General features: G+C 39.0%; 1 protein-coding gene and 1 pseudogene across 4 annotated transcripts; one reads left to right on the plus strand and one right to left on the minus strand.

Moving 5' to 3' along the window:
• Positions 1-15,526: 15,526 nt before the first annotated feature.
• Positions 15,527-100,419, plus strand: TAB2 (TGF-beta activated kinase 1 (MAP3K7) binding protein 2). 4 transcript variants are annotated; one of them, XM_070796331.1, is made up of 8 exons: positions 15,527-15,915; positions 40,253-40,401; positions 59,465-59,655; positions 71,491-72,991; positions 93,179-93,339; positions 93,552-93,645; positions 94,951-95,031; positions 98,388-100,419. In XM_070796331.1, exons 3-8 carry the CDS (start codon positions 59,554-59,556, stop codon positions 98,528-98,530), a joined length of 2,082 nt encoding a protein of 693 aa, XP_070652432.1. In that variant the 5' UTR covers positions 15,527-15,915; positions 40,253-40,401; positions 59,465-59,553; the 3' UTR covers positions 98,531-100,419. The 4 variants fall into 4 exon arrangements, with proteins under 4 accessions (XP_070652432.1, XP_070652433.1, XP_019823126.1 ...); XM_070796332.1 differs by lacking the exon at positions 40,253-40,401; XM_019967567.2 differs by lacking the exon at positions 15,527-15,915 and having other exon boundaries at positions 23,285-40,401.
• LOC139184851 (large ribosomal subunit protein eL30 pseudogene) lies at positions 54,679-55,113 on the minus strand (annotated as a pseudogene).
• Positions 100,420-137,797: the final 37,378 nt, after the last annotated feature.

Genomic DNA, 137,797 nt, shown 5'->3' on the forward strand with positions numbered 1-137,797 from the left:
ATGCTTCTTCTTAGGAGTGTAATGGCTAGGTCAAACAGTTTGCACATTTAAAATACCAATACGTGTTATTAAACAGCCTTTGTGGAAAGCTTACACTATTCTACTCACACTCCCAGGATATAAGAATGCCTCTGTCTCCACCACACCAATATTGGGCTTCCGTTTGTTTTAAATTTTCACCATTAATAAACAAAAAAGTCATTGCTCAAAAGAAGTCATTAGTCAAAAGAAATTGACTAATGAGGATGACTTTACTTTTCTATGTTTATTGACCAGTAACAATTTTTAAAATAACCTCTTGATGGCCTTTGTCTTCTGTTGGCCTGTAGGTTTCCAACCTTATGATCTTTAGTAAGTTTTTGTGTAATATTACTCTATATAGACTATGTAGTAATATTACTATAGGGATAGTAATATTACTCTATATAGACTATAAGCTCCATGAGGGTGAAGACCATTTTCATCACCACATAGCCTGCCTTTAGTATAATGCCACACTCAAGGGCAGAAACTCAAAAAATATCTGTGCAATGACTGACCTTGTCCCTCATATATGCTATAAGTATATAGTTTTTTCAGTTTATGTTCTTAACCTCTTTTCCCCCATCCAAAAATTTTTAAACTTCAGGCAGTAAAAATTTATCAACACATTCCTTTACATATTTGAGTCTTATAGTTCCCATCTAAAGGTTATACAAAACAGTATCAGCAAGCATTTGTGTGTACACCAAATGTGCCCAAACTGTTGCAAGCACTTTACCTATGTTTCTTCATTTAATTCTTGTAACGAGCCTTTGTCTGGTTATCACAATCCCATCCTACTCCCACCTCAATTATTTTTCTTTAAAAAAAATCATTCTAGCTCTTCCTCTCAATCAATTTCATTAATTTTAATATACAATACTTCCATATTTTCTAAATCAGGAGGAAAAGGAGTAAAGTGAGATGCCCATATATATCATATGATATCACTTACATGTGGAATCTTAAAAAGAATTGGTACAAATGAACTTGTCTACAGACAGGAACAGAGTCACAGACGTAGAAAACAAACTTCAGGTTAACAAGGGGGAAGCAGGAGGAGGGATAAATTGGGAGATTGGGATTGACATATACGCATTACTATAAATAAAACAGGTAACTAATAAAAACCTACTGCCTAGCACAGGGAACTCTACTCAATACTCTGTAATGGCCTATGTGGGAAAAGAGTACGTGCAACTAATTCCCTTTGCTGTACAGTTGAAATTAACATAACACTGTAAATTAACTATACTCTAATAAAAATTAATCTTTTAAAAGTGAGATGTCTCCCTCTCTCCCCCTCATCTCAGCTGCCCCTGTTTTCCTCCCCAGTGTGTGTATATGTGTGTGTGTGTATTTCCCCCTTTTTTTTACACAAACTGCAGCATGCTATACACACTGTTCTGCAATTTTTATTTAATAAAATATCCAGATGTTCTCCAAAATCACTTTGTCAACATTTGATTGTGGTTGAGTTAAATTTATAATCTTGGAAAAAATTTTGCTCCTAAAATATTATCTTGCAACTCAAGAATATGTTATTTCTTTTTTTTTTAGTTTTCTTTTGTTTTCTTCAGTAAAGCTTTTCATTTTCTTATAAATCCTAAGTATTTGTTAAGTTTTTTCCTGAGTAGTTAGTCTTTTCAATTTTTCTGTATCTGATAGACTGGAAGAAAAAAAATACCTCCTTTTTAAAGCAATGTCATTTGCCTTATTACCAATGAGGTAACACATTTTCATACATTTATTGGCCAATCATATTCTTTGTAAATTCAATCTCTCATTTTTAAACATCTGAATGACAGAGGCTTGAAAAGGTGCAGAGGTCAATTAAAACCATTGTTCAACACACTAAAAATCTAATTTACTATTCCCACCAAAAGCACTTCTGTTTCTGTTAATTAGGATAACAGTTCTCCATTCTTCAGTCTTTTCTGATATGTTTTTTTCTTCCTCACACATTACTTTCTTTCATTTGCCTAAAATGACTTTTCATAAAATCTGCTGTTGAAATCTTGCTCCTGACTCTTCCTTTTTACTGCCACAAGTTTGTTCAGGTTGTCCTTACCTTTGCCTAGAAATGATTGGCTTTGTGGTCTTCCCACTCACTCTTTCTTCTTCACTCAAAGAGAGAATAGATGAACTGCAGATTCTGGGCTTCCCTGGTGGTTCAGAGGGGAAAGAATCTGCCTGCAAAGCAGGAGAGATAGCTTCAATTCCTGAGTCAAGAAGATCCCCTGGAAAAGGCCATGGCAACCCACTCCAGTATTCTTGCCTGGAGAATCTCATGGACAGAGGAGGCTGGTGGGCTAGGATGGAATGAGAAACTAAACACACATGAAGCATGGATTCCAAGGTATACTGCATTGCTTATAAGACCTGAATGGTATGCCACTGCCCACTAAACTTAGTTTATAGTCCTACTTTTTCTGTCTTGTCTCCTACCATCATTTTGCATTTTTCCTACACTTCAACAAAACCAAACTACTTAATATTCCCCAAATGCACTGTATGCTTTTCTGACTCTATGGCTCTGCTCCTGCTATTACAGGGACCTGGAATGCCTTCCCTTTTTTGTTGTTTGCTTTTTTGTTTGGTTTTGGGTTTGTTTGGGTTTGTTTGTTTGTTTTTTCCTGATCTTTTGCAATTCTATCACTTCTTCAAGGCCCATCTGGAATATCACCCCCAGGAAACGTTTCCTGTGATCTCCTCCTCTTTTGAATTCCCAGAGTAACTTTGTTTCTCTTAAACTGCCCACCCTATTATTACCGTCATTATAAACTGTTTCAGCAAAGAGAAGATGTCTTGCAAGATGGTAGGGTGAAAAGGACCTGGGCTATGTGATCAAAGAATCTGTTCAAAGCCCCACTGTTCACTTAATAATTGTTTTAGACTACTCAATCTAAAGTAAGTCCTTTAACCTCTTGAACCTTCAAAATCTTTAGTTGTGAATTGGTGGTTGTAGTAAGGTATAAAACAAAAGAAATTGTGATGAACAGAGAAAATATATATTAAAAAAACCTTGTAAATTGTAAAGTACTGTATAGTAGTGGTTTATAACTAGTAAAGTTTGTATGGTTCCTGTCACATTTGTGTTTCACACTAGTGTATCAGCCTGTTATATTCTACATCAGACAGTAGCAACATTTTTCTGATAGGGTCTTGCATCATGATCTAGTCTTAGAAATGGAAAACAGTATGACTGGTTGGTTGGGAAGATAACAGACTTTTTAAATAATGGTTTAGTAGTTCTCCAAAGGTGAAGACAAGCCTTAAAAGTACTAAGCACCCAGGTCTAGTCTAAAGATAGATTATGGATTGTAAACACTTGCTAATTATGCTGACATAAGCTATAATGAATGAAACAGATTTTTATTAAAGAGTTTATGATCTAGGGTGAAAGGAAAGGGAGACACAAGGTGAGAAGACTAGCCATTCTAGTTCCCTTAGTTTTCAAGTCTAGTCCGGAGGCAAAGGGTAGTTGAGTCAGTGAAAAGGACTGTTGATTTCTCATGGATCCATCTATTATTATTATTCTCGTGGAATAAGTTTTCAAATTATTCATGACAACTTCTGGTGCTTCCACCCACCGTGGCATTACACAACACACACATACCATATTTTGTATACGTGAGAGCCCATGACATAATCACATTACTGCATTTACCCTAAAGAGAAAGGCAACAATGAATGAGTGACCTCCATCCTTCGTATCTCTGTCTCCTTCCCGTAAGTTTTTAATCCCATTCCCCACACTCTAAGTAAAATTCTTGCTTTCTATGTGTATGAAAACTTAAAGGCCCCGCAACCTCTTTCTTGTCTCTCTTTCTAAGATTAAATTTCTCTACAATGTTACCCATTGTCCTCCTCCTTCAATAAATGTTTTTATTGAAGTACAAAATATACTCAGTAAAGTACCTAAAGCATGTTTAACTTTAGTGTATATATAGCTCGATGGGTTTATGCATGTGTTTAAATCCAAACAACCACCACCCAGATCAAGATGTAGAATATTCTAGTACCTTGGTAGGCTCCTTCATGAATCCTAATCAAAACTCCTCATCCTATAGCCCCCATGGGCAACCTGCATGCTCAGTCGTGTCTGATTCTTTGCGACCCCAACATGGATGTTCCCAGACAAGAATACTGGAGGGGGTTGCCATTTCCTTCTCCAGGGGATCTTCCCAACCCAGGGATCAAACCTACGTCTCCAGCATCTCCCGTATCTGCTGCAGTGGCAGGCAGATTCTTTACTGCTGTGCCACCTGGGAAGCCCATCAGCAATTGATTCTTTTTAAATATGCAACATTTTATTAAGATAAAATTCACATACCATGTAATAGTGCAAACTTCAGTGAATTTTAGTATACTCAGCATTATTAAACCATCACCAATATATAATTTTAGAACATTCTCATCACCCCCAAAAGAAAGTCTGTACCAATTAAAAATCACTCCACATTCCACCCTTTCCTCCAGCCCCTGGCAGCCATTAATCTACTCTCTCTCTCTCTAGAAAGATGAATTTACCTATTCTGGACAGTTCTATAAATGAAAATATACAATATGTGGTCCTTTGTGACTAGCTTCTTTCTGTCAGCATAAGGTGTTCAAGGTTCATTGCTGTTGCAGCATATTTCAGTATTTCATTCCTTTTTATTGGTGAATAATATTCCACTGGTGGATATATCACACTTTGTTTATCCCTCTATCAGTTAATGAACACTTGGGTTATTTTTACTTTTTGGCTATTATGAATAATGATGCTATAAATGTTCATCTACAAGTTTTTGTGTGAACACATGCTCTTACTTCTCTTGGTTATGTAAGTTTTTAATTCTGATGAAATCCAATTAATTTATTTTTTCTTGTCATTTATGCTTTTGATGTCATATCAAAGAAACCACTGCCCAACTCAAGGTCATGAAGGGTTATTCCTATATTTTCTTCTAAGACTTTTAAAGTTTTAGCTCTCATATTTAGGCTTATGATCTATTTTGAGTTCATTTTTAGGTAATGGTGTAAGGTATAATTTGAACTTCATACTTTTGCATATGGATATCCAGTTGTCCCAGTACCGTTTGTTGAAATAATTCTTTCCCCTCTTAAATTGTCTTGCAGAAAATCAATTGACTATAAATAAAAGGACTAGTTTATTCTTTTTACTGCTAAGTAATATTCCATTGTATGAAAATACTACGATCTATTCATCCTTCTCTTGACAGTCATTTGGGCTGTGGCCAGTTTGGAATTATTAAGAGTAAAGCTGCTATGAACATTCATTATTGGGCTATTATGAGTAAATATGCTATGTATACTCATGTATGTGTTTTCTGATGGACACATATATTTATTTCTTCTGAGTATATATACAGGAGTGAAATTGTTGGTGTATAAGAGTTCTCTGGAGTAAGAGAAACAATAGAATACTTAGAGAGAATGAGGGAGAAATTATAAGGAATTGGCTCATATGATTATGGATGCCAGCAAGTCCCAAATCTACAGGATGAACAGGCAGCCTGGGTACCCAGGGGTAGTCAGTGCTGTAGTTTCAGTTCAAAAGCCAGCAGGCTGGAGAACCAGAGCCTATGTTGCACTTCAAGTCAGAAAGCCATCCACTGGACAATTTCTCCTAGTTGGGGAAAAGTTGTTCTTTTGTCCTATACAAGCCTTCAATGGTTGGATGAAGCTCATCCATATTGTACTCAGAGTCCACCAATTTAAATGTTTATCTCATACAAGAACACCTCATGGAAACACCCAGAAAAATGTTCCGTCAGCTGTTTGGCCACCAGACCCAGCCAAGTTGACTTATAAAATAAATCAACATACTGTATTTAGGTCAGAAAGTAGACAAATGTTTAGCTTCAGTAGACACTGTCTAAGAGTTTTCCAATGTGGCTGAATCATTTTACACTCCTGTCTGCAGTCTGGGTTTCCCTGATGGCTCAGACTGTAAAGAATCTGCCCGCAACACAGGAGATCCAGGTTGATCTCCTGGGTTGAGAAGATCCCCTGGAGAAGGTAATAGTTACTCACTCTAGTATTCTTACCTGGAGGATTCTATGGACAGAGGAGCCTGGCAGGCCATAGTCCATGGGGTTGCAAAGCATCAGATGTGACCGAGTGACTAACACTTTGTTTCTGCAGTGTATGAAAGTTCATACACTTTTCTTTGCTTTTCTTTGCTAATACTTGGTATTGTCAGACTTATTAATGTTAGCCATTCTGGTGAATATTACTAATATGTCATTGTGTTTTTAATTTGCATTTCCCTTATAGGAAATTACGTTGAACACTTTTCAGTGGACTTACTGGCCATTTAGAAATCGCCTTGCAGGGATACTTTTTCAAGAGTTTTCCCTTATTTTAAAATTGGGCTGATTAATTTTTCTTACTGATTTATGGAAATTTCTTTCATATATTTTGAATGTGAGTCCATTATCAGATATATGTATTGAAATATATTCTCTTCCATACTCACTTTTCTTATAGTGTCTTTTGATTAGCAGAAGCTTTTTTAAACTTCCCATTTATGTCTGTGATCCATCTTGAGTTTTTAATAATTGTTGTATATGGTGTGAGGTAGGAGTGAATTATCCTTTTTTTCCATATGAATATCCAGTTGTTCCAGCACCATTTGTTGAAAATATATCCATTCCTCGCTAAATTGCAACAGTGACTTTGTCGTAAATCAAGTTCTATTTCTGGATTCTCTATTATGTTCCTTTGGTATATGCATCTATCCCTGTGCCAATAGCACATTGTCTCAATTAATGAGCCTTTTAACAAGTCTTTAAACTTGGTAGTGTAAAATCTTAAGTTTGTTCTTCAAAACTCTCTTGGTGACTATAGACCCTGATATTGCCACATAAATTTTAGAATTGCCATTCAGTTTGCACACACACAAACACATAGAAATGTTTGAGGATATTTTGCCTTTCTTAATTATTTTTGTCTCATAATATGTCCCTTGTCTTAAAAAGCTAAACTCTTTTTGTGAATTCCTCCCTCCAGCCTATAAACACAGCTAAATGTCTTTTCTTTCCTGTCAAAGCAAAGCAAACAAACAAAAAAAAAGCAAACATTTTTCAACCTTATAGCTATCTCAAGTTACCATTCTCTGTCTTTGCCATTTAATATTTTAAAATACATGTATATGTGTTTTAATTACAAAATTTCTGTAACATATAAAGTTCAGAAAATACATATACCATTTTTAAAACTCCAAAATAATTATAATTATTTTATATATTTTAGTGGAGGACAGAGGAGCCTGGCATGCTACAGTCCATAGGGTTGCAAAGAGTCAGACATGACTTAGCTGAACAACATGACTGAACAACAACAATATCTTACATATGCACAAGTATGTATACTTTCTGCTGTTATTATCCATGTCGCTAGTGCTTGTTTAGTTTTCTGTCTTCTTTTGCTTATTAAGTATTTTTCCATATTGTTCCATAATCTTCAGTTCAGTTCAGTTCAGTCGCTCAGTCATGTCCGACTCTTTGCAACCCCATGAATCGCAGCTCGCCAGCCTCCCTGTCCATCACCAACTTACTCAGACTCACATCCATCAAGTCAGTGATGCCATCCAGCCACCTCATCCTCTGTCGTCCCCTTCTCCTCCTGCCCCCAATCCCTCCCAGCATCAGAGTCTTTTCCTATGAGTCAACTCTTCGCATGAGATGGCCAAAATACTGGAGTTTCAGCTTCAGCATCATTCCTTCCAAAGAAATCCCAGGGCTGATCTCCTTCAGAATGGACTGGTTGGATCTCCTTGCACTCCAAGGGACTCTCAAGAGTCTTCTCCAACACCACAGTTCAAAAGTATCAATTCTTCGGTGCTCAGCCTTCTTCACAGTCCAACTCTCACATCCATACATGACCACTGGAAAAACCATAGCCTTGACTAGATGGACCTTTGTTGGCAAAGTAATGTCTCTGCTTTTCAATATGCTATCTAGGTTGGTCATAACTTTCCTTCCAAGGAGTAAGCATCTTTTAATTTCATGGCTGCAGTTACCATCTGCAGTGAGTTTGGAGCCCAAAAAAATAAAGTCTGACACTGTTTCCACTGTTTCCCCATCTATTTCCCATGAAGTGATGGGATCAGATGCCATGATCTTCGTTTTCTGAATGTTGAGCTTTAAGCCAACTTTTTCACTCTCCACTTTCACTTTCATCAAGAGGCTTTTTAATTCCTCTTCACTTTCTGCCATAAGGGTGGTGTCATCTGCATATCTGAGGTGATTGATATTTCTCCCGGCAATCTTGATTCCAGCTTGTGCTTCCTCCAGCCCAGCGTTTCTCATGATGTACTCTGCAAAAAAGTTAAATAAGCAGGGTGACAATATACAGCCTTGACGTACTCCTTTTCCTATTTGGAACCAGTCTGTTGTTCCATGTCCAGTTCTAACTGTTGCTTCCTGGCCTGCATACAAGTTTCTCAAGAGGCAGGTCAGGTGGTCTGGTATTCCCATCTCTTTCAGAATTTTCCACAGTTTATTGTGATCCACACAGTCAAAGGCCTTGGCATAGTCAATAAAGCAGAAATAGATGTTTTTCTGGAACTCTCTTGCTTTTTCCATGATCCAGCGGATGTTGGCAATTTGATCTCTGGTTCCTCTGCCTTTTCTAAAACCAGCTTGAACATCAGGAAGTTCACGGTTCACATATTGCTGAAGCCTGGCTTGGAGAATTTTGAGCATTACTTTACTAGCATGTGAGATGAATGCAATTGTGTGGTAGTTTGAGCATTCTTTGGCATTGCCTTTCTTTGGGATTGGAATGAAAACTGACCTTTTCCAGTCCTGTGGCCACTGCTGAGTCTTCCAAATTTGCTGGCATATTGAGTGCAGCACTTTCACAGCATCATCTTTCAGGATTTGAAATAGCTCAACTGGAATTCCATCACCTCCACTAGCTTTGTTCGTAGTGATGCTTTCTAAGGCCCACTTGACTTCACATTCCAGGATGTCTGGCTCTAGATCAGTGATCATACCATCGTGATTATCTGGGTCGTGAAAATCTTTTTTGTACAGTTCTTCTGTGTATTCTTGCCACCTCTTCTTAATATCTTCTGCTTGTGTTAGGTCCATACCATAATCTTAGTTATTTTAAATGACTGCATCACATACAATGGAGTACACAAATTCCAATTTTTAAAACAATAATGTATTCAGAAAGTTCAGTTGCTTCCAGCTTTTAGTCTTATAAATAAATATTGCTATAAACACATTCATTCTTTCCCTTTTGTAACTACTAAACTTTCTGAAAGAATAGTCTGTATTTCATGCTTCTACTTATCTGCTTACCCCTAGTTCTTGAAATATATCTGCTTCTACCTTACTATGAAACGACTCTAAAAGATCACAATTGTCTAGTTAGCAACCCGATGTTTCTAAACCTGTATCATCCTGAATCTCTCCATAGCACTTAACACTGTTGGCTTTCTTGAAACTCCACCCATTACCCCTTGATTTATGTGTAATGTTGTTGTTATTCAGTTGTTGAGTCATGTCCAACTCTTTGCAACCCCATGGACTGCAACACATCAAGCTTCCCTGTCCTTCACTATCTCCTGGAGTTTGCTCAAACTCATGTCCATTGAGTCAAGGATGCCATCCAACCATCTCATCCTCTGTTACCTCCTTCTCTTCCTGCCCTCAATCTTTCCCAGTATCAGGGTCTTTTCTAATGAGTCAGCTCTTCGCATCAGGTAGCCAAAGTATTGGAGCTTCAGCATCAGTCCTTTCAATAAATATTCAGGACTGATTTCCTTTAGGGTTGTATTTTTAATCCTTTAGGATGTGTAATGTACGGCCAAGGTGTGCCTACTTCTCTGACCACACTTTCCTTGCATCCACCTTATTTTCTGAAATTGTGCTGTAGACCCTCTCTACCCCTCTTCTCCTTTAGCGATCTCATGGCTTCATTGATTCTATCTCTGCAGAGGACATCCGATGCATATTCCCAGCTTTGATCTTCATTCTGAACTTCAATCCCATGTTTTCACTTGATGATCATTTCTACCTAGATACCTCACATTAGAAGAACTTTCACAAAAATCATCATCTTTCCTTCCATAATTTCTCTTCTTCTTATGGACCCTGGTCATTTAGGCTTTAATTTTGACTTTCACCTCTCCATCTCACCCCTCCATCTTTGACTGCTTGACACTTGTTCCATCATGTGAACCCGAAGCTGTTTCATGAATAAGCATGTGATTCAACTATGGCCTAGGAGATGGGAGGGAAGTGAGAGGGGAAGTGAAGGGTGGTCCTGGGGAACATTTTCCCTCTCCTTGTGCTGTGCTTAGTTCCTCAGATGTGTCCAACTCTTTGCAATCCCATGGACTGTAGCCCTCCAGGCTCCTCTGTCCATGGGGGTTCTCTATGGGTTGCCATGGAGTTACCATGCCCTCCTCCAGGGGATCTTCCCAACCCAGGGATTGAACCCAGGTCTCCTGCATTGCAGTCAGATTCTTTATATTGTCTGAGCCACCTGGGAAGCCCTTCCCTCTCTTCAGAAGAACTCCTTTTCTTCCTCTGGACATCATAACCTCAAGAAATGATGCCTGGGACTGCCATTACCATCTTGCTATTATCAGCTATAGAATGATGCCAACACCCAAGACATCAGAGCAGAGATGGCAAGAACCTGGTCTTTGATAATATTATCAAGTTTCTGAATCTTTCAAGTCTGAAGTTTACACTACTTTATAATTACCAAACTTGTGAAATATACATTTTCTTATTGCTTAAGATTGAGCAAGCTCCAGGGGTTGGTGATGGACAGGGAAACCTGGCATGCTGCAGTCTATGGGGTCACAAAGAGTCAGACACAACTGAGTAACTGAACTGAACTGAAGCCATTTTAAATTGGAATTTATTATATCCTTACTTATAGACCACTTTATATCAACTCACTATCTCTCATTTGGGCTATTGCAAAGGTATGTGGTCTTTATGCCCTCAAACCTAATCCATTTCATAATCTGCTGCTAGATTATCCTTCCTAGAGAACTATTTGATCATATCTTTTGTCTTGTCCAAAGACCTTTAGTAACTTCCCATTGCCTAGAGATTAATCCAAACTTAGCAACTTACCATTTGTGGTTTTGTACTCCCCTATGTTATTGTAGCTCAGTTGGTAAATAATCTGCCTGTAATGCAGGAGCCCCAGGTTTGATTCCTGGGTCAGGAAGATCTCCTGGAGAAGGAAATGGCAACCCACTCCAGTATTCTTGTCTGGAGAATCCCATGGACAGAGGAGCCTGGCAGGCTACAGTCCATGGGTTCACAAGAGTCAGACACGACTTAGTGACTAAACCACCACCACCACACCCCTATAGATTCCACCTGCCAGTGCAGGTTAGACCCAAGAGACATGGGCTCGATTCCTGGGTTGGGAAGATCCCCTGAAGGAGGACATGGCAACCCACTTCAGAATTCTTTCCTGGAGAATCACATGGACAGAGGAGCCTGGCAGGCTGTCGTCCATAGTGTCACACAGAGTCGGACAGGACTGAAGCGACTTAGCACACACAGGCACAAGCACAGTCCCTTGAATATACCTCTCTTTTCCCCAATTTGTTCACATTTTCTCTGTCTGAAATATTCTTGCTCCATTTCCACTTGCTTATACACAATCTTCTGGAAACTGTCCCTGATGTTTCCCTTACTGCCAGTCTATGCAAGGTAGTCTCTCCTTCCTCTAAACTTCTGTGGTGTTTATTACTGTCTACTTTGTACTGACGTTATTGGTATTTATACAGTGTACTATTCTTGTCTACTACCAGTGCTGTACGATAGAGCTTTCTGTGATGATGGTTAATGAGCACTTGAGATGTGGCTAATCCAACTAAGGGCCTGAATTTTTCCTTTTAATTAATTTAAATGTAAATAGCTACCGGTAGCTAGTGGCTACACAGTACTAGACTAAAAGGCTCTTGAGTGTCCTACAGGGATTGTATCTTGTTTTATCTCTGTAATCATTAGAGAGAGCATCTGAAAGGCACAGTATGTTTTGTTCCCTCTTGTTTTCTCCACAGAGCCTTGTGGATAATAGACACTGCATATTTATTGGATCACTAATTATGGATATCACATTTACTAAATAAATAAGGGTTCCTAACTATTTTTGTTCCAAATTTAAGTAATTTAAATAAGAGAGAAGAAGGAAAAGTTGAATGACCAAAACTCCCATCTGTTACTGAGAAAGATGGCTGGTACCATTGTGAAAGGATATCTCTCTTTCTCTTTCATTGTGCAAGAGTATCTCTATTTCTCTATCTCACAATATTCCTTCTTTTGGTTAAGTAAGGAACTCTGCAGTTTAAAGCTCAAATGTTTTATTTTTCAGTAATTCCATATAGTGAAAAATTTCAAGGATAGTACAGAAATTCCCATATTCACCAAGTTTTTAAAAAATATTTAAACATATTTTAAAATTTAAAAATAACCATGTAGTGGCCAAGGGCTGTGGGAAGGGAGTGAGGGAATTAGTGTTTAGTGGGTGGAGTTTCAATATTGCAAGATGAAAAAAGTTCTAGATATTCACAATAACTGAATATATTTAACACTACTAAACTGTACACTTAAAAGTGGTTAAGATGGTAAATTTAAGGTTATGATTTTTACTACCAAAAAAACCCCCAAAAAACCAGACTCCCACTTTCCAGCATGACAACAGTTAAACCATCCTTGAAAAATAAGCTATAATGTTGTCATGAACTCCAAAAAAGAAAGTATCTTCTCTTTTATCCTGTGAATGATCCTTCTTGGAATCCATCTGTTCCTGTATTTTGGAAATCTCACTTTTTATTAGTCCTTTGTTATGGCTTATTTTCTTTGTTTTAGAAGATAACCACTTTTCCATCATATTTGAACTGCAACAGAAATAAAACTGATTCTTCGGTGGAAAAAAAAATTACCTAGATTCATCGGTTTTTATCAATCTTTCTGTATATGTGAATGGGATATGTGAGAAATGTGTACATATGTATAAGGGTTACAATTTCTTTTTTCTGATCCATTAGAGGAAAAATTGCATACATAAGTTTCCTTTATCCCTTACTATTTCAGTGTGTTTTCTTATGAACAAGGATAGTCTCATACATAATATATTCAGGAAACTTAAATGGATACCATACTTTAATCTATAGTTCATATTCCACCCACACTGATATCCCAATAATGTCCTTTATAGCACTTTCCTCCCCCAATAAAAGATCCAGTTCAAGGTCACAAATTGCCCTTAGTTGTCAGGTCTTTAGTTTCCTTTAATCTGCAGTTTTGCTTTGCTTTCAGAACACTGACAGTGTTTTAAGAATACAGGACAGTTATTTTGTAGAATTTTCCTCTATCTGGGTTTGATACTTCTCATCATTAGATCCAGGTTAAAGCTTTTCGGCATTTGCTTCAAGGATGTATTGTTATACATACCTTCTCTGCCACCCACTGGTTCTTAGACTTGAGCTATTCATACTTATTTGTATTCCTAAGATTATAAAACATTATAGTTCTATTAAAATGTGTATATTTATTTCATTAAATTTCTAACAACAGTTTGGATAAAATACGTAATTCTACCATATCAAAAGCAATCGTTGGCTCTATATTTTATAGTGGTTTTGCTTAAACTTATTAAATAATGGATTCAATTGCTCTAAACTCATTTCATCAATTAATTTAACATTTAGTATGGAAATAGTTCCTCGGAGAGAACTAATGTAAAGTATTAAGGTTCAGTGATCTTTTTCATTATCCAACATTGAACACATTAAAACTATAGTCTTCCCATTTTTTTAATCCTAATTTACTCCTCTTAATGATATCGACAATAGAAAAATATTCTGATATAGTACGTAACAATGAGTACTTTCGGCTTTTGATGTGAGGAAAGTTTTGAACTGGTGTCCTATCCCAATATTTCAAGGATTTTTAAATGATACTGGCGAAAGTACCTTAACCACAGAGAATGTGTGTGTGTGTGTATGTGTTTCTACACATGCTTAAAGACTCTGGCTGTAACCGTAGAGAAGCCTGTATTTCTTAAAGGGTGTGTGTGTGTGTGTGTGTGTGTGTATGTGTATGTGTAGAGAAGCCTGTACTTCTTAAAGGGGTGTCTGTGTGTGTGTGTGTGTGTGTGTGTGTGTGTGTGTGTGTGTGTGTGTACACGCGCTTAAAGGCTCTGGCTGTAACCACAGCGCTCATTCTGGAGGATTTTTCTGGGGAGTAAGAATCGTTTCAAGAAACTGGCAGGGAGATGGACATTTTGGACAGGGACCAAAAAAAAAAAAAATGCTGTAGTGTTTTGGACACCATTAAAACGCCGAATGTTTAAATAAATATCTTACATTGTGAGAAATGTGTGAGTGTTGAACACGTTTTATTTCAGGGGGAAATTAAACAAATATTTCTTTAAGAAGATAGAAACAAGTTTTTCCTTCTCCTCCCGCCCTCACCCCCCAAGTAAAAGTGTCTTTGGCTCAACTTCTAGGACTTCTAGGAACGTGCAATTAAAATAAAATCGAAACAACAAAACCCTCGCAGCATTTACACTGGGTTTTCTTTCCAGCGCTCAAGAAAACTCAAGAGCCCAACATTCTTTTCCAGACTCGAAGCTGCGAGCTCCGAGCCTTTTAGGACGTTTCCCGCACGTCCTCGGGACTACGCCGATCTCCCGCTCGGGTCACCCGCCTCAGCCTGAGGCCTCCTAGCCGCCGGCCTCCGAGGGGGTGTGTCTCCGCCCCGCAGCCGCCGCACACCCTCCTCCACCGCAGGCCCACCTGCCGCCCTCGGCGGCCGGGCCGGGAGCAAGCGCGGGGCGGCCGCGGCGTCCGGTCCGCCCCCGGCCGGGACCTCGGGGCCCCCTTCCCGCGCAGCGAGGCCGGCTGCCCTGCAGGTCTCGCCGCCCGCTTCCGGACGGGCCGAGCCGCGGGGAGCGGAGGTCTTTTCTCCTTTCAACCCAAACTGCGACCGGCCCCCGTTGGGGGCGGGAGGGGAGTGGAAACCTGCTCCTTCCCTCCAGACACACACACACACCCCTCCAAGTAACGGCGGCCGGGATAAAACTTCAAAAGTAGGATCCCGGGCCCTCCCGGAGCCGTTTGCCTAGGCGCCCGTTCCCGCACAGCCCCGGCGGCCGCCCGCGCCTATCCGGGCGGCCAAGCAACCTCCTCGCTCCAGCCTTCGCCGGGCGGGCGTGGAGGCTGCGAGTGTCGGGGGAGGGGTACAGGGCGGAGAAAGAGCATCCCCTCGCCGCTGCTGCTGCCGCCGCCGGCCGCTCCCCCGCCACCCGACTAGGGGAAGGCCTCGTCACAGCCGCCGCCTCAGCAGCGGCTGCAGATCTCGCGGTGTTTGCCGGCGGCCGCGCCGCCATATTGTGTGACAGTATTTTGATTTGCACTGGGCTGGCGGAGCCGCGGCGAGAGCAAGCGAGAGCTGGGGGGGTGGGGGGAGGGCAGGCGAGCGCGCGGGGGGTGGGGGCCGAGGGAGGTAGGGAGGCCGAGCGAGCTGGAGCGGAGAAACGGGGAGCGGCGACGCCACCCAGCCATCGTTTTTGATCTGCAGCGGCCGCCGGCGGGGCGACCCAGCCCGACCCCCCTCCCCTCCCCCTCAGCCACGAGCGGCGGCGGCGGCGGCGGCGGCGGCCGGAGGGAGTTGGCGGCGGCGGCGGCCGATCGGAGGGGCTGAGCGGGGAGGGAGGGAGGGCTGAGGTGTCCCCCCTGCCGGGTGGAATCGGAGGCGGCGGCGGCGCTGGCGGCGGCTGTGGTGGAGGCGGCGGCGGCGGCGACGGTGGAGACGGCTGCCCTAGTGGGAGAGGCGGCGGCGGCGGCGGCCGAGGAGGAGGAGGGGGAAGCGGCGGCGGCGGCGGCGAAGGGTAAGCGGACAGCGCTGCCGGGCCTCGGCGGGACCCCCCAGTCCCGGCTCTCCCTTCATTTCCCCGCACCAGCCCCCCCCCCCCTTCATCTGGAAGGGACTCTGCCGACTCGCGAGGCCCTTGCGGGGCGTCCGCTTCTTCCCCTCACTCTTCCTCTCCTCCGCCTCCTTCCTTCCCCAGTGGCGAGGTAGAGAGGGAGGCCCCCCAAGTCCTCCTGAGCGGCCGGGGGTGGGGAGCATCGGGTCGGGCCTGGGCTCGGGGGAGTAAATGTGTAGGGGGAGGGGGAGATTCATTGGAGTCGGGCGCCGGGAGAGCCCCGGGTGGGGGAGGGTGCCAGGGGGGTGGGGAGGGCCCCTGCCTGCACGGGTGCCCCCCGGTCCGCCCCTTTGGCACGTGTGAGATGGGGGTTGGGGGAAGGAGAACGCTTTTGGGGGAGAGTCGTGGCCCGAATCAAGATGACTTCGGGGCGAAGGGAAAGACCGAGGGAATCTGGTGGTGCTAGTGGAGGGGAGATCGTCGTTTCCCTTTCCAATATTGGTTTTCTGCAGCTTTTTTTCAAGTGGGGAGCCAGCCCTTCTGGGAACTTGTGGCCCCTAGATTTCAGTGGATAGATAATTCTAGCTTTCTGTCCGATCAGTCTCAAACCCTAAGACTGTGGTTGTGGCAGGAAGGCTGGAAGGGTCTGGGTATCGCCGAACAGGTGACAGGTGTATCTTTCTGTGGCTGATGCTGTGGGATGGCCCGAGCAGGGTAGTGTACCACAGTGTCAGAGACCGTGTGCGTTCGTATTTATGTGTTTGGCCATGTTTCATTCCATATATAGTATATTTGAGATGTTAGGTTTCCATTATTCAAGTCAGCTTAATTGTTGTGGAGAAATTCTTCAAATGTTTCTGATAAGAGGGGTTTCCAGGAGGGTGGAGGGAATTTGCAGCTTCCCGGGGGTTTCTCAGGAGTCCGTGAATTTCGAGTCGCCAGTACGAGGCTGTTTTGAGTGCTCTATTTCATTGGAAAGTTCTTGAACACTAAGGTCGTATTTGAGGCAACAGTGAGGCAGTATAATTTTGCATCCATTTTGTCTGTTTTAGGTAGGTTTGTAAAAGTGTCAGACTATTAAGGTCAGGTTGATTCACATTTTTATGAAAGGAATCACTTTGTGCTTTAGCTCACTCTAAAGAGTATGTCGCTCATTATGCAATTTCGGATTTGGCCGGGAATTTTGGTGGGCATGGAACAGAATTTTGCTTTCAGTTTTTACACTACTACTGCTTACCACACTCCTCGTACAGTGGCAGAGTATTGACACCTTTTTAAAAATAACTGAATTCCTTGTAACAGTGAAATCATGCTTGATTTTAATCCCAGTTTGAAACTTTAGATTTTGAAACCATTACATTTTCTAATAAAGACAGACATGCTTTTCATCTTGTTGTGCTCTTTGGCTGAGCACTTAAATTAGAAACAATGGGAGGAATTGTTAGATAAATGAGTTACAAATTTTAAAAGGGTCAAGTTTAAAAAGTATCTATAGCTTTTTAAAAAAAGTGTATGGAACAAATATATTGAATGATGGCACTATCAGCGTGTTAACAGGAAATAGAATAAAAATTCCAGTGATTCAGAACTTCTGTTGGTTTTTTTTTCCCCCTTAAATCTTACTAGTTTCTAATAGAGGGTGCTTAATATTTAAGTCTTTAAAGGATCAACTGAAAGTTGAATGTGTTAATTGGATGAGTAAGTCATCTACTGCATATACTATGTTACTTCATTTTTCTTTTGGGCAAGTGGAATACCTTTTTTTGAGTTCAACACTATTCTCAGGGAACACTGATGAAATACATGCCTTTCACTTCTCTTTAGTGAACTGTCACACAGTGCGACCTGTGCTTTTGTAACTTGTTAAGTGTGTAAACAGCCTCTCTCATCTGATAGAAATTTTCTGAAAAATGTTTTAACTTAATCTGGCCTGATTGAAATAACACCTATATTTGGTCCTCTCTTTACTGAAAAGAAGCACTTGCCTTCTTTTTTAAAACTTGCATATAATTATTGCATCTAATGAAATCAGGAGGTTTTTAAACTGCAAAGTAAAAATTACTCAGATCCCAATTACATTATTACTGAGTATTGCTCATTTAGTATTAGTAACACATTACACTTGGGTAACTGTCTTAAAATGATTAGTCTTATGTCTTGACGGAAATAAAAATTTATTATACTTCTGTACATTTCTCTGTAAGGAAAATTCTTTTCTCAAAATACTATTTAGGATAAAATCGACATATGTATCTATGAACATATGGCACTGTGCAAAATAGGTGTAATGTACACCATTTACATGAAATTTTGTGGGTTTCCGTGCCAAAAAAGTCCCATGAGGAATGTGTGAATTTTCTGAAACAGTGTTTTTTTTTAATTGTATACACTCAAGACTAAAATTTTATTTTTTTAACAATTATCAACATACGTTAAAAGGCAATGTTTTACATTGTTGTAGATGTTTTGGGGGAAAAGTTCCTGATGATCTTTATAACATATAAAATTTGTGAATTAAACTATAATTCAGGAAAGCTTCAGTTCCTTTGTATCTCTACCTGGCCAGGCTCCCATGACCCAAAGGAGAACAATAGTAGCACTTTTCCATTGTGTCACTTATGTCATCTTGATTTGATCCATCTAAGACGGGGACTCTGTAAAATAGAAGGATTATGAGATAATAACAGAGGCAAATGTGAAAATGGGGCAAAATAGTAATGAGGAAGAGGATAGGGGCGAAGATGCTAGTAGAGGATTAGATGAACACTTTTAGGCAACTAGGAAAATGGAGATGTGAATGGTGCTGGGTGCCAAGCACAGGAAAGTGATCATCTGAACTGCTCTAAGGAGATTTGGTCTGAATCTTTTGACAGACTCTCACAGTCTATGTGTCATATTTTTTTAAATGAGCCAATAAAAATCAAAGTGAAAGTCTAAATGAAATGCATAACTTTAATGCTGGAATGCCAGTAGTAAGTAATTTTTAATCCTCTGTATTAAGATGATAAGGATTTGGTGACTGAAATCATATGAAATCTAAACATATGTATTCATATGTTCTTTCTTCTTTGCCTCTGGCTTGTATTTCCAGAATACTTATATAGTATTTTAAGATTTCATTTTTTATGGTGAATGACAGAGTGTTGTTTACTCCCTAAGTCGTGTCCAATTCTTTTGTGACCCCATGGACTGTAGTCTGCCAGACCCCACTGTCCATGGAATTCTCCAGGCAAGAATACTGGCGTGGGTTCCCATTTCCTTCTCCAGGGGGTCTTCCTGACCCAGGGATTGAACCTGCATCTCCTGTGTTGGCAGGCAGATTCTTTACCACTGAACCAAGGACGCTGACTTAATCAGAAAGCTAAAATCCCTGAGTAAGTACTCAGGGGTATCCAGTACTGTGCTTTATGTTCCCTTTGTGATATGCTTAGTCACTCAGTCATGTCGGACTGTTTGCGACCCCATGGACTGTATAGCCCACCAGGCTCCTCTGTCCATGGGATTCTCCAAGCAAGAATAATGGAATAGGTTGCCATGCCCTCCTGCAGGTGATTTTCCCAACCCAGGGATCAAACTCAGGTCTCCTGCATTGTAGGCGGATTCTTTACCATCTGAGCCACCAGGGAAGCCCATGTTCCCTCTAGTTAACTAACTACTAAACTTGCCTGTGATCTTGATAGAGTCAGAGATTAAGAATGGCTCTCTTTTTCTTAGTTTTTCTAAGTATTCCATTCCTTAAAACACATTGTTTGGTATTAAGTAGTACTTAATACTAGCCTTCAGCATTAAAGTTGCTCATTTCATTTAGACTGATTTTTATTGACTCATTTTACAAAATATGCTTAGTTTCTAATTTCTGAATCCTTTAAAGGAATGGGCTCCTGTTAAAAAGCCCAGTAAAATGTGTCAGCTGAGAAGTTGATGTTTTGGAAGGAGATAGACGTCAGAATTGCCACAAATCAAAATTGTGAATATTAATTTCAACAAAGGATTTCTATGAAAATTGATTTAAGTTTTGGCACTTTAAAAAGTGCTTTGTTTGAAATATAATTTATGTAGACCCCAATAGAGGGTGCTTCTAAATCAAACTTTGCTGAATGTGTCTTTTGTCAATTTGCCTTAACATTTTACTTTAACAAGAAATTCTCTTGGATTTCTAATCTGTTTCAGCTCAAAATTTGGTATCAAGGAAGTGGTAAATTTCTTTTGGCCTTTAATATCTTAACATTAGCCTTTTTAGTATTTCCTACATAGTAAAAGAAAAGAGAAACTAATATTTGTTGAATACCTACTGGGTGTCAAGTTTTCTGTTGGTTCACAAATATTTATTGAGCACTTACTATGTGCCAGGGCTTTTGGAGATGTTGGAGATGACAGCAGTGAATAACATAGACAGGATTTCTGTCCTCATGTAGTTTACATTTTAGTAGTGGAAGACATAATAAATGAGGAAAATCAAGTGTGTCTGGGAAAGAAAAGTACTGTGGAGAAACCTAAGACAGAAAAGGGGGTTGGGGAACAGACATTGCCTATCTGCTCTTTTAAAAACTGCATAATGGATATTATATTTGATTTCAGAAACAAAAACTCCCATACATAAATTTTTTCTTTTAAGAATATATTTCATAACTTGGGAACGACATTATGTTTATACTTCAGAGTTTTAATTAATAGAAGTTTGGTGTTGGTAGTGCTTCAGAAAGCTGCTTTTTGGCTCAATAGAAAACTTGGAGTCTGCTATACTGGTTTGAATCCTGATTTTGCTGCTTAATAGCTTTGTGATTTGAGATCAACTACAGTTTCTCAGCCTCTTTGAGCTTATTTTCATCTCTGTAAAATGAGTGTATCTATAAGGTTATGATAAATTATACATTTTATGTAAATTATCTAATTTATAGAAGGGGCTTGATAAATTGGAACTTTTTTGTCTGTTGCTTATCTGGAGTTCTGTTATAAAACAGACATAGTTGAAGTTGGTAACCCTTCCAAGAAGCTTTCACAGCACTGTGGGGGACATCGTTTAATACACGTTGTATCTGAACAGTTACCACTCTTCTCTGGTAGAAAGGTTAATTAAAACTCAGCTGTAATTTGTAGTCAAACTTTCTGGAGAGTTTGTACATGTTGTTGAATCAGTATGCTGTCAGGAGTAAACCTAGTCTTTATGATGAAGAAACATGGTGACAGATCTTATTAATGAGCTGGATATCAGCATTTTGAGAAGTAGATAAAAATATTTTATAGGCTCCGTGGAAACACCGTGAAACGTTTAGCGCAGTCTAAGTATTCAATAAATGTTCACTTTTTCTTTAATGATTATGCCTTTATTGTGTGATAGGGGTAATCCAAAGTATTCACAAAATATTAAGGAAAACTTTACAAAGAGAAAATAATGCTAATTGTGGATAAGTTTTTTGAAGAAAGAGTGGAATGGTCGATCACATTGCAGTTATTTGTTTCTCATTTTTAGCCTGGGAAATCACTCAACCGAGTTTGTCAAGGACAGACCATGTCTCATTTTCCTTTCAGGCTTGAATTCACCATATCTTCAGTGCCTGGCCTGTGCTTTGGAGCTCAAGAAATGCTTTGTGTTCAGTGCTGAACGACTCTTAGTGATAGTGTTCCTTTGTTATCACAGCTCTTTTTGGTAGTAATCACCTTCTGATTTCGAAAAGTGCTTGCGCTGGACTTAAGCCTTTAAATCTCTTGTTTTAAGCACAGACTGAGGTATCACACAGAGTCTTCCGAATGCCTTTTTTTTTTTTTTTCTTTCAGTTTAGCCAAAAGTTTGAAAAAAGATCCTAGAGATTAGAAGGAAGAAAAGAAATCAGTTATTTACAACTAGATTAGTATTTGTGAACCTATTCATATAAAGTTATTGACATTAAAGTAAAAAAGTGAATAGCAATTTTTAAAGCAGAGTAGAAAAAATAATTCAGGCATAATTTTACACTCTTAACCAACCTTTAAAAGACAAGTTTATCTCTTGTTTGTCTCTCTAAGGCAATTTCAATGAAACTGTAGATTTATACTGACATTATAAATTAAATGGCTCAGTCAATTTCTTACATTCTTATGATGTGGAGAATATTGGTGTTTTCACAGAAAAGGGAAAAAAATCCCACCCCACCCCACCCTTACCAGTAACCGTATTTCAAATGTTTAAATCTTAGCATCAGTCAACTTTTTCCTGTTCTGTGGCAAGTTATTCTCTGCCTAATGAATACAGTAATAATTTTAGCTTTCCTAAAACTGAAAACTTCCCTAAGGTCTAAGATCTTTAGTCATTTATATAAATTATTTATATAAATTATTTCTTGGCTTAAAAAAAAGCCAAAATTTTTTTGAAGATGTATAGAAACAAATTGCTTGATATTCAAATTTGTTTTAGAAATGATCTAGAAATACCTGCAATTGAATATTTTTATACTCTTGTGGGATTTTGCTTGTTTTGAACTGTAACAAAGCCTACCACTGGAAAGGGGTACTACTACAAGGTGTCAGCTTGAGTGGCTTCAGAAAGAAAGTCTTGATTTATCCACAAACAGGTACAACATAGATAAGGGCATTTTAAGAATTTGTAATATTTTAATTGCCTTATTAAAGACAATGGCATTCTTGTTTCACTTAAGAAAAAAAATAAAACACAGTCCTTGTACAAGCCTCAGAAGCCAAATAATAAAGTAGAGGTTGGAACGTCCCACAGAGAGAAGCAAGAGTAACAAAGTGTAGGATTTAAAAGGTTTTGGTGGAAGTACATGAATGCTGATTGTTTTTAATAAAATGATTCGAAAGAATCCATCTGTTAAAGAAAATTTGTGACCCCTGCAACCAGCCCGTGCCCATACTTGCCACAATGTTAATAGTAAGTCAAAAGCAATATATCACATACTCTGAGGTATATTCTAGAGATTAGTGCTGTTATCAGAAACTTCAGAGTTTCTGGGGGGTTGATCTGATCATTTAACTTGTCTATTTGGCTAGTGCAGAAGACAGATTCTGGGAGAATAACAGTGGATTATTGAGGTGAAAAAGTGCAAAAAAGTAAATTTTCACTTAGTTAACTATACTTAAATAATGGGAAGCAATTTTACTCTTGGAATTTAGTTTTGTTAGGTTTTTCTTTCAGGATACTTGTTCAGTTCATTTTTCTCAACAAGTAAAAGGGAAGCAACTTCTTTATTATTTAATTTACAGTAACTCTTCAGACCAAGGATGAAATAAAACATCACCAATATTTTTTTAAATTCAATATTATTTTCTATGTCCATATTTCACATTCAGAAAACATTTAGTGCTAAATTTCCTGATGTTTATTACTAAATTGACTGATTTTTTTGCTTTGATTTTTTCTAAAAGTTTTTTATGTTAATTCATCAAACTGGTGGTTGTTGTAGAATATTTTGCTCTACTAATGAGTATTAATTGCTATTTGTATAAATAACATTTAACAGATTAGTAGTATACTTGTATTACACAGTTATGCTTATACTAACATTTTCCTTTCATTAGCTTTTATTGGTGGTGAGTTATCACTAGAAAATAGTTATAGAGAAGATAGTAATACAGGCAAGAAAATCTACTTTTTAGAAAGAATTCAGAACAGGGTATGTGTTGCATTTTAATTCATTGAGCACACTGTGGTAAAATTGCTTGGGTTACTTTTTAAAAGACTATTGATGACCAGATAAAATAAGCATCTGCTTTTTGGGACGCAAGCTGATGTATGAAGGGGTCACAGTTAAGTAGTCACTAGAATTGAAGAGAAAAGGTTCTCAAGGTATCTTAAGGGATCACTGTCATCAAAAGTTGGACATCAGGCACTGTGTATTTGCATTGAGAGTGATTTGGTGTTTGCCTTGTGACAAGTGGGAACCTGGACTGTACTTCCTAGGTGCTGTTTGCTGCTTTATGATGATTTTCAAAGGAAATGGAAAAAGAAACATGTGGAAATGAGGTTTCAAAACAACTTTCCATTTGCACAAAGCCAATTCTTCTTTTTTACAGATGAAAATTATTGACACCTGTTGGTTGAGCTTGATTTTTCTTTTTCTTGAGATTTTTCTAGCTGAGGTAAGGGTTGCCCTGAGTGAGACATCCTCCTTCTCTTCGTGAACACCGGTGTGAATTTATAGGATGACGGTTCAGAGCCCTTGCAGTAGCTTTGTGAATGAAATAAATCCATTGTATTCTTTTGAGGAAGGAAACTGGTTCACGGGAAAATGGAACTGGTGATCTTAGCCTAACCAAGCTGCGGAATCAGTACTTCAACTTCTGTAGGGTAGTACATGACCAAAAGAATAGAAACTCCATAGAGTTTGTTTCATATGCCTTCCATGATACACCTGTGCACAACAGCTGACTAACCCAAGAAGTCTTGCCTGATTCATCCTTTCACCCTGAGTCAACCTAATTCACCTATCCAGTAGTTTTGAATTAGTTTTGAGTCCTGCTTGTGTGCCAGGTACTTTGCTAGGTGGTGAGATTGGAAAGATGGGTAAGATATGTCCTTGCCCTCAAGGGACAGGTATACAGACTAGTATAGTACTTTAGCAAATGCAGTGACCAGGTTAGATGTAAAACACGTCAGGGATCTATAGGAGGGAGTGTCCGACCCTGTGAGGGAAGGAAAGATATGAGAGGGAGTTCTTCCTAGGAAAAGTGACACAATCTGTGTGCCAGATAGGCAAAGAAGAGGAGAATTTGGGAGAAGCAAGGCCATTTCAGTCAGAACAACATGTGTAAAGGATGGAGGTAGGAGAGGACACGCCTACTCAGTACAGTGTATTAGGTACCAGTGGTGGGTTAATCGGAAGTGAGGTGGAAAGTGAGAGGAGCATGAAAATACTTGTATAAATCTCTATAAAGTAGATTTGACTTCATCCCATAAATGATGGAATGCTTAAATTAACATTCTAGAAAGATTTCTCTGGCCCTAGAGTAGAGAATATTTAGGAGCTGGGGGTGGGGTGGAAGAGGTAGCTTTATAACCATTATTTGAGAATTGATGAAGAGATGAGTTAAGGCTGTAATTAAGGAGAAGAGTGGGTGATGAATTTGAGCATACTGAGTGTGAAGTAAGGTAAGAATCTTACACGCCCTGGCTTGAGTACCTGGGTGCAAAGTGTAATGCCTGCCAATCATCAATACAAGAACATGCCAGGGGCACAGGTGAGGAGGATATTTGAGTTCTGTTTATGGTTTTATGGTCCTATAGAGAGAGAAGAAGAAGACATCACTTTATGTGTGGGGGGAGTGGTCACAGCTGGGAAGTCTTCTCTGACTAGATGACATTTGAGCAGGTATCTGAGTGAAGTAATAAAGAGAAAACTTTCTAAATAGAGAGGTGGGAGCATGCCTGCCATGTTCTAAGAGCAAGAAGACCAGTGTGGTTGGAGTTGACAGTGGGAGAAGTGTAGATGAGATCCTAGTGAGGATGTGCTTTTCATGTAGTGCCTTTAGATTGTCGTAGGGATTTTAGTATTTAGGATGAGCTTAGAAGCCACTGAAGGATTTTAAAACATGAGCTATTTGCCTTTTCCCCTCCTCTCACTTGTTAGAATATGATTTGAGTGTGGCTATGTGTGTGTAATTCTATATTATTTTCATCTATGTAAATTCATATAATCCTCACAGTCAGGATACAGAACTAGATCTGTTCATCAGCACAAAGAAACTCCTCTGTACTACCCAGCCTTAACCACTGATCTCTTCTCCATCACTGTAATTTTGTCACTTAGAGAGTGTTATAAAAATGGAATCATACATTGTGTGACCTTTTGAGATTGGCTTTTCTCCCTCAGCATTATACCCTTGAGATCCATTCTAGTTGTTTCTTGTATCAGTGGTTCCTTCCATTTTAATTCTAAGAAGTGTACTTTTGTGAGTGTGTGTTTTAGTTGCTCAGTCATGTCCGACTCTTTGAGACCCCATGGACTGTAGCCCACCAGGCTCCTCTGTCCATGGTGTTCTTCAGGCAAGAATAATGGAGTGGGTTGTCATTCCCTTCTCCAGGGAGGAAGTTGGAAGGGTACCATTGTATGATATACCACAATTAGTTCAGTCATTGGCTGAAGGACTTTTGTGTTTCTAGTTTGCGGCTATAAACACAAAGCTGCTGTGAACAGTTTTGCAGGTAAAATACGTTTTCGTCTCTCTAGGATAAGTCCCCTGGAGTACAGTTGCTGGGTTGTATGATAAGTATATATTTAACTCTATGAGAAACTGCCACTTTTCCAGAATGGCTGAACCATTTTACACTCCCACCATCAGTGTGGAAGAGATACAGTTTCTCTGCATCCTTGTCAGCATTTGATACTGTCAGGATATTTTTTATTTCAGCCATTCTAATAGATATGTAGTGATAACTCATTGTAACATTAGTGTCTAGTTCCCTAATGGTGTTGAATGTATTTGCACATGCTTGTTTGATGTCTGTATATCCTCTGTGAAGTGTCTGTTCAGGTCTTTTGCTTATGTTCTAATGTGATTGTTTTCTTGTTGAGTTTAATGAGTTCTTTATATATTCTGGATAGAAACAGTTTGTCAAATATGTGATTTGCAAATATTTTCTCTTGGTCTGTAGCTTATCTTTTCATCTTCTTAATGGAGGCTTTTGCGAAGAAAAAGCAATTATGAAGTCTAATTTATCTTTTTTCTTTTATGAATTGTTCTTTTGTTATCAAGTCTAATATCTCCTTAACTTTAGGTTCCAAAGATATTCTCCTGTTTTCTTCTAAAAATTTTCTGAAAAGCTTTACATCTTGCATATGTAGATCTGTGATCCATTTTTACATAATTTTCACTTAAAGCTATAAAGTTTAGATTGAATTTCATTTTTTGTCTGTGAAATGATCAGCTGTTGCAAGACCACTTGTTGAAAAAAAATTACCCTTCCTCCATTGAATTAATTTTGCAACTTTGTCAAAAATCAGATGGCTGTGCTATGATGGTCTACTTCTGGATTCTCTATTCTGATCCATTGATGTTTGTGTTTATCCCTGTACTAGTATCTCATTTTCCTGATAACCATAGCTGTATGGTAAGTCCTAAAACAATTTCCCTAATTCTTCTTTTTCAGAATTGTTTTTAACTATTCCATTTCCTTTCCATGTAAAATCTAGGATCTATTAAAAAAAATGCTGGAGTTTTGGTAGGAATTTCATTAAATCCTTAGATCTATTTAGGGGATATTGATATTTTAATTTTGTTAAGTCTTTCAATCCATAAACAGAGTTTATCTCTCCTTATATTTAGATTGTCTAATTTCTTTGATCAGCATTTTATAGCTTCTAACGGACACACATTTTATATATGTTTTGCTAGATTAGTACCTAGGCACTTTTTTTTTTTGAGCAGTCATAAATGATACTGTGTTTTAAATTTTGGTTTCTAGTTGTTTATCATAGTTTATAACAATGTGGTTGATTTCTGTGAGTAGATTCAGTATCCTGAGACTTAGCTAAACTAATAAATTCTAGTAATTTTTTGTGTGAGTTTTCTAATATATCTGTGAATACAGACAGTTACATTTCTTCTTTTCCAATGAATTTTATTCCCTTTTCTGACCTTACTGCTCTGATAAATACTTACAGTACTATGTTTAGTAGGCATGGGGAGATTAGACAAGCTAGTCTTATTCCTGATCTTAGGGGAAGGCATTAAGTCTGTCACCATTAAGTACATGTTAGCTGTAGGTTTTTTGTAGGTGCCTGTCTTTTCCTCATTTGAGTTTTTATCATGACTGGGTATTGATATTTTTCAAGTGGTTTTTCTGTGTCAATTGATACGGTCATATGGTTTTTCTTATTTAAACTGTTAACTGATGGTAACTTCCCTTTTTAAAGATTTACTGTGGCAGCTCTTTGTGGAATAAACTCTAAGGGCAGGGCAAAGATGTCAGCAGGGAAGCCATATTGGAAATTACTGCAGTTATCTAAATGAGAGCTGATAGTGGCTTGGACCACAGTAACAAGAGGAAATGGCATGAAGAGGGCAGGTTTTGGATATGTTACAAACCCTGAGTGGCAGGCAGGATATGTTGATGAATTGGATCTGAGGCATAAAAGAGCAGTCAAGGAGTACTCAGAGATTTTTGGCCTAAGCGTTTGAAAGTACGGAGTCGCTGTTGACTGAGTTGGGGAAGACAGTGAAGTAACAAGTTGGGCTGGACAATCAAGAGGGTTTTTGTTTGGACATGTTAACTTTGAAAGGCCTACTAGACATTTAACTGGACCTGTCAAGTAGGTAATTTGAAATACAAAATGGAATTCAAGCAAGAAATTCAGGCTGGAAATAGAAATTAGAATCATCAGTTGAGTTGATGTATGAGAAATTACAGTGATATTTATTAAAAATTTTACCTATAACCTTTTTCTTTTTACTATACTGTTATTTAAGGTTTATTAGCAAAAAACATGATTATCCCAGCACATGAAAAACTTTGTGAAAATTTGGATTGTTTTGTTTATTAACACTGTTGCCTTATCTCACATTGAATGCACCAGAAATTATGTGATTGGGAGACAATTTGGGAGATATATGTTTATTGTAATGTGTATTTAATCATGTTTATTTGATAAGTAGATGGCTATAATAGTAGTATAGACACATGTGCCTTATTAATTTTGAGAGCTTTGTCCTAAATCTTTGTAAACAAAGTAAAAAGTTTATGCATATTGTAGACAAGTTTTGATACTATTATTAAGTGGCTGAGAGCCTTTCTGAGGCAACATTTCTTTTGTAGAGAAAACAGATAGCCAGAGAGACAGATCAAAAACAAAAATTAAAAACGAGAATGCAAAATAGATAGCAGAGACTTTTTTTTAAGACCTTTGACTTAGAGCCAGAATTAAATTGGTAAAGGGAAAGGGTGAGCCTCAGTTTACAAACTTGATAAAAAGATATCCTCTGAGTTCCATTCAGATATGTTTTCTTCCTATTAAGGTATTCAGGAAAATGCTTTTTAAGTAGCATGACATTTTCTGTTGTAGCTAATTAATGATCTTTTCTTATTTATAATATAAATATCTCTAGCACATTATTTCCCCTATTGCAGGGTTTGCCATATTACATTATGATATTCTGTTTATTTTTCAGTTTCTCCCACTGAATAAGGTTTTACAGCATTAGTACAATGCCTTAGTACAGTAAGCTCTCTGTAAATATTTATGAATGAATGAGTGAACACACACATTACTAAAGTTTAAAGCTATTAGATTTACTTGCTTTTGAAAGTGTGTTTTTGAGATTCCACAGTGTCAATTATGGTCAAGTCTTTTCTGAGTAGTGCCCCGACTCTTTCAAGCAAACACTATACCCCCGGAAAGTACACCAAACATAGCGACACTACTAGCCCAAGGGCAGTGACAACGCGCGTTTTGCCCCTTGTTATTCGTTCTTTTTTCACAGTAATAGCGGTTTTAAAGAATCCCCCTGCCAGTGCAGGAAACACAAGAGATGCAATTTCTATCCCTGGATCGTGAAGATCCCCTGGAGGAGGAAATGAAATGGCGAAGTGAAGTGAAGTCACTCAGTCATGTCCGACTCTTTGTGACCCTGTGGACTGTAGCCCACCAGGCTGCTCTGTCCATGGGATTCTCCAGGCAAGAATACTGGAGTGGGTTGCCATTTCCTTCTGCAGGGGATCTTCCCAACCCAGGGATAGAAGCAGGCAGGTCTCCCACATTGCAGGCAGATGCTTTACCCTCTGAGCCACCAGGGAACCAACTCCAATATTCTTGCCTGGAGAATTCCATGGACATATGGAGCCTGGTGTGCTGCAGTCCATGGGGTTGCAAAGAGTTGGTCACAACTGAGTGCACAGACACACACATTGCAAAATCTAAACCTGGCCTAGACTTCTTGTATGCAGAGCATACATTGTAAATAGTAGGTTGGGCTTAGAGTTTAATTAGTCTATAGTAGTATCTCATTGGAAATTTCCTATACACATTTTAAAAGAAAGTAACTTTGATCTTCCTTTTACCTAGTCCCCCCTCACTTCCAGGTTGATGGTAGAGGTATAAGCCATGTTTCTTTTCAGTGATGATTATATATACTTTAAAAAACATTTTCCTATACCTTTTCTCCTTTGAGCTTTATAAGACAAAAATACCCTGAGCTTTTTCTGTTCCAATTCATATTTAAGCCCCAGGAGAACAGTTATTTTTGAAAGCCATAGTATTTTATTTCCAAATCTCTAGTGTGTGTTTTTTGTGTGTGTATGTTTATGTACATGTATGTATATATCTGTACATGCATGCTCAGTTGCTAAGTCATGTCTGACTCTTTGCAACCCATGGACTGCAACATGCAGGCTCCCCTGTCCATGAGATTGCCCAGGCAAGAGTACTGGAGTGGGTAGCCATTTCCTCCTCCAAGGGATCTTCCCAACTCAGTGATCAAACTCACATCTCCTGCATTGGCAGGCTGAGTCTTTACCTTTGACCCACCTGAGAAAAGAAGAAAGAAAGTGAAGTCGTTCAGTTATGTCCGATTCTGCAACCCTACGGACTGCAGACCACCAGGCTTCTCTGTCCATGGGATTCTCCAGGCAAGAATACTGGAGTGGGTTGCCATTTCCTTCTCTAGGGAATCTTCCTGACCCAGGGATCAAACCCAGGTCTCCCACATTGCAGCCAGACTCTACCGTCTGAGCCACGAGGGCCTGTCCAGCTACCTGAAAAACCATGTATATATCTGTATATACATGTATATATTGTGCTAGTCCAGGAAACATTAATGAAGTTTATAGGAAAAACGGCTTTCTTCTGATATTGTTGACATCAACATAGTCAGAATATAAATTGTTTAGTGCTCTGTTTTAGGCATTGTTGTGGAAAGACAGGGGGGCTATATAAAATAATCCTTATTTTCTCTGGGAGAGACCAGTGTGTCATCAGCTGAGGATTCTTGAGAACATTAAATGAGCAAATGTGTTATAAATCATTTGACCTAGTGCTTAGCGCATAAATAAATGATCTTACTCATTGTTACAAAATTATAAACTATTTGTTATAAAAATAATAAACTAAAACTTTATTGTTATACCTCTTATTCATTTGACTTTCTTGGACCCGTTCCTTCTTGCACTTTATCTAACTTTTCTAACTCCTTTGTTGTAAGTTCTTGGTCTTTACGTCTCCTTTCTTCCTGTCCAGCCTCTTTTGTGTTATTCCCTAGGTCAATGTCATCGCCTTCTACTGAAATTCATTGCAGTTGAATTCTGCAAAATCTCTTACCTCTCTTAGGAAGGAAAATTACATGATCCAGCAGTGATTCAGGAACTAGAAATCTCGTTGCCACTCTGAAATATAGCTTAGAAGACCTAAGAGTGGAGTAAGCTATCAGATAAGAGATTACTGTGTTACTTCAGTTGTCCAGATAGCAGGGACCTGAACAAGGATGTTGTGGGAATAGAAGGGGGATTAATGCGAGATACACTTGTGGGAGTAATCAGTAGAGCTTTGCCACTGATTGTATATGGTGAGGAAAAGAATTGAAAGCCTTGAGATTTCTAGCTTCAGAATCAGTCCTGTACTATTAGTAATTAACATATATTAGTATGTGGGAGGCAGAGGGTTGAGTTTTGGGCAAGATACTTTAGTAGCATGGCACTGTCAGACTATTCCTTTATTTGTGCCAGTCCCACCCACTCATCCTCCCCCCTCACTCACTGAATTCCATTGCTATTAGTCTGAGAACTTCCCTTTAAGAAAGGTAATTTCTATCTGGTCATAATCAGCACTAGAGACTGAAATGCGTGGAGAGCAGTCTCTTGTTTCCCACCTGCATTCCCGTTGCCCTCTTTTGGAACCTTCCAAGAAGATTACTTAGAGTAATATTTACCACCATTACTACTATCACCCATCCACTTCTGGGATATTCACAGATACATTTTTTATTTTTATATAAAGTAAATGGGGCAACTTGGCTGGGCTCTCTGAAGAAAAATAAAACTTTATGAAGTGTTTGTGATTAAAACATTAATCAATGAGTAGAGTAATACCTCATTCATCTAGTATTACTGGGCAACAAATATTCTAAATAAGACAATTGAAACTTACCCCCAAATCTGTTTCCATGTAGACTTTATGTATATAGAGCTTTTAATGCTATTTTTATATATACTATGTAGATTATATATATATAAATAGCTCCAAATCTATTTCTTTATAATGTTTTATATGACTTACTGCCTTCTGAGAACATTTCTCCACCCTAACTTTACCTCCTGTTCTGTTTTTGTTCCAGAGTTTCAGAATGAGAATCAGGGGTCCCTGATTCTAGTCTACGGTCTAAAAGTAAATTCTTGTTTGAGGATCTTTTTTTTTTTTTTTTAACCATTGAATTTGTGAAATCTGAATTTGTGCCTAGCATAGAGTAGATGCTTAGTATTTTTTGAATGAATCATTGTTTAATGTCTGCTTTAGCACTCTTTCCCTGATTTATTACTTGGAATTCATCACTGCCTAGTAAATAAGTTTCTGAGTTTTTAATATAATGACTATCTAAGTTCTAATTGAGTTGAATTATTAATATTAAACTTCCTTTATGAGTCTGTTTTTGCTGCTTAGTAGAATTTTCAGTCCTCTTGATGCATTTTCTGGTCCTTAAACTTTTGAAAGAAATGATCTTCTACTACTTGGTTTATTGAGAATGAGTAAGTTAGTCACTCAGTCCTGTTCGACTCTTTGGGACCCCATGGACTGTAGTCCACCAGGCTCCTTTATCCATGGGATTCTCCAGGCAAGAGTATGGGAGTGGGTTGCCATTCCCTTCTCCAGGGGATCTTCCCAACCCAGGGATTGATCCTGGGTTTCCCACATTACAGGCAGATTCTTTAACATCTGATCCACCAGGGAAGCCCTTATGGAGAATAGTTTATTTACTGAATACATTCTGTGGGCCTGTATTACATATAGGCAGTGCTGCTATATACAAGTATGTCACCCATGTCCCCGGGGATCTTACACTTTAGATGAAGAGACACAGAAGTGGAGCTCTAAGAGAATAATTACATTTTGGGTCATGAAGCATTGATCCACAGGTGCATTAGGAGTTCTAGGAAAAGGAGGGATCCATGTGGGCTGAAGCGGTAGAAAAAGAATGCAGAAAGGAGATGCAACATGAATTGCTTTTGAAAAGGTAGTTAAGATTTTGACAAGCATCCAGTGGAGAAATGACATCCTAAGATAGAGCAGTAGCGTAGTCAGGAATGAAAACAGGGTTGAACATGTTTAGACAAAGGCTAGATTTCTCTGAGTGTGGGGATTAGTGGGAAGTTAAAGTAACTAGATTTAATAGGGTTTTACTCTAGACTCTAAAACCCTGAAGAGGATCTGAGGACAGAATTTAGAGGAGTCCCTGCATTTAGATGGGAAAAAAAAGCTCTTTATATTTTTACTAACAATAACCTGTAACTGAAATTTAACCTTTCCTTCTATTATGATTTTAATCAGTAAAGCACAGTAGTATTACCAGTGCTGTGATTTTATTAGTCATAGAAAAAGCACAAATATTATGTTTACTGTTTTGACTATCTCTGAATATAGTTTAGGAGAAGGAAATGGCAACCCACTCCAGTGTTCCCTCCCTGGAGAATCCCAGGGAGCGGGGAGCCTGGTGGGCTGCTGTCTATGGGGTCGCACAGAGTCGGACACGACTGAAGCGACACAGCAGCAGCAGCAGCAGAATATAGTGTATGCAAATTACTACTTTAAAACTAGTTGTTATTAGACCCCACTGGAGTTTACATGTTGGGTGTTAGTAAAGAAGCTGATACATAAATATATCAAAAATATGGGTTCTGAAAAACACTTGGTGATTTTCAGTATAATTGATTTTCTTTGTGATCACTGATTTTATTTTACTCATTTAAAATAAAGCGGGCCTTCTTTGTAATCCTGTGTACTGTGTTTTATGTATTTCAGGTCATTCTGAGAGGCAATATGTAGCTTTTTCCCTGCCAAGTGGGAGTCCAAGGTACCAGTTCTAGTGGAACCAAACTGGAGAAGGCCTTGAAAACCACACTGAGAAGTTTTAGTTGAAGTGATAAACGGGGAGGAACCTAGTATATTTTTCATTTGTTTTTGTTGTTTTAACAAAATTGTGTATTTACTCTGTACTGTGTATTTACTCTGTGTACAGAGTAAATAGACAATTTTTAAAATTTCATCAAGTTGGAGAAAAGAGAGCCTCTTCTTAGCTTATAGTTATAGATAAACTAAACTTTAAAAGTGCACAGAAGTTCGAATATAATACCACAGACACTGTCTTTACCCTCTTATTATGTATCTGTTGCAGTATCTTAAGTTCTTGTGCAAAGCAGTGAAATACTTAGGGTGGTTATATAGGAACCTCTCTTAATCTGCTCTACTATATGTGATTGGTCAAATGTGAAGGAGTTAATGGCTGGGATATAAGCTGTGGGTCTGGTCATTTTGAAGTCGGACGATTGGAATAATGTGGTAGCAGTTGGGGTGGAGCAGAATTGGCAGTTGTGGTATTTGGAAAGAACCTATAGGACTTGGTGGCAGATATGAAGGCTGAAATGCATGGAGTGGTGTTAGGGAAAGTATCAAAAGGAAAGTTAAGAACAGGACCCCTGCATTGGGCTGAATATATTGTATATTATGTAACACCCCCAGCAAAGTTTGAGGCATCACCCAGTATTTAAACACTAGTATTTCTGCAGTGGAAAATGGAAATGTTTGCAGTAAGTAAGCTAAATAAAGCCTGTAAGTAGCTTCACATCAGTTCAAAGCAGATTTTTGCCACTATCAAATGAGCTTTGACATGAAACTTAATAAAAAATCTTTTCAGAACTTTTTAGATTTTGGAACTACAGAAGTAATTGTGAGCTGTGTTGACTGTAATATCCAATAAAGAGAGTCTTAGGAGTGGTGTTTTGAGGAATGTTAGTTATTGGATGGATGAAATTTGAAGCAGTTGAGAAAAGTAAAAGAAAGCAAGAGAAAAGGTAATTTCAGTTTTCAGGTTAAAAAGAAAATTGCTATTTCTAATGAAAACGGGAAGTTGAAGAGGGGAAGCCAGTTTGGGGAAGAGTTTAAGTTTAAACTTCAGCACAATTCAGATGGAAAAAAAAAAATCTTGCTTTACATGAGATACCCTTTTATTTTTCATGTATTCTGTATCATGGGTAAACAAGTTTAGTAGTTTAGAAGTGTTGCAGTGGAAAATTCCCTTTTAAAATAAGCTCTTAATTTTCAGAGCCTGTAGACTCTGATGTTGAGATATGAAACTGCTTCTAGCTTGGGAGTGGTTGGAAGGGTATTCCTATATAACTAGGATTGTGGCTCTGCTTGCTAAAAAAAGAACCTGGCCAATAGACTGGAAGGAGTGGAGTAAGGTAGGGGGTCCTCTAACAGGATGCTTGTGTATGTGGCTGAATCATTAGTATGGCTGTTTTTATAATCATACGAATATATTCAGAAGTAGTAATTGCTGGAGAAGCGGTGGTAACTGACATGTTTTCAGTGCTCACCACATACCAGGCCGTATTTTAGGCCGTGTTCAGCAGACAGTCTAGTGGCATCTGTTCCTGCCTTGTAGACAAGGTTGTGGTTATCAACCTAGGTGGGAAGCATTAGGGTAGAGAGTGGTATGATTTTGATTCCCAAGTCCCCTTTAAAAATCTGGAAGATAGATAACTAATGCATGAGTTTGTGAAATTGAATGGGTTTTATCTTTATTGCCATTCTGTGACTTAAAAAAAAAAAAAACCTTTGGTGAATGGACTCATACATTAGTATTGTCATACTAGAAATATGGACAAGTATCTTTAACAAAAATGAAACAGGATCCAATAATTACTCTTGAAATTTGTTTAGTTGCTTTCTGTTTACTATATATAAATATGCTGTATAAGTGTATATTTTATGATTCATAAGTTTAAAAAGGCAAATATTGTCTTAAACTTTTATTCAAATCCTGCTAGTGACTTGTGTAAGTTGAACTTTATGTTTTTTTTCTATTAAATAAGGATGTTGGACTAAATCTCTAAGGCCCTTTCAACATTGAATTCTATGATTCTGATTGTTTAATTTTCATCAGAACAGAAAGCAGCTACTTAAAGAAGCCTCCCCTAGATTAGTACTACAAGTGTAGATAAGATACCAGAGGAAGAAGTGAAAGGAGAAATGTCATAGTTTGTACTTAAATCCTTTTGACAAACAAGAAGCACTGAAACAAGGAACCTTGGAAACTAGAAGAATGTGCAGTGTTGACCAGAAAAGTTTTCAAGAAGAGCATGATCAGAAAGCATTCAAGTTAGTACTTAATTAATGAGTCAAGTTAATAAACTATAGAGGAAGGAGCCCTGGACCTGAAGTTAGAAAGCCACAACTACATTTCTGGCTCTAACTCTGCTGCTATTTGGAGTTTTGATGATCAGAAAATTACTTAATTTTTCTGAACCTTGCAAAGGAGAGTAATAAGTACCTGACCTTACTTAATGGTTTTTCATAAAAATGAAATGATATGGTAAATTAGGTGGCACTAGTGGTAAAGAACCCGCCTGACAATGCAGAAGACACAAGAGATGCAGGTTTGATCCCTGGGTCAGGAAGATCACTTGGAAGAGGGCATGGCAACCCACTCCAGTATTGCCTGGAGAATCCCTTGGACAGAGGAAGCTGGCGGGCTACAGATCACAGAGTCGGACACAACTGAAGCGACTTAGCACACACATATGCAATAAAACTTAAAATATTTTGTGAACTTTCTTTTAAAAAGCAAAATTTAACTGAATATGTTTGAAGATGTGATTGTATTTATTTTTAAAAATATATGAATCAAGCAGCCAAGTTATTACAAAATGATAGGTAAGGATCCTGAAGAGGTTATTGAATTTGGTGATTTGAATGAAACCGTTACCAAGGGAGGAAACTTGAGGGCAGATTAAAGTAAAGTTGAGGCCAGAGCATTACTGCTCAGAGAAGTTTGGAAAGGCACAGATGTTAGAGAGAGATGGCCTGGCATGGCTTGTTTATTCCTTGCATTGTTGTTGCAGACTTTTGTTTGCCTGTTTGTGTTCCTTACTGGATTAGTGATAGGCAGAAAGCAGGAACTGCAGTTCATTCTCATGCCTTGAATAGAGTAGCAATTTTAATAAATAGCTTTGTAAATAAATACTTGCTGAACAAGACTTAACTAGTAAAGAAAATTTTTGTGTATGAGTTTGTGCATAATGTATGTTTAAGATGGTTAAGACTTAAACATATTCTTAGGTTGAAGTGAGAGACTGAAAAGAAAAGGTGTTGGTTTTCTCAAAGAAACAGGAAAAAAAGGGATAGGATCTGGAGCCACAAATGAAAATTCTGGTCTTAACTGGTAGAAAGACTCTTCCTTACGAAAAGCACCAGATAATTATGTATTTCAGAACATGGAGGGGAAAAAGTAAGCTTCCATATTCTTTTTACAAAACCAAGATAACATAAAATATGAGCATAAAAGAAGATTGCACACCAGTCTTACATAATTTGATGCAAAAAATGCATAATAAAATCAAATGGAATCTAGCATTACATGAACAATACTACAAATGAGTGGTATTCCTGTTAGGAATAAATCAGATTAAGTCATATTATGTGATGGGACATGTGAATATCCTGAGGGATATCAAAAGAAGGGAAATCAACATTTGTTTCTAATAAGAATCCTTAGTGAAACAAAAAGAAATGAACATAGATATATAAGATTTTATATATCTCAGACCAGAAGCCAGCATTTTGTTACTAGAAATGGTGAAATACTGGAATTTCTATTTTAGTATTTAGTGAAATACTAAATTCCTTTAAAAACTCATGAATCAAAAAAGGTCTGGCTGGCATTACTGTTACATAACATTGTCTTGAGAATGCTGGCCAGTATAATTAGACCAAAAACAAAATAAGAGGTGTAATTATTGAAAGGGAGGAGGCACATTTATTTGTAAATGACAGTTTATATCTGGAAAATCCAAAAGAATCAACTGAAACATTATGTGAGTAATGAGATTTCAATGTGATAATCTGGTTATAAAATAAAAACACCAAAAATTAATGGTTTATCTAGAAAAGTGTTTCTTTCAATGGTCTGTAAACTGAAAGCCTATCCATATGGGTTAATGAATGGGAATCCTCATTCTTAAATACTCTTTATTATGCCTTCTGGCAAAACTTAACTTATTTTATCATCTCTAAGTAAATCATCTATTTTGAGTAAGATTCTTTCCATGTTAACTTTTACAACCTCTGAAATAAAGTTGTAGTAGTGAACACATTTAAAGTAAACTTTAAGAAAAGAAGGTTTTTTTCTTTTCTTTTTAGAATTCTTTGTGGCTTGTGATACTTGCTCTATTACTTGGTAATGCCAGGGAAGGTGTAATCTGAGCTCTGAACCATATTTGGTAAATAATAATTTTATGTGGAACCCACTGTTCTATCAGTAAGAGGAAAATTATTGCTCAAATGTAAGGCTTTTCTACACCCTTAAAGCATTTCCTGACTTAAAGACCAAGTTAGATCATATATTGATTCCTTTTGTTTTTTTAAAAGACACTGTATCCCAGTTCTATAATGTTTTGACTAGAGATGTGTTGACAAAAGTATTTTCTGCTTTATTTGAAAGAGGAAGAATTACCTGTCTCCTTACTTGTTTACCATTAATTCTCTTTATCCTAAATGTAAATTGTTTTGTTTTTGTTTATCATCAGTTCTCAGAATTGAGCTCTCTCACATTTGCCTTGTTCTGGGATCAATGTTGATAAATCAGGTTATCTCTCTTAGGATGTGATGCAGTTGAGTTATTTAAAGCTAAAGCTTGCCACACAGCTGTCATTTCAGCATTTTATGAAAATGAAAGCTTAAGTATACTCATGTTTAGAGCAAAGCTTTCCAGGTGGCATAGTGGTAAAGAACCCGCCTGCCATTGCAGGAGATGATAGAGTGTGGGTTCGATCCCTGGGTCAGGGCAATCCCCTGGAGTAGAAGATGACAACTCACTCCAGTGTTCTTGCCTGGAGAATCCCATGGACCGAGGACCCTAGCAGGCCCTAGCCCGTGGGGTCACAAAGAGACTGACACAACTGAGCATATAGAAAGCTATATTGAATACCTACTGTCTGCCAGGTTGTTAGGTGCTAATTCTCATGACAATCCATTGAGGTAGGGAATGCTATCCCGTTTAATAGAACAGAAACTCCTGCAGAGTTTTAGTTTGTACAGGAACCAGATTTGGAACCTAGATCTTGCTCTACCAGAATATTTTCATCTACAGCATGCCATTACAAAAGGTGGAAAATTGACCCTGTCCTTAAAAACTACTTTCATTCTGTTTTGCTTTGCTGTGTCCTAGTTACTAGAAATGCAGGGAGTTAAGTTCTTTGCATCCTTGTCTTCACTACTTTTTTGTCCTGTTACAATCCTCACCATCTGCCATCATTGGACAACAGCAGAAGATTCAGTTTATTTTGACTACTGTGGGATTGAGTCTCTTCTTTCTTAGACACTCCTAAAATTATCAGCTTGCCAAGCATAAGAACATCATTTCTAGGCCCTAGTAATCTAATTAGTACAACAGTCTAACATTTTTAATAGCCTACCATTTCTGTAACCTTTGTACTTGCAAGTTTTCTTGTGTGTGTTTTAATAATGTGGACCTAACCAAAAAAAAAAAAAAAAAAATCATTGACTCTATTTTGGTAATGGAAAAAAGAATTTCTAGTGTGGTTAAGAACCACATCTTATGAGCTGTTCTTTGCGTTCCTCTTTAAGAATTACCAAGTGTTCTTAAAAATTGGAACTTTATTTCACTGCTTAGATGTATCTAAAGCATTTCTTAAGAAAAGTCTGAGAACTGATTGTAGGAATTTAGGGAAACAGAAGGTAATTGGAAATAAGATAGCAAAAGAGAAGAGTAAAGTGACCTAAAAATGAGAACTTTACAATTCCAGTCTTACTAATGAAAATGAACTTACTGTTGGTTTTCTCGTTCTATATACTCTGGTCCCATATTGGACAGTCTGTTGCTGAAAGCCAGTAGAGATTTCACAAAGGCTACTGGTTTAGTTTCTAGAATTGGGAGTTTAGAGCAGAGTTGGGTAGATGAAGACAATGAATTAAGTAATGCAAATAGCATCTTTTGGTAACTTGTATTTAAGAGAGTCTTTTCCATTTAAGAATATTTCCTATGTGAGACACTGGGGACTACCTCACTGCTATTAGCTCACAATGTTATCTGGTCACGTTTCTTGTTCTGCCTACCTCTAGTTTACTCTAGTTTCTCTTCTGCTTTCAAGGCTCCAGACCCAGTTCCTGGACCTGCCCTGGAAAAGAAGTATCCAGTAGAGATGAGCTCACTGCAGTTACTTAATTAAAAATTTGTAAGCTGCAAAAATGGCAATGGGCCAATCAAGAACAGCTACCATTTGAATTTTTCTATTTCCAGGTATGCTAAAGTCCATGGCACCAGTCAAGCTTAGCCATGTAACTGCCTTACTATGAAATCTATAATAAGCAAAACTTTACTTTCAAAACTTTGGTCATCTTGCTTACAGTGTAGTAACATCCCTAACCACTGGGTGACATGCAACTAGTATTGACTTTAACATACCTTTTGCCTGACTATTTCTAATTTAACTTGTTTGTAACAGCAAACTAATGGAAAAACAATTAAAGAAAAATTAATTGGAAATGCTATTGAGTTAAGCCCTGTAAAAATGTACAAAAAGTACTCTGGTCTTCATTGAGAAGTACAGAAACAACCAAACTGTCTTCCTTTAAGAGGTTCACATACGGTACAAGTAATTTAGAGAATTAAATAAATGAAACAGTTCTCTGTCTTGAGGTCCTCAACTAATCTACACTGTGAGTACCTTCATATAAAGAGTTAATATGGTCTTCAAAAATGTGGGTGGGGTGGGAGTGGGGAAATTGAAAGAAAATTCCTGGATAGAATCAGGTAATGTATTATGTAATAGTTTTACCTGAAGAATTTAATTCTGTTTTAAATGTAAGTATATAACTAGTATTTGCTATATTTTTACTTGATTGCCCAAAAGAAACCAGGCGAGAAAGTCATCAGTAGCTGGAGTTGTTGTGGAAGGTAGCCGCAAAACTAAAAATTAAGGTAGATTTTAACTGAGAAAGAACTACTTGTGAATGTTTAGAGGGCTAAGTTAGCTTTTAAGGATATTTATCACTTTTACTAATTCGTATAGATTTAGAAACAGTTAATCCATAAAAGATGACTTTATTTGCTAAAGGATAGATGACCATACATATCTTTTGATTTTAAAGTTCAGTTCAGATAGGTTAGAGATTACCCAAAGTTGAACAAAGGAATTTTATATCCCACTTGTGATTTTAAAAGATGATTCTGATATCCTAGCTTATGCTTTGTATGCCTTCCTCCAGTGTTCATGCATATAATGAATTTAATGTCAGCCAGTCTTGTCAACGTTAGGTCACTGATTCTGTGCCACTTTATTTGTTTAGCTTTGAAATAATTATATCTCACTGAGTGCTGAATTAGGGCATGAAAGAGAGCTACTACCAGAGTTACTAGGGTCGTTACCACTGGTAGATGAATTGAAGGGGAGATAAGAGAGAATTGCTTCTGAATTTGAAGTCTTACTAGTTATCACTGGGGCTATGAGTAATGGTGAAAGTTTTCTACATCATTGAATGTAAATTGTATATAAAACACTTTATTAGGTGCACTAGGGATGTAAAAATAAATTAACCTTATTTTCAGTGGGCTTATGGACAAGTAATACCATAAAAAAGTATTATAATAGAGGTGGAAAAAACTGTAGAGAAAGTAATATTTCTACTGAGCCTTGAAGAGTAGATAGAAATCCTTAGCAAGAAAGACAAGAGTATTCCTAAGTTGTAGAAGTCAAAGTATATAATGTGTTCTAAAAATTGTAAACAGCCCAGTATGCCTACAGAATAGTAGGGTATAGAAGGATATGGTGGATGGTGGAGCTATGCCACACGTGCTTTCAAATGTGTGATGAAGGAGTTTGGATTTAGTTCAGTAGGTCATGAGAATCCATTGCAGATTCATTTCTTAGCATTCTCGCACTTAAGTCAGTGAGTCTTTTGAAAAGCTGACTGCAAGAGTGAGGGTTGAAACTTAAAAAAGTTAGAGATTAGGCAGTAGCAATACCTATGAAGGCCAGCACTTACCTAAGCATCATGTGTGAAGAATTTTACCTGTAATTTCTCACTTTTCCTTACAGGAATATTGTGAGAACTGAAATAATATAGGTTAACATTGTTCAGCACAGAACCCGATCCTTACATGGTCACTTACACAATCACTTTGACTCACCAAAGTGATCATGCTGTAAGCTCAGAGGAAAGTGCCCTTGTCCACCTTTATGTGTGAACTTTTAAATCCCATCTGTCAAGACTCCTGATGATTGAGCATTGTTGCAGTTATTAAGTATATTAGTAACAATTTCAGCATTGATAGCATAGGCATAGGGTTATTTGAAAATACATTGAATTGGCTCAGTTCTGGTACTTTGAAATAATTCTATGCTGCACCTACTCTCTGACCCCCCATATCAGAATACAAGTAGTGTTATGGGGAAATACATAGAAAATATACAGGAAATACTTTTATAGGGAAAATATTCTGCTCTAATCTCCATTGTTTATGCATAATTATACAAAAATACATGAATATATATTCTTATAAAAAATTAAAACATAACAGAGATGACTATATCTCCTTGGACCACTTTCTGTCTATGTGTTCCTTTCCCAGCCAGGTCTCCAAAATAATTAGTGTGTATCCTTTCAGAGCATTACCTGTGCATTCATATAAAAATACCTGTTTCAAACTTTTTTTGGTGTCTTTTTTTTTTTTTAACACAAGGCCATCATTATACATGAGTTTTGCATCTTTTTTAATCCAGTAATGTCTTAATAGGCCTTTGCATATAATTATTTGGCTATATCTTACTCGACTTAAAAACAAAATTGCTGTACATTGATTTACTCATTCATTCCTAAACGGTTATTCAGATTGTTCTTTTAGTGATATACACTGAAGTGACATTCTTACGTCCATGGAGTCGCAAAGAGTCGGACACGATGGACTGACTGAACTAAACTGACATTCTTATACGCTCCTCTTTAAACACATATGCTTGTCCGTAGGATGGATACTTTATATTGTTATAGATGGAGCTCTGGTACTTCATGATCAGCAACAAATTTTCATTCACAGCTGATGGTGCTAGCACTGGATAGTGACACCACAGTTGGGAACTGGCCTGGAAAACAGCTCTGCTACTGACTTAGTTGGAATTGTAAATACGCTTCTTAATACATCTTTCCATTATTCTCTTCAGTTAAAAAGAAAAAAAAGTGGAGTAACATTTGTCTTCTCTGCTTCACATGTGGGGATGATGAAGTGAGATAAATGCTATAAGAAGTCTCATATAAATCTGAATTTTACTAGTTTATGATTTTCTCAAAAGCAGGAACTATATTTTATTCATCTTTGCATATTTAGAGCACGTTACCTGGCTTACAGTGGGCAGTGTTTGTGGAATGAATCACAGACATTAAGGTGAACCAAAAAGTAGATTGTATTTATGAAAATTCCAGGCCAGTAGAATTTTCTTGATCTTGTACATAATCTGGAATCTGTGCATTTTTCATTGAAAACTTTCCACCTTTTTAGCCTTAAACTCACTTCCCTTCTGCAGTACAGCTATAATTCTTCAAATTTATCCTGTTCTTTCATGGTCTTTTCCCTAACACAAACAGTTGTCAGTGATATCCTGCAAGACTCTTTATGATTTATCTGTAATGGTGAAGTCCAAGTACTGCGTTTTTTGTGAAATTTCTCCTGCCTCTCCTCAGTTCCTGAGTTCTAGGCACTACTGCGTCCTGATCTCCACTGCTGCTTATATACCTCTCAGTGCCGCACAGTGAGTGTTACTGAATGACTGCGTGCCCGCCTCTGGGACTGTGTGGAATGTCACAGAACCAGGCAGGGCTTGGAACTTCAGAGATAAATTAGGTGGATCTGGAAAGTGAGAGGCGTGTTGTTCTTGCTGACTTGTGGGATTCAGCACATATGGGGCAGAGGAAAGCAATTAAGATCATCTAGGATATGCCCATGCCTACCCTACTTCTTCAGCTTCATCCTGTATCACACTTTCTCCCTGTTCCTCTCACTCCCTGCCCTTCAACATGAACCAGCTACTTGTGGTTATCCAAACTTGCCATGCTGTCTGATTCAAGTCTTTTCCCAGGCAGCTACTTATGTTTGAAATTTTCTTCCCCTCTTGCCTGCCCACCTGGTAAACATATTTTTATCTTTTAAGACCGAGCTTAGGTGTTGCCCTCTTTAATTAATCCTACCCTTAAACTCTCTACTTCCCTCAGAATTGATTGGCCCCTCCTATGTTTCCGCTGTGCACTGCAACACAGCTCAGTTACAGTTCAGTTATTACGTTTACTTATTGATGTATTTGTCTTTCTCTACTAAGAGGTAAATTTCTTGAGTGTTGAAAAGTGTGCTTTTATTAATTTTAATATTTTCAGCACCCACTATAGTAGAGAGTGAGTAGTAGACTTGCAACAAATGTTTGCATAAGCAATGTGTATAGTATATATGAAAATATATAACAATAATGCATTAGAAAGTGTGTCATAAATCAAAATGTTGAGTAGATGATCACTTTCATATATGTTCATAGTTTATATTGTTATGAAAGTCATTCTAGATTTATGGATAAGTATTACATAATGAGATTTTTGGTTCTTTATTCAATTATATGATATTAAATTTTCTCTAAGTGTATCTATAATTGGAGAATTGTGAAATAGCTTTATATATAATAAATATGTTGAGATAGAAGTTTCTGTACAGTTTTGAAATTATTCTTGACCATCTAATATAAAATTCATCCCCCATAACTATAACAAGATTAACAACTGACTTTTTAACAGTTCCATAGTGTTAGATTTGAAACACTGGCACATACTTAACAAGATTATGTTAAATTCGATGAGATAAACAGAAGAAACAGGTCAAGTAAGGGGCTGAAACTGCATGGGAATCAGTTGGTGAAATTTCTGCTAACTTTCTCTAAATCTTCATCTTAAAATGTCAATTTAGATTAATATTATAGCCAAGTTATTGTAATTTTCACATGTCATTGAGTCTTACTTAGTCCATTCCAAATGTTTATGGTGGATGTAAGATGAAAACTGGTTCTTTCAAGTGCTTTCATTTTCTTTTCTGCTCTTTTTTCCTCTTTACCTATAAATAGGAGTTCATTATCATATCATTTATTTATATTGTGCTTTCTTTTAAAGATATTTATACAGGAGATGGATTATCCAAAAATTACATTAAAAGGGGCACACTCAGAAGTAACTTTGTTTCCATCTTAAAGCCCTAATGTATTGGAAAATAATAATGAAGTATGAATTGGAAAATACACACAAGGTAGTTATATAATATGTTTTGATGAATTATAACCATTCTGCCTTAGATTTATTGCACTTTTCTTGATCCTTAGAAAATGGTAGCACTCACCACAAAACCACAGTACATAAATTGCCAAGTGTGGCTGACTTGCACATTCCTTTTAGAGGAACTTATAACTGCTAAACCTTTTAACCATAAGAAATGGTCAGTATTCATGGACTTGAGGCAGTGTATTAATGAGTAAATTGGGAATTTTTTTTTAAGAGGAGATAGAATGGGCCATTATGTTACGTCTTAGCCATTTGACATGTATAAAATTACACTATTAATATTGTTTTTCTATAGAAAATAAATTACTATAGGCTTATAAAGTTGAGAAATACATTTTCTGGTAACATAATCCTTTGTTCCCTTTAAGCTTTTAAGTAACACTAAATCTGAACATGATAAGTAATTCAAGTCAGTAGCATTTAGGTGGCTTAATTTGATGTGTTTCTATTATTTTATTTTTGCAAATATGTAAAGTGATTCAAGACTACAGCTGTTCTATGCTAAAGTTTATGCTAAAGATGGATTATATTTATTCTTTTTTATCATAAATGATGATAGTGTTTGAATTTTAGATTTTTAAATGCCATAGCTGTAATTCTTACATTTTAACTCTTAGGAAAATAATTTGATATTACAGACTTTGGAGAGCAGCAAGTTTGCTTTAATAAAGATGTAACATCGTGTTCCAAGAAATACAATTCTAATAATTTGCTGTTAAAAGTAATTTTGAAATTTTCATTCAATTACATTTGTAGATTATTTTAAAATTAATTAAATGTGAAGTATCAACTATTATATCCCTGGTGGCTCAGAGGTTAAAGCGTCTTCCTGGAATGCAGGAGACCCGGGTTCAATCCCTGGGTCAGGAAGATCCCCTGGAAAAGGAAATGGCAACCCACTCCAGTACTCTTGCCTGGAGAATCCCAAGGACGGGGGAGCCTGGTGGGCTACAGTCCATGGGGTCGCGAAGAGTCGGACACGACTGAGCGACTTCTCTTTCACTGACATTTGATGAAATACTTACGTCATCAGTAATGAAAGAGATACTTAAAATAGTGTATATAATTAGAAAGATAATACTTTTTTTTTCAGTTTACTTCTGAAATCCTTATTAAGGCCAAAAAGTTTCAAAACTTGCTTTAACTTCAAAAAAAATTAGCAGCTAACTCACTGCACAGTCATCAGCCAGTCCACAGAAGAGACACAAGTTAAACTTAGTAATAAAAAACTGTTAACATCATACTGACAACCAAGTACATAAGTTGAAACACTCCCCCTTCCCATTAGACATCCTGGGAAATTTAGTAATGGTTGTTGAGGTTATGTGTCCCTAAAAAGCACCACTATAGTCAAAAACTAAAAAATAGAACCCCACAGGACTTAACAAGAAAAATGGAATTGGGGTACAACACTCAGAATGTCATCAGTGAACATTTTAAAAAGTAGAAACCTTAAAAAGCATGATACTGTAATTTTACACATGTCACATGGCTAAGAAATATGTGTAAGTACTTATATAATATTTATACAAATAAATACTGTACTTTGCTTTTAAATAGTCCTAAAGTTTGCCTTATAGAAGGAACTTTCACATAGTTGTGGAAGCTTGTTATTGCGAAGTGAAGAATGATTTTTTGAAATCGGAAAGAAAGTTGAACACAAGTTGTGGATGGGTGTGACTGATTCCTCGAAGCTGCAGTAAGCTGAGGTTGCTGGCAGATGTTTGAGGTGTGTTCATGTTTACATTTTGAGTGTTCATAGGCAGCTTGTTTCAGCTGAGTGTGGTTTTTTGCATTCACCTAGTGTTTCTGACAGATGAATTCACAGCAGAATTCATTTAGTGCTCAAATTGTTGCCTAATATATCAATTACATTGATGCACTTTCAAAACACCTATTATAGCAGCACTCACATATAGCCAAGGGTAAGACAAACACTGTAGTTTGGAGGGATAGCTACCACTTTTTATAGTAGTCTTTAATCTAGATGTATTCTGATCTTTATTTAGAGATTTATTACAACAGATACTTACTGAGCATCCACTACTTGCCTTCCACTTTCTAAATATTTAAGATACAGCAGTGAACAAGATAGTCTCTCCACTTTGAAACTAATATTACTTGTGTAAAAGTTTCTGTTTGTTGTCACAGTTTGGTTTTAAGAGGTAAAATTGGATAGATGAATGGACCTCTGGTTAAAAAAAAAAGAGTCTACTGGGCATCAAGACTTTTCTCTAACTCCCTAAATTATATACGTTTATAACATAATTTTCTAGGGGTCTGTCCAAGCCGAGATTCCATTGTTTATAGAAAAAAATTAGTATCTCTGGAGGTCACTATGGAAATCGGAGTTAAATTTTAGGATAGTATATATGTTAAAATGGAACAACCTCTTACCTTATTGTCTATTAAGCTAAAGGAGAATCCCAGTGCAGTTGAGAAGTGAATTTTAGTTTTATGTATTTTGTCCTGTTCTTCCATGATATTCAACATAAGCTATATTTTTCTTTGTTATAGTAGTAAATTTGTCCCGGTAAAACTCAACCATGTACAAACAGGGCAAAGATTGAAATACATATATTGATTTACATAATGATAAGCTAAACCATTCGTGTGTCTCAAGACTGTCTATAAAAGCCACTGTACACTTACAGCCTTCATCAACCTTTCTCATCTTCTCTTGTAGATACTCCCCACCCGAAACTCGTTCTTCTTAATCCTCTTTCCTCCTGTCCCTCCTCCTTCTGGCCAAACAGGTGACTGACTCATTGTCTCCGGAACCTGCCTAGTATTTATTGGATTGCCTTGCTTCATACTTCAACCTTGTGATGATTTAAGGCCCTTCCACCTCCTCCCTCAGGCCTGAGAGCACTGTGAACACCTATAGCACAGTTTATACCACTTACCTGGCACTTATTTTGAACCTAATATTTGGTTTTCAAGTAGCTTTGTCTGAGTTATCCAATTAAGACAAATGATTGTCCCATATACGTGGGAAAGGAAGGCCTCAAAGGCTTTGTTAGCAAAGTAATGTCTTTGCTTTTTAATATGCTGTCTAGGTTGGTCATAAATTTTCTTCCAAGGAGCAAGCGTCTTTTAATTTCATGGCTACAGTCACCATCTACAGTTATTTTGGAACCAAAAAAAAATAAAGTCTGTCACTGTTTCCATGTTTCCCCATATATTTGCCATGAAGTTATGGAACCAGAGTTTATACTTAACCAACCATTTAATTGTCTCATCTTACTAAATGAGACAACCCCCACTGATATAGAATTGTGGGCAAAATATTTAGCAGTGTTATTTATGTTTTTAGCTATTAACGTGTTCTTTCACCAGAAAATTTTAGAAACAAATAGTTAAAACAATATTATTTCTTGAAATTCTACTGCTTAGGAAAGTTTTAAGCTTACCTGAGAGTAACCCTCTTCCAACAACACAAGAGAAGACTCTACACAGGGACATCACCAGATGGTTGACACCGAAATCAGATTGATTATATTCTTTGCAGCCAAAAATGGAGAAGCTCTATACAGTCAGCAAAAACTAGACTGGGAGCTGACTGTGGCTCAGATCATGAACTCCTTATTGCCAAATACAGACTGAAATTGAAGAAAGTGGAGAAAACCACTAGACCATTCAGGTATGACCTAAATCAAATCCCTTACGACTATACAGTGGAAGTGAGAAATAGATTTAAGGGACTAGATCTGATAGAGTGCCTGATGAACTATGTTCATCAGGTTCTTGACATTGTACAGGAGACAGGAATCAAGACCATTCCCAAGAAAAAGAAATGCAAAAAAGCAAAATGGCTGTCTGGGGAGGCCTTACAAATAGCTGTGAAAAGAAGGGAAGTGAAAAGCAAAGGAGAAAAGGAAAGATATACCCATTTGAATGCTGAGTTCCAAAAAATAGCAAGGAGAGATAAGAAAGCCTTCCTCAGCGATCAGTGCAAAGAAATAGAGGAAAATAATAGAATGGAAAAGACTAGAGATCACTTCAAGAAAATTAGAAATACCAAGGGAACACTTCATGCAAAGATGGGCTCAATAAATGACAGAAATTATATAGACCTAACAGAAGCAGAAGATATTAAGAAAAGGTGGCAAGAATACACAGAAGAACTACACAAAAAATATCTTCACGACCCAGATAATCACTATGGTGTGATCTCCAACTTAGAGCCAGACATCCTGGAATGTGAAGTCAAGTGGGCCTTAGGAAGCATCACTATGAACAAAGCTAGTGGAGGAAATGGAATTCCAGTTGAACTATTTCAAACCCTGAAAGATGATGCTGTGAAAGTGCTACACTCAATATGCCAACAAATTTGGGAAACTCAGCGGTGGCCACAGGACTGGAAAAGGTCAGTTTTCATTCCAATCCCAAAGAAAGGCAATGCCAAAGAATGCTCAAACTACCACACAATTGCACTCATCTCACACGCTAGTAAATTCTCCAAGCCAGGCTTCAGCAGTATGTGAACCGTGAACTTCCAGATGTTCAAGCTGGTTTTAGAAAAGGCAGAGGAACCAGAGATCAAATTGCCAACATCCACTGGATCATCAAAAAAGCAAGAGAGTTCCAGAAAAATATCTATTTCTGCTTTATTGACTATGCTAAAGCCTTTGACTGTGTGGATCACAATAAACTGTGGAAAATTCTGAAAGAGATGGGAATACCAGACCACCTGACCTGCCTTTTGAGAAACCTATATGCAGGTCAGGAAGCAACAGTTAGAACTAAACATGGAACAACAGACTGGTTCCATACCGGGAAAAGAGTACGTCAAGGCTGTATATTGTCATCCTGCTTATTTAACTTATATACAGAGTACATCATGAGAAACACTGGGCTGGAGGAAGCACAAGCTGGAATCAAGATTGCCGGGAGATGTATCAATAACCTCAGATACGCAGATGACACCACCCTTATGGCAAGGAGTGAAGAAGAACTAAAGAGCCTCTTGATGAAAGAGGAGAGTGAAAAAGTTGGCTTAGAGCTCAACATTCAGAAAACTAAGATGGCATCCGGTCCCATCACTTCATGGCAAATAGATGGGGAAACAGTGTCAGACTTTATTTTGGGGAGCTCCAAAACAATTGCAGATGGTGATTGCGGCCATGAAATTAAAAGACGCTTACTCCTTGGAAGGAAAGGTATGACCAACCTAGACAGCATATTAAAAAGCAGAGACATTACTTTGCCAACAAAGGTCCGTCTAGTCGAGGCTATGGTTTTTCCAGTAGTCATGTATGGATGTGAGAGTTGGACTATGAAGGAAGCTGAGCACCGAAGAATTGATGCTTTTGAACTATGGTGTTGGAGAAGACTCTTGAGAGTCCCTTGGACTCTCAGGATATCCAACCAGTCCCTCCTAAAGGAAATCAGTCCTGGGTATTCATTGGAAGGACTGATGTTGAAGCTGAAACTCCCTTACTTGGGCCACCTGATGTGAAGAGCTGACTCATTAGAAGACCCTGATGCTGGGAAAGATTGAGGGCAGGAGAAGGAGATGACAGAGGATGAGATGGTTGGATGGCATCACTGACTCAATGGACATGGGTTTGAGTAGACTCCAGGAGTTGGTGATGGACAGGGAGGCCTGGCCTGCTGCGGTTCATGGTGTCACAAAGAGTCGGACACGACTGAGCGACTGAACTGAACTGAGAGTAACATTTAATTTATTCATTAATAAGACTTTGACACTAAAGGGCAACACTTTGTCAGTTTTAAATTATGTAAATCTAAGTAGTTTATATAAGGTATATTACCAGTTACTCCTTTTTTAAAAGTTGGATCTCTGGGATTTTAGCTTTGCTCTGTCATTTACTTTGTATGGTACCTCCTGGTCAGGAGCAGGTGACTAGAATCTTTTACATATCTGTATAGTCATCATTTGGGAGTTTTGTTTATTTTTTAATCTTTTATAGTCATCATTTAGGAGTTTTGTTTATTTTTTAATCTTTTATCAAGGTTTGCTAAAAAGTAACACATCTCATCTAAATCTGTAACTTAAATGGTAGAATAGTAATGTTTACCCCATCCCCTCCACTCTCACATCTCCCCATTTCCCCTAGGGTTAGAATTGCAAGAGCTTTACTGCTTTATTGGACTTGATGTAAAGCCAGCTTTTAGTCATACGCGATTAATATTCTATAGCTCTTTCATTAGCAACACACACACTTTTCTTCCCAAAAGACCAGTTTGGAAAGGACCTTGGTATATAGTCCACCCCTCATAATCTATTAACTGGCTAGGCTGATAGTATTTATAGGGAAAAGTAATATAAATATTGAATACGGATTTAAGCAAAAACTGTGAAATAAGTAATTGGGCAGATGGACATAGGAGTAGAGAAGGATGGTTATATTATGGCATGAGAACTAAGTTACAAAGCTAACTCTTCATTTTCCATAGTAGGAAATCCATAGAAAATGCGTAAAATTGAAAAAAATCAAGAAATAGTCCTATAAATCATCTTGTATAGGAATGTGAAGAAAAAGCTTAGTGTTGACACTGGAATATGGAATAGGATAAAAGTGGAGAGGCATGAGGCAAGGAAACTGCTGGTTTCCCCAATAAACTTTGTAATACTGTTTGGCTTTTAAAAACCATGTATGTATGTTCTTCTTTAAATTTTTATTTAAATTTTTCATTATAGGGTAGGTCAAAAAATTAAGATATCTTAAAATCAATTTTTGTGTTTAGTATTTGGGCTGGAAGGAACGTTGGCCTTTTAGGGAAAAATTAATAATGACTATGTAATTTTCATATAAAGTATAACCAAGAATATTTTTCTTTGTGTATTCTTAAATTATATGGTAGGATTGTCTCCTGTACACTGGTTAATTAATGCCAGCACCAAGGATGCCTCTCAGATGTTTATCTGCAGCCCAGAACTCTGAGCTCCAGGTCCATATATCCCAGCTCCCTCTGTGATATCACTGTTTTGAGGTTGTAAAGGTACCCTAGACTCAGTATGTTCAAAACTAAACTTTGTTTTGTTTTCTTGGACCTTTTCTAGCTTGTTCCTTAGTTTATAGATGGGACCAACCATCTGAACAAATACGAAAGCAACCTTTACAACCTCCTTCTTTACCCCAATATCTAACCCAAGTTCTATTAAATTTTACTTTCTAATTATCTCTTCAGTTTTTCCTTCTACTCAGTGTCCATTGTTGTCTCTACAATTACAAAGTATTAACTATTTCTTAGCTAGTTCAGTTCAGTTCAGTCACTCAGTCATGTCCAACTTTGTGACCCATGGACTGCAGCATGCCAGGACTCCCTCCCTGTCCATCACCAACTCCCGGAGCTTACTCAAACTCATGTCCATTGAGTTAGTGATGCCATCCAACCATTTCATCCTCTGTCGTCCCCTTCTCCTCCTGCCTTCTTAGCTAGACTAAAGCATTTTTCTAACTGGTCTTCTCATCTTTTGCCATCTTCTCCATACTGTAGCCATTCTTCACACATACATGATTTCTTGATCATGTCACCTTTCCTGCCTCTGAGCTTAAATCTTTCAGTTTCTTCTCATTACCCTGAGAATAAAACCTCCAGATTTTAATGGCCTATAAAGGCACTGCATGATTTGGCTCCTGCCTTTTTCTTGCTGCTGCTGTCTATAGTTTTTCCTAATATACTCCCTTGTAGTCTGTTTTTGAATGATGTGAAAGGGATGAAAAACGTTACTGTGTCAGCAATGAGATGGACTGAGATAGCAGTCAGCAGATCTGGTAGCAGAAGGCAGACAAAAGATGAAATAGTGGGCAAGTTAAAATAGTTATCTAAATTATTAGCTTCTTTTGATGTGTCTTTAATCCAGGAATTTCTGTGACTTGGAGAGCAAGGGTATGGACTCTAATACTTGTATCTCCAGCATGGTTCTGCTGCGTACTAAACACTCCTTAAATTCGTGGATTGTGAATGCATGATGATAGTCCAATTTTAAATATCCAGGTACCTTATAAATGCTCAAATTTTGTTCAGACCTGTAAGTCCTGTTGCTTTTCTTGTTGTTGTTTTTTGATCTGGAGGCTATGGTCCCTTCTTGGGAGTACAGTTAACAGTTACATGTGTTATACTACTCTTACAGTCCTGGAAAAATTCACCATAGTAAATGGTAGTGAAAGTGAAGACTTGATAATTATCATAACATGCAGTCTGAGCCATTAACTGATACTTAGTACTCTGCACTGTCATAATATTGAGAGGTTAGAAATAAGTTGCTTACATACTCTTAAGAAAGGAGATAACATGGCGCATTTTTTAAATCTTTCCAGTATACTTACGGTTGGGTTTGTAGTGCTGTATATACTCTGCTGGGCTTCCCAGGTGCCTCAGTGGTAAAGAATCCTCCTGCCAATGCAGGAGACACGGGTTCAATCCCTGGGTCAGGAAGATAGGAGGAAATGGTAATCCTCTCCAGTATTCTTGCCTGGTTTCAATCCCTGGGTCAGGAAGATAGGAGGAAATGGTAATCCTCTCCAGCATTCTTGCCTGGAAAATTCCATGGACAAGGGAGCCTGGTAGGCTACAGTCCATGCAGTTGCAGAGTCAGACACAATTTAGCGACTGAGCACAGCACACAGCAGCACATATACTCTGCTACTATTTAAAATCATTAAGAACTTATTCCTCCCAGATTATTTGAGCTGGCCGCAGGTTAGGTGCTAAAAGTTTGCCCCATTGTTAGAAGCATTCCTATAAAGCATGATTTCTTTATTCTTTTCTCAGAAGAGCAGTCATTTTGCATCTTAACCATAGAAAATGCATTTCTGTTTATTACTAGAAATAATTTTCCAGATTAAATTGTAAGGTATTTCTTGGTTTTCCTTTCAAAATTAAATAAATACCTGTTTGTTTCAATAGTGTGTTTAGTTGTAAAGCTTATTCACTCACCCACAAGGCTACATTTAAAAACAGTTATCTTGCTTTGTTCTTAAAGTTTACTTTTGGTGGATGCAGAATATAGGTTAATTGTTTCTTTTGCCTTTCAGCACTTGAATTTTGTCTTTTCAGTATCTTCTGGCCTTCACTGTTTTGATGAGAAGTCAGCCTTCATTTAAATTGTTGTTGCCCTTTATTTTATTTCTTGGACTGCTTTCAGGATTTTCTTTTTCTTTGGTCTCATATCACTGACTCTTATGCCTATGTGTGATTTCTCTGGCTTTGTCTGTTTAAGACTTGCTGATCTTCTTGATCAAGATCTTTTTGCTTGTTTGTTGTGTTTAAAGCAGACTCTGACCAGTTGTATTATAGAAAATTTTTCCATGATTGACTTTTCACTCATCTGTTTTGGCATGCTTCTAAAGATACCAAATCAGCTGGATCAGTGATAGCCATGGTTCTTATTCTGGTATTTCCCATACCCTGTGCCCAAGTCAACATTATTGCCACTGCAAATGGATACCAGTTTTGGCTGACATGGCGTAATTCTCTGTTTCAGGTTTCTTCAACCTGGGCAGTTGTTGATGAGGATGACCAGTTTCACATTGCCTCATCTTACCATTTTCAGGGCCTGCATGTACCCCAACATGTGCTTGCCACTTTTCATAAGGAGTTGGAATCTTGGGTTGATACAGAGTCTAGAGTTGAGTGATTTAGGCAACTTTATTGTCTTCCTTGTGACCACCATCTTCCTGCTTTAGATGTGAGATGGCTCCCAACCAAGAACAACCTCCAAGATGGGCAGGGAGCCAGTCAAGTTCTTGATGTGTAAATTTAGATCTTTTATTAACTTGGGAAAATTTTTAGACACTGTTTCATTAAATACTTTTTTCTATCCCATTCTCTGTCCCCTTTCCTTCTGGAATTCCAGTTACAGGTATGTTAAGAGTTACTGATTCTTTCTCACAGGTCCCTGAGGTAGGTTCATTTTCCTGTCTCGGTCATTTTTTTTTTCTCTATCCTTCAGGTTCTAATGATTTCTATTGCTGTGTCTTCAAGTTCATTGACTCTTGTCATTTCCAATTTGTGATTAAACCTAGCCAGTGAATTTTATTTCAGACGTTTTGTTTTTCACTTCTTGAATTTGCATTTCTTTTATAGTTTTGTTTTGTTTTTTTTTCCTTGACTGAGAAATCCAAGCATATTGGCCCTTGCATTCTTGAACATAGTTAAAATAGCTGCTTTAAAATCCTTATGTGCTAATTCTAGCATCTGGGTCATCTTGGGCTTGGTCTCCCTCAGTTGCCTTTCTCTTGACAATGGGTCAGTTTTTCCTGTTTCTTATGTGTAATAATTTTAGATTATAACTTGGATGTCATTCATAACATCCATAACATTTTAGAGACTGAAGTCTATTGTGTTCCTTTAGAATATGTTGATGTTTGGTTAGTGGTTTGCATGCTTGCTTGTTAGTTTTAGTAGGCAGTTAACTTGACTGTGAACTTAAACTACAAACTGAAACCTCACTTTTGTTACTTTAGCTTTAGCCTGATTGCTTGGAATCTCAAGTCTGTATAGTTTGGGAACCAGAGATATATGTAGATATTATACACAAAATTCGGTGTTTCTCTCCTTTTGGTGATTTACTCGCTAAGTTTTCAGCTGTTGTGGTCATGCCAAAATCTGTCCTTTGGTTCATTAAGTGAATTAGACTGAAGATTTACTTGTTTGGGCTTTTGCTGTGCAAAAACAACTGGGATGTGCTCTCTGGCTAAAAACCATTTAAAAAATGGAAAGTCACCCCATGTTGTCTACTTCTTCCAACTATTGACTCTCTTCTCCTCCTCCCATCCCCCAGCACCACCACTCCCACGTTGCTTTTTCTGTTTTCAAGCTCTTTATGTTTTGTCTAGTTACAGAAGTTACTCATGAGAGCATCAGTCGAGTAGGAGCGACTTTGCCATTTCAGGAAGTGGAATCCCTAAAATACAATTGTGCGTTTGAACAATTTTCTTGTTAGTATACTTGATAGTCATATAAGAGTTTTTTCAAAGAACTTCAGAGATTTCTGTGTATGTGTTAATAATAGAATGAGTTGAAATTTATTTTCATCCTCTTTTAAATACGAAAGGTTGTCCTGAATTTAGACTGAGGATTTATTTATTTGCCTTTCCTTCAAATGATAATTTCCAAATCTAGATTACTTGAAATGCATTTTAGAAGCAAAATACATGAAGAAACCATACAGTAAAACCTTTATTTCATCTAACAAATGTTACATCTTGGACCTAGGCCCTGGGAATACAGCTGTAAACTCTGAAGTTCTTGATCCTGTGGAGCTAATGCTTTAAGGATAGGCAGGTAGGTAGATAGGTAGATATGTCAGTGTTGATAAAATGCTATGAAGTAAAAGCAAGGTATGAAGATGTGATAGGGAGAGAGAGGAGAAAAGTGTGGCAATATTTTAGGTAGAGAGATTGGTCAAGGAAGCAGTCTGATCAGAGATCTTAGTGAAGTGTGAGAGAGCCATGCAAATATCTGAGTGGAAAGGGTTCCAAGCAAAAGGGGCCACAAGTCTAAAAGCCCCAAGGGAGGAATGAGGTTAACTTCTCTTTGAGAGAGAACCAGTGTGAGGGAACTCAGTGTGCAACTGAGGGAACAAAGACAGTGGTAGGAGATGAAGTCCCAGGTGGTAGTTAGCCAGGGGTCTTGTGTTACAGGATTTTGCGCTGGGGAAATGATTGATTGTTCTGATTTACTTTTCACAAGGATCACTCTGTTCTGTAGAGTAAGAGGTAGGGCTGGAGCAGAGTTAAGCAGGGAGGAGACCTTGGCAGTGGCAGTCTAGGTGAGCTGTGATCATGGCTTGAATAAGAGCAGTAATAGAGGTGGGGAAATGTGATCAGATTCAGAATAATTCTTTTGCAGATAACAGCCAGCAAAACTTGATGATAGATTAGATATGGCATGTGAGAAGGACCAGCTTAGTGATTGATGGTACCATATATGGAGGTGAAAGAGACTGGGAAAGATTTGGTCTGGGTAGGGGAAATTAAGAGTTCAATTTTGGACATACTATGTTTGAAGTGAATTTTAGATATCCAGACATAGATGTGAAGAAAGCAGCTGGTCATGTAGCCTGGAACTCAAGGGAGAAAGAGCTCCCTTGGAGTTGGACATATAGATTTGCAAAGCCTTTGTTTAAAGTACTGTGTTTGGTTGAGATTACCTTGACAAGGAACATAGGTGTAATCGAAAAGAAACCCTAGGTCTGAACTGCATAACTCACCGGTGTCCAGAGGAGTATCTGACAAAGAAAACTGACAAGGAACTGCCAGTGGGTGGGTAGAAATCCAGAAGAGTATAAATCTCAGAAGCCAAGTGAAGAAATTGTTTAAAGAATGGGGAGTGGTTGACTGGTTTATGAACTGAAGAGAGATCTAGTGAGATGAGGCCTGAGGAGTGACGTTAAGTTTAACAATCTGAAGATCCTGGGCAACTTTGATAAGTAGTTTCAGTGGAGAAAAACTATGAAGACCTGACTTGGTAGATTTTAAAGTGATAAGAGGGAGGAAATGAAGACAAAGTATAAACCATCCTTTCAAGGAGTTTAGCCTGAAAAAGGGAATGGGCAGATAAATGAGTTGATAGCTGGAGTGAAGTCCAGAGAGACTTTCTCAAGATCAGCAATGCTATAGCATGTTTACTGTCCCTTATATTATGTTTAAATATCATTTACTAATTTCCAGTAATCTTCTTTTCTCTTGCAACCCATTTGTAGAAATATTACATTGGGTGCTAAAATATTATGTGTGTGTGTTTTGGAAATAGATTTGGGAAATCTGTAATGCAAATAATTTGGTTTGGCAGTGCTTTTACCTAGGAGATGTAACTAAGCTGAAGTCACACAGACAAAAGAAGTAGGGAAAAATTAACCAAATGATGGTAAAAAGTTTGAAAGTCTTTACCAAACATGATATCTAAATGAGCTTTTATTCTGTTGAGGATTCAGGAGTTCTGTCATAACTAAATTTACTCAAAAGTGTTTTAATATCTACTGTTATGCTGAAAACTGTCTACAGAGTGCTAGGTGTGCAATAAGGGACATGAAAGACCAATTTCTGTATTCATGGAGTTTATAGACTTGTATTTAAGCTTATGGAAAAGAGAAATATTACAGATAAGAAATTTGTTTTAAAGAGATCGTCTTATTGTTAAATTTATTCTAAAATTAATTGTATTTTAATTATTGTACAAATAGTATGATTTTAAATATTTTAATATGTTATATAGGTTTAATATATTTATATGCTATTTATATCCCAAAGAGGCTTTAAGATTAAACATGGTTTATGTTAAGTGTTAGGGATATAAATAAATTTGGTATTTCTCAACTTGGACCATACATTAGACTCTCTTGGGGGGCTTTTAAAAATCCATATGCTCATGTTGCTCCCAACCAATCAAACCAGAAGCTCTGGGGTTGGGGCTCAAGCATTAGTATTTTAAAATACTGATTTAATAAAGACAGAGGGAATAAAATGCTACCAAGCCCCTGAAAATGAATTGATTACACATTTAAGGATTAAGTACATCTGAAAATTAAGATAAAATATCAATGATATCAATGTAAATCAATGATTTTGATTTACAGATCATTTTTAGATAGAGCATGCAAAGCTATTTGTAGAACCAAAGTTTTTTAGGATCCAAAGTTTAAAAAATTTTAGTAGAATAAATAAGATTACTCCCTTAGGCTGTCCTCTGATAATTAAGAAAAAAATCAGTGACATTACTCATATTTTCCCTTTTAAAACAACCTTGACAGTAATTTCTTATTTGAATGCCTTTAGGCACATCCATTATAAAACATACACAAATACATAGGAATTAGAAAATTTTAAAGTTTGCCATCAGTAGTTATAAACTGAAAAGACAGTGTAACTATCCTGGAAGCATTATAAGACTAAATATTTTTATAATTTATACTAAATGTTAGATACTAAAGCACATACCCTTTTGTATTGAAATTTTAAATCCATGATAATATTAATTCTATAACAGTTCTCATTAAAATTTTTTTTTTCTTTCTTTCACAGAAAATGCTTGGACAGAAGAGATGAGTACTATTTCCACTAAGGCCTAGAATTGCCTATTGTACAAATAGTCCTGATCAGGCAATATACGAATGGCCCAAGGAAGCCACCAAATTGATTTTCAGGTTTTGCATGACCTGCGACAAAAATTCCCTGAAGTACCTGAAGTTGTTGTATCCAGGTGCATGTTACAGGTCAGTGTTTAATGATTTCTGAATTTATTAATACAACTTGGAATTTTTTTAAACATTGGAAGAAAACACTTTTACCTTCTTTGGCATTAGTGCAGTATGATGGAGAGATGAGCTTTGATGTCTGATAGTCATTTAGCCTTTAGCAAGTTCTAGGCTCTCTGTTTCCCATCTGTCATATGGATAATACCTGCCTTGTAAAGTAGATGTGAGGATTAAGTGAGATCTTATATAAAGCATTAATATATGGTCCACATATATGATGAGCTTGCTTGACTCCTCCTTTACCCAGTTTTGCCAGGAGAACTTTTAAAAATTCCAGGTCTTCCACTTCATATGAAAATGAGAAAATCATTAAATAAGGAATCAGGAAACTTGGGATCTAATCCTAAATGGCACCCTAAGCATATTTGACAAGTAATATGCCTTCTTTTGTCCTTTAGTTTTCTTACCTGTAAAATGGAGGGATTTGACTAGACAGTGCCTGAAGTCCCAATTCTAAAGAAAAAACTTTATTTTTATATTTTTTTAATTTACTCTGTAAGTTTTCCATTTAATATCACTCTCTAATACATTTTTAGATTTTTCTTAGTACATATAATTTTAGAAATACATAATTCTAAATATTTCGTGATAGTGTACTTTCTCATTTGATTAAACTGGAAATCTTTCTGTCAAGAAAAGTTTCAGCTTGTTCAAATGGAGATAAAGGTGATTGGGGCTCAGACATATTTACTCTTGTTGAATAATTTTTAAAGTTTTAAATTCTATGAAACTTGAAAAGGCTCCATATCTGTATTGATATCAAGCATCTCCATTTTGTTCACACTCTGTCACCTACTCCTGTACACTCAATTAGTCTCCCACCTTTAGTCTAACCCGTTTTGGTCTTTCCAGTCTGTCTGTCTCACTTCTGATAGAAATGTCCTTTTAAATTCAGATTTGATCATATATTTATTTACCTGCTTAAAAGCCCCATGGTTGTTACCCATACCCTTCAGAGTAAAGCTGATAAATCTTGATGAGCACATACTAGATCTGTGATCTAAAATCTTGCCGCCTTCTGCAGCATGACCTCTTGCCTAGTCCTTCCTTCCTCATACCCTTTGCCATAATCATCCTCAGCTAGTTGGAATTCTCCAAATATGTCTGGCTCTTTCTGTGGTACATTATTTAAAAGCATATGTTTTGAGTTAATAGTACTGTATTGTATATTTGAAATTTGTTAAAAGAGTAGATCTTGAGTATTCTTACTGCAAAAAAAAGGAAGAAAGAAAAAATTGGCTGTGTGGAGTAGTGAATGTGTTACTTGTGGTAATCATTTCACAACATATAAGTATATTAAATCCTCCCACTATAACCTTTAAAAAGAATCATGTTGTCCAACCTAAATATATACAGTTTTTATTTATCCATCATACCTCAGGTAAAGCTAAAGGGAAATAAATTAATTTAAAATTTTTAATAATAACAAGTAGCATATGTTTTGTGAGTAAAAGAGACTTGAATTCAATATTTGACAGTTAATCGCAGCAATTGAATTAACTTCTCTGACCTTCATTTTCCTCAAGTGTACAATGGAAACTTTAAAAAAAACTTCACAGAGAATTAAATGTGATAATGCAGGAAAGCAGCTAATAGGATAACTGATTCATAATGAGTGCTCAAGTAATGTTAGCAACCAATATGAATAACAGTAGTAATAGTGGAAGGCCCATAATGAATATTTGGTGAGTGAATCAGTAGTCCATATTTGTTGATATCAGATGTGTAATGAAAATGAAAGAGGAAGGAAGGGTAATAAAAATGGAGTCAAAAACTAAAGAAAATCTGAAAAGGAGCAGCAACAGTGAGGGGACAGTATCTTCTCCTACAACTCAGGTTCAGTTCAGTTCAATTCAGTCACTCAGTCATGTTCAACTCTTTCCAGCCCCATGGACTGCAGCACACCAGGCCTCCCTGTCCATCACCAACTCCCAGAGTTTACTCAAACTCTTGTCCATTGACTCGGTGATGCCATCCAGCCATCTCATCCTCTATCATCCCCTTCTCCTCCTGCCTTCAGTCTTTCCCAGCATCAGGGTCTTTTCCAAGGAGTCAGCTCTTTGCATCAGATGGCCAAAGTATTGGAATTTCAGCTTCAGCATCAGTCCTTCCAATGAATATTCAGGACTGATCTCCTTTAGGATGGACTGGTTGGATCTCCTTTTAGTCCACGGGACTCTCGAGTCTTCTCCAAAACCACGGTTCAAAAGCATCAATTCTTCAGCGCTCAGTTTTCTTTATGGTCCAACTCTCACATCCATACATGACTACTGGAAAAACCACAGCCTTGACTAGGCGGATCTTTGTTGGCAAAGTAGTGTCTCTGCTTTTTAATATGCTGTCTAGGTTGGTCATAGCTTTTCTTCCAAGGAGCAAGCATCTTTTAATTTCATGGCTGCAGCCACTACCTGCAGTGATTTTGGAACCCCTCAAAATAAAGTCTGCCACTGTTTCCACTGTTTCCCCACCTATTTGCCATGAAGTGATGGAACCTGATGCCATGAGCTTAATTTTCTGAATGTTGAGCTTTAAGCCAACTTTTTCACTTTCCTCTTTCATTTTCATCAAGAGGCTCTTTAGTTCTTCTTTGCTTTCTGCCATAAGGGTGGTGTCATCTGCATATCTGAGGTTATTGATATTTCTCCCAGCAATCTTGATTCCAGCTTGTGCTTCATCCAGCCCAGCGTTTCTTATGATGTACTCTGCATATATAAGTTAAATAACCAGGGTGACAATTTACAGCCCTGACGTACTCCTTTTCCTATTTGGAACCAGTCTGCTGTTCCATGTCCAGTTCTAACTGTTGCTTCCTGACCTACATACAAGTTTGTCAATATTCGTGCCTTGAGAACCCCGTGAACAGTATGAAAAAGCAAAAATATAGGACACTCAAAGATGAACTCCCCAGATCAGTAGTGCCCAACGTGCTACTGGAGATCATTGGAGAAATAACTCCAGAAAGAATGAAGAGACGGAGCCAAAGCAAAAACAACACCCAGTTGTAGATGTGACTGGCAATGGAAGTGAAGTCCAATGCTTTAAAGAGTAGTAGGAACCTGGAATGTTAGGTCCATGAATCAAGGCAAATTGGAAGTGGTCAGACAGGAGATGGCAAGAGTGAACATCAACATTTTAGGAATCAGCAAACTAAAATGGACGGGAATGGATGGATTTAACTCAGATGACCATTCCATCTACTCCTGTGGGCAAGAATCCGGGATCTTAGAAGAAATGTAGTAGCCATCATAGTCAACAAAAGAGTCTGAAATGCAGTACTTGGATGCAGTCTCAAAAAGGACAGAATGATCTCTGTTCGTTTCCAAAGCAAACCATTCAATATCACAGTAATCCAAGTCTATGCCCCAACCAATAACGCTGACGAAGCTGAAGTTAAACGGTTCTATGAAGACCTACAAGACCTTCTAGAACTAACACCCCAAAAAGATGTCCTTTTCATTAAGGGGACTGGAATGCAAAAGTAGTAAGTCAAGAAATACCTGGAATAACAGGCAAATTTGGCCTCGGAGTACAGATTGAAGCAGGGCAAAGGCTAATAGAGTTTTGCCAAGAGAATGTGCTGGTCATAGCAAACGCCCTCTTCCAACAACACAAAAGAAGACTCTATACATATGGACATCACCAGATGGTCAGCACCGAAATGAGATTGATTATATTCTTTGCAGCCAAAGATGGAGAAGCTCTATACAGTCAGCGAAAACAAGACCGGGAGCTAGAAGTGAGAAATAGATTCAAGGGATTAGATCCGATGGACAGAGTACCTGAAGAACTATGGATGGAAGTTCATGACATTGTACAGGAGGCAGTGATCAAGACTGTCCCCAAGAAAAAGAAGTGCAAAAAGGCAAATGGTTGTCTGAGGAGGCCTTATAAATAGCTGTGAAAAGAAGAGAAGTGAAAGGCAACAGAGAAAACGAAAGATATAAGCATCTGAATGCAGAGTTCCAAAGTATAGCAAGGAGAAATAAGATAGCCTTCCTCAATGATCAATGCAAAGAAATAGAGGAAAACAATGGAATGGGAAAGACTAGAGATCTCTTCAAAAAAGTCAAGATACCAAGGGAACATTTCATGCAAAGCTGGGCACAATAAAGGACAGAAATGGTATGGACCTAACAGAAGATATTAAGAAGAGGTGGCAAGAATACACAGAGCTATACAACTCAGGTACCTCTTCCTAATTTTTTAAATCACATTCTCTGATAAGAATATACTGAGAATGTTCACTGAATCATTGAAAAATAGAAAAATACTATATTCTTCAATAAGATTGTGTAAGATTTGCTACTGAGAGAACTGTCCAGAATGTGGAGGGAGGGAGGAGAGAGAAGCTCTTTAAGTATAATCTTCAGGGTGTATTAAGTTAAATAAAATGTAGAGTATATATAGATGTATATAAATACATCTATAAATAAATATACATATGTATATATATTTGCCCCTGTTTGTATGAGGATATACTGGAAGGATTAAAAATGAAATAAAAGAAGGGTTATCCATGGTGGGCGAGAAGGAACAGGCCAGATGAGAGGAGACTTCTCAATGTGTATCTTTTAGTGTTGTTTTGATCTTTGTAAATAAATTACCTATTTTTTAAAAAGATGAAATAAGTTAACAGGTTTTTAACTACAAAAAAAAACAAAATAAATAATTTAGAATTTCTTTTGGGCATTCAGTAGTGTCAACTTTAATACATTAATCTGGTTTTATGAAAACAAAACTCTGTATGACATGCTTCCCAATACCCAGCTCTTTTAAATTGAGTTGATAATCTTTCTGGGCATTCAAGCAATATGTCTTCTAGCTGATATAACAAAAATGTGACAAGTGAGGGATGGGGAGGACTCCTCTAGGGAAACAACTAGGGTGTGAATCTTCCCAAATTTAGAAAGTTACTTTTAAACTGTCACAGCAAATAAACTACCTCTAAACGTAGTGTAAATAGCTCTTATTTAGTGACAGCCTTCCTTTGGGTTGGGAAGATCCCCTGGAGAAGGATGGCAACCCACTCCAGTATCCTTGCCTGGAAAATCTCATGGACAGAGGAGCCTGGTGGGCTGCAGTCCACGGGGTCGCAAAGAGTCAGACACGACTGAGCGACTAACACTTACTTACTTACTTTCTTTGGGGAGCTGCTCTCCCTTACTTGGGCTTCCCAGGTGGCGCTAGTGGTATAAAGAACCTGCCTGCCAGTGAAGGAGACCTAAGAGACCTGGGTTCGATCCCTGTGTTGGGAAGATCCCCTGGAGGAGGAAATGGCAATCCACTCCAGTATTTTTGCCTGGAGAATCTCATGGACAGAGAAGCTTGGCGGTCTGCAGTCTATGGTGTAACAAAGAGTTGGACATCACTGAAGACGCTTGCTCCTTGGAAGAAAAGCTATGACAAACCTAGACAGTGTATTAAAAAGCAGAGATACTACTTTACCAACAAAGATCCTTATAATCACAGCTATGATTTTTCCAGTAGTCATGTATGGATGTGAGAGTTGAACCATAGTGAAGGCTGAGCACTAAAGAATTGATGCTTTTGAACTGTGGTGTTGGAGAAGACTCTTAAGAGTCCCTTGGACTGTAAGGAGATCCAACCAGTCCATCCTAAAGGAAATCAGCCCTGAATATTCATTGGAAGGACTGATGCTAAAGCTGAAGCTCCAATACTTTGGCCACCTGATGCAGAGAACTGACTCATTGGAAAAGACCCTGGTACTGGGAATGATTGAAGTCAGGAGGAGACAAGGACGAGATGGTTGGATGGCATGACTGGACTCTATGGACATGAGTTTGAACAAGCTCTGGGAGGTGGGGAAGGACAGGGAAACCTGGTGTGCTGCAGTCCATGGGGTCACAAAAAGTCAGACACGACTGATTGAACAGCAACTCCCTGTCTCAGTTGGGTAGGCTTCTTTGTCTTTTCTCTGAAGACAAGTATATTATCCTCCCTATAATATACTGGTTCAGAACTTTTCTAGATAAAAAAAATAGTGTACAGAATATTAAAAATCAGTAGTTAAAGGATCATATCACACTGCCACTTTGTATACATGTTCTTAAACATCTTACTTCTTAGGAGAACAGAAGTATCAGTATTATTTCTGTTCTTTTCCGACTTTGTTTACTGGTCAGCTCCCTCTTTTTGGAACTGCTCACATCATTTCCTTGTGCTGTGGATTCTCTAAGATAGCTGTGTTTTCAGCAGGTGTAATTCATATCTTTAACATTTATATTTGGTAACTAAATCATAACTTAGAATAGTATACAGATGTTGTGTAGCTGGCACTTTCAGTTTTTCAACTGAAATTTTCATTATTTTTTAATTCTCTTAATATGACAGTTAAATCTGTTAAGTTTAAAATTGCTTTTCTTTTCAAAATAATGCATTAAGTATTACTTGTAAGCCTTAGTAGTTAACTACTATAGCCTTAATTGAAGTCTTTTCAGATGACCTCCACCCATAAACCTTATCCATATTCCTATTAAAACACCTACCATTGTGCATTATATTTATTTATGTACACATTAAATTCCTCCACTGGACCATGAGGTCCTTAACACAGCAATTAAATTCCTTTCTACTTGGCTAATGGGATGCTCAGTAAATATTGGTTGAAAGAGTGAATGAATCCCAAGTATGAGAAGGATGATTATAGTGTATACTTTGATTTTGTCTATGCAAGAAGCTTGGGGGAAAACGAAAGATGAACTGGAAATAACAATTCAGATTCTCCTGTAATTTTGAAGAGAATGCAGATTTGTATGTATACAAAAAAGCAGTGACTTTCAACGTTTTAAAAACTCACCCCACCTCTTTTGATACACTTAATGGGAGTCCTGTACCATTTCCCACTAATGTAACCAGGGCTTCTTTGAGAAACAGCTGATCATAGTTCTGGGATAAGAGCTGTACAAGGTGATCTTGAACATCTTGTCATATTAGAAAGCAAGGAAGCTATGAAAGACTACTGGGTTCATGTCCTATGTACACTGGAGCCAATGTGGAATCATTCCCACTAGCCTAAAGATAGGATATAATGACCATAAATGACAAGCATTTGACACGTATCAAAATGTTAAAGATACAGGAGTTTATCATGATACTGAAAATGTGTCACCTTTGGAAGTTGCTAGGGCACCAATTCATTATTCTAAAAACCAGTAAAAAGAATTTATTTATCCTGCCTGTTCTATGCAAAAAGTAAGAGTTGAAAAGGTCAAATTCTTTGAGGAAGAATTGCAGCTCAATACATGAAGAGGGAATCTTTTAATTGGAATACTACCCTTTTGCATCCCCTAATAAAGTTTCTCAACAGTGACCATCCCTGACTGCTAAAAGTCACTAGCTGGATCAAGCTGTGACAACATCAGAACCTACCAATCAGCCTTAAGGTCACAAAAAGACAGGCAGATATATTATTGTGCCTCCTGTGTGATACAATAAGAAATGAAGCCTACAAAGGGACTTGCCAAAAACTTGTGTGCATGAACCTGCACACACCTGTAGTGAAGTAGTTTGCAGTGAAAAACAGAAAATAGTCCTACCGCAAGGGTGCAATCAGCCAATCCAGATGGGAAATTCTACTGGACAAATGACCCATTTTTCAAAAACAAATGGCTTAGAAAATTATAGAAAGAGGAGAGGGTTAATTATTATTATAAGACATCTAAGAGGCATATCAACCAAATTAAATATGTGAACCTTGCTCAGATCCTGATTTAAACTAACTAAAAAAACACCTGCAAGACAAGGGACTTTAACACTTATTTGGATATTATGTGATATTACGAGACGGGACTTTAATACTACGTGCGTATTATGTGATATTAAGTACTGATTATTTTAGGATATGATAATGCCATTTGCGGTTATGTTTTAAGATACATATTGATGTATTTACAGATGGAAACAAAATAATGTCAGGCTTGATCTAGCTTAATGGGAGCAGCTGGGACAGATAAATTGGTGAAGAAAGATTTGCCATATAAAGATTGATAATGAATATAGGAGAGTTTGTGATATTTGGACTTCCCTGATAACTCAGTTGGTAAAGAATACACCTGCAATGCAGGAGACCCCAGTTTGATTCCTGGGTCAGGAAGATCCACTGGAGAAGGCATAGGCTACCCACTCCAGTATTCTTGGGCTTCTCTTGTGGTTCAGCTGGTAAAGAATCTGCCTGCAATGCAGGAAACCTGGGTCTGACCCCTGAGTTGGGAAGATCCCCTGGAGAAGGGAAAGACTAGCCATTCCATTATTCTGGCCTGGAGAATTCCATGGACTGTATAGTCCATGGGGTCACACAGAGTCAGACACAACTGAGCAACTTTCACTTCACTTTACTTCACTTGTGATATTTACTGTGCTTTTATATGTGTTTAAACTTTTCTGAAATAAAATGTTTAAAAAGTATATTTCCTTTTATCCTATTGTAGCCTTATAAAAGTCCCTGTGAATTCTTCTATGGTTTTGCTAATAAGAAAGTAATGTCTGTAGAGAGTAAAAAAAACCTAAGGACATGTGAGTTATGGTGTAGCTGGGACTAGTATTAATACTAATGAGAGATTATAAAGAATTAGGGATTTTGGGGAGCTTGAGAGAATTAAAACATTTTGTAAATATGGATGTCAGCTTTTGAAAAGTGTGGGATTGGATTTAGTAGGGAATATGCATTTTAATTTGGGAATGTTAGCAAAAAGGAGATAAGAAGATGAGGTCTTTTATGACTTAGAATAGGGAGAAGAATTTACTAGGAATAGCAATAAACTTGGCTTGAAGCAAAAGCACCAGTTAGATCTGGCAAAAGATAAGGTCTTACTATAATAAGGAGTAATCAGTTGATAAAGATTGTGATGAATTTTTAAATTTTCTTTGAAAAACTAGTGTATATTAATTCAGAGCTCTGTGTAGGATAAAAGGATTTTTATGGCATAAAGATTTGAACTGTTGGTTTAAGAGGGAAAAAAGTCCAGCCTTACTCACTAATCTTTTCTTTTGTGTTACCTGTTCAAATTGTGAACTACCATTTCTTAACAAGACTTGGAGATGCCTTTTAGTACCATTTTCTCTACTAAGATTTTATCTCATATCAAATCACCTATAGACATTTTAACCTGACTGTTCATCCTTTTTATCTCTAAAACTGCCCTTTCTGTCAGGCTCTTAGTCTTCCAGTTCTCCTTGAATTCTCTTTCTCCCTTATAGCCAAATTGTGTTGACTGTGAAGTGAAAGTGAAAGTCACTCAGTCGTGTCCAACTCTTTGTGACTCCATGGACTCTACGGTTCATGGAATTCTCCAGGCCAGAATACTGGAGTGGGTAGCCTTTCCCTTCTCCAGGGAAATCTTCCCTACCCAGGGTCCGATTGCAGGAGGATTCTTTACCAGCTGAGCCACAAGGGAAGCCCAAGAATACTGGAGTAGGTAGCCTATCCCTTCTCCAGCAGATCTTCCCGACCCAGGAATCAAACCAGGGTCTCCTGCGTTGCAGGCAGATTCTTTTCCAAGTGAGCTATCAGGGAAGCTTATCAGGGAAAGATTGTTCGTAGTCTTTCATAATTTGTTTTCACAATCAGTCATTATTTCATGTCTTCTAACTGATCTTCTTGTCAAAAAGTTTCCCCTCTCTTCTTTATCTTAAGTATCAGTGGAGTTCTTTATCTTCACCAGAGACCCTTTGTGTCTTCACTTCTACTGGCTCTTCCCGTTTCCTATATTAAAGCCCAAACTCCGTAGTGTGACTCATTTTTCAAAACTGTAAATTATTTAATCCCAATTTGATTTTCTAACAGTTTGTTCCACAGAATTTCCAGTAGAAACCTTTAACTCCAGCCAGATCTATTCCAATCACTTTGTTTAGAACATACTTTTACTTACTGTCACATTTATGTCTGTATTTACTCATGGCCATTCCCTTCACCAGGAATGCTTTTTTTCCTATTTAGGTCCTCCATATACTAAGGAAATCAATGAGATTGTACCTCCTTCATTAACACAGTCCTTTTTACAGTAGCCTACAATATTAACTCTCTGTTGAACTTCAGTACCACTTATTATTTGGCACATGTTCATATTTTTAAAATGTTACTTTTTCACAAATCCATATTTTGTTTCCCTAATTGAGTTCCAAGCTCTTCTAAGGAAAAGTCTGGGTTTATACATCATTTGAGTCCTCCACAGTCCCAAACAGAATATTGTACACATTGTGGGTGTTCAGCAAATATTTTTATGGATAATTTGTGAGTAGTGGTTAGTCAGTCTCTTCTTAAGAAACAATCCAGTCATTTTTTGGTTTGTTTTTATTTTTTCATTTCTCTGGAGTAGAATTATTGATGCTCTCTAAAGGCAAAGATGTGAACTCAGTTACTCTGGGGGCTGCTGCTGCTGCTGCTAAGTCACTTCAGTCATGTCCGACTCTTTGTGACCCCATAGACGGCAGCCCACCAGGCTCCCCCATCCCTGGGATTCTCCAGGCAAGAACACTGGAGTGGGTTGCCATTTCCTTCTCCAGTGCATGCAAGTGAAAAGTGAAAGTGAAGTTGCTCAGTCATATCCGACTTGTAGCGACCCCATGGACTGCAGACTACCAGGCTCCTCTGTCCATGGGATTTTCCAGGCAGGAGTACTGGAGTGGGGTGCCATTGCCTTCTGCGGGGCTACCTTGAGCTTATATTACATACATATACGTATGTGGTTTGTTTGTTTTTAACTAAAGAGGAAGCACCTAAGGAATTGTGACACCTTTGTTATGAATTTTAGAAGCTTTTAACTTAAATACCACAAAAAATAGTTATTAAAAGGTCATTGGTTTGAAAGAATTATACATAACACATGAACATGCAAAGTATTCATTATACAGCAAGCTCCAATGCTTTGGCCAGCTGATTCATTAGGAAAGACCCTGTTGCTGGGAAAGATTGGAGGCAGGAGGAGAAGGGGACGACAGAGGATGAAATGGTTGGATGGCATCACCGACTTGATGGACATGTGTTTGAGCAAGCTCCAGGAGTTGGTGATGGACAGGAAAGCCTGGCGTGCTGTAGCCCATGGGATCACAAAGTGTCAGACATGACTGAGCTACTGAACTAACTAATATGCTTAAGTTGAGTATTTATATTTTGTTCAACATTCAAACTGCATTTTTAATTAAGTTGCAGTGTTACTATATTTGTGTGAATCTGTTCTATAAATCGATCAGTTCATTCAGTTCAGTTGCTCAATCATGTCAACTCTTTGCAACCCCATGGACTGCAGCACGCTAGGCTTCCCTGTCATTCACTATCTCCTGGAGCTTTCTCAGACTTGTGTCCATTGCATCAACAATGCCATCCAACCATCTTGTCCTCTGTTGTCTCCTTTCTTTATTTCTACTATAATAATAACTCCTATTATAGCTGTTGTTTGTTAGAGAACTTACCATTACTTTAGTAATGAGGATTTTTTTTTATCTTTATTGAATTGTTAAAATATTGTTTCTGTTTTGTGTTTTGGTTTTTTGGCCGAGTCATATGTGGGGTCTTAGCTCCCTGACCAGGGACTGAACGCACAGCCAATGCATTGAAAGATGAAGTCTTAACCCCCTGGACCACCAGGGACATCCCAGTAATGAGGATTTTTAATTCAACTGTTTGCATTACTATTAGTTTCTCAAGAAAAAAGGCTCAAATGTATCTCTTATAATTGTACTAACTAATCTCTGATTAATCTTGTAATATTTTAATAGCAATGAGAGTATATGCATTGGCTTCTGGTTAACACAAGCTGTTTTTATTTTGTCTTACAGAATAATAATAACCTGGATGCCTGCTGTGCAGTTCTCTCTCAGGAGAGTACAAGGTATCTTTATGGTGAAGGAGACTTGAATTTTTCGGATGATTCTGGAATTTCTGGTCTACGCAATCACATGACTTCTCTCAACTTGGACTTGCAGTCACAGAATGTTTACCACCATGGAAGAGAGGGAAATAGAATGAATGGAAGCAGGACTCTAACGCACAGCATTAGTGATGGACAACTTCAAGGTGGTCAGTCCAATAATGAACTGTTTCAGCAGGAGCCACAGACAGCACCAGCTCAAGTTCCTCAAGGCTTTAATGTTTTTGGAATGTCCAGTGCATCCGGTGCTTCTAATTCAGCACCACACCTTGGATTTCACTTAGGCAGCAAAGGAACATCTAACCTTTCTCCACAAACTCCAAGATTTAATCCCATTATGGTAACGTTAGCCCCAAATATCCAGACTGGTCGTAATACTCCTACTTCTTTGCACATACATGGTGTACCTCCACCTGTACTTAACAGTCCACAGGGAAATTCTATCTATATTAGGCCCTACATTACAACTCCTAGTGGTACAACTCGACAGACACAACAGCATTCTGGCTGGGTATCTCAGTTTAATCCCATGAACCCTCAACAAGTTTATCAACCTTCACAACCTGGTCCCTGGACTACATATCCTGCATCCAGTCCCCTGCCACATACCTCAGCCCAGCAGCCGAATCAGCAAGGCCACCAGACCTCTCATGTCTATATGCCCATCAGTTCACCTACGACTCCACAACCACCCACAATTCATTCGTCTGGTAGCTCACAGTCTTCTGCCCATAGCCAATATAACATTCAGAATATTTCAACAGGACCTCGAAAAAACCAGATTGAAATCAAACTTGAACCCCCACAAAGAAACAATTCTTCGAAATTGCGTTCTTCTGGACCTCGAACCTCCAGCAGTTCCTCTTCGGTCAACAGCCAGACCTTAAACAGAAACCAGCCCACTGTTTACATAGCTGCCAGTCCCCCAAATACTGATGAGGTGATGTCCCGTAGTCAACCTAAGGTCTATATATCAGCAAATGCTGCCGCAGGAGATGAGCAGGTCATACGAAATCAGCCCACTCTCTTCATATCCACCAACTCTGGAGCATCCGCTGCCTCCAGGAATATGTCCGGGCAAGTGAGCATGGGTCCTGCCTTTATTCATCACCACCCTCCCAAAAGTCGAGCAATAGGCAATAACTCTGCAACTTCTCCTCGAGTAGTGGTCACTCAACCCAATACAAAATATACTTTTAAAATTACAGTTTCTCCCAATAAACCCCCTGCAGTTTCACCAGGGGTGGTGTCCCCTACCTTTGAACTTACAAACCTTTTAAACCATCCTGATCATTATGTAGAAACAGAGAATATTCAGCACCTCACGGACCCTGCTTTAGCACATGTGGATAGAATAAGTGACGCACGGAAGTTGAGTATGGGATCTGATGATGCTGCCTACACACAAGGTAATGAAAATACTGCAATGGGATCATTTTCCGTTCTGGGTTTAATTGGTGTACATTTGACTTCACTGCAGAAATGGGTATCGGTATTATTATTTTATGTTGTAAATGTTGTCCAAAATAATACTATCTTAAGAACTTTTGAGAGTATTCATACAAATTTTAAATATATCAGTTTTATTATGTTATAACTTGAAGCTTGAATGATAGCCTTATCAGATGTTCCAAATAATCACCTCTTGATTTGTTTGTTTTCTTAATATTCATAAAAGTTTGTTTTCACCTGTAGTGATGCTGACTTTCCCTTTAAATTTTCTGCAAATAAAAGTTCATAAAAACATGCATTTTAATAAGAGATTAGTGAACTAGTATAGCAAACTGCTGTCTTTGACCAGAAGAATCCTCTATTCTTCATTGTTCTAATACGGTTTTGCCTTATTTTGTATCAAAGTCTAAATTGCTATGCATTCTTGAATAACTCAAAAGTATCAGTAACAGGATTCAAATTTCTCTTTTTCTTCTTTTCAGTCTCCCTTAAACATCAGTTAATGCAATCTTTTTGTTTGGAATTGTGAATAAGAATTTCAAATCTATCTCACTTGATTATGCTTTTCAGAAATAGACTAGTTAATATTGGCATAATACTAAATTATATCTATATTAATTCAATTAGAGATCATTTATATCTGACCTCTTAAGTTATTTAATCTTCAATAGGAAGCTATTAAATTCAGTCATATAAAAAAGAAGATAAGTGTTTGTTTCTTCAGTATTGACAAAGGTTTCATAAATTAGCCAGAATCCTTTAAAGTAAGGATTTATCATAATCATCCATCCCCTGGTAAACTGTTCTCAGTATTATAGGTTGGGAAATACTACATAGTCACCCCCAGGCAGTAAATAGCCTCCTACTACTGGTAGTACCACTTGTCCTTTTTAAAATTTCTAAAAATAGTGATTTTACTGCTGAATTTCATAGAGGAGCCTGATTGGTTTGGTTTGTTTTAAACAATTATATTCTAGTGATTCTCAACCCATGCTGGGCTGTGGTGCTTTCAAATTCTTAATCACCTTTGAAGCTTTCAAAACATAAAATTGCCCAGGTTCAGCCCCAGACTTGCTCAATTAGAGCTTCTGGATGGTAAAGCCTAGGTGCATGTGAGCATACATGTTCATGCGTGCACATGTGTTTTAAAGCTCTGTGGGTTTTTCTAATTTTCTAGAAATTGTGCTGAAACTTTATGTTCCATGTATCTGTGACTAAACTGGAGCCATTTCTGTTTAGTTTTGGCAATAAGTAATTTTTAATATAACATCATGTTTTTCCACTGATATTTAATTCCTATTCTTACCCCAAAGTCCTTTCTTCTACTCTCTCCATCAAAGTAGATTTCCTATGTTTGGATAGTTGCTAATCTTTAAATGGAGAGTATTTTTTTCTAACAATTTTATTAATATATAATTGACATACAGCACTGTATAAGCTTAAAGTGTACAACATAATCTGACTTACACACATCATGAAATGATACCACAGTAGGTTTAGTGAACATCCATCATCTCATATAGATACATTAAAGACATAGATTTTTAAAATATTTTTTCCTTCTGATGAGAATTCTTCATTTACAATGTGTAACAGTGTTTTTTTATCTTTACTGTATTGTATATTACATCCCTAGTATTTATCTTATAACTAGAAATTTGTACCTTTTGACTGTTTACATCTAACTCCTCTCTCTCTCCTCCCCTCTAATAGCCGCATATCTGATGTCTCTCAAGTTATTTGTTTGCTTTTGAAGTATAATTGACTTACAGCACTGTTTTAATTCCTGGCACTCACATCATAGTGATTCATTATTACTGTACATTTCAAAATGATCATGATTAGTCTAGTTGTCACTTGTCACCTTACAAAAATATTACATAACTGTTGACTGTTCCCCCAGAGTACATTTCATACGTGTGACTGGGAATTTCATAACTGAAAGTTTGTACCTCTTAATCTTCCTCACCTGTATCTCTCCCCTCCCACTCTCCCAGGGTGTAATTGTTTTTATGAAGATAACTTGAAAAGGGGAATATTTTACTAAAGTAGACATACTCATATATTGACTGGCATATGAAAATAAAGTGTTGCTTAAACTTGCTGTCTCCCATTTCTCTCCCCTTCCTCCTTAAGCCTACTCTCTAGCCGGGGTTTTTCCCACTGCAGCACTCCTGCTCCTGGCAAGGCCGTCATTGACAGCATCGTTGTAAACCCGGTGGTCTTTCAGTCCTTGTCTTTCTTGATCTGAGTGGGTAGCGCTTGCTGCAGTTGAGCACCCTCTTCGCTGTGAAACACTTTGTCCACCTGACTTGCTACAGTATGCCACCCTGGGATCGCACCTCTCCTTGTGTTCTTTGGTGGTTCTCCTTCGTCTCTCTGACCTTTAACTTCTTTGTACAAAGAAGTGAGAGCAAAGCCTCAAAGTTCAGTCCTTGGGCTTTCTCTCTTTTCTGTCTTTACTATTCCCTGGATGATCTCCATCAGCCTCATAAGTTTAAATTTTATGCCAAATGCTCCCAAATTTGTAACTTTAACCTGGATTTATTTCCTGAATTTCAAGCAGTTTATTTAACTATCTCCTTAACATCTCCATTTAATGCATCCCAAGTTTACTGTGTCTGAAAAAACGTCTTACATTGCCCCCAGCTTACTCTTCCTGTCTCCATTAATGACATCTTAATCAGGCCAGAAACTTCAGAAACACCACTGACTCCTTCCTTCTTTCTCATTTCACATCTAATTTGACTAAATCCTGTCAACTTTAACTTTCAAAGTATATCAAGAATTCTCTTTTCTTACTACCCCCATCCATTGTCACCACTCTGGTCTGAGTCACCGTCTTCTCTCAAGTGGATTATTACACTAGCCTACCTGCTTTCACCCTTGTCTGCTTAGGGTCTTTTAACTCAGCATCCAAAGGAATACGGTTTGAAAAACATAAGTCAGATTGTATGACTCATCTGCACATGATCACCACCTTTTCATTCAGAGATCCACTGGCTCTCCCTCATCTCTTACTTTTACTCACCACCTCACTCACTCTGTCCCAGCCCTGCTGGCCTTCATGCTTCTGCCCCTTAAACCTTAGAAGGCATAGATTAAGCCCTTGTGCTTGGTGGTCTCTCTGTCTAAAATTCTCTTCTCCCTGAATACACGGTTCTCAGTCCCTTCAGGTCTTTACTCAGTCACCTTTTCAGTGAGACTATTTCTGAGATCCCTATCTGAATCCACCCCTCAGCATTTCCTCTCTCCATCTTTGCTTACATTTGCTCAAGGGGGAAATGAATAATGTTAAGATCAGATCAGTTCAGTTCAGTTGCTCAGTTGTGTCCAACTCTTTGCAACCCCATGAACCACAGCATGCCAGGCCTCGCTGTCCATCACCAACTCCTGGAGTTTACCATGTCCATTGAGTCTGCGATGCCATCCAACCATCTCATCCTCTGTCGTCCCCCTCTCCTCCTGCCCTCAATCTTTCCCAGCATCAGGATCTTTTCAAATGAGTCAGCTCTTCTCATCAGGTGACCCAAGTAAGGGAGTTTCAGCATCAACATCAGTCCTTCCAAAGAACACCCAGGACTGATTTCCTTTAGGATGGACTGGTTGGATCTCCTTGCAGTCCAAGGGACTCTCAAGAGTCTTCTCCAACACCACAGTTCAAAAGCATCAATTCTTCTGCACTCAGCTTTCTTTATAGTCCAACTCTCACATCCATACATGACCACTGGAAAAACCATAGCCTTGACTAGACGGACCTTTGTTGACAAAGTAATGTCTCTGCTTTTCAATATGCTGTCTAGGTTGCTTTCCTTCCAAGGAGTAAGCATCTTTTAATTTCATGGCTGCAGTCATCATCTGCAGTGATTTTGGAGCCCAGAAAAATAAAGTCAGCCCCTGTTTCCACTGTTTCCCCATCTATTTGCCATGAAGTGATGGGACCAGATGCCATGATCTTAGTTTTCTGAATGTTGAGCTTTAAGCTTTTAAGCTTTTTCACTCTCCTCTTTCACTTTTATCAAGAGGCTCTTCAGTTCTTCTTCACTTTCTGCCATAAGGGTGGTGTCATCTGCATATCTGAGGTTATTGAGATTTCTCCCAGCAATCTTGATTCCAGCTTGTGCTTCTTCCAGCCCAGTGTTTCTCATGATGTACTCTGCATATAAGTTAAGTAAGCAGGGTGACAATATACAGCCCTGACGTACTCTTTTTCCTATTTGGAACCAGTCTGTTGTTCCATGTCCAGTTCTAACTGTTGCTTCCTGACCTGCATATAGGTTTCTCAAGAGGCAGGTCAGGTGGTCTGGTATTCCCATCTCTTTCAGAATTTTCCACAGTTTATTGTGATCCACACAGTTAAAGGCTTTGGCATAGTCAATAAAGCAGAAAGAGATGTTTTTCTGGAACACTCTTGCTTTTTCCATGATCCAGCAGATGTTGTCAATTTGATCTCTGGTTCCTCTGCCTTTTCTAAATCCAGCTTGAACATCTGGAGGTTCATGGTTCATGTGTTGCTGAAGCCTGGCTTAGAGAATTTTGAGCATTACTTTACTAGTGTGTGAGATGAGTGCAACATGTTAAGATACATAACAACTAATAACCTGCTGAAAGCTTACTGTGTGTTAGGCATTGTTCTGAAAGCCCATTTATTTCTCGTAACCAAATATAAAGTAGACACTAGTAATATTCCTATTTTCAGCTTAAAATGCTTAAGAACAGGTTGATACCTGTACAAAGGACAGGTAGCAGCATCCAGATTCTCACCTAGGCAGTTAACAGAGCCCACAACACTATAATGTCTTTTCAGATTTTCAAAATGAACCCTCTGAAAAAATGGTTCAAGTTTCTCTTGTACCTTTATATAACCCCTGCTATACCATGTATGAGGGGCCATGTATGGCTCAGTTTGAGAAGCATGGAGCTAAAAGATCACTTAATAAAAATAAATAAAGGCAGCTACTAGGAAAGAAGTCACAAATAGATGATATGTAGATATAATTAGAAATAACTTGGAACAATAAAGGAATACCCTGAGTAGGGATAGGAAGCACCTTATAAAGACACTTGAAGGTAGAAAAAAAAAATTGCTAATGAATAAGGGATCTGGTTTGAGAACTCAAATCCTACCCAAAAAAGCAGGGTTTCCCAGAATAGGCCACTGATTATTTCTCTTTACTAATCACCTTCAGACAGCTGGAACAACCATGATCACTTTCCTTAAGCATACCTACATACGTATGGAATTTCCGAACACTTGTATGGCTGTGTACCCTTGTGTTATCTGCGTGCGTGCACTGTAGTGGGGTGGCTGTTGTTCTCCCACCTCTTATCTCGTTTTTCTAGTTACCATGGAACGAGTGTTGACCTAGACTTATATATCATCCAATCAAATCAAAGGACTGTTCCTTCCTACACAATGCATCTCTTGCATTGTTAATTTATGCATGTGTAATGCTTTGCCATTTGCACAGCACTAAATGAGGTGACCCAAATAACACTGGTGTTTAAGTTAGGATCTTTTCTGAAGTCTTAATTTGTGTGGTGTGGGTAATAAAGAGAAAAGAAATGTGGCTGCTTCCTGCAGTGAAATTGATCTTTCTAAAGCTCCTGAAACACTGTTTCAGAGTAGAAAAAAGAAGTTGAGCCAAGTACTAGAATCATAGGAAAATATTTTTCTCAAATTGAGAGAACATGCATCAATAAGTTGGTAACCAAAATGCATTATTTTTAACTTACCATTTAACATTTGAAATATGTACTACAATAAAATTTAAAAATGAGAATTTCTTTATAATTTCTTACATGCCCTCTGTTGTAGAATGAGAGGGAAGGAGGAAGTTAGTGAAACTCGGCCTCTGTTCACCAGTGCCTAATAGAAACCTTGAGACAGAGTTTTGGGTGCAGCTTTTATCGCTTTGCCAGGCAAAGGAGGCCACAGTGGACCAGTTCCATGACAACCATGTGACCCGCCCTGGAAGGTTAGTGAGTTTTATAGTGTTCAAGGAGCAGGGCTGATGAGCTCATGGACAGTTCTTCGATTGGTTGGCATCAGGGTGAGGTTTCAAGTATCATTAGCCTTCTGATTTCAGCTAGTCCAGGATCTGTGTTCTTGTGGTCAGCAGTTTTCATCTGAAGTGTGGTCCTTCCTGTATAAACAACTACAACTTAGCAATGTTTCTCAGGCCTTTATCTCTGTCTTTCAGAAAACTGAGAGTTGGTGACTGTGTTATATGGCCAGATTATAGTCTAACTTGTTAGCAGTTCCCTAGCCCAACAGTTAGTCTGTTTCTACATCTTCACATTTTCCAGTCATTAACTCTTGAGTCAGCATTTTACTTCAAAAGACAAGGACACAGAGACTTTAATCGGGACCCTGCTCATCTCAGCACCAAGTCTATCGCTACCCCCTGTAAAGGAAATAAATTATACCTGAGTCCTTAAACCACTATAAGAATCAGAGACAAAAATGAGTCCCAAATAGAAAAAACAAATTCAGGTTAGAAATTTCAGTTCAGAGTCTGTCAGCGTGAAGTAGATTCTTACTTTACTTGCTAAGAACAAATATTAAAGTGAAAATTGCTTACCAGTAGTAAGGTTACTGGCCAGATAGCCACATTTCCTTCCTTGAGTCATACCACCTGACTTTACCTAACTTCTGTAAAGAGCCAATAAGCACTTTTATCATTCACTGTATTCTGAGACTTTCTGGTGTCCTCTCCCATTCATAAATGTATGCTTTTTGTAACACTGGCAACTTGTGTAAGTGTGGAGAACAAATGCTCCACTCATTCAAACCAGTTTTCACTGGGGATTAGGGGAGGAAAGGGTTGGCCTGTGTTCTGTATTTTGTTATAGTTACCAGAAGCTCTTACCAAACTAACATTGCTGCCAAAAATGACTTCTCCTTCTCCATTATCGATAACAAAAAACGCCTATAGTATTGACCTTTTCTTATAATCATTTTTATGATACTTTAATACTTTCCAGTTATATTTATGGTCCTATTATATTGAAAAGAAGTAGCTTTGACTTTGAACCTAAAATAGAAATACAAATAAAAAAACTTATGAGATGAAAATTAGCTTCTTGGAACTTGTCATTCCTTCGTCATTTTTTCAGCAGTACTTCCCTCCAAACCACAGCACCTTTCTACTTAACAAGATTTAATAAAACTGCTAATCATAACAAAAATTGAGGGTGTTAGATACTCTTTTCAAAAAGAACTAAAAATTAATTTAAATTTTAAAATTTGCGCTTTAACTTTTATTCATCTGCTAATTGGAAATGCCTCTTTTTTTTTTTTTTTTAATGTTGACTTGCTTTGTTGACATTGAGATCATGTTAAATTAACTCAGTAATTACTTGACATCAGACCATTTAAAGAATTTTTTTTTCTTTTGGAGAAAAGAATGGCCTACTCCTCATAGATTCTTCCCATTCTTAAGACTAACCACCTTTTTAAGTTGGAATAAATCTCAAGATTAGAAGAGACTCTGCTGCTGCTAAGTCGCTTCAGTCGTATCCAACTCTGTGCAACCTCATAGACGGCAGCCCACCAGGCTCCCCCTTCCCTTGGATTCCCCAGACAAGAACACTGGAGTGGGTTACCATTTCCTCCTCCAATGCATGAAAGTGAGAAGTGAAAGTGGAGTTGCTCAGTCGTGTCCGACTCTTCGAGACCCCATGGACTGCAGCCCACCAGGCTCCTCCGTCCATGGGATTTTCCAGGCAAGAGTGCTGGAGTGGGTTGCCATTGCCTTCTCCGGAAGAGACTCTGAACATCGTCTAGAACTCTGCAGCAGACGTTATCCTGTCCACTTACCCGTCCATCGATTGGACCCTATCAAATGTGAATCCATCCTATTGGGTACCTTCTGAGAAACAAGCTACCTCCTGAGGTAGTACATTCCATTTGTGAAGAGTTTTGCCTGCTAGCAAGTTATTTCCTACATTAAGCTGAACTTTTTTACAAGTATTAATGAAAATAACATATCCATATGGTAAAAGAAATTTAACACCAAAAAGGGAAGGTACAATAAAAATGTCTCTTTTTGACCCCTGACCTCTCACTTTGCCCAGCCATCCCACCATTTAATTATCTGAGGAAATCTCCATTATCAGTTCTTTATCCTCCTTCTGTTTATAATTATAGTCTTTGTCTCACACTCACTTTTTTTATGAAAGTTTTTTATGAAACTTTCATAAAAAGTTCTTTTATGAAAGAAAATATATGTATTTATATAAATATATATACACACACACACACACATATATGAGTATATATAAATACATAACTTGAGGAATTGTATATATCCTCTGCTGCTGCTGCTAAGTTGCATCAGTCGTGTCCAATTCTGTGCGACCCCATAGACAGCAGCCCACCAGGCTCCTCTGTCCCTGGGATTCTCCAGGCAAGAACACTGAAGTGGGTTGCCATTTCCTTCTCCAGTGCATGAAAGTGAAAAGTGAAAGTGAAGTTGTTCAGTCGTGTTCAACTCTTCGGGACCCCATGGACTGTAGTCTCCCAGGCTCCTCTGTCCATGGGATTTTCCAGGCAAGAGTACTGGAGTCGGTTGCCATTGCCTTCTCCGATATATCCTCTACAGTATGTATAACATAAACATACTGTGTGGGGCTATATGATATACAATTTTGGTTAACATATCTTAAGACCATTTTATTTCCGCATGTACAGATATTTTATTCTTTTGCTTTAAAAAATTTTAGTCATTATTTTAACATTTATTGAGATAAAGTTTGTCATTTACAGGGTACAAATCAGTGATTTTTAGTATAGTCACATGTGTGCAACCATCACCACAACCAATATTAGAACATTTTCATCACTTCAGAAAGAAACTCAATACCCTTTATCTGTCACCTCTTATCCCATCACCCCCACCCTCAGCCATAAGTAGTCACTAATCTGCTTCCTGTCTGTAGATTTACATATTCTGGACACTTCATATGAGTGGAATTCCATAATATGTAGTCTTTTGTGACTAGGTTTTTTCACTTAGGATAATGTTTTAAAAGCTCATCCAAGTTGTAACATGTGTTAGTACTTCATTCCTTTTTATGGTGCATTCTGCCATTGTATAGATACACTGCATTTTATTTATTCATTCATCAGTTGATGGACATTTAGATTGTTTCTAACTTTTGCCTATTGTAAATAATGCTGTGATGAACATTTGTGTACAAGTTTATGTGGACATATGTATACACATAAGTGTAAGTATACACACATAAGTAGAATTGCTGGGTGCTACGGTGGATCTGCGTTTAGCCATTCGAGTAAGGAGCTGCCACACTGTTTTCCAACGTGGCTGCATCATTTTATATTCCCCCCAGCAATCTTTGAGGGTTTTGATTTCTCCACATCTTCCACCACAGTTGCTATGTTCTTTGATTCTTACCATCCCAATAGCTGTAAAGTGGTATCTTATTTTGATTTACATTTTTCTGATGACCAATGATGTCGAGCCATTTGTGTATTTTCTTTGGAGAAATGCCAGTTTATATCCTTTGCCGATTTTTTAATTAGGTCATTTGTTTTTATTACTGAGTTGTATGAGTTCTTTGTATATTCTGGTTATAAGTCCCTTGTGTGATTTGCAACTGTTTTCTCCCATTCTGTGAGTTATCCTTTCACTTTCTTGGTAAGTGTCCTTGAAGCACAAGTTTTTAATTTTGCTGAAGTCTGACATCGCTTTCCTTTCATTATTCCTATCTTTGGTGTCATATCTAAGAATAAGAATCAATGGATAAATCCATGGTGATCAGGATTTACTCCTGAGAGTTTTAGCGTTTAAATTTTTGTCTCATCTATTTTGAGTTAACTTCTATATAAGGCTATGAGATAAGTGTCCAAATTTCATTCTTTTTCATGTGGCAATCCAAATGTCCCAGCACCATTTAGGTTTGTTGTTATTGTTGAAAAATTTTCTCTTATGCCATCAGTTTCCTTTTTTTTTTCTTTTTTATGTTGGAGTGGAGTGAACAATGTTGTCAATTTCAGGTGTACAACAAAGTGATTCAGCTATTCATATACTTGTATCTATTCTTTTTCAAACTCTTTTCCCATTTAGGTTATTACAGAACACTGAAGCAGGGTTCCCTGTGCTATACAGTAGGTGCTTGTCGGTTATCTGTTCCCGGCACCATTTGTTGAAAAGACCTTTCTCACTGAATGGCCTTGGGACCTTTGTAGAAAATCAGTTGACCATAAACAGATGGGTTTATTTCTGTACTTTTTGTTTTTTTGTTTGTGTGCTTGTCTGTATGTTTGTCCTTAGGCCATTACTACACTGCCTTGATTGTTGTTACTTTATAGTAAGTTTTGAAGTTGCGGTGTGTACATTCTACTTTGTTCTTTTTTGAGGTTGGTTATTTGAGGTCTCCTGCTATTCCATATATATTTTATTATTTATTTATTTATTTTTATTTTTTTAAATTTTACTTTATTTTTAAACTTTACAAAATTGTATTAGTTTTGCCAAATATCAAAATGAATCCGCCACAGGTATACATGTGTTCCCCATCCTGAACCCTCCACCCTCCATATATATTTTAGAATCAACTTGTCAGTTTCTACAAGCTGGGATTCTATAGGGATTACACCAAAATATTTTTCTAAATATACTTTTTTTTTTTTTTTTTTTAAATAAGCAAACCAAAAGGATTTATAATGAAAAGTTCTCCACACCAGAGACAACCAGTAACTATTCACAGTTCATTTTGTATTCTTCTAGAAATTGAAATTGTATATGAAGCATACATATATTTATACATTTTCAATACAAGTGAAACATAGTTTACTTTCTCTTTTTATAAGAGCTTTTGTTTTTGTCTCTTTGAGAGTATTCCAAGTCAGGAATTGCAGATCTGCTTCTTTTAAAAATGACTACATCATATTTTGTACCATAATCTCTAATCACTCCTTTTTTGATAAATCTTAGGGTCTTGTTTTTACAAACTGCTTCAATAAAAATGTTATGCATGAAAATTTTAACCACACCCAGGTATGTTGGCAGAAGAGATTACCAGGAGTAGGAAACTGCTGTGTCAAAGGATATTGTATTTTTTAAATTTTGATACATGTATCATTTAGGCTTGGTTATGCTGCTATTAACAAACTGTGTCTTTAAACAACAAAGGTTTATTTCTAGCTCACTTGACAAATAGATTAGCTGGTGGGCTCTGTTCTACATCACCCTCACTCAGGTACCCAGGTTAAGGGAAGCTCCATCTCTGCTTCCATGATTGTTCAGGCAAGACAGAGGGCATACAGCAAATTAACTCTGACTCCTTGCTTTTCTGCCCCGACACGTGTTACTGTTTAGAAAGAACAAGTCCACATACCACCCCTAATTCAGAGAGGATGAGGAGGCGCATATCTGCTATATACCTGGAAAGCAGAGAGCCAGAAGTATTTGATGAAGAACCCGGATGACTGCCTCAGTACATGCTGCTGCTGCTGCTGCTGCTAAGTCGCTTCAGTTGTGTCTGACTCTGTGCGACCCCATAGACGGCAGCCCACCAGGCTCCCCCGTCCCTGGGATTCTCCAGGCAAGAACGCTGGAGTGGGTTGCCATTTCCTTCTCCAATGCATGAAAGTGAAAAGTGAAAGTGAAGTCGCTCAGTCGTGTCCAACTCTTAGCGACCCCATGGACTGCAGCCTACCAGACTCCTCCATCCATGGGATTTTCCAGGCAAAAGTACTGGAGTGGGGTGCCATTGCCTTCTCCAGTACATGCTACCAATTTTAATTTTGAGTCTCTCTCTCTAAAGAGATTCTACTAGTTTATAGAGATTCTACATGTTTATTTATCAACCACCAGAGGGAGTTGTAAGCTTAAAACTTTACTAAAACTTAACTTTGACTGAAAGATTTTAAAAGTACTGAGTTTATTTTTCTGTTATTCCTCCTTTTTTGTCTATTTAAAAAGGCAGGTTAGATAGTTTGGAAAAAAAGAAATCACTATACGGAGCATTAAGTATATCCCTTATTTCCTTGGTAGAATTAACATATCAAAGAGCCACCTTTCTGTAGTGTCAGCAACCTAAAAAGTCTTTAGGTCTTTAGGTTGCTTATGCTTAAGCATGCTGTGCTTAAGATTCCATGGGATGGGGAGAAGTTGACTATTCTATTCAGAGACTTGTAATTAAGCCCCCTTTTCTGGTCCATCCCTCACTTCTGCCTTCTGTTATTTACTTGCATTCTCCAGGAGCCTCTTGTAGGTTTCTGCATGGCAAATTATCTGCCTCTTTGCAGTACCCTCCTTGTCTATGAGACTGTAGCTTTCTCCGTCCTCCATTAGTCTATTCCATTTCATCTACATTCAGTCTTCCAGGAACTTGTTGAAATCTCTTGCCACTAATTACCTTCTTCCTATTGTTTACCTTTGTTGGATTCTATCCATTTTATTCCTCTGTTATTTTCATGAGGTTTCAAAAGGCAGAATATTGTGGCTCAGCTGGTGAAGAATCCACACCTGCGATGTGGAAGACCTGGGTTTGATCCCTGGGTTGGGGAGATCCCCTGGAGAAGGGAAGGGCTACCTATGGGGTCACAAAGAGTCAGACACAACAAGTTTCATTTTCACTTTCCTTTCAGTCACCTTTAACTGGAAATCCTCTCTAATATAATTGATTCTTTGTATTTGACTTTTAAAGTCCATATTAGTCTAAATGTAAATAATTGACAGGAAAGGATTTTTTCCTTAGCTTACCCACTGGAGTCTGTTTAACAGATCACCCCTCTTTCTTTACAAGTACATATCACGACATTGTGCATGAACCCCATTCATCTGTAGGTGTGGTTGATATTATTTTGTTTATAGCAGTTTCGTTGTATGCCAAAACAAAGGGGAGAAAAAAACCAAAAAGCCAATCTAAGGGATTTCCTCAGATTCCTGTTCACAGTCTTTCCTGTAACAGAGGTGAAATGTTCTAGTCTTAGCCCATAACTGCAGCCGTCACTTTGTCACCCTTTCTGTTTCCAAGCTATCTGTTTCTTTTGGATGCTGGAAGTATAATTGTCATATTTTTTCTCCCCAAACAGTCAATACCCAACTCCTTCATTTAGGAGAGACTGATCAAAGCAAAAGTGTCTTTATAAGTAAGCGTTATAATCATTCTTCTTTATTATGAATATTATTAATAATGTTTCCTAATGAATCTGTATTGTGTAATATTTTGTACAGTGAAGATTAAAATTGTAGACAAAACCACAACTGGAGAAAAAGTTTAGCTTTAGATGAATTTTCAGTGATTTTTAGAAATTCACCTTGACACTACTTTGTAATTCATCTTTCTCAGACTCCTATCTAAAACTCCCAAGCCACAATTGAAAAGTGAACTAGACACATAAAAATCCAGGCACCTACTAGAGAAATTGAGATCATGTCTCTCTTATACTATTTCCAGAGCATTTTTTAGTTTGTTTGTAATTAACAGACATACTTAAAAGATCCTGAATAGTCTGCAGATTGTTCTTTCTAATAGAGTCATAACTCTGCTCCACAACTTTGTTTTCATTGAAAAGAAATATCTCTTAGATAAGTTCTAAGACAGTGGGTTTACTTTACAGTTTCAGCCTGTCATAGGTGATATCTCACCTTTATTCTCAAAGGTAAGCCATATCTTCAGCCATTGCAAAAACTCCTTTGTGAATTCCCAAAGATGTAGTATTTTTTCTGTTTAAGAAACATTCTGAAGTATTTACTCTGTAACTTTAAAACATCCCCATAATAATACCTTCAGTAACTATGACTCCTTCATCTCTCTTACTATATCTTTTTCTTAATCAGTTTTTTATCTCCTACTAATATTGACCATCCAATACCAAAAAAAGCCAGTGCCAAAGAATGTTCAACCTACTGTACAATTGCATTCATCTCACACACTAGCAAAGTAATGCTCAAAATTCTCTAAGCCAGGCTTCAGCAGTACATGAACCGTTAACTTTCAGATGTTCAAGCTGGATTTAGAAAAGGCAGGGGAACCAGAGATCAAATTGCCAACATCCACTGGATCATAGACAAAACAAGAGAGTTCCAGAAGAACGTCTACTTTTGCTATATTGACTATGCCAAAGCCTTTGTATGGATCGCAGTAAACTGTGGAAAATTCTGAAAGAGATGGGAATACCAGACCACCTGACCTCCCTTCTGAGACTGCAGGTCAAGAATAAGTAGTTAAAACTGGACATGGAGCAACAGACTGATTCCAAATAGGAAAAGGAATATGTCAAGGCTGTATATTGTCACCCTGCTTATTTAACTTATATGCAGAGTACATCATGAGAAATGCTGGACTGGATGAAACATAGCTGGAATCAAGACTGCTGGAAGAAATATCAGTAACCTCAGATACACAGATAACACCACACTTACGGCAGAAAGCAAAGAACTAAAGAGCCTCTTAGTGAAAGTGAAAGAGGAGAGTGAAAAAGCTTAAAAGCTTAAAGCTCAACATTCAGAAAACTAAGATCATGGCATCTGGTCCCATCACTTCATGGTAAGTAGATGGAGAAACAGTGGAAACAGTGACAGACTTTATTTTGGGGGGCTCCAAAATCACTGCAGAAGGTGACTGCAGCCATGAAATTAAACGATGCTTGCTCTTTGGAAGAACAGTTATGACCAACCTAGACAGCATATTAAAAAGCAGAGACATTACTTTGCCAACAAATGTCCGTCTAGTCAAAGCTAGATGGTAGTCATGTATGGATGTGAGAGCTGGACTGTAAAGAAAGCTGAGCGCCGAAAAATTGATGCTTGTGAATTGTAGTGCTGGAGAAGACTCTTGAGAGTGCCTTGTACTGCAAGGAGATCCAACCAGTCCATCCTAAAGGAAATCAGTCCTGAATATTCATTGGAAGGACTGATGCTGAAGAGAAAACTCCAGTTCTTTGGCCCCCTGATGCGAAGAACTGACTCATTTGAAAAGACTCTGATGCTGGGAAAGATTGAAGGCAGTAGAAGGGGACAACAGAGGATGAGATGGTTGGATGGCATCACCAACTCAATGGACAAGAGTTGAGTAAACTCCGGGAGTCGGTGATGGACAGGGAGGCCTGGCATGCTGCAGTCCATGGGGTCGCAGAATCGGACACAACTGAGCAACTGAACTGAAGTGAATATTGACCTTCTCTAGCTCAGCTTTTTTCCTGAAATGAGTATTATTACACTGGCTTTATTTCAGTGTTGTATTTGCCTAGTATATCAGTTTTAAAGTGTCTCTATCCGCCTTCAAGATTTCCTCTGTGTCTTTGTTTTTTAAGCAGTCTTATTATATGTCTAGGTTTGGTTTTGTTTTGATATTACTTGGAGATCCCTGGGCTTCTTGGATCTGTGATTTATTGTCTTTCATTAATTTTGGAAACCATTTAGCCATTATCCTCAAATACGCCTTACTGTTTTTCCATTTGTTTCACCAGTTACATGTATATATAGACACATATTGCCTGTCACCTCTTGGATGCTTTGTTCTTCTTCCCTCTTTTTCTTTGTGTTCAATTGAAGTAATCTCTGTCTTCAGGTTCACTGATTCTTCTGTATCCAGCGTGCTGGTAAGCATGTTGAAAGAATTCTTTATCTCTGATACCATATTTTATTTCCAATATTTGACTCTTCTTTAATAATTTCCATCTCTCCTCTCAGATTGTCCATCAATTCCTACATGTTCATCTTTTTACCTGACTCTTTCAACACGTTGTGTGTATGTTCTGTCACTCAGTCGTGTCCATTTCTTTGGGACCTGCCAGGCTCCTCTGTCCAGGGGATTTTCCTCGGGCAAGAATACTGGAGTGGGTTGCCATTTCCTTCTCCAGGAGATCTTCCTGACCCAGGAATCAAACCCAAGTCTCTGGCGTCTCCTGTTAGCAGACGGATTCTTTACCACTGTACCACCTAGGAAGCTTCAATCATAGTTATTTTGCAATTTCCTGCCTGCTACTTCCAGCATCTGGGTCATCTTTGAATATGGTTCCATTGACTGCTTTCCCTCTTGGTGATTCGTTGAATTTTTCTCTCACTTTTCTGTGTGTTGTTACTTTTTTCTTTTATTATTATTGAATGCCAAAAATTATATGTAAAAAAACAGAAGAGACTGAGACCTTTACATCCAGAAACCAGAATACCTTTTTTCCTGTCAGGATATTGTGTGAAGGGTTAAGTCAGTTTAGGCAGGAGTGGAGCTAGGTCTGGGTTTTGTTGTTGGCCTTTTTAGTTCCTTACAGTCTTCAAATGTCTCTAGCAGTTGGCTGCTCTTACTTTGTATCTTTTAGAGTGCTGCCTAGAGTACTAAGTATTACTTTACTTTAGTCCTTTGATTTTCAACCTTTCTGAGCTGTGATGGGTCCCCATTTATTCATTCTTCACATGATCTGATAAACAGCCAAGTACTAAATTATGTGGAATTTTACAAGCCACGTGGTTTCAGTTGTAACAAAAACAGACATAGACAATAGGTAAACAAGTGAGCGTGGCTATATTCTAGTAAAACTTTGTTCACAAAACAGGCAATGGCCAGATTGGGCCCTTTAGCCATAATTTGCTGACCCCTTTTTTAGAGCTTTGTTCTTGGGACACACACACCCGTATCTCCAAGCTCCAGCAGGGTAGGGATTTTTACCTTTCTTGTTCGTTGATTTCCTGAGTGGCTACAACAATCCTGACATAGGCTGTCAATATATTAAAAGAATGGATTAGCAAATTACATTTTAAGTGTTTTTAGAAATGCAGCTGTAGATCTTTTATATCTAAACAGATTCATTTAATTAGATTACAGTTATGATTACTGATATATTTGGAATTATTTGTGTTCTAGTTCTTTCCACTTTCCTCCTTTCCTGCTAAGTTTAATCAAATTCTATCCTTTTGTTCTTTTAGAAACTATATTTAGCTTTCTTGTATACTCTTCATCTTTATCCCTAGATATTAACATGTATATTTGGTTTAGCAACACTTGAGAATATTCTTTTCATTACTGTTCATGGGGTTCTCCACGGGGTTTTTCCAGTAGTCATATATGGATGTGAGAGTATAAAGAAAGCTGAGTGCCAAAGAATTGATGCTTTTTAACTGTGGTGTTGGAGACTCTTGAGAGTCCCTTGGACTACAAGGAGATCCAACCAGTCCATCCTAAAGGAGACCAGTCCTGGGTGTTTGTTGGAAGGACTGATGCTGAAACTGAAACTCCAATACTTTGGCCACCTGACGTGAAGAACTGACTCATTGGAAAAGACCCTTATACTGGGAAAAATTGAGGGCAGGAAGAGAAGGGGATGACAGAGGATGAGATGGTTGGATGGCATCACTGACTCAATGGACATGAGTTTGAGCAAGCTGCGGGAGTTGGTGATGGACAAGGAAGCCTGGCATGCTGCAGTCCATGGAGTTGCAAAGAGTCAGACACGACTGAGCAACTGAACTAAACTGAACTAAGAATATTCTTTATAAACACTTTTAAAGCCTTAGAATGCTTTTCATCTAATTTTCATATTTCCAATTTCTTGTTATTCTTCTCTAATATTTTAGTTTTACTCTCTTTTGAACAGTCTTTGCCTCCCCACCCACTACCATGGTCTTTTTCCTTTGTTTAAGAGTTAGAACTTTTTTTTTCACGTTCATTATCTTGTTGCTTTATCTTATATTAATGTCCTCGGTATCAAAAAAAACATCTTTAGTAGTTCTTTCTTTAGGAGCAGTCCATGGTTTGTAAAATCCTCCAACTTTATCTATTCATCCCTACTCCAGTAATTTGATTAAGTGCATTAGTTATTCCATTAGCTTCTGAAATATTATTTCATTTCTTCAGGTTTCTCTTCAGATTTTGCCATATCCTCTGTTGTCTCCTTCTAGAACTCCTTTTTATATTTATTTAAGATCTTTTAACCCCTCTTTTTATGTGTCCCATCACTTTATCTGTGTGCATTTTGAGAATACTCTTAGATTTATCTCTTGGGTCACTAAATATGTCTTTGACTATGTGTAATCTACAGTTTAATGTATTTGGTTGACTGTTTCAATGGCTATTTTCCATTTCTAGAGGTTGTTTATGGTACTTCTCCAAAACTTATTCATGGTGTCTTATTTGTTATATTCTTCTATAATCATTATAATCATCTTAAACAGGTATTTCCATAGCTTCTTTGAAGTTGTTATATAACCAAGTTTTAGGGGGCTCCTCTCGGGCTGTTGGTTCTCATGGTAGATGGTTTTCTTGTTCGGTCATACTTTTCTGCTGAGAGCTTCTCTTCATTGAGGATTTTTCCGTTTTGGATTCCATAGTAGGTGTCCCTCCATACTGGAAGTAGGTTGCCAGAGCAGTTTGCATTTGCTTCTGCTGGTTACTTCAAGGAAATCACCAGCCTAGAGCTAATTGTTAACAGTAATTCCTCACTCAGAGGTTCTCTCTTTGCCCTTACCGTATAAATCAGTTTCTCAGAAAATCTATTCTTATCCCTTCTTCTCATGTAATATTGAATAATATCACAAATGCATGTCTTATTTTCTAACTCAGTACAAATATAAATTATCACTTAATTGTTAGAACCACTAAATAAATGCGGTTTTTAAAGTTTTTTTTGTTTTGCATATTTAGGGAAAAGCTTTTAGGGAGATGATCTCCATTAATTTTTAAGAAATACTGCTTTTAAATAATCATTAATTTGAACAAATGTCTTACTGATGGCATTTGAGACTCATTGGTAGATCATCAGAGTTTAGAAATGAAGGAAAGTATGTTATATTCTTATAGTTTTCCTTTGCCTTGCTCTTCATTCTCACTTCATGCCTCTGTCTTTCTCCTCTTACTGTCCCACTCAGAAATTAACAATCCACTCCTCATCTTCTTTTAAGAGAATAAAATAAACCTTAATGCACAATTCTTATGTTTTGGAAATAGAGGCATAAAACTTTGCAATTCAAGTAAAATAAACCAAATTAATAAAAGGTCTGACAAAGCAAGCCTGGGGTGGTTATGGATATACAAAGAGACAGTGAGTTTTCTATCAGGAACATGTGTACCTCCAAAACACCTCCCTGCGTTTTTAGAATATATATTAAAATGAGAGATAAGATACCAAGAATCAGTCATGATTTTTAAAACTTTTAAATATGAGACATATTCCCCTAATACTCTTTTCTTCCAATAAATAAGAAAGGAGAATTACAGAGGGAGATGCCTGTGAATTGTATTATACAACAATATATAATACAACAATTGTATTGTTGGGAAAAATTATCTACCATTTAAAGTTAATTTTAAAGCACTTGAGCCTAACTAGCTTCCCCACACCCCACACCCTAATTCAGATTCTATAATACACGGCTGGACTGAATGGCCTGAATATATATAGCCTTTTCCTTCTTTTTTAGCTTCTTGGAAATTTTAGTTTGATTGATGGTGACTATTTAGCATTAATCTAATCTGTTTAATCGACTTGACTTTTTTAATTGCTATTTTTCATTTTTAGAAATGAAAAATACACTTTCTCAAATCAGCTTGTTTTCTCGTGGTAGAGTCATCCCAAGCCTCCATTTAACAGTAAATTCAGTTATCTTCATCACCAGTACAATATCCTAAAAAGTCAAACTCGTTTTGTCCAGAAGTGGCAAAATCATATATACCAATTTTTATGGTTTACTAAGGTTTCCCAAGCAGTTCATCATTCATGTGACAAGATTGATTGCTTATTTTCTTTTTTAAAAAAATCTTAGGAAAATGTTTTCACAAAATATAATTGGAATATAAGAAAATGTATTTGGTTTATCTGAATGATTTTGTTTTTGATTTGCAGTTTGAGCAGTTTAATGTTAACATTCATGTGGATCGAAATCAATCACTTTTATTTATTGCATACATCCAAATGGATTTAACCTAACCCACATTCCCATTAAGTTGTTTATATGCTTAAATGATTCTCAAGTCAAAAATAAAATGATTCTCTAAAGTTAAAAATTCTGAAATTTTAAATATTTAGCACACAATACTTTGTTTTAGTGTTATCTTTGAGATTCTTCGGAGCCTCTTGTTTGTCACAGAAATAGTTATCTGTTTTGTTTTCCCAAGGTTGTTTAAAGGTTAATTGACTAAACTGGGTGGATCTTCATATATACTAATATGTATTGCAGCTCTTTTGGTACACCAGAAGGCCAGAATGGAACGGCTTCAAAGAGAACTTGAGATTCAAAAGAAAAAGCTGGATAAACTAAAATCTGAGGTCAATGAAATGGAAAATAATCTAACTCGAAGGCGTCTGAAAAGATCAAATTCCATATCCCAAATACCTTCAGTAAGTCTTTCTTTCTGTAACTGTTGTAACTGCTATGCTTGAACATGAGAATAGGCAACCTGTCATCAGTATAAAAGCTTGACCTACTTTTCTAGAAATGCTCTTAATTCACACTTGTTTTTCTGTCCTTACCTCCCCCTGCAAAACTTGACTCCTTCTTAACTAATAACACAAGAGTTTGATGTAGATCCTCACCTGGAATTATTTTTCAGCTCGAAGAAATGCAGCAGTTGAGAAGTTGTAATAGACAGCTCCAGATTGACATTGACTGCTTAACCAAAGAAATTGATCTTTTTCAAGCCCGAGGTAAAGTTCAATGCATATTCAGCTGAAATTCTTTGTGTTAATTTATTAGCTCTTCCTGTGGCTGAAAACAGACTTTCAATTGTAATCTTGTTTCAGATTTGATTTGGAGCCATATAGTGCTGCTGAGATTCTTACTTTCTCTTACTTGCCACTCTTCCCTCCAAAGCTGTACATTTGGTTGAGGAGTAATTTGATACGTTTAATAGCCTTCAAATCCCCTTTAGTCATAGGTTAAGGGAAGACAGTGATTAGTATGTCTGGCTATATTGTCAAAAGTATTGCTGTTATGTATTAATATAATCTGTTACAGTGTTTATTAAGATTGTAATATATATACTCATATTCCTTTTTCCTGTTTCCCTTTTTTCCTTCTACCTTTGAAGAATTATGCTTTTAAGAACATGATGAAAAGGCATCCCCACTCTAATGGCACTTACTTAATTGATGACATAGAGAAGAAAATTAAAATACGACATACAATATTTTTAGGAAAATGATAGTTTATGGTATTTAAACTGTTATTGACCAGCAATAATTGCTTATTGTGGAGTAAAATAAGATTGGGGCATTTGGCACAGTACGTGAGTGAGTAAAAAGTGTTCCATAGACAACTAAAAAGAATGTTTATAACTTAAACCTAATTCTAAAGTTTGGAAATAATAGAAATATATAAAATGAAAAAGACAGGAAAGGGAAGAAGCCAAAAAATAAGCCCATAGTCACACTTCTTAGTGTGTGCCAAAATCCATTAAACTGGAAGATGATTCATTTTATTTTCTTTTAGTAAGTAAGCTGTTTCTCTTGAAACAGTCATAGAAAATGCCATAATTTAACTTGGAGAGAAAAAATTGGTGCTAGTCTAGAAAATGTAATCTTTGAACTTGTTCCTTTTGTTTAAAATCTGAAGCATCACATTATATTAGTTCAGGTTTTTATACTTACTTGAGGCCAAGCTATTTAGTTGCTTAAGACCATGTTAAAATTATATTTTACATTGTCAAATTTTAAGTTATCTTGTCACATGCAACAGGGATCTGTTCTAATTCTTTTACTGTCTTGCATTAATCTAACTTCTTCCTCAGTTTACAGGTTGGACTTCTGTTATGGGTACTATCAATATATTACACCTATTTCAGCTGTCTTTGAAATCCTTTCATGTAATTGGAGATTAGAGGTGTGAAATAAAAGAAAAGTGTTTTTTCTATTTAACTGATTTTTTTTAAGAAAGAAAATATTTGCTTTTTAAAAATCTTTTTAATTTTTTTGAGCTATAAACATTGATATACTTCTTTTTATATATTTCAGGACCACATTTCAATCCCAGTGCTATTCATAACTTTTATGACAATATTGGATTTGTAGGCCCTGTGCCACCAAAACCCAAAGGTTAGTGTATCCAGTAGGTGTGAAAACTGTTGCGTTTTGAAAAACAAGTTTAGAAAATTTTATTCTTAGCAGCCTTCCACTCTAGAAGTACTTCCAACTTTGGCATTCTTGGATGGATTCACTAGGAAGATACTTATTTTCACTTAACATGCTGGGAATTGGGAGAGTTCAAAAATGTAATGTACTTAGCCCTTTAAAAGTAATATGCATGTCCTTAGGATTCATTGTATACTCCCAGAATAGCAAATCTTGGCAAAAAAAAAAAATCACCAGGTATAAAAACTTGTATTCTTTGAAATTTTAGACAAACATTAAGGAAGACACCTTAGGAAAGTTTATTTTTCATTAAGTATTCTGTCCTATATAGTTTATGCATAGTTCTCTATAATCAGAATTCTCTGAATTTCAGATAAATGTTTTTTTTAATTATTACCTGTCATTTTTATGTCATTGATACAAATTATGTACACACCAAACTAAGAAATGTTGAAACATTTGTGTGGGTTTTTTACTCCAGGCATTAAAAAATATGTAGAAATGGGAACAATCTTTGGTTTGTTACAAGAATTTTCATATTCTCACTCAGTATCCTGTTCTCTCCACTCCTTAGTTTTTATTCAGTTATAATTCAATTAGGCCTAGCTGTATTTTTTGCTGGAATGTAATGAAGTCTTAGTACAGAGGAGCAAAAGTGAGATTGGGCATTTGACACAGTACGTAAGTAAGCAAGTGTTCAGACATTGGATGTTAATTGAATAAAGGAATAAGGAAAGCAGTGGTATAGCCTAGCTCCTTAAAATAAGCAAAATGGATATTTTAGACTCTGAATGAGTTGCCTTAATCTTTTTATTCTCTTTCAAAAACTAAAAATTCTCATATAAAAAGATCCTGTTTTGTTTCCATGTAATTCAGTACTTATGTGTTATGGGTAAGAGGGAGATGGGGTATAAATGAAATAATGTTTGTCTTGACAGTTGTTGAGGCAGCATAAGGGCTGAGAGTTTATTTCACTGTTTTCACTACTTTTGTGTGTATTTGAAATTTTTCATGATAAAAAGTAAGGGAAAAAAAAACTTAAAAAGCTTTTCACAAAAGATAAGTGCTCGTGTACTGGATATTTTTAGAGAAATAAAGAATTAGTCATTTTTGCCTTAAGGCTAAAATAGGGAGTTACTTGTTTCACTTAGAGAGGTTTTACTTAGTTCTTAAAATCAGTTCTGCTTTGCAATGTGGATTTTTTAACAGCTAAAATAAAGTGTGGCCATCACAAGTCATCTCATACTGTGCACCCTAAATAACTTCCTCTTTTCTCGATTCTGGTGGTTACTTAGTTTCCAAATACCACTAATAATAAAGAGTCATAATTCGAAGGACCAGAAGATTTTGTGCAGTTGCAAGAAAACCATTGGAGATTTTTTTCATTTTGAAAAAAATTAGGTCCTCTATTTGATTACCTTAGATATTTAAATATTGAAGATAATCCTGGCACTTAGTAATAGAATGACGTGTTAATACAGATTGATTAGCCCTCCTAAAAAACCTTTGTAGTTAACAAAAAGGATAGACAAGGTTTTACTAAAAATGTGCCAGATTGGAATGTTTTCTAACCTTAGTAAGACCAAAATTCTAATAAGTAGACTGGATTATCCCCAGATTAAAACAGTTGTTCTCGAAAATTGTGGAATAATTGTAGATGGTAAAAAGTCGAACTTTTTTAAACTGTTCATTTTTGAGTTTTAGGTGGATGCTAATTCGTTGTCAGACCCTTGATTTTTAAAATATTTTTACCTAGATAAACCTTAAATAGATAATTTTTTAATATGTATTTATTTGTTTGGCTGTGCTAGGTCTTAGCTGTGGCATGTGGGATCTAGTTCCCTGACCAGGGAGTGAACCTGGGCCCCCTGCATTGAGAGTGCAGAGTCTTAGCCACTGGATCACCAGCAAAGTTCCCTAGATATTTGTTTTAAAGCTATTCAACTTAAAGAAAATTACTATATAAATAATACTTTCATGGTGCTCATGCATGTGCCAAAATCATGGTGATGCCTAAAAATTCCCATGCCTAAAGTGGGAATTTTGCAATAAAATGTTAACCTTAAGACCAAACACTAAATAAAGTGCCACTAAACAAAGTACCATCACTTAATTATTTTGAATTTGTTACAGAAACTTGACTTCCTATATTTTTATCCACTGTATATCAGTTTGTCTTTTAAAATAGCAGAAAAGATATCATTTACTTACCAGCTCGGTGGAATAGGTAGAATTTGCAAATTAATATACATTTTTAATATAATTTGTAAACTACAAATCATAAACTGTGACTGGAAAGACCCAATAGTGCATGCTCAAACCTCCCCAAAATAATTTATAGGAATCCTACTTTATGCTTGATCCTATTTAAATCCTATTTTAAATTACAAAGATACCTCCCTCCCCCAAAAAAGTAGTTTTATAAATGTAATTTCATCTTTGACACAACCATGGAGGAATATATTTCTTATATTTAAGATACCTCTGTACAATCAAACATTTAGAACATTGACCTCATAAAACTGCAGTGATTGTTTTATAAGAAAGAAAGACTAGATGTAGAGGAAACATGATTATCTAAGATCACAGAGCAAAGAAATTAGGAGTTAATAGCAGAACCATGAATAGAACTCCATTCTCATGACTCTGGAGCTGGTAGTCTTTCTAGTGTTCCATAACAAATACGTTTTCAAATAACATGAGAAATGAAGTCTGATAAAATTTTATACTAATTTGCTTCTCCAAGTCTGTTGTTGACATTTAGTTAAGTAAGATTTTAGAAATTAGTACGTATTGTTCAATTTTAGATTTTTAGCAGATGGAGAACATTTAATAAACACTTCCATTCATGATAGAAATCAGAAACATAACTACTACATCAGTGAGAAATGAAACTCAAACTTGAATGAGACGGAAATGCACTAGCGTACTGCATTGTAGTTGGATACCTTTTCACATTCTTAGGTGACATTATGGTAATCTTGGCTATTAGTGACCATATGAGTTGATTTCCCTTTTCTCCTGCTATAAACTGGGGGAAATGATGCTCTTTTCCCATCTGAGGAGACATTGAGGTGATTGAGTCACGTCCACGTTGCTATTCCCCAGCAGAGATGTGCTGGCCTGATAGATGCAGGTTGTGAGGATCAAGCATGTGGGTCAGTTTCAGCCAGATGCTTCATTTGATTAACAGGCTGTTTCATGCTGTGTGGTGCTAGTGCTTAACTGACGGAGCTATGAGGAAAGCCCCATAGTGTTTATAGTTGCTAGTAATTTGTGACTGAATTTGCTTCTAAAATAATTCTTTTGCTTCCTTGCAGATCAAAGGTCCACCATCAAAACACCAAAGACTCAAGACACAGAAGATGATGAAGGGGCTCAGTGGAGTTGTGCTGCCTGTACTTTTTTGAACCATCCAGCCTTAATCCGTTGCGAACAGTGTGAGATGCCAAGGCATTTGTGAGCCAGGAGGCCCTATATCTTCTCTAAATCCACATCTGAAATTCAAGAAACCAGTCTGTCATCAGGGGAAAAGTTTCACTGCTACATAGGATTTTGTAAAATTGAAGGTGTGACAAGATGGTGTTGTGCTAATGTTAAATGTCAACCCACAGAGCTAATAATACCTCAGTCTAATGTCATGGGCAGTTGAAATTCATCACATGAAAGGTAATCTGCTGAAAGACTTGGTTGCCCACTGCCTAACCATGTACAGTGTTACCAGTAGCCCATCATGGATAATTCTCAACATATTAATACCTAGGTGTTCCCAGTACTTTTTTCCCTCATGTCACTACTGAATTTTGACAGGAGGAAGGAATAGAATGATGGCTTTTTTTTTTTTTTTTAAGCTTTCGGTGAAACACTACAAACATGAAGAAAAGCAACAAGGTTTAACTATTTAAAAACTGTTTGCTGCTGTGTAGTGCCAGTGGAAAGGGGAAGAACTTCACGTATCTGTGGTACTCTTGGCCTTGTCTTTGTCTTCCCTGAAAACGTCTCCACTCTGTGAAGCCAGCATCTAGGGTCTAAAGATGAAAGGAGAGCAGCAGCATTGTCTGTACAAACATGGAGTGAAATACCCCAAAGCTTTTCCTACTGTACAGAGCTCTCAAGTTTGCTTTAAGTGATTTCTTTTCTTCCTTATTATTTTCTTATATTTCTATATGTATAGTGTAATAGTCTTTTGTTAACTAATTTTCTTTTTTCCTTTTAGTGATTAAGTACTATCATGTCCCTTTTTAAGCCTTACATGAGAGAAGCATTGCCTTCAAAATAAAAAAGCATTAATGAAATGAAACTATGCACAAAATAACTTTCCTCTACTTATTCTGTACTTGCCCTCATGAGTACCAATGTTCTGTGAAGACATACAGATGCTGCACAGTGAATTGCAGAAAATATTACAAGACTTATGTCTATAGGTCACACTATATACTGCCTTTAGTGGTGGGTAACACAACATGGTGTTTTATCTTCCACAGGGAAGCTTAAAACAAAAGGTATTTTTAACCCACTGACAGCAACAAGGTTAAGCTTGCTTTATCTGCCTTGTGTCCCACAGAACTTCCACAAGAGATTACTATTGGGAAAGTACAGTTTCAAAACCAAGAGCCTTTTTTTGGAGAGAAATTTAAACGCTTTACTGTTGGGGCAGTCCATTTCTAAACCTGACTTGGTGGCAGTATCGTGTATATTTATAAAACAAGGCTAGTTGCATTTAGGACAACTGAAGAAAAGCTGGAAAAAAGAAAAACAAGCAAACTTGAACACTGAAGCAACCTCAAGCATCTCTTTATTTTGATGATATATTTTTATAAGGAAAATAAATATTCAGATGATCAGGAATGTATATAACGAAATGAAATCAAGGAAAAAATAACTATGCATTTAAAAAAAACAATTATGAAATTATATATCAGTGCTTAGAATGGGATTAAGGGAAGTGCTGAAATGTAGCAAAAGATGGGAGATAATGTAGACTGGCACCCACTGTAAATGTTTGCAAATGAATATTTTTTAAATAAGCAAGATAATTACACGTGATTCTATATGAATGTCAGAGCCTTAACTTCCAGGCTTTGCATCTTGTATATGAGAAGAACTATGACAATCCTAGTTAATTAGATGAGAAACCCAAAGCCCTTACATTTGATGCATTTTGTTTTAAAATAGGCCTTGTTTTTCAGCTTCATCTGCAGTTCTATGTGAAGATTGATAAATCAGTTTTTACTTGTTTTATTAATAAAACGTAATTTGGATATCTTGAGTTGATGGTTTTGTGATTTAGCTGGGTAAACTATCTTTGTAACAGATAAGTTATTTATAAAAATTAAAAAACTTATATTCTAACATGGATTTTGTGACTTGTTCTTAAAGTTTTGTGGGACAGGAGGTAAATTATACCCCAGCAGAACGTTTGATAGTTAATAGAAATCAGAGGAAACTCAACCTCCAGAGTCTCCTCCTGACATCATGGCATTCCGCGGCAGTTCTCAGATTATTCGTATCAATTTCCCCAGGCTTCTTTTTAACTAATGAAAGCAACCATGTTTCAGCTAAGCCAGAGAAATGAATATCCCTCTTTTCAAAGTTTATTATAGCTTTATTCTTTGATTTCTCGTGGAGTTCTGGTTTTTAAGTTTGCCCCATTGTTGAAGTGTGATTTCTTGGGCCGTTTAGCCTGAGTAAGCCGCTTAGTTCATATTTGCTCTTTCACACTGTGTGTATGTGCTGAAGATGGCAGTACTTCTCTGAAAGAGAACCTTTAAGAATTTTCAAAAACTTATGACTCAGTTTTTCTGAGCTTGAAAAAGAGCCAAGTAGCGCTTGCTGATCTCATTATGACATAACTAAGCCCTGCCATGGCTTCCCTGGTGGCTCAGACGGTAAAGAATTTACCTGCAACGCAGGAGGCCCGGGTTCGATCCTTGGGTCAGGAAGATCCCCTGGAGAAGGGAATGGCTACCCACTCCGGTATTCTTGCCTGGAGAATCCCATGGACAGAGGAACCTGGCAGGCTACAGTCCATGGGGGTCTCAAAAGAGTTGCACAGGACTGAGCAGCTAACTTTGTCTGCCGTTGTTGGTCTTTTAAACCTAGTAGGACATATATATTCTTTGCCAGGGAACATGAGGTCTAGAGACCACCTTCAAGAATTATTGCAGTGAAATAGAATTACAGGTCCTATGAGCCTCAGATGGAAAAATGGACTTCACTTCTCATTGCTGATCATATGTGGGTGCTGACATTCTTTATTTTTAAAAGGTAGGTGGGCAGTTAGCAGCTCATGTAAACTGGCCCTCTCAGGAAAGCTTTTATTTTTAACAAAATATTGGCCAGTATCTACTATCATAGCTAGTACATTATACAAAGAAGATGCATATCGAGAATTTTTGTAGAAAAAAATATGAAAATTCATTTTTCTTTTAAATTTTCCATTTTTTTAAATGATCAAGAAGGATCAAGTTACAGCATAATGTTAATTGACTTTATACTGGAGAACTGAAATTGTGCATAAAGTCATATCTATGATAGCCCAAAACTGTATTAGCTCTTAGCTTTAAATTTGTAATTTAATCAAAGCATGTATAAATAGCAAAGTTAACTGACATTTCATCAGTTTCCTGTATCCCAATTTAATGTTGATAGGCAATTATAGTGAACAATGATAGTTTAAGAAATAAATGGTAAAAGATACAATAACCTGTGAGTAATTGAAGATGGCCATGCTGCCTTAGAAAATAAGTCTGCAGTGGCACCAAAGGCCATTCCAGATTTAATATATGCTTGCTAGGTATTAGTATAGTTTTACACATAATACTACAAAATACTTCCATTTCTCCATGACAAGTGAGCATGTTTTATTGTGGCTCTAGTTTTTAGAAGCTATAATTATATCCATTTTACTTGAAGATAAAGTGATTCAGGGTTGCGATTTCATTTTTGTTGTTTCCATCTGAAAATATAACTAGGCAAATGAGAGAAAAGACTTCCTCTAAAGAAAGCATAATTTTGTAGCTTTGTATTTGTTAAATTGGATTTCCCCCCTCAATATGTACTAGGCTGTTTGGTGTTTTTTGTTTTTCTTGTCTTTTTTTTTCCCAGGGAGTGTAGTTAATCATTAAAAATGCTTGGTTATGCATTGTCTTCGCAACTATTAAGTTTTTTCTATGTTATAGATTCAAAAATAGCATTGCTGTGTTAACAGTATAATAGTTCGTTTATTTACTTAGTTATTTAAGAAGGGAAAGCAATTGCTTTCTTAATACTGCCACCTTGTTCCACAGCTAGACCTCCTCAAGTCTTAAAGATTGGGGACAGCTGCGATCCAACTGGGCATCTCCCTGGATTTACTCTGTGATCCTGGGATAGTTACTTGCTTTTCACTCCTTATCTTGTTAAAGGAAGATTATATTAATGTTAAACGCTCCTCACAGGGGTGTTGAGGGGCTTAATGTGAGTCCACCAGAGCCAACCTCTTCTCTCACTAGGAACCGGATTATCCTAAAGCAGTGGGTTACGTTTCTGTATGAATGGGTTTTGAAACATTTTTCTCAACAGTATTAACGAACAGAATGGTAATTTGACTTATTTATTTCTTTGAGTTGGCCTCAGAACATCTCAATCTTTCAGAGTTTGGTATTTCAGTCACTGTGATTGAATTCTGTCCCTCTTTTAATGTCAAAAGATTTATTGGTTTGCAGACGTTTCAAGGCTGACCTGAAGATCAAGTCTGTTTATACATGTCCAGCTCTCTAAAGAATGTACTTTTTATGATGGAGAATAACAAATTATTTCTCCGGGAAAATAAATACTTTCTTCAAAGGACTTAGTCCAGTGTTTGCACATCTGCATATTTGTTTTAACCCTAGAATTGACCCAAAGTCCACTTCATTCTAGCTACACTAAACAGATCCCCTTCTTTACCCCCTTTCCCACCCCTTTTCTGAGGGTAGGAATACATCCTTCCTTTGATCGCAACTGCACTCAGCACTCCATACCTACAGGTTCTACATCTTCAGATTTAAGCAACCATAGATCAAAAATACTCAGGACAAAAGTTCCAGAAATCAGAACTTGAATTTATTGTGTGTCAGCAACTACTTATATTGTATGAGGTATTGTAAGAATCAGAGATGACTTCAGACATACCAAATACTATGCCTTTTTAAATAAGGGTCTTGAACATCCACAGATTTTGGTATTGGGTCAGGAGGATACCAAGAGACGACTTAAATAATAGAACCATTACAACTTACTGATCCACATTCCAAAAATGTTTATTGATCCTCATAGCACACTAAATAAATACTGCAGTATCTTCACTGGGGAGGTGTTTTCCAGAGATTTTAAAAAGGAAAAAACAACACTCCCACCTGAGAAACCACCAACTAGTTCCTAGTAGGCTCACGCCTTTCACACTGATCTAAGTGGTTCCGCGTCCAGCTTCCTCTTACCTTGCACACTGCAGCTAGAATAAAGAGAAAACGTCCTATCCATGTTCTCTTCAGAAATATCAACTATTTCCCATTGCTAACTGGGCTGACTTGAAAGATTGTGTAGTCTTATCAGGATGATTTTACTTTCCAATTGAATACGCTTTACAACTCAGCCGGCCTAACCACTTACTGTAATAGATCTTGCATTTCCCCCCGCCCCACTATGTAGTTTTGTCCATCCCATTTCCCCAGTCTTACTTAAGTTCAACCATTCAAGCATCAGGTCAAGAGTCAAGGCTAAGAGAACTTTCCAAACTACACCTTCTCGTAACACTTGTACAATTTTCTGCCCACATGGCGTTCTTTGCTGCTTTGACCTCTCCATTTACATACTGACAGTAGGTATTGTGACATACCCCCTTTGGGTCCACACAGTCAATGCTGCTCTGCATGAGAAGTCAGTAATTGATGGTGATAATGATCCTTGAGGACCAAGTGAAGTGAGAACGTTTCAACTCTCAACATGCATTTCTGGAAGACAATGGAGAAGTCGAGACCTCTGGATATTCTGGAACCTTCAGAAATTTGGCATTTGAAATTGAGTCTCCTGGTTCTGTTACCTCTGATTTCACTTTGGAGCTTTAATTTTGTCTTTTCTTAGATAAAGATGTTTGCGTGACTTAAACAAGATCAATTTTTTTTGAACTAACTATTGAAGCAGAGAGGAACAAGGGAGAATGTTTTTCTGGGAAAATTGGTCTAGAAAAGACAAAAGTTGAATGTAAAATGTGTGATAACTGTCTTCCCCTTTCCCAAGAGAGGGATGGAAAGGCAGACTTTTAACTAAAGGAACAATACCAGAGAGCAGGGACTAGGTGTGGATTTGTGACTAGTGCGTGTATAACCAAGACACTACCTGTGTGATGGATGCCGTGAAATGTGTGCATTTTATGACGTGAATCAACTTCAAGTCAAAATTACTACCATTTTGAGTTTTTGTTTTCTGATTTTTTTAATTTATTTTTTTATTGAAGGATAATTGCTTTACAGAATTTTGTTGTTTCTGTCAAACCTCAGACATGAATCAGCCATAGGTATACATATATCCACCCCCTTTTGAACCTTTCTTCCATCTCCCACCCCATCCCACCCCTCTAGATTGATAGAGAGCCCCTGTTTGAGTTTCCTGAGCCATATAGCATATTCCCATTGGCTATCTATTTTACATATGGTAATGTAAGTTTCCATGTTACTCTCCATACATCTCACCCTCTCCTCCCCTCTCCCCATGTCCATAAGTCTATTCTCTATGTCTGTTTCTCCATTGCTGCCCTGTAAATAAATTCTTCAGCAACATTTTTCTAGATTCTGTATATATGCATTAAAATATGATATTTATCTTTCTCTTTATGACTTACTTCACTCTGTATGATAGGTTCTAGATTCATCCACCTCATTAGAACAGATTCAAATGTGTTCCTTTTTATGGCTGAGTATGAAATTAAAAGACGCTTACTCCTTGGAAGGAAAGTTATGACCAACCTAGATAGCATATTAAAAAGCAGAGATATTACTTTGCCAACAAAGGTCCATCTAGTCAAGGCTATGGTTTTTCCAGTGGTCATGTATGGATGTGAGAGTTGGACTGTGAAGAAAGCTGAGCGCCGAAGAATTGATGCTTTTGAACTGTAGAAATTTGGAAAAGACTCTGAGAGTCCCTTGGACTGCAAGGAAATCCAACCAGTCCATCCTAAAGGAGATCAGTCCTGGGTGTTCATTGGAAGGATTGAGGCTGAGTCTGAAACTCCAGTACTTTGGCCACCTCATGCGAAGAGTTGACTCATTAGAAAAGACCCTGATGCTGGGAGGGATTGGGGGCAGGAGGAGAAGGGGACGACAGAGGATGAGATGGCTGGATGGCATCACCGACTTGATGCATATGAGTTTGGGTGAACTCCAGGAGTTGGTGATGGACAGGGAGGCCTGGCATGCTGCGATTCATGGGGTCGCAAAGAGTAGGACATGACTGAGTGACTGAACTGAACTGAATATTCCATTGTGTATACATACCACAACTTCTTTATCCATTCATCTGTCAGTGGACATCTAGGTTGCTTCCATGTTCTAACTATCGTAAATAGTGCTGCAATGAATGATGGGATACATGTGTCTTTTTCAATATGGGTTTCCTCAGGGTATATGCCTAGGAGTAGGATTGCTGGGTCATATAGTGGTTTTATTCCTAGATTTTAAGGAATCTCCGAACTGTCTTCCATAGTGGCTATATCGATTTACATTCCCACCAAGAGTGCAAGAGCATTTCCTTTTCTCCACACCCTCTCCAGCTTTTATTGTTTGTAGACTTATTGATGATGCCCATTCTGACCGGTGTAAGGTGATATCTCATTGCAGTTTTGATGGGCATTTCTCTAATAATGAGCAATGTTGAGCATCTTTTCATGTGTTTGTTAGCCATCTGTATGTCTTCTTTGGAGAAATCTCTATTTAGGTCTTATTCCACTTTTTGATTGGGTTGTTTGTTTTTCTGGTATTGAGTTGTATGAGCTACTTGTGTATTTTGGAAATTAATTCTTTGTCAGTTGTTTCATTTGCTATTATTTTCTCCCATTCTGAGCATTGTCTTTTCACCTTGTTTCTAGTTTCCTTTGCTGTGCAAAAGCTTTTAAGTTTAATCAGGTCCCACTTGTTTACTTTTGTTTTTATTTCCATTACTCTAGGAGGTGGGTCATAGAGCATCTTGCTTTGATTTATGTCATCGACTGTTCTGCCTATGTTTTCCTCTAAGAGATTTATAGTTTCTGGTCTTGCATTTAGGTCTTTAATCCATTTTGAGTTTATCTTTGTGTATAGTTAGGAAGTGCTCTAATTTCATTCTTTTACATGTAGCTGTCCAGTTTTGCCAGCACCATTTATTGAAGAGGCTGTCTTTACCCCATTGTATATTCTTGCCCCCTGTGTCAAAAATGAAGTAACTATATGTGCGTGGGTTTATTTCTGGGCTTTGTATCTTGTTCCATTTGTCTGGGTTTCTGTTTTTGTGTCAGAACCGTACTGTCTTGATGACTTTTTGTAGTACAATTTGAAGTCAGGAAGGTTGATTCCTCCAGCTCTATTCTTCTTTCTTAAGATGGCTTTGGCTATTCCAGGATCTTTTATGTTTCCACATGCATTGTGAAATGTTTTGTTCTAGTTCCGTGAAAAATGCCATTGGTAATTTGATAGGGATCACATTGACTTTTTGAGTTTTAATAGAATTATTCCACAGACTGTTCCACTGAAGCTCCAGATTCAATATCCCAAAGCATAGTTATATTACTATTGAATAGCAGAAACATACAGCAAAGTTTTTTAAACTTGTCACTTGTATTTCTTCATTAACCACAATTTATTCTCTTCTACTGTTCACAACCATTAACATACCATAGTTAAAAGCACTGATTTCATATTACTGAAACAATTGGCCCCCACGTTCTAAGACAAGTGAAATAATAAGCAGGACTCAAGCCACAGTTGTAATATATAGTGGAACTATATGTAACTTTTTCTGTATTTTCCAGGTCTCCTATAAATGTGTTATCATACTTTCATAATGTAAAAAATAAAAGAAGAGAAAAAATTTTTTAAAAAATCAGCAGGACTCACTGAAAATCTTTAGCCAATATCATTTTTTCCCTCTGAGCATGTGTGCTCTGGCATCTATGTTTGCTACAGGGCAGAAATCTTAAGACCCTTAGCATTGTATAAACCTTTCATTTTTCATGGCATTTTTACGTAATCATGAGTCCACAAGTAAAAATATTTTATTACTATACTGAGTCATTGGTTCTATTTTCTCAGATTTCTACAAGCAAATAGAGGAAAAAATACCCTTCCATTCTCAAAAAATGCAATTTAGTAACACCAGCTCTCTCCTGTAAACACAAGAGTGACCTTCAGTTATTCCTCGTACAATCTGTTTTCATTTCCTTAGGTCCCAGGTTGCTCTACTATGCTTTAAAAATTATAATTGGACATAGAATCTTTGGCATCTTCATTCATTCAGAAAATGGGCTTAATATGTGTTTCCTGGTGCTTGCATGTCCGATACGTTGCCTACATGCTGGGGGCATGTTGGAGATCTCCTTCCACCGTGTTTGTTACACAGCTCTCTCTCTCTCTCTGCCTGTGCTCTTCAGGACCGTTTCATGGACCTAGTTAACCTCAGAATTGTGCTATCCAGTTACACACTCTGGTTTTTGTTACATCTTTCTTTTTAATGCGTCCTTGCTTTGGTCACACTAAGGGACGTGCAGAACTTCCCCAACCAGGGATCGAACCTGCACCCAGAGCAGTGAAAGTGCAGAGTCCTAACCACTGGACCACCAGGGAATTCCCTCTGCTGTTTTTATAGACTCTTTGTTTTCTAACATTTTAGATTATTTAACTGTTAACCATCCATCCTGAATTCAACCTCCTCTACGTCCTAAGCATTTTCTCTGTAGGTCTGTACATGACCCACGAGGAGACGAGCAGCATGGGGTGGTGATTCGTAGCCTCAAGATCAACCATGACTCTCCTTGGAATCATCTCTGAACACCTATAACTCGGCACATCCTTGAACTACACTGCTCACATTTACTGGCTTGATAACGAAATGCCAAGCAGACGTACGTACCTCACATTGCACTTCCCTGTTTCTCTTAAAAAAGAGAATCACATTGATCTGATAAGGTTCACTTCTTTGGCAAATAGTCTGGGCACTGTGTAGTTTTTATTTTTTTCTAAACCAAATTTTTAATGTATCATGCAAAAATTATTCTGAAAGTTAGAGAAGTTAACAGGAACTTAGTCAATGAAATTTATTATTATTATTATTATTATTATTATTTACTTTACAATATTGTATTGGTTTTGCCGTACATCAACATGAATCCACCATGGGTGTACACGTGTTCCCAATCCTGAAACCCCCTTCCACCTCCCTCCCCATACCATCCCTCTGGGTCATCCCAGTGCACCAGCCCCAAGCTTCCTGTATCCTGCATTGAACCTGGACTGGCGATTCGTTTCTTATATTATACATGTTTCAATGCCACTATCGAAAATCATCCCCCACCTCCCTCTCCCACAGAGTCCAAAAGACTGTTCTATACATCTGTGTCTCTTTTGCTGTCTTGCATACAGGGTTATTGTTACCATCTTTCTAAATTCTATATATATGTGTTAGTATACTGTATTGGTGTTTTTCTTTCTGGCTTACTTCACTCTGTATAATAGGCTCCAGTTTCATCCACCTCATTAGAACTGATTCAAATGTATTCTTTTTAATGGCTGAGTAATACTCCATTGTGTATAGGTACCACAGCTTTCTTATCCATTCATCTGCTGATGGACATCTAGGTTGCTTCCATGTCCTGGCTATTATAAACAGTGCTGCGATGAACACTGGGGTACACGTGTCTCTTTCCCTTCTGGTTTCCTCAGTGTGTATGCCCAGCAGTGGGATTGCTGGGTCGTATGGTAGTTCTATTTCCAGTTTTTTAAGGAATCTCCACACTGTTCTCCATAGTGGCTGTACTAGTTTGCATTCCCACCAACAGTGTAAGAGGGTTCCCTTTTCTCCACGTCCTCTCCAGCATTTATTGCTTGTAGATTTTGGATCACAGCCATTCTGACTGGCGTGAAATGGTACCTCATTGTGGTTCTGATTTGCATTTCTCTGATAATGAGTGATGTTGAGCATCTTTTCATGTGTTTCTTGGCCATCTGTATGTCTTCTTTGGAGAAATGTATATTTAGTTCTTTGGCCCATTTTTTGATTGGGTCGTTTATTTTTCTGGAATTGGGCTGCAGGAGTTGCTTGTATATTTTTGAGATTAGATGTTTGTCAGTTGCTTCATTTGCTATTATTTTCTCCCATTCTGAAGGCTGTCTTTTGACCTTGCTTATAGTTTCTTTTGTTGTGCAGAAGCTTTTAATTTTAATTAGATCCCATTTGTTTATTTTTGCTTTTATTTCCAATATTCTGGGAGGTGGGTCATAGAGGATCCTGCTATGATTTATGTCGGAAAGTGTTTTGCCTATGTTCTCCTCTAAGAGTTTTATAGTTTCTGGTCTTATGTTTAGATATTTAATCCATTTTAAGTTTATTTTTGTGTATGGTGTTAGAAAGTGTTCTAGTTTCATTCTTTTACAAGTGGTTGACCAGTTTTCCCAGCACCACTTGTTAAAGAGATTGTCTTTTCTCCATTGTATATTCTTGCCTCCTTTGTCAAAGATAAGGTGTGCATATGTGCGTGGATTTATCTCTGGGCTTTCTATTTTGTTCCATTGATCTATATTTCTGTCTTTGTGCCAGTACCATACTGTCTTGATGACTGTGGCTTTGTAGTAGAGCTTGAAGTCAGGCAGGTTGATTCCTCCAGTTCCATTCTTCTTTCTCAAGATTGCTTTGGCTATTCGAGGTTTTTTGTATTTCCATACAAATGGTGAAATTATTTGTTCTAGCTCTGTGAAAAATACCGTTGGTAGCCTGATAAGGATTGCATTGAATCTATAGATTGCTTTGGGTAGTATACTCATTTTCACTATATTGATTCTTCCGATTCATGAACATGGTATATTTCTCCATCTATTAGTGTCCTCTTTGATTTCTTTCACCAATGTTTTATAGATTTCTATATATAGGTCTTTAGTTTCTTTAGGTAGATACATTCCTAAGTGTTTTATTCTTTTCATTGCAATGGTGAATGGAATTGTTTCCTTAATTTCTCTTTCTATTTTCTCATTGTTAGTGTATAGGAATGCAAGGGATTTCTGTGTGTTGATTTTATATCCTGCAACTTTACTATATTCATTGATTAGCTCTAGTAATTTTCTGGTGGAGTCTTTAGGGTTTTCTATGTAGAGGATCATGTCATCTGCAAACAGTGAGAGTTTTACTTCTTCTTTTCCAATTTGGATTCCTTTTATTTCTTTTTCTGCTCTGATTGCTGTGGCCAAAACTTCCAAAACTATGTTGAATAGTAGTGGTGAAAGTGGGCACCCTTGTCTTGTTCCTGACATTAGGGGAAATGCTTTGAATTTTTCACCATTGAGGATAATGTTTGCTGTGGGTTTGTCATATATAGCTTTTATTATGTTGAGGTATGTTCCTTCTATTCCTGCTTTCTGGAGAGTTTTTATCATAAATGGATGTTGAATTTTGTCAAAGGCTTTTTCTGCATCTATTGAGATAATTGGCTTTTATTTTTCAATTTGTTGATGTGGTGTAATACATTGATTGATTTGCAGATATTGAAGAATACTTGCATCCTTGGGATAAAGCCCACTTGGTCATGGTGTATGATCTTTTTAATGTGTTGTTGGATTCTGATTGCTAGAATTTTGTTAAGGATTTTTGCATCTATGTTCATCAGTGATATTGGCCTGTAGTTTTCTTTTTTTGTGCTATCTTTGTCAGGTTTTGGTATTAGGGTGATGGTGGCCTCATAGAATGAGTTTGAAAGTTTACCTTCCTCTGCAATTTTCTGGAAGTGTTTGAGTAGGATAGGTGTTAGCTCTTCTCTAAATTTTTGGTAGAATTCAGCTGCGAAGCCGTCTGAACCTGGGCTTTTGTTTGCTGGAAGATTTCTGATTACAGTTTCAATTTCTGTGCTTGTGATGGGTCTGTTAAGATTTTCTATTTCTTCCTAGTTCAGTTTTGGAAAGTTGCACTTTTCTAAGAATTTGTCCATTTCTTCCACATTGTCCATTTTATTGGCATATAATTGCTGATAGTAGTCTCTTATGATCCTTTGTATTTGTGTGTTGTCTCTTGTGATCTCTCCATTTTCATTTCTAATTTTATTGATTTGGTTTTTCTCCCTTTGTTTCTTGATGAGTCTGGCTAATGGTTTGTCAATTTTATTTATCCTTTCAAAGATAAAGCTTTTGGCTTTGTTGATTTTTGCTATGGTCTCCTTTGTTTCTTTTGCATTTATTTCTGCCCTAGTTTTTAAGATTTCTTTCCTTCTACTAACCCTGGGGTTCTTCATTTCTTCCTTTTCTAGTTGCTTTAAGTGTAGAGTTAGGTTATTTATTTGACGTTTTTCTTGTTTCTTGAGGTATGCCTGTATTGCTATGAACTTTCCCCTTAGCACTGCTTTTACAGTGTTCCACAGGTTTGGGGTTGTGTGTTTTCATTTTCATTCGTTTCTATGCATATTTTGATTTCTTTTTTGACTTCTTCTGTGATTTGTTGGTTATTCAGAAGCGTGTTGTTCAGCCTCCATATGTTGGAATTTTTAATAGTTTTTCTCCTGTAATTGAGATCTAATCTTACTGCATTGTGGTCAGAAAAGATGCTTGGAATTATTTCAGTTTTTTTGAATTTACCAAGGCTAGATTTATGGCCCAGGATGTGATCTATCCTGGAGAAGGTTCTGTGTGTGCTTGAGAAAAATGTGAAATTCATTGTTTTGGGGTGAAATGTCCTATAGATATCAATTAGGTCTAACTGGTCTATTGTATCATTTAAAGTTTGTGTTTCTTTGTTAATTTTCTGTTTAGTTGATCTATCCATAGGTGTGAGTGGGGTATTAAAGTCTCCCACTATGATTGTGTTATTGTTAATTTCCCCTTTCATGCTGCTGCTACATCACTTCAGTCGTGTCCAACTCTGTGCAACCGCATAGAAGGCAGCCCACCAGGCTCCCCCATCCCTGGGATTCTCCAGGCAAGAACACTGGAGTGGGTTGCCATTGCCTTCTCCTCCCCTTTCATACTTGTTAGCATTTGTCTTACATATTGTGGTGCTCCTATGTTGGGTGCAAATATATTTATAATTATTATATCTTCTTCTTGGATTGATCCTTTGATCATTATGTAGTGTCCTTTGTCTCTTCACAGCCTTTGTTTTAAAGTCTATTTTATCTTATATGAGTATTGCTACTCCTGCTTTCTTTTGATCTCTATTTGCATGGAATATCCTTTTCCAGCCCTTCACTTTCAGTCTGTATGTGTCCCCTGTTTTGAGGTGGGTCTCTTGTAGACAACATATATAGGGGTCTTGTTTTTGTATCCATTCAGCCAGTCTTTGTCTTTTGGTTGGGGCATTCAACCCATTTACGTTTAAGGTAATTATTGATAAGTATGATCCCGTTGCCATTTACTTTACTGTTTTGGGTTCGAGTTTATACACCATTTTTGTGTCTCCTGTCTAGAGAATATCCTTTAGCATTTGTTTGAGAGCTGGTTTGGTAGTGCTGAATTCTCTCAGCTTTTGCTTGTCTGCAAAGCTTTTGATTTCTCCTTCATATTTGAATGAGATCCTTGCTGGGTACAGTAATCTGGGCTGTAGGTTATTTTCTTTCATCACTTCAAGTATGTCTTGCCATTCCCTCCTGGCCTGAAGAGTTTCTATTGAAAGATCAGCTGTTATCCTTATGGAAATCCTCTTGTGTGTTATTTGTTGTTTTTCCCTTGCTGCTTTTAATATTTCTTCTTTGTGTTTGATCTTTGTTAATTTGATTAATATGCATCTTGGGGTGTTTTGCCTTGGGTTTATCCTGTTTGGGACTCTCTGGGTTTCTTGAACTTGGGTGATTATTTCCTTCCCCATTTTAGGGAAGTTTTCAACTATTATCTCCTCAAGTATTTTCTCATAGTCTTTCTATTTGTCTTCTTCTTCTGGGACTCCTATGATTCGAATGTTGGAGCATTTAATATTGTCCTGGAGGTCTCTGAGATTGTCCTCGTTTCTTTTAATTCGTTTTTCTTTTTTCCTCTCTGATTCATTTATTTCTACCATTCTATTTTCTATTTCACTAATCCTATCTTCTGCCTCCATTATTCTACTCTTTGTTGCCTCCAGAGTGTTTTTGATCTCATTTATTGCATTATTCATTATATATTGACTCTTTTTTATTTCTTCTAAGTCCTTGTTAAACCTTTCTTGCATTTTTCTCAATCCTTGTCTCCAGGCTATTTATCTGTGATTCCATTTTTATTTCAAGATTTTGGATCATTTTCACTATCATTATTTGGAATTCTTTATCAGGTAGATTCCCTATCTCTTCCTCTTTTGTTTGGTTTGGTGGGCATTTATCCTGTTCCTTTACCTGCGGGGTATTCCTCTGTCTCTGCATCTTGTTTATATTGCTGAGTTTGGGGTGGCCTTTCTGTATTCTGACAGTTTGTGGAATTCTCTTTATTATGGAGTTCCTCGCTGTGGGTGGGGTTGTATTGGTGGCTTTTCAAGGTTTCTTGGTTAGGGAAGCTTGTGTTGGTGTTCTGGTGGGTAGAGCTGGATTTCTTCTTTCTGGAGTGCAATGAAGTGTCTAGTAACAAGTTATGAGATATCAATGGTTTTGGAGTAACTTTGGGCAGCCTATATATTGAAGCTCAGGGCTGTGTTCCTGTGTTGCTGGAGAATTTGCGTGGTATGTCTTGCTCTGAACTTGTTGGCCCTTGGGTGGTGCTTGGTTTCAGTGTAGGTATGGAGGCATGTGATGAGCTCCTATTGATTAATGTTCCCTGGAGTCAGGTGTTCTCTGATGTTCTCAGGATTTGGACTTAAGCCTCCTGCTTCTGGTTTTCAGTCTTTTTACAGTAGTCTCAAGACTTCTCCTTCTATACAGCACTGTTGATCAAACATCTAGGTTAAAGATGAAAAGTTTCTCCACAGTGAGGGACACCCAGAGAGGTTCACAGAGTTACATGGAGAAGAGAAGAGGGAGGAGGGAGTTATAGGTGACCCGAATGAGATGAGGTGGAATCAAAAGAGGAGTGAGCAAGGTAGCCAGTAGTCACTTCCTTGTGTGTGCTCTGCAATCTGGACTGCTCAGAGATGTTCATGGAGTTATACAGAGAAGAGAAGAGGGAGGAAGGAGACAGAGGTGGCCAGGAGGATAAAAGGGGGGAATGAAAAGGAGAGAGACAGATCCAGCCAGTAATCAGTTCCCTACGTGTTCTCTACCATCCGGAACACACAGAGATTCACAGAGTTGGGTAGAGAAGAGAGGGGGGAGGAAGGAGACAGAGGCAACCTGGTGGAGAAAAAGGAGAGTCCAAAGGCAGAGAGAGCAGTCAAGCCAGTAATCTCACTCCCAAGTAAAAATGGGTACTGAAGATTGGGTTCTTAAAGGTACAAAATTGATAACAAATACCAAAAAGCAAAGATTAAAATTCTAGAGTAGAGGTTGGATTTTCAAAAATACAATATTAAAGAAAAGAAGAAGAAGAAGGAAAAAAAAAGTCACAAAAGTTGTTAAAATATATATATATATATGAAGTTTGCTTTAAAAAATAGTCTTTTTTAAAAAAAGCAATAGTAGGTTATAAAAATGAAAATTAAAGGAGTAATACAGCTAAGTTGCTTCAGTCATGTCCGACTCTGTGCAACCCCATAGATGGCAGCCCACCAGGCTCCCCCATCCCTGGGATTCTCCAGGCAAGAACACTGGAGTGGGTTGCCATTTCCTTCTCCAATGCAGGAAAGTGAAAAGTGAAAGTGAAGTTGCTCAGTCATGTCCGACTTTTATCGACCCCATGGACTGCAGCCTACCAGGCTCTTCCATCCATGTGATTTTCCAGGCAAGAGTACTGGAGTGAGGTGCCATTGCCTTCTCCAAAAGGAGTACTAGAGGACTTAAATTTTTTTTTAAGTTAAAAAAAAAAAAGAAAAGGATGATCGTAAAAATAGTGAAAATACATCTAGGACTCTCTCTGGTGTTGTTGTGCGCAGTATGGGGTCAGTTCATTTTTGGATAGTTCCTTGGTCGGGCTTATATTTCTCAAGATATATAGGCCCCTTCCTATGTAGTCAGTACTAACTACAGGGTTTTAATCTACTGCACCTGTCACTTCCAAGGCAGTTCCTTCAGTTTTAGTTTCTTCTGTTTGCTGTTCTCTTCAGTGTCTGATTTCTGCCCTGACACAAGGTGGGTGGTGGTGGACACTTTTTTGGGGGCGGGGAGGGGGCTCACTTGTTCAGTCACACTGTGGGGGTGGGGAGGGACGCTGCAGACAACACTGCCATGTGCTCATAGTGTCTCAGCCACACTGGGCCTGCCTCTGCTCACAGCGCATGCACCCTCCCTGCCCACACAGCTTAGGCTCTAGGTTGCTCCACCGGGAACCATCCGAGGCCGACCCTGGGCTGCATGCACCTCCCAGGTCTAAGCCGCTCAGGTTCAGGCACTTGGGTAGTCCTCAGAGGCGCAGACTCCATTGGGCCTGCGTTTTGTGCCCTTCCCAGCTCTGAGCAGCTAGGGTGATGGGGTGTTTGGCGAGTGCGGTCACTGCGATTTATTGCCTCTCCCGTTCCTGCCACTTGGTTTTCTGGGTGTACAACCGGCGCACCTTCTCAGGTGGATGATGACTGTCCAGAACCCCAAGAAGTCTTAGCAAAGAAGCCTGCTTGCAGTTAGGTAGATAATGTCTCTCTGGGGCTGCTATTGCCCCCTTCTGGCTCTGGCTGCCTGTCACCGGAGGGGGATGGTCTGCAGCCAGCTAGTTCTGTTCAGCCCTTTGTTCTTTGCGTGGGCCTGGCGGTGTCTTAGGTTTTAGCGTGGTAGCTATCCCACAGTCTGGTTTGCTAGCCAAATTAGTTCGCTCTGATTACCCTCAGGGCATTCAGGCCCAATCCTTACTCTAAGCAATGCAGCCCGCGCCTCCCTGCCCAGCCCCCACTCGCTAGTGGCGGGTGCCGGCATCTGCGCTGCTTCTCCGCTGGGGGAGTAACCATTGGGCTCATAATCTGTGGGTTTTAATTATTTACTTATTTTCCCTCCCTATTATGTTGCCCTCTGTGCTTCCAAGGCTCACCACAGACTTGGCAGTGAGAGTGTTTAATGGTGTTTGGAAACTTCTCTCTTTTTAAGACTCCCTTCCCGGGACGGAGCTCCGTCCCTACCTCTTTTGTCTCTTTTTTTGTCTTTTATATTTTTCCTACCTCCTTTCGAAGACAATGGGCTACTTTTCTGGGTGCCTGATGTCCTCTGCCGGCATTCAGAAGTTGTTTTGGGAATTTACTCAGCGTTTAAATGTTCTTTTGATGAATTTGTGGGGGAGAAAGTGGTCTCCCTGTCCTATTCCTCTGCCATCTTAGGACCGCCTCCTGTGGCCAGCAGAGGACTACACGCGACGCAGTGGACAGCGCGTGGGTGAGTTGCAGAATCCGAGGGGGTCACCACTGTGTAGTTTTTAAAAGAACAATTAACATCTGCTTTTTACTACATTATTAGGCACTGTTCTAAATGCATTTCAGGGCTTCCCTGATAGTTCAGTTGGTAAAGAATCTGCCTGCAATTCAGGAGACCCCAGTTCAATTCCTGGGTTGGGAAGATCTGCTGGAGAAGGGATGGGCTACCCACTCCAGTATTCTTGGGCTTCCCTGGTGGCTCAGCTGGTAAAGAATCCACCTGCAATGTAGGAGACCTAGGTTTGATCCCTGGGTTGGGAAGATCCCCTGGAGAAGGGAATGGCTACCCACTCCAGTGTTCTGGCCTGGAGAATTCCATGGACTGTATAGTCCCAGGGGTCACAAAGAGTCGGACACGACTAAGCAACTTTCACTTTCTTTCACTTTCTAGATGCTTCTCAAATATTAACTCATGTGATCTTCATAACAACACAAAGAGGCAGATGACATGATATTTCCACTTACAAAAGAAGACTTGAGGCAAAGAAAGGTTAAGTAACTCTCCCACAGCTAATAGGACTCATGAAAGTGAAAGTTAAGTCGCCCAGTCGTGTCTGACTCTTTGCGACCCCATGGACTGTAGCCTGCCAGACTCCTCTGTCCATGGGATTTTCCAGGCAAGAATACTGAAGTGGGTTGCCATTTCCTTCTCCAGGAGATCTTCCTGACCCAGGGATTGAAGCTGGGTCTTCCACACTGTAGGCAGACACTTTACCATCTGAGCCACCAGGGAAGTCCTGGCCAATATTAAAAACCAAGCAGTCTCAGTGCTTTTAACCACTGCAGTGTGCTGCCTTAGGCTCTCCAGGGATCTGCAGAGCAATTTGTATTCCTGTTTATTCCAAGTCAGCTATTTATTCTGGCTCTCAATCTTTGGAAATCTTCTTTCCATCTGAGGAGGAATTTCACATTTGAACTTCTGCTACTCCTCCGTCTTTTGCTCATCTTCCTAATTTGACTCCTACGAGTGAAGACAGGATCTCTTGTTTTGTTCATCACTATGTACCTGCTCCCCACGTGAGCCTGGCACACAGAAGTGTGCAATGAATTTTAAGTGACCTGATAAATTTGGTAACCTCATGTAACTTTATTTTTCTATCATGTCCCCACCAAGTGCATCTCAATATCACATTCCTCCCATAGGCGAGGCATTGTGTTAGACAGCATGGCAGATAAAGTCACCATCTTAGAGCTTACAGGAAGGAAATAAGTACAGTCAATCCTTGTTATTCTCAGAATTCCATAAAATTTGTGAATTGGGGAACTCCCTGGTTGTACAGTGGATGGGATCTTCCTGCCAGCACAGGGGACAACAGCTTCGATCCCTGGTCCGAAGAAGATTCCACCTGCGGCAGAGCAGCTGAGCCTGCAAGCCACGACTACTGAAACCCACGCACCCTAGAGACCATGCGCAGCAGCAAAGACCCAGTGCAACCACAACCAAAATGAATTCACTGTTTTTCACTTGTGGATTTGCCTCCTCACTATAGTCATTCACGGGCATGAACAGAACGGTGACGGTGCTGGGTCTCGTGATGCTCAGGCTCAGGTCAGACAGACAACGTGAGGACCCCGCCTTCTTGTTTCAGCTCTCCTACTACAAACACCTGTCCTTTTTTTGCGGACTATTTAGTGCCACAGGTTTTGCATTTTTGTGCTTTTTATTGTTTACAGTGACCCCTCAAACACAACGCTGTCTAGTGTTCCTGAGTTCAAGCCCAGCATGTGCCTGTGAAGAAGACGGTGTATCAGGCAAGTTTCATCCGGGCATGAGCGAGTCAAACAGTGCTGCTACCGGGGGCGTCAACGTCAACAAGTTAACCATATATATGAAAAACACGCAGTAAAAGTAAGGTCACACATTGATTGGTTGATGAAAACACTGTGACCAGAGCCTCATGGGAACCTAACCCTGTATTCCCCTAGGAGCAACGATTATGTATTGACAATTTCAGTGTTTGTGGAGACTTCAAAGAATACAACTACCATAAATAACAAGAATTGACTATAATTATAAGGCAAGTGCTGTACAGAGAGGCACAAGGTTCAGTGATGGGAGAGATGACTTCTACTGGTCAATTCAAAGACGACTTATGAAAGGGAGGCATTTGAAATGGGATTCATGGCAGGTGAGAATCTGACAGAGGTGAGAAGACATTCCAAATACACATTTCTGTAGGAATCTAGAAGCTACAGAGACTGCAATGATCCACAGGGAACCTCGCTTGCCTGAAAGGTAAGTACAGGTTGGGAAGATAAGACAAGAAAGATAATTTGAACAATTCTGTTGATGATGATTGAGAGTGTACTTAATTTGATAGACAATAATGAGCCATGGAAGCTTTGGGGTTAACTTGCCCAAGGAAATAAAAACGGAAGTCCATGTACAGACTTGAACGTAAATGTTGACAGCAGAATTATTCATTATAGCCCCAAACTGGGAACAACGCACACACCCATCAGTAGGTGAAGGGACAAACAGATGTCATCTGTCTACACATTGGAATGATTAAAAAGGAACAAATACTGACACCACAATGTAGATGAATCATACATGTGTTACACTGAGTGAAAGAAGCCAGACAGTCAATTCAGCCGCTCAGTTGTGTCCAACTCTTTGCAACCCCATGGACTGCAGCATGCCAGGCTCCCCTGTCCATCACCAACTCCTGGACCTTGCTCAAACTCACATCCATCAAGTCGGTGATACCATCCAACCATCTCATACTATATCATCCATCCCCTTCTCCTCCAGCCTTCAATCTTTCCCAGCATCAGGGTCTTTCCCAATGAGTCAGTTCAAATGTATCCATTTGTCAAAACTCATTTAAAAATTGGGAACTTTCTATATAAAAATCACACAATTAATGTGAGTGCATTTCATTGTATTAAAACAATACATATTAAATTAAAATAATGAATGTGTCTTAAAAGAAACTTTGGGGGAGGAAACCTCTAATACTTTGAGATGAAAAGTAATGAACAAACACTCATGAGAAAGACAAATAAGGGGAAAAGCAGAAACACAAGTACCAACTAGGTGCCCTCTTGCAATGATCAGGTATAAGGTGGTACCTTGTCACATCTGAAGCTAAGGACTCACAAACATCATCTTATGTGAGAATTTCCATTATTGATACTGTCGCTAACTTGTGTTTTATTTACAAGTTCATAGTAGTATATATATCAGTTTCTCTGAAAGCTGTCACCATCTATCAGGTGACCAAGATACCTGGTTGGTGTTCTTCTCAGTCCACTGACACCATTGAATTAATGCTGAGAAAGATGAGAACAACCTGTGCTGAGTAGCGTCATGTCCTCATTCATTCTAGGGAGCTCAGCATGAGATCAGCACCTGTGAACACACTGTGGAAGCGGCTGGAGAACTGTACCCCCAAGATCAGCGCTGTCTTAGGACCTCGGCTCCCGTGGTCCCTGCTAAGGGCCATTCTTTGTGAGGGAGGGAAGAGCTGACCTGTCCTGGTGGTGCTCAATCCCATGCAGCCAGCAGCCGGTGTCCCACAAAGGGATGCAGCATTGGGGCGGGCATCCCCAGGGTACAGCCTCTGGCAGCTCAAATTCTGCAGAACAAACAGACGTCCTCCCAGGGTGACTGCCTTTTCATTAAACTATTTAATTCTAGTAATTTTCTTGTATATAAAATTAATACCTCTGGTTATACTCACTATGTAACATTTTATGACGACACTTCCTCAACAACCATCAGATGCTTCTACTGAGTTAAACCTTATTTTAGAAAATTTTGTATTCATTCAAAACACGCAGTCCTATGTGCCAAGGCTTATTCTGGTTCTAGAGACACAGGCCCGGCGTTATGGTCTCCCCTGAGCCCACCTGGCCCTGGGGATCTCTCACGTTCCTGCACTGCCTGTCACGTGCCTGCTTTGAGAGTGGTCTTGTCATATCTTAGCTTCATGTTCTCCCCTTGGTAGCCTGTGCTCAAACTCAAGAGAATATGGTTCTAGTAGTTTTTTGGGTTGTTTTTTTTTTTTTTGGCTGCGCCATGGGTCATGTTGAATTTTAGTTCCCCAACCAGGGATTGTACCGGTGCCCCCTCCATTGGAAGCATGGAATCTTAACCACTGGACTGCCAGGGAAGTCCCGAAAATACACTTCTAAATGTCAGCAACCATTTCCTTCACTGAAGAACTGTGAACTGGCTTTTCTGGCTTCTACTTCTGTGAAACAGTGGAGAACCTCACCAGTCAAGACGTGCTCCAGAGTGCTCCAAAAATCAGCTGTCAGTCTCTTTAGAGCGGGTTTCGGTTGTGAGATTGAGGAGGGTGGAGAGGGAAACTGGCAAGGGAAACACTCTGGGGTCACTGCACCCGAAAGGCTGGAGGGGGGCTCTCCAATCCCATACTCCTTGCTTCTTGATTTGCTCAGCGCCCGCTGATACTAAGTTGGATGGATTCCTAAATCTGACACGGTGTTGCTTCTTTCTCGCTGTCTTTCAATGTTCTCTTTAATAAGGAGGGGAGAGCGAGGCTATCTCAGAAGGATGCCTCCCTCCTTGACTGCTGAGCTGGGGTGTGAGGGACTCAGCACACGCGTGGCTTCTCCCCTTGGACCCCCCCTTCTTGCTTTCTAAGCGCATCATGAGAACATCTTCCATCCGCCCAGCCCCAGGCGGCACGGCTCCTGACTGCTGAATAAACAGAATGGAAGTCAAGCAGCAGAAAAGCACGAATGCACACAGAGGCATAATTATAAGGGAACGTTTTTGACTTGAAAACATCGCTCACCCGGAAAAAACTTCAGAGAGAGGAGTTTAAGCTGTTTTCAGTTTTCCCTTCAGAAATAGTTTCTGACAGGGCTGATATTTCCAGAGTTCAAAAGCAACTCTTCGAGCAGAGGACTTAAGTTGTGATTGATTCCACAAGACAGCATAGATGTGGTCCAGCAGGCTTCAAAAGCACCTAGGATGCCGATCACAGGAAACGGACGTGGAGTGGAGGAAGCGACGGCTCCACGGAGGGGTCTGGGCTCCTCCACACCTCGGAAGGCGCTGCTTGCAAGTCCACGTGAAGCCATCACCTCCAGGGCCTGAGAACGAAGTCCCCCCAGCCTTTGCCGACCACCTACATTGGCTGGGCTAAGGCATTTAACCTTGTGTGAGTCCCATCCCTACCCCTCTTCACAAAGCACTAATGGAAAAACAAAGAAAAAAGAAAAAACTCACAACTCCACACAGTGTGAGCACACACACTGAGTTTACAGGCTCATCGGGAGGAACAGCAACAAGCCAGGGAAACAGAAGAGCCCCGAAGAGGGATGTTTATTCCGGTGGCTCCCTTACCCCAGACTTCAAGCCACTCCCAGCCCACACCCATTCCTTCAGCGATCTGTGGCAAATAAGACAAAATGAGAACAATATACTGCATTTCCATAGCTGATTTTTTTTAAAGGCTGCCTTTTGTTCTAAACATTTTTAAACTTCTCTGTAGACCCTAAACCCCTTGAGACATGACCCAGCAGTGAAGGCTTTACATCCGAAGGGCCTCTCTGTTAGTTCCCAGCCTCCAGGAAGCAGACACGGTGAGGCGAGATTAGAGAGGCGAGATGGGGTTGGGGGAGGCCTGTAGAGCTGGAGGTGGGCCTGAGCCCCAGGGTTGCAGGGGGAGAGGCGAAGGACTGGGCAGACAGACTGGGACCCCAGCACACATCTAAGGCAGTTCCTTCCAGCTGGGGTGGTGGGGAGTCATCAGCTCTAGCGACCTATCCGAGGAAAGCAGAGGAGCCCATGTCTGCATAGGAGGGGCCTCACCCGGCACCCCTGGGCTCCATCAGTGGCTGGAAGCCTCAGCAGAGATGCCATGATGGATCTGCAGAGGGCAGCAGCTAGGGCCTGGTGGCAGCGGGACATCTGGACAGTCAGTATTCGTGGCCGTCACGGTCCAGCCACATGCCTCATGGATCTACCTCATCTCTCCACGTGGGTCTAGGGGCCAACACCTCCAGGGGTCTGTGGGCCTCTTCCTGTGGAGGGAGGGAGGTGGTCCAACTCCAGCTCCCGTCACTGCAGCTGGTCTCAGGGCCACAACCCATACTCACTGCCTCCCTTGTCCTCTGCCCATTCCAGTTTCCCCTCACCCTCCGCTGGTCTTTGGGGCATCCTGGATATAACCCAAACCTTGTTCCCTGAGGGTTCTGAGTCCGGCCAACCACTATCCACGCAGCCCAGGACAGCATTGTCTACTACGAGCCACAGGGAAGCAGGTAGCCAGAGGCCAAGCCAATCACCTGGGCTCCTCACATATGCCTCCCTGTCCCCATTTTTTAAGAAGCAGCCCAGCCTCCTTCCAATGACCATGACCATGACCCTCATGCACTGGTTGCTGGACACAAGGGTTGTGGGTGCCACCACGGTATCTATAGTTCAGTGGGCCTGGCCGTGCACTCTGGCAAGAAGGCTCCCCATTTCTGGCCCTGCAGAGCCCAAAGTTAGGGGAAAGAGAAGCACATAACCCCTGGTGTCATTAGTGGTCTTGGGAAGTGCAGCCACTTCTTCACCCCTCATTTCCCAGCCCTGTGGGCATCTGATCCTGCTTGGGCTTGATTCTGGGTGGACCATCTCCAACCTAAAATGAACTGAGGGTGGTTCATTCAATCCCATGACTTGAGGGGTCTGGTGGAGCCCATTATGGAAGTTCTGCATGGTCACTTGTCTTCCTGTCATCAAAGCCCAGTAATATGCATGTGTGCTAAGTCTTTTCAGTCATGTCCAACTCTCTGTGACCCTATGGGCTGTAGCCCACCAGGCTCCACCATCCATGGGATTCTCCAGGCAAGGATACTGGAGTGGGTTGCTGTGCCCTCTTCCAGGGGCTCTTCCCAATCCAGGGATGGAAATGGCTATTAATGAGCCCTGCTCTGTGCCACCCTTTTACCACCAACCCTGGGCAGCTGCAGAAAGCACACACGAATCTCCTGGAGGTGCTGACTCCCTCTCCCCACACATTCCTGATGGCCCCTCCTGGAGTATCTCCTCCATAAGTCTTCAGCCTCACCTAGGACACCCTGTCCAGCATGGCGATTCCCCCCTATCTCCATTCCTTCCTTCACCATCTGTTAGGGCAACTCAGGCCTGTTCACCTCACTCAGTGCTGGCTGCTTCAGCTTCAAACAGCCACCTCAGCAGTTTTCCCCACCTCTGGAGGCCTTACCAGGGTGTTAAACCCCATGTCCAGTAATGCACCCCAAATTGATGAATTCCTTTTTATCCAATCTTATATTCCATCCTGCTTTGATCAAGGCCCTCAAAATCCAATTCCAGAGAGATGCCCCTGGCTCCTGTCTGTAGTGCTTTCTGACTCTCCCAGCTCCTCGGGAATATAATCATTTTCCTACTTGATCAGATTCAGTCTGTGTGCTGGAATTGAACTGGCAGCCAGGAGAGGAGATGAGGGCGGCTCCGAGGGGGCCCTCCTGCCGCCCTGCAGCGTCTTCCTGCACAGGGCAGGGCCACCTCTTCCTGGCAACGGGCCACTTCCGCCAGCTCCGAGGCTCAGGGAATCTGTGGAGCCAACATCCTTAGAGGCGTCTGTCCAGATGTCCCCATCACATGCTCACGGGTCATGTGTTCCCAGCCAGGGCAACGCCCTTAGCAGCCTGACCGACCTGCCTTGGCTGAGGAGTTCGTGTCTATCAGGTCCTCAATCAACTCTTCAGCTGTGTCAGTTTTTCCACTGCAGAAGATAAAGGCTTTTAGCAAGAGGCCTCCCACCCAGCCTTTAACTGCTCATTAAAGCCTAATAACAACAATAGTAATAGTAATATTTATTATCCCTCTGCAGGGCCTCAAGGCAGCTTTGCTTAGTCACTCAGTCGTGTCCGACTCTTTGCAACCCCATGGACTGTAGCCCATCAGGCTCCTTTGTCCATGGGATTTCCATGATATGTTGGAGTGGGTTGCCATTTCCTTCTCCAGGAACTGGACAATAGGCCTCAGCATATCTATTTCTTAACTTGCACCTAGTAATTCAACTGTATATAAAAGTTTTATGCCAAAGATATGTATATTGATAGCAAAAGACAAATAAATAATGTGCAATAAAGAAAATTATAGTCTGTCTAACAAATGATGTTTACAAAACATGTAATAAGATGAGCAATTGCTCGTTATAATATTATAGGAAAGAATACAATTTTTAGTTGTATCTGGAGGATGATCTCAACTATATATCTGCAAACCAACAGTAGCAACAAAAAGTATTGAGAGCATATCAGAAGGAAATACACCAAAATGTTATGTAGTTGATTTGATTTTTTTCCTGGTCGTTTTTCTGTATCTCTTTGTTGTCTAGTGAATATGTATCTCCTTGTTGTCTATAGCGAATATGTATCTCCTTGTTGTCTGTAGTGAATATGTATCTCCTTGTTGTCTGTAGTGAATATGTACCTCCTTGTTTTCTATAGCGAATATGGATGTCCTTGTTGTCTATAGTGAATATGCATCCCCTTAACAGTGGAATACACCTGTGCAGTATTTTCCCAAGAACACTTAGCATTAAGGCATTGCACTCAGGATATGGATATCTGCATTGTCCATCTGGTAATGTGCGGTGGGGCACCATTCCCCTGCTTGTGAGAAGAAGCTTGCTTCTGCTTCCTGAAGCAGAAAAGTCTGGGGTGGAGGCTGCTCTGGCCGTCATGTGACTTTTCACTGCATCATGATTTGGGTTCAGCTGCTTCTTTATATTTCCCCACAGAAAGCCCAACTCCTTGGAAAAGATCCCTGATGCTGGGAAAGATTGAGAGCAGGAGGAGAAGAGGATGAGATGGTTAGATGGCATCACTGACTCAATGGACATGAATTTGAGCAAGCTCCAGGAGTTAGTGAAGGACAGGGAAGCCTGGTGTGTTGCAGTCTGTGGGGTCGCAAAGAGTCAGACACAACTGAGTGACTGAACAAGGACGGGGAAGCAACGGTCTTGCATAGTCTTTATCACATTTCCCAAACAGCCCATTCAAGGGAGGAGAACACAAGCGATAAGCCCCGAGGAGCATCACAAGCTGGCCAGCATCAGGCTCACAACTGGACTTTATGCAGGACAGCAGCTGTGAGCCACGTGTGGCCACTTAAATTTAGAATTAAATTAGCAAACAAAACAAAATTTAAAGTTCACTTCCTCGGCCGCACTAGCCACATTGCAAACACTCAGTAGCCACACACGGGTAGTAACTACTCTCTTAAACAAAACAGAACATTTCCGTCACTACAGAAACTTCCACACTGCTCCACAGTTAACAGAGAAAATTAACCGGCTCTCCCACATGCAGAGATGACTCAACATTAATATTATAAAAGAAACTCACATGGGAAGTCCCTGGCTGGCCAGTGGTTAGGACTTGGTGACTTTTTAACTTGGTGAACCAGGGGACACTGGTTCAATCCCTGGTCAGGGAATTAACTTCCCACCAGCCATGTGGTGTGGCCAAATAAAAAAAGAAATACACATGAACCAATTAAAGGGGAAAATTGAATCTTCGCAATAGATGTCAACAAAGCATTCAGGGAATTCAAGATTTATTTATACAAAAATAAATACACCAAGAATAGACTATGGGGGGGAAAAAAGAATAGACTATGGGAAAATGGAAAGAAAAAAGAATCCATTTATAATAACGATAAAGACTACAAGGTGTTCAGGAATAATTTCAATAGTGTATGCACCCACACCTTTGTAGAGAAAATTGCAAATTATTACTAAAGGAAATAAAAGACAACCTAAGTAAATCTAGATATATGCCATGTTCCTAGATGGAAAGATTCAGTACTCCATGAACTATTCTACAAGTCTATCAATTCAAAGCAATTCTGATAAAATTTCCATTAAAGTTTTCTGTGGGACTTGACAAGTTGATCTCAACATTTATCCAGAACTATTAAGAACCAAAGATAGCGAAGACTCTCCTGAAGAAAAAGGAGAAAAGAGACTTGCCCTACCACCATTCATTCATCCAATAAATCCTTATTGAACACCTTCTACATGCTAGAGCTTTAGATGCTGGGAATATAGAAGTTAGCACAGTGGTCATTGATCTGTGCCCTTATAGAGCCTGGTAACATTCCAAATATCGGGACTTGCTCTCAAGCTGTAATAACGGAGATGCTAAGTATAGGCGCAGGCCCAGACGAACAGACTAGAGAGGCCCAAAAACAGAAACTCGACATGGGATGTGATTTGAAAGAGGAAAAGGAGTCTATATGGAGAAAAAAAATTCCTTGCCACACACAAAAACCAAGTACAGGTGGACTAAAGACCTAAAGAGAAAAAAAAAGAAAATCTAAAGTGAAATGTAAAGTTTTAAAACTTTTAGAAGAAAATATAGAAAGATATTTTGGTGATCTCGGGGTAGGAAGATATTTCTTATAAGATGCAAAACTCACACACCCTTACCAAACTTGATAAATTTGACTACATAATCACGTACAACTTTTGGAACTTCCCTGGTGGTCCAGTGGTAAGGAATCTGACTTTTCCAACTCAGGGGACAAGAGTACAATCCCTGGTTGGGGAACAAAGATGCCACAGGCGGTGGGGCAGCTAAGCCCAAGCACTGCAACTGGAGAAGCCCACTTGCCGCACTGAAGACCCAGCACAGCTCCCGCCCCCCCCCAAAAAAATTTACAACTTCTTTCAACAAAAATCCCTAGAGTTGAAGTAAGCCACAGATTTGGAGAAGATATTTCCAAAGCATGTAATGGAAAAAAAAAAAATATTACACACACACATATATAAGGGACGGCTACACATAAGTAGGAAAGGACAATACGTTAGAAGATGACCAAAGAATATGAATAGGCAATTTATAGAAGAGGAAATTCAAAAGGTCAATAAGTACCAAAAGAGAGAAATTAGGAAAATGCAAATTAAAACAACAAAATGATTCCACAAATCAGATTGGCAAAGAAAAGAACAAAATTAAAGAACATAGACAAAGAAAAAGTGTACACACCACTGGTAAGAGTGTAAATTGATTCAACCACACAAGAAAAAGAAGGCAAAATGTGAGAATCGAAATACGCATGCTCATGGCCTTTGCGGTGCCACCCTTCGTGGGAGAAACTCTCTTGCCCATGAGCACACCGCACAGAAAATACAACAGCAGTTGCCTGGCCGTCCTGAGTCTGGGAATTTATGGTAAACAGGCAGGGCGCCCTGTTGGAATGACAGCAAAGTATTTGAAACCTGATTTATAGTCATAGTGGCACAACCTGGTAAATTTACTTACAGGCACTAAATTTGTACACTGAAAGTCGGTAAACTATTTGGTATGCAAGTTATACCTAAATAAAGTTGTTTTTAAATTATCATCGTAACATTTGCTGCAATGAGCAAAAAATTGAAATCAGCCAATAATTTTATAAACTGTTGTAGAGATGCAATCGAATACAATAAAGTGATTCAAATAAATAAACGAGAGCTATTTATATCAACATGAACAAACCTCTGAAATGACTGAGGTTGTAAAAGCAACTTGCAAAACAATACACATAGTGTGGATGGTAACATTTACATAAAAATTGAAAACACACAGAATGATATTTATAATGTTTATGAGTACATATAAATACAGTGGTGGCATAGAAATACACAGGAATGATAAACACCAAATTTAAGATAGTATTATCTCTGGAGAACCAGAGAACTGTGTCTTCAGTATTTCATTTCTTTAAAATAAACACGGAAAAAAACATGGCAAGATATTACAACTCAATTGTTTCTCATAATAGTCTGTGCAATTTTCTGTGTATTCAAACTAGTTTACAACGAATTTAAAACTACAACGTAAAAATAAAATTTATTTTCCTTTTCAGTAGTTCGTGATACCCACAGCTCTTATATCTTCCACTAACAAAGAAATGTAACTGTCAGAGTGCAAGATAATGAGTTTTACCTATATTCTATAAACTTACGCACGGTTTACTGATTTCTGGCCTCAGGCTGGGTGCCGCTGGATAGCTGAAGCCGGAGCGAGGTCAAGCGCCTGGACTCCAGGTCAATACAAGTTGTGTGCAACAGTGACACCTAATGGTCAGACAAGGTACTTCCCTGTGCTCTTGGGTCTGAAGGGCTGGGTGGTGGTGGTGGTTTAGTCCGCAAGTCGTGAACAGCTTTTTTGTGACCCCACAGAGGAGCCCGCCAGGCTCCTCTATCCATGGGATTCTCCAGGCAAGAATACTGAAGTGGACTGCCATTTCCTCCAGGGGATCTTCCCAACCCTGGGGTGGAACTGTGTCTTCCACATTGGTAGATGGATTATTTACCACTGAGCCACCAGGGAAGCCTCTAAGGGCTGGGTAGTGATAGCTGAGTACTGCCAGCCATATTTGGGGGCGTGTTCTTCCAGCGGTTGTTAAGTGAAACAGAACCAATGATTCTGGACTAGAGTGGACTGTAGTTGATCACGTCCCTTAGCCGACTCAGATGAACACTCCCCCCAGAAAAGCGGAACTAATTTGGAGACCTTTGATGCTGCTTTTTTTCTCCTTCCAGGGGGTAAGGGAGCCAAGCTCTAAGTCCAGAAGAAGCTTTCTCCAGGCATCCTCTGCACCACCAGGGCAGCGTCTGGAGCCCTTTTAAAAGGATGCCTCCAGCCCACATGTGAAGTGAGATTTGAAGGGAAGAACTGCTTCTGTAGTTGGATAGGAAAGATTCCATGGGCACATGTATTTTTACCCATTTCAAAGCAAGCTGCCTAGTGATGCTACAGAAATGGAGAGGAAGTAGTTTCAAAAGTCATAGAATGCTGGGGCCAGACAAGACTTTGGAGCTCACACTTACCAGTTCCCCACAGACACGGGACACCTTGAGATGCCTGAGAACGTACACTTGACTAAGAACAGAAATGACTTGATAACACGAATGTTTCTAGAACCACACACAGGACCAGTGGCCTGAGTGTGTGTTCCACAAACAGACAACATGCTGGAATGAGCCAGTTTTCTCCTTCCACAGTCATTTATAAAGCCTCTAAATCTGCACAGTAACAGGCCACCGACAAAATTGACTGCTTATCTGCTCTGACACTGAAATCATCACCAGCTTGAGTCTTTCAAAATTACTAAAAGTCAGCATCTTAATTTGAAGGTTGTTAAGTAATTAGTGCAGGGAGAGGGCTAAATTCATCACTATAGTAAGAGTTCACCAGAGAAACAGAGAGAATAGGAGGGAAAGGGAGAGAGAGAGAGATTTACTACATAGAATTGGGCCCCACAAGAGCTGATGCTTCAGTTCCAGTCTGAGTCCAAAGGCCTGAGAATCAGCAGAGCCTAGGAGTAGTTCCCGTCCAAAGGCCAGCAAGCTTGAAACCCAGAAAGAGATGATGTTTCGGTCAGAAGGCTGTTAGGAGGAACAACTCTGTAATTCATGGGAGGCCCAGCCTTTTGGTTCCATCTATGCGTTCACCTGATCAGATGAAGCCCACCCATACTGGAAGAGCAATCTGCTTTACTCAGTCTCCAAATGTTAATCTCACCCAGAAGCATCCTCACAGACACACTCAGAATACTATGACCAAACATCCAGGCACCCTGCAGCCCAGTCAAGTGGGCATATAAAAGTAATCATCACGGTCAGAAACTGTTAACTCCCTCCAGGGTGAGGGTGAGAGCAGAGGGAGGCAAGCACCCAGTGGGCCCCACAGGCACACTGGCCGAGGGCCTGGTTCCCTATGGTCCAGCTTCTCGTTGTTTTCTGTTCCTGGAAAATGGGTTGCCAGGCTTATATCGAAACCCTCTTCCTGGGAATTTCCTGGTGGTCCAGTGGCTAGGATTCCACACTTTCACTGCCAAGGGCACAGGTTCAATCCCTAGTCAAGGAATTAAGATCCCACAAGCCTCATGGCCTGGCCAAAACCAAACAAAAAAATAAAAACTCCTCTTCTTTCCCTTCTTCAGGAGACGTTCTAGTCGTTGCGGTTATCAGGGCTGAAGGAGGGCAGTAGCCATTGCTTGTAGCATTTCAGGAGTCTTTTGACCTGTCCATTCACCCGCGTGCAGGTCTTTTCTGACCCCAGCTCCCCGCACTCCCTCAGTGAAGACAGGGCAGTTTTCCACACCACAGCACATCCCCCTGATGAAAGTGGTTGCTATCAAGCAAACTGCCGTGGCCACCCTGCAGACCCCTAAGAAGCTCCCTCCAGCCCTGCCACAGCTTCCATCCACTCCTGATGGCCTCCACATCCCCAGAAGTCCCGCCAGACAGCCATGCTTTCTGCTTCACAAAGAAAAGAACTATCGATGGCTGCCTGGAATGGTCCTTTGGCCAGAAGCTCCCATGGGCCTTGAGCGTGCCTCCCGGGAAGGCAGTCCCTGGGAGAATCCTTCTGGTCCATTCTGACAGGGAAGCACCAAGTCTCGTCCACCAGCTGCAACGTCTCATGCACAGCCCTCACCTACAGGCCCCAAGAAGGAGGCCTGAGTTCCCAGGGTCCACAGGCCCCAGCTCTGCTCACAGACCCTGTAACGAGCAACCCATCAGAATCAATATGAAGTTATTTGACTCAGCCCCCAGAAAGGAAAGAGCAGGCGTGGAAGATGCCGGGGATAAAGCTGGGCTGCAGGCAGCAGCTGTGCACTCAGACACTCCACAATGGGAATCTCTTTGGGGGTTTCTGGAAAGGGGTTAAAAGCCAGAGACCATAAGTGACGTGGTCCAGGGAGTCCAAAGGATCACGGCCTGTCTGAGATATGGAGCCAAGCTCCAACTAGGGCGTGAGCCCTGAGGGCAGGGGCCACGCACGCGGTCAGGCCATGGGCCGGAAGAACCAGGGAACCCTTCTTGGCACTGCAACTCCTAAATCACTCTGGGTAAACAAGCAAAGGAAAGGCTCCCTGGGGGCCCCAGGCAACAAGTCAAAGGTCAGCAAAGCCATAAATCAACTGCATTTGCACCAAGTAGATCATGAAGGGTTATTTTTGAAATGACTTGGCCAAAGGAAAAAAAAAAAAATTCCCTGGCCCTGAATCAACTCAACAAACACAAATAGAGAATGGGAAATGTCCATCCTCCTCGCCTCCCAGGTGATAAGCCTGAGAGACCTCTGCAGTGAGAGCTGCCCCCTTTCCCCTGCAAGGGTGCGATCCAGATGTGAGTGTTCATGGGTTCGGGTGCCAGAGGCGATGGGTCTTCATGGACCACCTACTGCTGCTGACAGACATAGAGCTGGGGTGGGGGTGCCTCCCAAGAGCCTTCAGCCTTCCTGGGGTCCAGGGCCTGCCCAGAATACTCTCTGGCAGTGCATCTAGCACAAGGCTCTGCCTACCTGGACTATGACATCACTGACCTCAGCAGGTGTGACCCGGGTCCTAACCCGTGAGGATTCTCTTTCAATTAAATATGCATGCATGTATGAAAAGAGGTCTGGAAGGATCTACACCTTGGTGTTATCAAATGTTAATGTAAGATGCCTGAATTTTCTGGATCTTTTATAATGAATGTGTATTTTATTATTTTTTAAAGGCAGCATTGTTTATCAAGGAATTTTTTTGTTACCAAAATTATTAGCTATAGAATATTTAGAAGACTATACTGACCAAAGGGGAAAGAGGGTCACTTGTAATCATAATCACCCCACCCAGATATATTCTCTCGACCTTCTACTAAATTTCCCTTGGTTCTTTTCTATAAGTATAGTATGCATTTTTTTAAAAAGAGACCATATGCTTTCTTTTGTTGTTGTTGTTTTTATAATTTACTTTTCTACTTCATAATATAGGCTCAACATTTTCTGTGTCATCAACACCCTCCTTTGGTACCATTTCAGTGGCTTATAGTATTCTATTCAATGGATGCACCATGATTCATTTAATTCATTCCTTCTGTTGAGGTTTTCAATCACCAAACATTTCTCTCTAAGCCACCACAAGCAAATGCTTGTAGTGTTGTTCTCCAAATATACCTCTCATATATAGACATACAGAAGAATTGCATTTTCCTGCCCCCAGGGAGTTAGGTGTTGTCACGTCACTTGTTTTGGCCAATGAAACGTGAGCAGCCATAAACCTGGGCAGGAGCTTTAAGGGTCTGTACCCATCTGAGAGCAGTCTCTGAACACACAGCCCCAGCCAGCCTACAACAGACAAGGAGCACAGGAGGGAAACGAGCTCGTGGTCTTAGCTATTGGGATTCAGCTCAGTTCAGTTCAGTTGCTCAGTCATGTCTGACTCTTTGCAACCCCACGGACTACAGCACGCCAGGTTTCTCTGCCCATTGCCAACTCCCGGAGCTTGCTCAAACTCACGGCCCTCAAGTTACTGATGCCATCCAATCATCTTTTTCCTCTGCTGTCCCCTTCTCCTCCTGCCTTCAATCTTTCCCAGCATGGGGGTCTTTTCCAAGAAATCAGTTCTTCACACCAGGTGGCCAAAGTATTGGAATTTCAGCTTCAGCATCAGCCCTTCCAATGAATATTCAGGACTGATTTCCTTTGGGATTGACTGGTTGGATCTGCTTGCAGTCCAAGGGATTCTCAAGAGTCTTCTCCAACACCACAGTTCAAAAGCATCAATTCTTCGGTGCTCAGCTTTCTTTGTAGTCTAATTCTCACATCCATACATGACTACTGGAAAAACCATAGCTTTGACTAGACGGATTTTTGTTGGCAAAGTAATATCTCTGCTTTTTAATATATTGTCTAGGTTGGTCATAGCTTTTCTTCCAAGGAGCTAGCGTCTTTTAATTTCATGGCTGCAATCACCATCTGCAGTGATTTTGGAGCCCCCCAAAAATAAAGTCTGTCACTGTTTCCATTGTTTCCCCATCTATTTGCCATGAAGTGATGGGACCAGAGAAGGCCCTGGCACCCCACTCCAGTACTCTTGCCTGGAAACTCCCATGGGCGGAGGAGCCTGGTAGGCTGCAGTCTATGGGGTCGCTAAGAGTCGGATACGACTGAGCGACTTCACTTTCACTTTTCACTTTCATGCATTGGAGAAGGAAATGGCAACCCACTCCAGTGTTCTTGCCTGGAGAATCCCAGGGATGGCAGAGCCTAGTGGGCTGCATCTATGGGGTCACACAGAGTCTGACATGACTGAAGTGACTTAGCAGATGGGACCAGATGCCATGCTCTTCATTTTTTGACTGTTGACTTTTAAGCCCTTTTTCACTCTCCTCTTTCACTTTCATCAAGAGGCTCTTTAGTTCTTCACTTTCTGTCATAAGCATGGTGTCATCTTCATATCTGAGGTTGTTGAGAAATATTGATATTTCTCCCAGCAATCTTGATTCCAGCTTCTGCTTCTTTCAGGCCAGCATTTCGCATGATGTACTCTGCATATAAGTTAAATAAGCAGAATGACAATATACAGCCTGGATGTATTCCTTTCCCAATTTGTTGTTCCATGTCTGGTTCTAACTGTTGCTTCTTGACCTGCATATAGATTTCTCAGGAGGCAGGGATTAGGGACCATTTTGTTTCTGTAACATAACCTTGCTGACCCGGACTGCCTGGACTCAAGAGTTGATGGAGAGACAAGGTTAAAGGCAGAGTCCCAACCCTCCAAGTGTGCATGTTGTGTTGGGGACATCCAGCCTGAATACCAGGGAAGAGCTCAATGATGAGCGACCAGTCACCATTCAGAGGCATGGTCCCATGGAGCAGACCAAAAACGTTCAGCCCCTGGAAAGACAGCATGACGTGATCTGAGCAGAAAGCCTGCTCACCAGTGCTTGGACAGCCTGAGGAGGCTTCATGGAGGAAGTGTGAGGAAGAGGCTTTGAAGGTTCAGGAGGTTTGAGGACAGGGGTAGGGCTAAGAGATCAAGGAGGTGAGAGCTAAGGAGACAGGATTGAGCAAAACACGGAGCCCAGAGGGCTACCTAGCAGGTGATTTCATGTGAAACAGGTGTTTTGAGAAAATGAGAGATAAAAACAGTCTGAGAGAGAGACAAATAGGCCATCTGGAAGAGACATCACATCTCCTTCCTGTGCTTCCTATTCTTCCTTTGAAGAAAAAAACCGCCTCCATAAGCTACGTCATCAGGAACATCGGTCAAACTGACCTTTGGAGGTTTAATACGGCTTGTTTTAGTCAAGCATCCAACTTGACTTGAAAACAAGAGTAAGGTGACTGCAGATAAAGTCAAAACTATTGTGGTTTTTCAAATCCTATTTGAGTAATCTCTCCCCACAGCTACAGGCGCTGACCACACTTTCCACTTCTCATTCATCCAGTGTCAGTCAGCCTGTGAATGTCTCAACATCAATCAATCTGCCGATCAATGCCAGTCATTGTCCACCAGCCAGTGATGGTCAGTCAGTCAGTCAGTCAGTCTCTTAATTAGTGTCTGACAGTCAGTGTCAATCAATCAATGTCAGTCAGCCAGTATCTGTCAGTCAGTCAGTCACCTTCTTAATCAGTGTCTGTCCATTAGTGTCAATCAATCACTGTCAGTCAGGGACTTCCCTGGCAGTCCAGGGGTTAAGACTTCACCTTCCAATGCAGAGTGTGCAGGTTCGATCCTCGGTCAGACAGCTAAAATTCCATATGTCTCGTGGCCAAAAAACATAAAAAAACAGAAGCAATATTGTAACAAATTCAATAAAAACTTTAAAAAACGGTCCACATCCAAAAACAAAAAACTTAAAAGAACAATGTCAGTCAGTCAACCAGTGTCTGTCAGCCAGTCAATAAGAACAGCGCTCAGCTGGCTTCTGAGCACCGTGCCTGTTTGCCTCTGTTTACCCAGCACTTTTCCTGTTTCTGATTATGAGGACAGGTGTGTCTGGCATCCATGAGGACATTTAGGGGACCTGTTTCCCCCTGAATCCAGAACAAAGCAATTGGCAAGCTGGGTCAGGCCCTCAGCCCTCATTTTCAGCCCAGCCATAAGCTGCTGGGCTGAGCTGCCGTGATCCTGAGAGCTTCCTGAGGGCATCAGCTGAGAAGTGGCTGAGAGGGAACCAGGTCACCTTTGACTCTGAGGAGCCGCTTCCTCCCCGACAGGGGTTCTGGCAGTCTCTCAACTAACTAGTCCCAGGACTGGCAAGACAAACACAATCATACCTCAGGGGCATACCGCTGTGGCGGCAGGCCCTCCCAACTTCCTCCCACAGAAAGCTCTGCTCTGTGCTATCTGTGGATGTGACTAACGGGGACAGAGAATAAACAGCAGCTTCTTTCTCAGGTAGGGCCATCGTTGAGGGTACTAGAGGGTGAGGCTGTTCTGAGCCCTGAGGCACAGGGACCTTCCTCAGTGCAGACCCAGTGTGTTCACCATTTCTTGCTTGTAGAAAAATCCCTAGTCTCTGAGGCTTCCCTGAGTCCCAAAGAACAGACTCAAAGCAGTTAATGATTGTTGTTGTTCTTTAGTCGCTCAGTCGTGTCTGACTCTTTTGTGACCCCATGGACTGTAGTTCCCCAGGCTCCTCTGTCCATGGAATTCTCCAGGCAAGAATATTGGAGTGGGTTGCCATTTCCTTTTCTAGGGGATCTTCCCAACCCGAGAGTCGAATCCACGTCTTCTGCATTGCAGGCTCATTCTTTACCACTGAGTCACTGGAAAAGCAGTCAACTCAAAAAAAGGTAATGATAACCTAAGTAATAGATCAGCTGTAAAATAATCACAAGACTTCTAGTTTTCCTTGAGGGATACAGACAACCTTCGGATCACATTTTTAAGTTGTTTTTACAGAAGCCAGGATCCCACCAGGTGAAAACTGCTGACCACAAACAGGTGGATCCTAGACAAGCTGAACTGGTAGTCTGACAATTGAGATTTTTAAAACACCACACTGTTACCTCATCACCAACCAATCAAAAATTTGTCTAATGTTGGCTTTTAAAACCCTTGCCTGAAAACCATTGGGGACTTTGGGTGTTTTGAGCATCAGCTGCCCATTCTCTTTGCTGACACCATCCAATAAAACTGTACTTTCTTTCCCCATGACCCAGCTTCAGTCTGGGCTTCCCCAGAGGCTCAGTGGTAAAGAATCTGCCTGTAATATAGGAGCTACAGGACACTTGGGTTCAATGCCTAGGTTGGGAAGATCCCCTGGAGAAAGGAATGGCAACCCACTCTAGTATTCTTGCCTGGAGAATCCCATGGACAGAGGAGCCTGGGTTCCAGTCCATAAGATCGCTAAGAGTTGGACACGACTGAAGCGACTTAGCACGCCCAGTTTCAGTAGATTGGCTTTGCTGTGCACTGGGTATTTGTTTTGTCTGCCTGGACACTGTCCCTACTTCTTTGATGGAAGCTCTCACCAGCTCCATCAACTCCCCACAAACCATGTGGATTCAGGTATGAACTGACAATCAGTGTGCCCCCTCACTCTGCCCACAGGTGGACCTGAGGCCCAGCTGAACCAATAGCAGAACTTCTAGGCAACCAGTTGGGGTGGACACGTGATCCAAGCCTGACCAATCAGAATTCTTCCCAAAAGTTTTCTGAGGCTGCCTTTTGAGTCCTTTAGCCAGAAGGATATGTGCCTGCCTGCCAACAGAAAGGATTTCATTGTGTGCTATATGCTAAGTCACTTCAGTCGTGTCCGATTCTTTGTGACTCTATGGACTGTAGCCCACCAGGCTTCTCTGTCCATGGGATTCTCCAGGCAAGAACACTCGAGTGGGTTGCCGTTTCCTCCTCCTTCATTGTGTAGGGAAGTCCTTAAATGGAGAGAATAATTCCACATATGGAAGAAAACAGATGAGAGAGTCCTGACAGGGTTCAAGCCCCTAATTTCAATCAGCCCCATAGCCGCCCCCATCCTAGCTCCCACCATTATTAAGTTTGTGAGCAGTGCTTGTGAAAAACCACCTCGCCTGATACCAATGAGCGTGCTTGCTGCCCTGTTAGAGCCACCCCTACCTACATCTTCTATGTACTTGCAAGTGGCCAATCCAGTGTGTGGTTTGCCCAAGCCTCCCGACTTCTCTTCTTCAGCCCCTTGCATCAGAGGTGGGCATTAGGAGGGCTTGTTTCAATGCTTAGTTGGCACTATCTTGAAAGTCTTATATATGTAGTATTTACTTATTTATTTATGGCTGTTCCAGGTCCTCATTGCTGCTCATCAGCTTTCTCTAGGTGCAGCAATTGGGGACTACTCTCTAGTTGCGATGGCCCCCACTCCAG

This window comes from Bos indicus, chromosome 9, assembly GCF_029378745.1.
Source record: "Bos indicus isolate NIAB-ARS_2022 breed Sahiwal x Tharparkar chromosome 9, NIAB-ARS_B.indTharparkar_mat_pri_1.0, whole genome shotgun sequence".
Lineage (NCBI taxonomy): Eukaryota > Metazoa > Chordata > Mammalia > Artiodactyla > Bovidae > Bos > Bos indicus.

Coding starts and splice junctions, on each gene's coding strand:
- TAB2 (XM_070796331.1), top strand. CDS start 59,554: ATGGCCCAAGGAAGCCACCAAATTGATTTTCAGGTTTTGCATGACCTG. Junction 93,340..93,551: donor CCATATCCCAAATACCTTCA/GTAAGTCTTTCT, acceptor ATTATTTTTCAG/CTCGAAGAAATGCAGCAGTT. Junction 95,032..98,387: donor TGTGCCACCAAAACCCAAAG/GTTAGTGTATCC, acceptor GCTTCCTTGCAG/ATCAAAGGTCCACCATCAAA.